General features: G+C 36.8%; 1 protein-coding gene and 1 pseudogene across 4 annotated transcripts; both read left to right on the top strand.

Annotated features, from left to right (window-relative positions):
• The first annotated feature begins 57,264 nt into the window (after positions 1-57,264).
• LOC141523326 (vesicle transport through interaction with t-SNAREs homolog 1B pseudogene) lies at positions 57,265-75,395 on the top strand (annotated as a pseudogene).
• A 9,055-nt stretch (positions 75,396-84,450) lies between these two features.
• On the top strand, positions 84,451-121,421 carry STK38 (serine/threonine kinase 38). Of its 4 annotated transcripts, XM_074236408.1 has the most exons (15): positions 84,451-84,661; positions 86,375-86,431; positions 91,480-91,615; positions 94,483-94,534; positions 99,671-99,793; positions 101,376-101,459; positions 105,593-105,716; positions 108,249-108,403; positions 111,038-111,140; positions 113,564-113,625; positions 115,111-115,228; positions 116,342-116,465; positions 116,929-117,024; positions 118,343-118,437; positions 119,335-121,421. In XM_074236408.1, the coding sequence occupies exons 3-15, from the start codon at positions 91,485-91,487 to the stop codon at positions 119,463-119,465; spliced, it is 1,398 nt and encodes a 465-aa protein (XP_074092509.1). In that variant the 5' UTR covers positions 84,451-84,661; positions 86,375-86,431; positions 91,480-91,484; the 3' UTR covers positions 119,466-121,421. The 4 variants fall into 4 exon arrangements, with proteins under 4 accessions (XP_074092509.1, XP_074092507.1, XP_074092506.1 ...); XM_074236406.1 differs by lacking the exon at positions 86,375-86,431 and having other exon boundaries at positions 84,452-84,661; XM_074236405.1 differs by lacking the exon at positions 86,375-86,431 and having other exon boundaries at positions 84,452-84,661; positions 91,483-91,615.
• Positions 121,422-121,896: the final 475 nt, after the last annotated feature.

Below are 121,896 nucleotides of genomic sequence, written 5' to 3' on the forward strand. Positions count from 1 at the left end.
TACAGCCTGGAAAACTTAAGGTGGCACCTTATAGTATCAATTTTAGAAGCTTTATTTGGTGCACTTAACACAACTGGTAATTGCAAAACTACTTTGCCTATGTAAGTGAAAAATATAGACAGTTATCTGGTCGACCTTATGAAATTCTGCACTTGATATTTAGTGTATACTCTATCTTCGTTACTTCTGGCAAGGTGTTCTGCCTTATCTCTCAGTTGCATTCTTTTCCTGTTATTTCCTGTTTCATTATACTTTAATTCTGAGGACCACATGAGGGTATACTATATTACCTTTTTTAAAAAATTAAAAATTTGTGTAAGCATTCAAACCATTTCCTTAAGTTGATGGCCAAATGTTAAAATGTTATTTTTCATATCTCATTTATAATCTTGTCACAGTCCACTTCACAAAGTTGTTAGATTTCAGTGAGAAGTATCTTCCAGAGTATATCTAAGGGTTTTTTTAAAATAACTTTACTATGATTAGTCTGTATGGTGCAGAATTTCATTCAGATGAGGTGTGTCATCAGTGTGTGGTAATTTAAAAATATTTAAAAAACAAAAGAGGGGTGGCTAGGTGGCACAGTGGATAGAGCACTGGTCTTGGAGTCAGGAGTACCTGAGTTCAAATCCAGCCTCAGACACTTAATAACTACCTAGCTGTGTGGCCTTGGGCAAGCGACTTAACCCCCTTGCCTTGCAAAAAAAAAAACTAACTAAAAAAAACTAAAAAAAACCCTAAAAAACAAAAGAATGATGCACAAATGATGCACAAACCCCAGTTTCTTTTACTGATTTAAAAACAAAACAAAAAAAAATTTAAAAAAAAGTTGTGCCTGAAGAGTGTGAGTGTTCTGCTCTTAAGACTCAGTATCACAAAAATTAAAATAAAAAATGCAATAAAACGAAAAAATATTAATGTCTCTTAAGGCACCTTGGGCTGCAATTCCTGCTCTACTGGCCATTCCCTTGAGTCTTAAGGAGAGACTTTTAATTTGGTTGCTTGGTTTGTCCCAGAAGGTGCTGGAGCTTGCAAATCCCTACTGAGTGTAACCAAGGGAGGAGATGTTGACTGGTTGTATCTGGGAGGAAGGAAGGCAAATAATAGCTCTTGTTTCTATAGCTCTTTTCAGTTTATGAAGTATTTTCCTCACAACACTCTTGCTTTGAGACATAGGGCAATGTTATCCCTCCCCACCCTAATCTTCACTTTTTACAGATGAAGAAACTGAGTCCCCGGGAGAGGGAGTACTTATTCACAGCTGCCACACAAAGCTACAACGTAGCTTTTCTCAGTCTCTCCCTTTCAGATACTATATAGGGCAAGTGTTATGGTCCTTTCCCTGCCTCATTCCCTGTGGCACAGGTGGGAAAAACTGAAGTTTAGACAGAGAAAGTGAGCTGCCCATAATTGCTCCCATTGCTAGCAAAACCAACACTCATCCAACTCCAAGTCCAGTTGCTCCTTCTGTGAGGTCCATTGGCTTGGAAGGTGCCTGGACTACAGTTAACACCTGAGGTGACTAATGCAGCCCCTGGGGAGGAAGAATTTTAGATTTCAATCTCAGAAAGATGGAGGTTGAGTCATGAACTTTTTCATTTTGATGCAAAATTTATAGTTATTAGAAAGGATTTTTATAATTTGTGTTAATTATGTATACGAACAATGAAATCAATAGGAATATATTAAACATCTACCATGTGTCAAATACTGTGATAGTCACTGAGGATACAAAGGCAGAAATGAGAAAGTCCCTAACCTCAAAAATCTTATATTCTACCTGGGCAAACAATATATACATTTAAATATATACAGAATATATAATCCACCAGTTCATCAATAAGTAGTCATTAAGTGTCTACTATTTACCAAAAATTGGCAAAGACCAAAAGGGCATTTATAATCCAAGGGGGAAGGAAGAGAAGGGAATAACATGTACTTTTATAAATATGCACAAGATATAAAGAAAATAGAAGGTAACTGGGGAGAGGAAAAAGATTAATAGCTTCAGGATGGGTGATGCTTGAGGTGAGCTTTGAAAGATGCTAGGGATTTTTCAAGCTGAGAGGGGGGGAGTGAATTCCAAGCATGAGGAAGACAGGAAGACAGAAGCTAGAATGTTGTACATATACTCTGCCATTTTAAACTGTTATAGTAGCAAGAAGAAATCTGGACCTGTCATTTACTAACTAACTGATACTGGGCAAAACACCTCTCTTCCCTGTGCCTCAGTTCCTTCACTTTAAAAAATGAAAGGATTGAACTAACTGATCTCTAAGGTACCTCCTGGCTCTAACATTCTCTTCTGTGTTCTAACATTCTGAGATCTGAGGCCCCTTCCAGCTTTGACAGACAGTCTATGTTCTGTGACCCCATAAGAGGCATTACAGGGTTGTTGGCTTTGTTCATAAACACATTCCTTCGACCCTGGAAACCTTGGGGAAGAAAGCCTTAGGAACAAAGTGTTCCATACACAGGTCTTGTCATCATGAATTCCTCGTGCCCTCAGCAGGATATCTGAGTGATTGGCCTGCATTTCTCTCTCCCTAGGAAGATTCAAGGCAATTTTCCTCCCCTTTCTTTCAGATCCACCCACTTTCTCCCCACAGCCTTCTGGTCTCTCATTTCCCTGCTTTAGTCCCAAACCACATAGACCTCTAAAAAGAGAACTGCAGCTCTTAATAAAAGCAAATATCTCTTAAGGAACCTTCAGGGAAGGGAATCCTTATTTCAAGTTCTCTGACTCTCACTGTTTAAGATTCAGCCTGCGCAGTGAAAACAGGGAATGTGACTGAAACAGATGAGTAGATAGGAAGAAATTGCTTTTTGTGGATTGTACTGATTTGTGATTCAATATGAGATCTGAGATTATACAGATAAACATTAAGGTCCTTTCCTTTCATAAGGTCCATTCTTTGGTAAAAACAAAAACAAAGAAAAACCTCAAACTTCTAGAACCATATCCAGGATGAGTCTTTATTGTATTATGACTCAACTTTTCAGATAGAGAATTATAGGTATAAAGTTAGAAGGAGTTTTAAATGTCAACTGGTTCAACACTTTCATTTTGCAGGTGAAGAAACTGAGGAACAGAGAGGTTACTTGACTTTAAAATTAGAGCAGGAAGAGATTTTGGAAGCCATGAGGAAAATTCTGAGGTCTCAGGTGTATACAGATGTTAAGTGACAGAGTCAGGATTTGAACTTGGTGATCCAACTCCATATCCAACAGCAATAGTTTTTGTTCTTTGAACCCTTTTGAACAAGGATAAAGAATGTGTTGTGGGGGTGGCTAGGTGGCACAGTGAATAGAGCACCGGCCTTGGAGTCAGGAGTACTTGGGTTCAAATCTGACCTCAGACACTTGATAATTACTTAGCTGTGTAGCCTTGGGCAAGCCACTTAGCCCCATTGCCTTGAAAAATCTAAAACAAACAAACAAACAAAAAAAGAATGTGTTGTGTATTCTCCAGGGTAATTTAAGATACTACTTAAAATATTATTTTTAATTATTTACTGCTTAAGGTACTGTTAAAGAATTTTAAGGGGCAGCTAGGTGGCACATGGACATAGTGAATAGAGCATCAGCCTAGAGTCAGGAAGACCTGAGTTCAAATTTGATCTCAGATACTCATTAGCTATGTGAGACTGGGCAAGTCACTGTACCTCAGTGTTTGCCTCAGTTTCCTCATTTGTAAAATGAGCTGGAAAAGGAAATGGCAAATCATTCCAGAATCTTTGCTAAGAAAATCCCAAATAGGATCATGAAGAGTTAGGCAAGACTGAAAAGACTGAACAACAAAAGAACTTTAAATTCATCACTCTGCACCATATTGTCTTTCTATATCTGTTAGGAAAATATAAACAAACTGTAGGAACTGTGATGATTCAGGGAACTCCTATATGGTTTCCAGATGTTCTTTTACTTTCCCAATAGTATAAAAGGAGGAGGAAATAGGGAGGTCTGATTAGGACTAGCCTTTGGCAAAATGTTAAAGCTGTATTTCAGTAGCCCCAAACTTCTCCTCTTAGCATCTTTCTTCCCTCCCCAGTTCCATGGCACCTTCTGCCTACAGTAGGGCCCTGGAACATTGAGCCAGCAGGTTGTATAAGGCACTGCCATGACAACTAGGCAGGACTCAAAATTCAATAAATCTAGGAGCTTTTTAGGGGCAAATTAATTAAATGCTTGACCAAATATAGCAGGCTAATTTTTAAGTTGATAATTTTGCAAGGCCCTTGAATAAAATTATGAATATCCAAATGACCTTTGGTAGAAAAAAAGGTTCTCTACTCTTGATCTACAATAACACATACTCTTTTTATTACTCCATCAAAATTTGCTTCCATGAAAGGTTTTAAGTTCATAGACTCATAAGTATATTAGAGTTAGAAAAGAGTCAGAGGATCATCTCATTTTACAGATAAGGAAACTAAGACCAAGAGAGGATACAGCTGGTAAAATTGTGAACCTGGAGAAGCAGTTTAGTAAGTCTAGTGGAAAGTATATTGGCCTTAGTTAAAGGACCTGGCTTTTCCACTTGCTAGTTGTGAGACCTCTTTTGGTCTCAGATTTCCTATCTGCAAAAAGAGGCTGGAGTAGATGATCTTTAGTATTTCTCTAGTTCTAAATCTATTATCCTATGATTCAAACTTCATCTGAAATAAGTGGTAATTGACTGATAAATTCTTAATGTATAATGCTCCATATGGATATTTGCTTCTTATTTGGGAACAAAATTTTAAACCAAAGAAGAAAAGTCATAAAAGTTAAGTGTCAGTGTCAGTGGGGAGCTGTGGAGAAGAGGCAGGGAGCCTTCCTTATGACTTTGATTTGCACAATATGCACATAATTGGTTAGGGGCTGTCCATACAATAAAGGGAGATTAGGGAAAGTTTTCATTGTAGGCAAAACCCTATTTTGCACCTAGTTTTATACGATTAAGCTATTTTTTTTTCATCCTGATGGGAAGTCTGTGCAAAACTGAAGTAAATGGAACTTGTCTTCTGGTCCCTCCCTCCATCTTCCCTGGTTTTTTGGTGCCTTCATGCTGCCCCCTGGTGTCCCTGGGTCACTTAATGTAACAACCTTGAGGCTTTCATAGTAGGATGGATAATGTTTGTCCTTCATTCTCGAAGAAAACCAAGATATCAGGGAGGTGATGCCATGACAAGCACATGAATTCGATTTTTGGGGGGGGCGGGGGCTGTGCTAAGTCACCAACCTCACTTTCCCCTCCAGTCATCTGAGTGACTGGAGATGACCCAAGGCAATCAGTATTGTTACTTGCTCAAGGTCACACAGCTAGTAAGTGTTTGAGGCTGGATTCGAACTCTTGTACTCCAGTCCAAGACCAATACTCTATCCACTACACCATCTAGCTGTCCAGGTAGGGTGGATAGTCACTTAAATTTTAGGGATAGTGTCAATCCAGCTGGTAATGAGGTTCAGACTCTAGTATCAGGTTGGGGGCAGGGAGGAATCATGGTGGAAGAGTGGAACAGACTATAATGAACCATAAACCAATAGTTTAATACTGGTGGACTTGTAACCCAGGTAGTTTTAGTCATTTAGTCATCTAAGCCTAGTTGCTTCGGTTAGAGCCAGAGGGCCCAAACTGAATGCTGACTCCATTACTTCCTAGCTTTGTGATCTTGAGCTAGTTATTATTCTTTGTGCTTCAGTTTTATCTGTAAAAAGAGAGGACTAGACAAAATCTTTTCCATAGTTCATTCCAGTAAATCTCCAGATGCTCCTTGCTTTGTGTGAAAATGATTCTGAAGAAATATCCCTCACTTAGTTTTCCTCACCCCTCCTTCCACTTCCATCAGTGCATTTAATGAAACAGAAGATAATGAATTCTGTTAAACCATTGCCATACATCACTAAAAATGATATGGTTAATTTTGCATGTAATAATGACGTAGAGAGAAATAATATTGGTCAAGGTAGACTTAAAGCGGGGGAAAGTCTGCTCTCAAGGAAATTAGTTTTCCTAGTAGCAAGTTATCACAAGAGCTTATTTGGCCCAGATGTTCAGACTCTTTTTTACACCTACCTTTGTCCAGAAAAATAGGGTTCTTACAACGTTGTAATTAGCCTAGACAATGCTTCTTCTGAAATGACAGTCCCTCCAGTTTGGAACAATTTGACCAGTAGTTACTAGTCTCTGGATAAGTGACTAGGAAGCTTTGTTCTTCTAGAAATGAACTCAGACAAAATCACCTTGGCAACTACTTGCTTCCAAGTGAGTAGATATTTTCATCTCTCAAGGAGCTCACAGTCTAATGGGAGACCATATGTAATCAACTATGTACAATCAGGATATAAACAGTATAAATTAATAATAATTATTTTTTTGTTCAGTCACATCTGACTTTTTGTGACCTTGGAGACTTGTGCCATGGGGTTTTATTGGCAAAGATATTGAAGTGGTTTTCCATTTTCTTCTCCAGTTGATCAAGGCAAACAACAGTTAAGTGATTTGTCCAGGATCACATAACTATTAAGTGTGTGAATCCAAATTTTAACTCAGGTCTTCCAGCCTCCAGACTCAATGCTCTATTCATTGAGCCCTAATAATAATGTTAGCTAATGTTTATATAGAGGTTACTATGTTCCAGCCACTATGCATTGTCCATTTTGAAAAAGGTGGATTACCATTATAAAGTATTGGATTATGATAGTGGAAAACTTTTTAATAGTTAAGGGTTTTGGATTTTATTTGGTGAGTACTGAAAGGTCACTAAATGTGTCTGAGAAGAACATGGATATACTTTAAGAAAATTGTTGGATGATTCTGGGAAGATGACATAGTAGGTCAGAAAATTCCAAGCTTTCCAGATTTCCTGTACTAACAAGTCAAAAAATACCTCAAGGTGAAAATAGAAGAGTGAAAACAAACAAAATTTGCAGCAGAATAGTGCTCCTTCTGGAGTAACTAGAGAAGATTCCTTGTTCCTTAAGGGATAAAGAGAGAAGATCCCAGGATAAAGTTCTGGAGTGAAGTACAAACACCTCTAGGTTAGCCTTAGGGCAGCCAGGTGGGGAGGTAACCTCCACCTCAACTACAGTAATTTTCACCTCCCAGCATAGAGAGTGTGGGGAGACAGTGACTTGGTTGGGAGGAAGGGAACTTCTGCTGATAAGGATCACCAGACCCAGCTTTGCCATGAGAAGCAGTTCTGGGCAAGAAGGAACCAGTACATACCTGGTGAGTGCAGAAGCAGTGGTGGACACTCATGGTCGTGGACACTTACAGCAGAACTGAGCTATCTGTCTTGATTCTAGGCCAGAGGGGAAAACCAAATGTTATAGCCACCTGGAGGGTTTTCAAGGAGTAAGATCATTTCTAGCTCTGTGTGCTGAGGGGCCCCAATTGTGGCTTTGAGAGGAAAAGGAGCGCAGGGGTTAGGCCCAGGGAAAAACTGGGGCCAGAGGTACCAACCCCCAATACCATAGGACTAGAGGTGAATAAGAAAAAGCTACTAATTTTCCTAAATGAGCAGGCAAAGGAGAAAGAACCTAAACATAGATTGTTACTACGGGAATAGAGACCAGGGTTTATCTTCAGAGGAAGATGCTGAAGGAAATAAAAGCCTCTCCTACTCAAAGAGTAATGTCAAATGGTTACCTGTTCAAAAAAAAATTCAGAGAACCTTAAAAAAAGACTTTAAAAATCAAATGAGAGATTGCTGAAAAAATTTAAAAAATAAAATAAGAAAAACAAGAAAAATGAAAAGAAAGTAAACCAACTGGAAAAGAAGATACAGAATCTTTTATTTATTTATTTTTTTAAGTTTTTGACAGGCAAACAGGGTTAAGTGGCTTGCCCAAGGCCACACAGCTAGGTAATTAATTAAGTGTCTGAGAGGGAGGGATTTGAAGTCAGGTACTCCTGACTCCAGGGCCGGTGCTCTATTTACTGCGCCACCTAGCTACCCCAAAATACAGAATCTTAAGGAAGAAAAAAAATGACTTTGAAGATTAGAATCAGGCAAGGGGAATCCAGTGAAGTTCTAAGAGTCCAAGAAATAATAAAACAAAATATTAAGAATGAAAAAATAGAAGGTGGAAACACCTCACAAGAAAAACAACAGATTGGGGCGGCTAGGTGGCATAGTGGATAAAGCACCGGCCTTAGAGTCAGGAGTACCTGGGTTCAAATCCGGTCTCAGACACTTAATAATTACCTAGCTGTGTGGCCTTGGGCAAGCCACTTAACCCCGTTTGCCTTGCAAAAACCTAAAAGCAAAAAACAAACCAAAAAAAAAAACCCCAACAGATTTGGAGAACAGATCAAGAGGATAAAATATAAGAAAAAATCAGACTACTTGAAAGCTACAATCAAAAAAAAAAAACCTTGGTGCAATAATACAAGAAATAATTAAATTGACCTGATGTTTAGAATAAGAGGGGAAAGTAGAAATAGAAAAAAATTCACTGATCACTACCTGAAAATGATCCTGTTGGGAGCCAAGGTCTCTAAGCTGTTTGACACAGTTGCAGCAAGAAGACTCAAGGCAGTCACACTGCCTGATAGAACATTTCCTTCTTCAATATATATATATAGGGATTTCATGCATACCAATATTTATAGGTTTATTATTGATTACAATATTTACTCACTCTAATACTGGAATGACTATAAAGGAAGGATTTCAGAAAAATTCCTTGAATAAAACAGATTGTAAACTCTGTCTAAATTTAACAGGACTGCCTCTCCCTGAGGCATACAAAAGGCTTCAACATTATGAAATCTCTGGAAAACCCAGCACTGGGAATTCCAAGGAGATACCAGAATATATACAGGGAAAACAGATACAAGATGGGTCAGATAGAATTCCAGGGAAATTAATAATTTTGCCCCCCTTACCATGCACAGGAATATATGAAAAAGATGATGAGAAAATAGTTAGTACAGGTGACTGATATGTGAACTCCAGCAGCCTTAGTTTCATGGGAAAGAATAAAAAGGTCACAGAAACTGTGGTTTCTACCAACAAGGCCAGAAAGAAAAATTGGTTATTGTAAGAGTTAATGGATGGGTGGACAAGCATAAAGACCCTCACTACAGACTGTTAAGGAAGTGTATCAAAAAAAACATTACCTACACAAAAAATATAAAAAACTTTCCATTAAAAGAATTGCTTAATTAATAACTCTAAATGAATTAACAATTATACAATGTAGTAATAAATATGTTAACAGACAGGTTAAGGTCATCATGGTCTGAGTAGGGATAAGAAATCAATTAACTATATGATTATTACTTAAACTTGTAATCACATGATTAAAACATAACCATATAAGCTATATGATTGTCGATGAAAATTGTATACTCTTGTAACCAAGGAAATGATCTCAGCTTGCTTGCTTGCTTGAAACATACATGATTCTGAAACTATAAAAATAAATCCAAGCAGCTGACAGTCAACCTGCTCCTGCCTATACCCACTTGTTGACTCAACTCATTTTGCTGACGCTATCCCTCCTGTCAGGTTCCAAGAACCCTGCAGAGGCTGGACCACCACATGATCCTAGGAGAAAAACTGACAAGAATATCATAGTTAAATTCCCAAAATCCCAGATTAAGGAAAAATATTAAGAACATCAAGAAAAAAATTCAAATGGAAGAAAAACAATTAGAATTACACAAGACCTAGCAGGGGCTACTTTAAAAGATAACAGGTCTTGGAACACAACATAGTGAACAGTAAAAGAACTGGAGTTGTGGCTGAAAATATACCCATCTGACATTCAATGAATTGTCAGACTTCCAGAATTTTATTGCAAAAAGATCAAAACTTAATACAAAATTTGATATACAAGAACCAAAAGAAATATAAGGTAAACATCAAGGATAAATGAAAATTGTTTACTATCTACATGTCAAAATGTAGGTTTCTATGTCCTTGAGTGTCATTGGTAATTGGATAGTTAGAAGGAAAGATGAGTAAGATGAGATTCTTAAAAGTAAAATGGTCTAGAAAAGATAAAAAAAAAAGAGTTACCATCTTGTACAAATGGGATGTGAGAAGAATTGATTCAGAGATATTAGATGGGGATGGAGAGCTGGTAGTTCTAGAAACCCTCACTCATTGGGAATGGGAAGAGAGAACAATACATACAAACTATATATATATATATATAAAGCTATTACAGCCTTATAAATTCAGAAAGAAAAAGAAGGGGATAGGGAGGGTAATGAGATAGAAGGGTATGCAGATTAGTGGGGAGGGGTTTTTGCTTTTAGGAAATATTATAAAAATAATATCTACATACAAACCAAATCTATATCTATGAATATGTGTGTGGGGGTATATTTATATATGGGTATGTATATGGCTGTATATCTGTGTGTGGGTTTGTATGTTAAATATATATGTATGTATGGAGAGAGAGCCCTGCTTAATTATAGCTATCATAGAAGGAGGTGGGAGGGGAAAAAAACCAAATAAATGAAATAAACAGCAGAGAACAGAAGAAAACCTACAAGGAAGCAAAGATGGACATTTTTGAATACAATGTTTAATATTTGTTATATAGGTTTTCTTGAAGTCAAAATTTATTGCTTTATATTATGAATTGTCTCATGTTTTGCTGTGTACATGATAATGTTTATATTTTTGTAAAAAAATATTAAAAATATAAGAACAAAGAATGACAGTCTTAGCCCATACATTCTAATGGAGAAAGGAAGTCAAAAAGAGGGTATGAAGGTACTTGGTAAGAGTGCTGGTACAGAAAGTTGGGGAAGGTCAGGAGTGCAGGCTCGAGAATAACAAAGCTTTTTTTCTTTTTAGGATTTGGCAAGGCAAATGGGGTTAAGTGACTTGCCCAAAGCCACACAGCTAGGTAATTATTAAATGTCTGAGGCCGGATTTGAACTCAGGTACTCCTGACTCCAGGGCGGGTGCTATATCTACTGCCTCACCTAGCCACCCATAACAAAGCTTCTTAATCCTACTGGGCCCCAGTTTCCTAAATTGAAAAATGAAGGAATTGGACTTTGTTACTCTGAGGTCCCTTCCTATTCTCAAAAACTTTTTTAATTAATTTTTTTCTGAATTTAACAAATACTAAATAAGATAGCTATTTCCCCATATATAATAGATAAAAAAGAATTGTATATGAAACCACAGATCCCTATTATGTACAGCTTGCTTTTATTTTTAGGTATAAAATCCTTGTAAAGTTTACTAAGTTGTCCTGCTTTTTCTTCTTTCTGGCTTTCTTTTCTTGTCTGTGCATATTTTTTTAAAGATACTTCAAGGCTTTTTTTTAATTTTTTTATCTACATCTTTTGGTTTTAAACTAAATTTTGTTTTTCTTCTAAATTTTTCCTGGTACCCCCCTCCTCTTTTCCCCTCCCAGAATAAGTGTGTATGTGTGTGTACATACATCTATCTATATATAGATTTATATACATAACTATATAACTATATAGGTATATTTATATCTATACATCTACATATATACACACACACATATATATATATATACATAAACCAAATATTTTTTTCTTTTTCTTTTTTGTTACCTTAACCTTCCTTCACTCTTACACCATCCTCCCACTTCCACCAAATGTTGGGATATAAAATCAAAGCTTGTAAAAAGTAGGCACAGTTATCAAAACAAGCTCTTACATTGACTGTGCCTAAAAATGAATGCCTTATTCTGCATCTTGAGTCAAAAACCTTTCTTAAAAAGTGAGCATCATGCTTCATCTGCAATCCTCTGGAATTTTGTGGTTATCAATTTTTTTTTTAGTTTTTTGCAAGGCAATGGTATTAAGTGGCTTGCCCAAGGCCACACAGCTAGGTAATTATGAAGTGTCTGAGGTCGGATTTGAACTCTGGCACTGCTGACTCCAGGGCTGGTGCCCTATCCACTGCTCCACCTAGCTGCCCCGATTATCAATTTGATTAAGGTTCTCAAGTCTTTCAAATATGTTTGTTGTGTTGTTGTTGTTGTGTAACTTGTTCTAATTCTACTCACTTCATTCTGCATCAGTTCATACTTCTCAGGTTTCTGTGAAATTGTCTACTTCATCATTTCCTATTGCACAAAAATATTCCATCATATTCATATACTGTAATTTGGTGGAGACTCTTACTTTTGAGTTCTTTATTACTGCAAAAAAAATGTTAAAATTATTTTTGTATGTACATGTCTCTCCTCCCTCCATCTCCCTTATATAAGCTTGATAGAGACATAGCTGAGTCAAAGGATATTTACAGTTCAGTTACTTTTGGGCAGAGTTCCAAATTACTTTCTAGAATGACTGGATCAATTCTCAGTTCAACCAACATTGCATTGGTTTTGTTTGTTTTTTTACAGCATCTCAAACAATGATCATGTTGTATATCTGAGTATGAAGTGGAATTTCAGAGTTACTTTGACTTATATTTCTCTAATTATGAGTAACTTGTAGAATTTTTTCATATGGTTGTTTATAATTTAGATTTTTTTTTTCCTTTGAAAACTGCCTGTTCTTATTTTTTGACTATCTATTGTGGAATGGCTTTTATTTTCATAAATTTGAGTCAGTTCCTTTATATACCTTAGAAATGAGACCTTTTATCAAAGAAAATTGTTGTAAAGATTCTTTTCCCTCCTCCTCTCAGTTATTAGTTTCCCTTCTAATTTTAACTGTACTAGTTTTGCTTGTACAAAACATTTTTAATTTATAAACTATCAGACTAAGGTCAATAAAGTAACCCATTCCTCTTATTTCCTTCTTCAGATAATAATGAAATAATGTTAATAATAGATTACATTTATATAGTGGCCTACTGTTAGGCATTATGCTAAAATATCTTTTATAATTATTATCTCATTTGAGATATACAATAACCCTTCAAAGTCAGTTGCTATTATTATCTCCATTTTGCAGATGGGGAAACTGAAGCAAATAGAGGTGTTACATGACTTTCCCAGGGTCTGATGGGACTCTATCTTCCTAGTCTTCTTTTTTTTAGGTTTTTGCAAGGCAACCGGGGTTAAGTGGCTTGTCCAAGGCCACACAGCTAGGTAATTATTAAGTGTCTGAGACCGGATTTGAACCCAGGTACTCCTGACTCCAATGCCAGTGCTTTATCCACTACGCCACCTAGCCGCCCCCCTTCCTAGTCTTCTTGTCGGCAACTGTACACTTAGTTAAGAAAATAAAAACAAAATTATCCCCTAGACTGTCAGTCTATTATTGAACTATTTCTATGACTTGAAGACTTTAGGATTCTTAAAGGACACTTTTTTTCCCTTCCTCAATAATTATGATTACACAATTTATTCTCACATTTTGTTGTTGTTCAAGCATTTTTCAGTCATGTATGACTCTTCATGACCCCATTTGAGATTTTCTTGGGAAAGAGAATGGTATGCCATTTCCTTCTCCAGTTCATTTTACAGAGAAGGAAACTGAGGCAAACAGGGTAAAGTGACTTGACCAGGGTCACATAGCAAGCAATTATGAAGCCAGATCTGAACTCAGAAAGTAGAGTCTTACTAACTCCAGGTCAGCACTCTGTCCACTGTGTTCTTTACCGCCTCCATAAATTCTTCCCAATGATAAAATATCTGTACCTTTCTATATTACCCCTGCTGGCTATGTACTCAATTCTGGCATTTTCATTACAAATCTTTTAAAAATTCTCTATTTCATCAAAAGTCTACTATATTTTTTAACTGCAAGATTATACTCAATTTTGCTTTTCTTTTGACTTTTGAAATATTATAATCCCAGTTCTTCTCTCATTTAAGTGATAGCTCCCTGACTAGGACTCTTTGAATCATGAACTTTACTTTTTTTCTTCTTGTAGTATTTTTTCAATGCAATATTTCACATAGAAGGGGTACCACTGGCCCTGGAGTCAGGAGGACCTGAGTTCAAATATGGCTTCAGACACTTAATAATTGCCTAGCTGTGTGAACTTGGGCAAGTCATTTAATCCCATCGCTTTAAATAAACTTTTTAAAAAAGATTTAAAAAAAAGATTTCACATTAGAAGCTCTGGATTTTGGTTAAGATTTTTTTCCACAGTTTCCCTTTGGCAATTTCTTCCTGGAGGTGACTGGTTCATTCTTTTTGTTATTATTTTGGTCTCTGGCTTTATGAGCTATGGAAGGTTTTCATTTATGATTTCTTAAAATATGATATTCAAACATTTTTGGTCACGATTTTCAAAGTGTCCAATGATTCTTTTTTTTTTTTTTTTTTTGCTTTTTGCAAGGCAAATGGGGTTAAATGGCTTGCCCAAGGCCACACAGGCCACATCATTAAGTGTCTGAGACCAGATTTGAACCCCGGTACTCCTGACTCCAAGGCTGGTGCTTTATCTACTACGCCACCTAGCCGCCCCTGTCCAATGATTCTTAAATTATTTCTTCTTAACCTATTTTCCAGGTTAGTTACTTTCACATTTTCTTCTATTTTTCAGTTTTTTGAATGTTTAATATTTCCAATTGTTGCATAGAATTGTTTTCTGTTTAAACCATTTTAATTTTCAGGGATTTCAAGGATAATTTATCAATTCACCTTGGTAGTTTTTACTCCTTGTCTATTTCATGTTATAGCTCCCCCCCCCCTTATAAGTACTCTTGTAGTTCTTTTTTTTTTAGGTTTGTTTTTTTTTTTGCAAGGCAAATGGGGTTAAGTGGCTTGCCCAAGGCCACAAGCTAGATAATTATTAAGTGTCTGAGATCGGATTTGAACCCAGGTACTCCTGACTCCAGGGCCAGTGCTCTATCCACTATGCCACCTAGCCGCCCTACTCTTGTAGTTCTTATGAGTAGGAAACTCTTTTTTCCAAGGTTCTATTTGGATTTATTGTGAAGTAAACTTCTAAGTTTACCCTCTGAACTTTTCTCTGTCCAAAGTATTTCTTTATTATATTCTCTAATTTCCTACTCTTATCACCAGTTCTTGAATTGGTATATTTTCCTTAGTTCATAATATGCTCCCATATACCTGGGTGATGTGGGTAGGTCTTAAGTCCTATAGCTATGACTATTTCCTACCTTATGTAGGTCTTGTCTCCCACTGAGGTTCAGGCTGAAGCTGCTTAAGATGCTAGGTGTTGTACAGACTGTCTGCATGCTGGTATGACCCTGTCCCTTGCTAGGAGCTGAGGCTTTCTAGGATCACCTTTCCCACTGCTGGATCTTGTTCTAGACTGATCTTCTGTTATGGGACTGAATTCTTTTGCCTTTTATCTACCTTGGCTTGATTCTTATTTCATTTTTAAGAAGTCCCCATATGAATGGAATTCATTTCTAATTCTATTTAATTTTATTGATGGCTTTGCATGGGTGGTTCAGTGGTAGAATTCTCTCCTACCAGCTGGGAGGCCTGGGTTCAATTCCCGACCCATGCAAAATTGGCTTTTGGGCAGCTAGGTGGCGCAGTGGATAGAGCACCGGCCCTGGAGTCAGGAGTACCTGAGTTCAAATCCAGCCTCAGACACTTTATAATTACCTAGCTGTGTGGCCTTGGGCAAACTACTTAACACCATTGCCTTGCAAAAAACTAAAAAAAAAAAATTTTTTATTGGTGCATTTTTAGAAATTTACTGGGATGTTTGTGAAGGATATGAACTCCTCTAGTTTTTAACATGCTACTATTTTTTTTTTTAGGTTTTTGCAAGGAAAATAGGGTTAAGTGGCTTGCCCAAGGCCACACAGCTAGGTAATTATTAAGTGTCTGAGGTCGTATTGGAGCTCAGATACTCCTGACTCCAGGGCCGGTGCTCCATCCACTGCGCCACCTAGCCACCCCAATATGCTACCATTTCTACACAATTCATGCTCCATTCTAGTTCTACAGCTATGATCTTTTGATAAAGGGCATGGGAGCAAGACTATTAGGGAGTAACTGCTATAGATTAGACATAAGGTAAGAAAAATCCTGAAGGAGCATGGGGGCAGTATGAAATGGACGGGGGGGGGGCAGAGTGAGATACTACAAATGAAGAATTTATAGAAATTAATGACTTGAGTTGAGAGAGAAGAGTCAAAACTCTTAGATTTGGATAGCTGGAGGAATGGCAAAATAATTAAAAGAAATAAAGAGTTCAATAAGGGATATTGACTTTGAAGGGAAAATTATACCAATGACATGACTAGATTGAAATTCCAAGTCAGATAGGTAATAAAATGGGACTGGAGTTCAAAGTCAGGGCTGGAGATAGAAGTTTAGTAATAATCTTCATAGAATTTATTTTTTTTTACATGGATGAGCATTCAGAGGAGGAAAACAGAGAGGGAAGTTAGAAAGACTTTTAAGGGGTGTTCATATTTTAATAGGATGGGAGGAGGAATTAAGTCATAAGAGGAATTAAGGAACATAGGAGAATCAGAAAAATGTAGTTTTCTTTTTAAGGAGATGGTGAGCAACAAGTGCTTCAGAGAAATCAAGAAGAATGAAGGGAAAAAAAATCAATGAATTTGGCAAATTAGTGACCTTAGAGAAAACAGTTTCAGACAAGTGGTAGGGACAGAAATCATACTGCAAGAGATTGATGATGAATAGAAAGAACATGACATAACAGACACTGGAATATTTGTATGATTTGATACAGAAGAGTCAGGAAGAACTAAATTCAGGTTGTGTCTCTAATATATTTGCCTTTTGACCATGGGCAAATCAATTTATCCTTGAACAAACATCTCAGGTAAGTCTCTATATAGAGGAGTACTTTAACTGGGGTCCAGGACCCACCCCTGAGGAGTCTTTGGATAGATCTCAGGGATCTCAGGAGATTGGTGGGAAAAATTACATCCTACTTCCCCAACTAAACTCTAACTGAAATTTAGCATTTCTTTCAATTGTTCACAAAAAATATTCTAAGATATTGGGGCACTCCAAACAACAATGAAATTGATAACTTCTATCTCTTCCTCCAAAAAATGAAAAGTAAATGAGCGGCAAATATGTAAATGTAATGAGTATTGACCACACTTTCAAAAGATTTTTCTATAAAGAGAAGGAGAAAGGATGCAAATTCAATGAACATCTACTGTTTACGATGTGCAAAGCTAAACATTACAAGATAAAGAAATAAAAACAAGATAGTTTCTGTTCTCAATGAATTTATATCCTTCTGTTGTGAAGGATATTATCAGTCAAAGTTAGGCCAACTGAAACAGTTTCTGATCTCAGGGAGTTAACATGCTAATGGCAGATGCTTGCAAATGTAGCTAGGTGGCCCAGTGGTTAGAACAGTGGGTCTAAAGTCAGGAAGACTTGAATTCAAATGTGACCTCAGATATTTACTAACTGTGTGACAACCTAGGCAAGTCACTTAATTAACCCTGTTTGCTTCAGTTTCCTTATCTGTAAAATTAGCTAGAGAAGGAAATGATAAAATACTTTAGTATCTGCCAAGAAAACCCCAAATAAGTTCATGAAGAATCAGACATGACTGAAAAATGACTGAATAACAACCATAATACTAATGTAGATATTACTAAGAAGATCAGGACATACATCTCTAGATGTGGCAGAAACTTCTCAGCATCTTCCTTGATATCACCCTAGTGTCTCCATTCTCTTCTCTCCATTATTTTCCCCTGATCTTTGGGTTTACTGGGCTGATCTTGATTCCTAAGTGTGTCCCTCTTTCCTTTGCACTAGTGGAATCAAGAAAGAAAGATAACGGGATAAGAGAAGACAGAAGTTTCACAGGTAATGACACCTTTAGGAAATGAGAAGAAGTCATTGGAGGCTGGAACTCCTATTGCCAGGGTAAAACTCCCATGTTTAGGGCTACTAAATTCCATTCACACTTGAGATTATTGAGACCATTTAACATCATTTCCTCTTCAGAACTATAGCATACCACCATCCCTTACATAAGTGAATAATATCCAAGGTAACTGAAAAGGGAAAGAGGACTAAACTAGGGAAAGCCTTCACAGAGCAGATAGCAACAGGGATAAGCCTTGAACGAAGATAAGGATTTGCAGAGGCAGAGATGAGGAGGGCTAGCCTGTGCAAACTCATTAGGCCAGAAGATGGGAGTGCTGAGTTCAGTTTAGCTAGAACACAGTATTTGAAGGAAAATAACATGAAATAGGTCTGGTTCAGATTGGGAAGGGCCTTCTTGGAACTGTATTTTATCTTAGAGCTAACAGGGGGGTGGGTGACTTTGGGTTCCTAAAGTTTATGCGAGCAGAGTGAAATTCTGGCAGATCCTACCAGGATCTATAAGGATTAATTTAAACAATCTGCGGTGTTCAGCCTGGAGAAGAGAAGACGTGACAGGGAACATGAGAATCATCTTCAAAAATCTGAAGGTCTGTCTTGTGGAAGAAGAATTAGATTCATTTTTTTTATCAAACAACTTATGGTATCAGAATATAAAGGATGATTACAGGATCTAAATAAATAATGAACTTCTCTTATGTTTTTACTTTCTATCCCATGATTTTCTTTCTTTTCCTTCAGTCCTAATTCCTCATACACAAAATGATTAATATGTAAACAGGTTAAACACCAATGTATATATACAATTTTTACTAGATTGCCACTGAAAGGAGTGGGATGGAAAAAAAAGAATGATTTAAAAAAGTGTAACTTATAAATGTGCAAATGGATGAACGTTAAAAAACATTCATAACATGTAACTGGGAAAAAAAGAAACAATGAAAGTTATGAAGAAAGTTGAGAAGACTTGCATGAATTGATACAGAGTCAAGTAAATAGAACCAAGAATACAATTTATATAACTAACAAAGTAAAGGAAAACAACTAAATCACCTAAAAACTATGATCAGTACTAGTTAGTACTCTAGAAGACTGATGAGTCATCCTAGCTCTCAACAAAAGAGCTGATGGACAAGAATTGTATAGTAAGATACATATTTTCAGATAGTACCAATGTGTGGAATTGTTTTGTCTGACTATACTTATTTATTACAAAGCAGGTCTTTTCAAAGGTGGGGAGGAAAAGTATGTGTGTGTATGGGGGGGGAAAGAAGTTAATGATTACACTGAAAAAAAGGAAGAATAAAAAAAGATAGTGAAATATAAAAAAAAACCCAGCAGAAGATACAGATATTTAGAATACTCTAGGGGCGGCTGGGTGGCATAGTGGATAAAGCACCCACCCTGGAGTCAGGAGTACCTGGGTTCAAATCCGGTCTCAGACACTTAATAATTACCTAGCTGTGTGGCCTTGGGCAAGCCACTTAACCCTGTTTGCCTTGCAAAAACAAAACCTAAATAATAAATAAATAAAAGAATACTCTAGAACTACCAAGTTAAATGTAATACATTTAAAAAAAATCTATATGGTACACAATAGAAATCTACAATATTATAAATATTTATATGTATAAAGATATGTTTGCTGACAAGAAAATTCTTCATTTGGGTTTTTCATCCTGATTAATGATGTAAAACTCAGGATAAAAAGAATTAAAAGGAGTTTATTTCAAGTATGTCAAAGTAGCAACATCCCAGAATAGGCCTTCTCTTCAGTTGGCTAAAAATCAGCAATGGTGTGAAGGTAGGGCCAGGTTTAAGACAATTCAGATAGGTCCACCACAGCAGAAGAGGTTGAATCCTTGCATCTTATTTCCTCTCCAAGGCATCAAGAATGTGATAATTTGCAGGTAGGTCCATGACAAAGAACAAGTAATGCAAAAAGCTGGAGACTTGGTGTCTCTTCCTCAATACTGACTGACAGGCAGGGCTAGAAACCATGAATCAAAAATCTTAATTTTCAATTTTTTCAGCCACATTTGGAGCTTACATACACACACACACACACACACACACACACACACACACACACACAGAAATGACTGAACAATACCATACATATATATGGTTCTGTACCACAGGCTACAGGACTTAAACTCACAATAGGAAAAAGTGTCAAAAATCATAATCCCATGTTTCCATCAGTTGACTAAAGTTGAATAAACTCAGATCAGTGTCAGACTCTCAGGTATCTCCCAAAGGAAGAAATTTAGTTAAATAGACCATATAAGGTATGTTACAGATCAAGCCACTTAGAGGGTACACCATGTACTCATTTTAGAGAGATGTACATATCAGCAAGATCACCAAGAAAACTTAATAAGCATAAATACCATGAACCAAAAGACCAAAGTAATATAAGAAAGCAAAAACCAGTATTTGTACTTGTAACCTGGTAACCTACTCCCATTGTTCAGATAATTAGCACATTTCATCTTGAGTCTCATTTTGAAGTTGTCTAATTCCTGGAAATATCTTCCTTTGAACATCTCAGAATAGGCCTCTCTTCAGTTGGTTGTGGAGGGGTCTCTTTCCAGTGAATTTGCTTCTCTGGTTCCAAAGTCACCTGCAGAGTCCAAAGTGAATCTACAAAAATCTTTTGCAAAACAGATCTCGGTACAATTTAGTATACCTTCTTAAATTTTGCTTTTTTTCAACATTAGGTCATGTGGAAAAAATAGTTTAAGTTCCATGATTCTGATCTTATTACCAGTAGAGCCAAATGAACATCAAATTAAAAAACCCATAATTCACTTGAAACTTTAGAAAATTTCAGTTTTTCACATTCACTTTTTTCTTTATAATTTTCTATTCAGCTTTATAAATTCTAAACCCAGTTTTCAGATCTTGCATAAGGTCTTTCCAGAATTTGTTATTAGAACATGTTCACAATCTACAAATTTCATTAGATTAATTTATTTGATTCATAAATCATATCATCTTGTTGTTTCCTTAAAAATTTAATCCCATATGTGAATATATAGCTATCAGTGCTCATGGTAAGTGGATGATTTTCATGCTTAGGTTCAACATTACACGAATGAATTTGCTTTAAGGTGCCTAATACCAAAAAACAAAAGACTTGGGAATTACAAATCGTATACAAAGAACAGTTTATATAAAATGAGCTGGCCATGGTAAAAGATGTAAATCATTAACCATGTTCAAATGGACAGAAGCATAGACTACTGCTCTCAGAAGCCCTTTAAACAATGGGATCATCTTTAAGTCAATTCTTAAATGCTTTATATACATTTCAGGATTTGCTTTATACACAGTTTTGATCCTATATTAAAAAGACATACACAAATAAAATCAGATGTCTATTAACACAATTTTCTCACCATCATGAAAGATAATTGACTACACTGAAATCCTCTTCCTTAAAACAATAACAAAACAGATTTCTGACTTTAACTTCACAAATTAACAGATTTTGCATATTTGCTTCACCAGTTTTTCTGTCTAATTATTCCTATATCATTCTGAAAAAATGAGACAAGGGGTGGCAGTTAGGTGATGCAGTGGATAGAGCACCAGGAGGACCTGAGTTCATAGCATCAGACACTTAATAATTTCCTACCTATGTGACCTTGGGCAAGTCACTTAACCCCATTGCCTTAAATAAATGAAATTTTTAAAAATATTTAAAGAATGAGACACTCCAGGAACTTAATATTATACATATAACAAGTTCAAGTACTAATTTAACATTTGTTTAGAACATGGAATGACCACAAATTCAGATCAAAACAAGTGCACTCTTCCATTTGCAGCTTATTAGAGTAGTTCAGATGCCTTAGTACTATTAATGTAGCAATGAATAGATTTAGTATTGAAATGATGATTTGATATGAGAGGAAGAAGCAGGAACATGGTTAAATCAAAATATCATGGTTATATCAAAATTGGTCTTCCAGGCCCAAGCCCAAGGGCACAGAATGAAACAGTTATACCAGGACAAAGCATCCATAGCTCTGTTTGAGATCAGATGGGAGTCATAGTTAAGATTCAGGCAAAGTTCCACTTAATTTACAGGTTGCCAAAGCCAGACTCTAGAACTGATCAGGTAGGAAACATTCCTGTTCAAAAGGGGAAAAAAAGAAACATAATGAGAAAACCAAGTTGAAAGGCTCCTACCTTTGGCCATGCCAAGGTCATCTTTTCAGCATTTCCCAGATAAAGGTGGAAACCTATAAGAGTAATAGTTCCCATACTGTATTGCCTCTCAGCAACACATGGCATCCCCCTTGAATGGTGACTCTTGGTCTAATGACAATGCAAATAATCAAATCTGAAATTTTAAGTTAGAATAATATAAGTTACAATGCTGAGCAATATGAGCAGAACCAGAAAAACATTGTACATCCTAACAGCAACATGGGGGGTGATGGCCAACCTTTATGGACCTGCTCATTCCATCAGTGCAACAATCAGGGACAATTTTGGAGTATCTGCAATGGAGAATACCATCTGTATCCAGAGAGTGAATCGTGGAGTTTGAACAAAGACCAAAGATTATTACCTTTGATTTAGGGGGGGGGGACCCTGTTATCTTACTATGTAATTCTGCTATCTCTTATACTTAATGTTTCTTCCTTAAGGATATGACTTCTCTCTTATCACATTCAACTGAGATCAATGTATACCATGAAAAAATGTGAAGAGTAACAAACTGCCTTCTGTGGGGGGGGGGGGAAGGAATATTAGGGGGAAAATTGTAAAACTCAAAATAAATAAAATCTTAAAAAGAAAAAAATTAAATTAAAAAAGAAAATGTGGTTATGAAGGAAAAAATTTTCTTCTTTTTCTATTAAATATGAGTACTTTATCATCCTATATACATTTTTGAGGAATAAAGTGAATTTACCTTAAAAAAAAAAGAATAGGGGTGGCTAGGTGGTACAGTGGCTAGCACACCAGCCCTAGAGTCAGGAGTACCTGAGTTCAAATCTGACCTCAGACACTTAATAATTACCTAGCCGTGTGGCCTTGGGCAAGCCTTTTAACCCCATTGCCTTGCAAAAACCTAAAAAAAAAAAATACCAGTTACAATCCCATAAGATTTCTCCTCAATACTTTTCCTGATGTTGTAAGTTTACCAGGCCTTTAAAAATTTATTCAATGTTTTTTCTTCCTTTTCATTATATTCTTTTCCTATATCACTAGATATATATCAATAAAATATAAGAAATCCAGAAAAAAATCTTTCTAGAATCTCACATAGCTAGTGAATATGTGCTACTTTACTCAAAACCCTAAAAAACCAGTTCTGATCAATTGCTGAAAATCTCCTGATTTAGAGGTATGTCTATTCTTAATTGTATTTTCTTCCATTAAAGCAAAATAAATCTTTAGACCAGAGTTTGTTTAGATTAGGTTCAAGCTATAAATAATATTCACAAGTCAAAGACAAATAATCTTATTAAAACTCATTTTACATTATAAATAGGCTTGAAAATTTTAACCCCCATTTTGTTCAAATAGTTCTTATATCTCATTCACTCAGTAGGAATCTCTTTTTTTTTTTTTTGCAAGGCGAACAGGGTTAAGTGGTTTGCCCAAGGCCACACGGCTAGGTAATTATTAAGTGTCTGAGACCAGATTTGAACCTAGGTACTCCTGACTCCAGGGCCAGTGCTTTATCCACTACGCCACCTAGCCACCCTGGGTAGGTATCTCTTAAACAGGTTTTATTAGAGTTTATGATTAGACTGAAGAAAAATATGTTTATAAAGGGGATTTTATAAGGTCTTTTCTTTGTACCTTTTTTACACAATAATAAATTATCAATTTTCCCTTTTAAAATATATCCATAAACTGAAGTTTCCAGTTTCTTAAATAGTAGACTGCAAAATATTACAAAATAAGGTCAACAGAGTTGATAAAGTAATATGTTTTAAACATTTTTAATCTTTTAACAGATTCATAATTAATAACATTCAGATTATAAGAAAAGTTACTTTTCTAACAGCAGATATGATCCAATAGTTTACTAAATTTCACAATGTAAAAATTAGAAGCAACAATACCATAAACAATATTATGCATTTGAAATTTGAAACAAAATCTATTACCAATGACTTGAGGTCAAGTTGAATCCATTTCTAAATTACCTTATACAGAATATCTTATTCATTTCATCATCACTGGCACTGTATATTGATTACATCTAAAACCTCATAAAGACTTATCAAGTATAAATTATTCTGATTAAAGAAATAATATGAACAATTAACATGTTATGCAGTGTTTGCCCTATGTGATCCACCCTGGGGACTGGATGCTATTATTATCTACTTACAGATGAGTAAACTGAGGTAAATGGACATGAGGCAACTTGTTTGAGGTCACACAGCTAATAAATTTCTTAATGTCAAATACCAAATGTAGCTTATATTTGACTCTGATTTACCATCGTTATTCCGATGATGATGTCTATCTTTCAATCTCGAAGAATACCATGACATAAGGGAGGTGATGCCATGACAAGCACTTGAATTGGATTTGAGTGAGGTGAAGGGCTGTGCTAAGTCACCAGTTTCACTTTCTCTTCCAGAGCCATCTGGGTCCAGTGGTCAAATATGAATCAGGATGACTGGAGATGGCACTGGATGCAAGGCAATCAGGGTTAAGTTACTTGCCCAAGGTCTCACACAGCTAGGAAGTGGCAAGTGTCTGAAGTTGGATTTGAATTCCCATCCTCCTGACTTCAAGACCAGTGCTCTATACACTGCACCACCTAGCTACCTCTGATCCTGATAGGATCACACTTGGATCACATTCTGATTTACTTCAGGACATATTTTGATCAAATCAAATCAAGTCAAATCTGAATTTATAATGGTAACATTTAGATCTCAATTTATCTAAGGTCTATCTACTGCTGGTACTTCAAAAGAGAGAGCCCACTATTAACAATAAACTTATTTTTAAAGAATACATGATGGTAATTCCCAGATCCCAAAATTTTTTCTATACTTCCTCAAAGAACTGAATCAATTCTTAGCCCATAGCCTCTTTTACCTCTCTTTGAGGCTTTCCAGATAAGGAGCTGCTCTAAGTATTTAGTTTCCAATCCTTATCCCCTGGGAATTTCAAATTGTATATATCACAAATAACCATATAAAATTCCCCATATTCTCATCTGAATGAGGATCAAAACTATTCCTAACTTCTTTCTTTTCAAATCTCCAAAACCCTTTTACTCAGACTGCACAATTTTCCCTTAACTTTATATTCATTTCCTCAATTAACCCTTTTAAACCTGCTGATAAACCCTATGGAGTTCTTATTTCTTGTTTAGCAATGTTACAAAATAATTTTCTTAGGCTAAAAATGAAATAACAAAGTTAATTTTATAAATGAATATTTTTAGGTTGGTTTTTTTTTGCAAGGCATTGGGGTTAAGTGACTTGCCCAAGGTCACATAGCTAGGTAATTATTAAGTGTCTGAGGTTGGACTTGAACTCAGGTCCTCTTGATTCCAGTACTGGTGCTCTATTCACTGTGCCACCTAGCTACCCTATGAAATTTTATTCTCTAGGATCTTACCAAAACCCATGATTGGATGACATCCTTACGAATGCCAATGTTGACACAAAATTTGGGGGGACATTTTATACAGAAAGGACAAAGAATCATAAAATCTGAGTTAGGTAACCAATGAGATTTCACATAGATGGCATGGTTTTACAATATGATTCTCTCAGATCTTATATTTGCTTAAAATTCCTATGCACAAGAATCCCACTTAGGCTGGAGAGCAAATGTCTACAAATAATAGGATTTTCCTCTCTCCTCATCCAAGATGTCTCTTATCTTGAGGTTTGTTGATCAGGTAAGGAATTTATTAGTGCTATCACTGAGATGACTAGACAGTACTAACACAGGCCAAGTCAACATTGTAGGAAATAGGCCTTACATAGCAGATTCACATTTTATGACTATTAGTTAAAGGTTAAAAGATTAAATTCTGATCAAAAATATATAGATCAGAAGTATTAATTCCAAATTAAAGAATATCAGATTAGGCAACAGGTTCTAAATTTTCCCATCATTTTCATCTAAACAATCCTGGTGATTATGGATGTTCTTTGAAGAATGAAGCAGAGTTGTGTACTTGCTCCTATGTTCTTTAGTATGTTTTCCATGATGTTGGAAGATGCCTTCTTTTTTTTTTTTACATCAAATTATAATCACTTTTTTAACCTTACCCTCTTTTCAAGTATCTTCCAAGGGCATCCTCATGAGCCAAAGTATCATCCAAAGTCAAATCATTTCATGCAACATTTGTACCCTTCCTCCCCAAGCATACTTTCTCTCACAGTTCCTCCTTTAGTTCCCCACCCAGGGTACTTAACTCCTTGTTAAGTAAAGTATGGATTCAGTCCAACCCTGATTTAAATTAACTATAGAGGCTCAAAATGCTCTAAATCTGAAGGTCTGTCTTAAGAACTTTGCAATTGAGTGTAAGGTACGGGAGACACTGACTCAGGACTGCCCAGCATATGATACCCTCTTCAGAAAAATCTCTAAGCTTTTTATCAGGGCTTTTTGTGTCAGACATAATGAATGATGTCATCTTAGTCCTATTCAATGAAGAGACAAGACCCAACCATATCCATATCCTCTAAATTCAATCTCTTCAATTATATTCGACCTTTTTTTTTTTAGGTTTTTGCAAGACAAATGGGGTTAAGTGGCTTGCCCAAGGCCACACAGTAGGTAATTATTAAGTGTCTGAGACTGGATTTGAACCCAGGTACTCCTGACTCCAAGGCCGGTGCTTTATCCACTATACCACCTAGCCGCCCCATATTCCACCCTTTAAATATCCTAAGAGAAATACAATTCTCAAGAGTTAAAAGTGTTGGAGGCAGCTAGGTAGCACAGTGGATGGAGCACCAACCCTAGAGTCAAGAGGAGCTGAGTTCAAATGTGACCTCAGGCACATAATAATTGCCTAGCTGTGTGACCTTGGGCAAGTCACTTAATCCCATTGCTTTAATATATGAAAAATTAAAAAAAAAAGGTTACAAGTGTTATATCTTTCCTTATAGGGATGTATACAATTTGATGGTCTTGACTAACATCTGTTTTGTTTTGTTTTTCCTTCCCCTTTTCATTTACCTTTTTTATGCATCTCTTGAGACATGTATTTGGTGACTGAATTCTCTATTCAGTTCATGTCTTTTTATCAGGAAAATCTGGAAGTCCTCTATTTTGTTGAACATCCATTTTTTTTCCCTGACAATATATGTTGAATTTTGCAAAGCAGTACATTCTTGGTTGTAATCCCAGGTCCTTTGCCCTTTGATATATAGTATTCCAGGTCCTCTGGTCCTTCAGTGCTGAGGCTGGTAAATTCTGTGTGAGTCTGATTGTGTCTCTTTCGTATTAAAATTGTTTCCTTTTTACTGTTCCTTTATTTGAGAATTCTGGAATTTGACTAAAATAGCCCTTGAATTTTTATCCTGGAGTCTTTCAATGGTTATATTGTCTTCTTGTTCTAGAAGATTTGGACAGTTTTCCCTGGTAATTTCAGCAAGATGTTTTTCCATGTTCTTTTTTTGATCTAGGTTTTCTGGTAGATGCCTTCAATGGATATGAAAATGGTATCAACATTAGCTTCACATAATAAACTAACTTAAAAAGATTACAAGGTATAGTCTGGGATGTGATTGGTCTATCAGGATGTGAAAGAAAGAAGCTGGAAGGAGGATTTGGATTTTTTGTTTGTTTTTGTTTTTTTTAGCTTCTGAGATGTACATATAGGAAGCATTAAGCATTTCTAAATGGTGATTGAAATTTGTTACTGAGCTATTGTAAGTATAAAAATTTTCCCCAAAAACCTCAAAGGCAAAAAAATTACTTCAAAACACCTTGTATTTCTATCCACAGTGCACAATATCAAGCACATGGCAAAATGCCATATTTGGTATAATGGTTTTAATAATTTGATATAATGGCTTATTATTATCATCATCATCATCATGGTCATTGATATCCTTCCTAAACTAAGGCAGCTAGAAGTGAAAACAATACCTTAGATGTGTTCTGTGGATGACAGGTTACTAAAGTACTAACACCCTAATCTCCTTCTTTCTGGAATTTAGGTCTCTCATATGGTTCCAGTTTGCTTTAGCTCTTTTGGCTACTATATCACACTAATTTGCCTCCAATATGGTAGCAAGCCTCCCCAAACTTAGTCAAACTGAAATTTAATAGAAAAATCGGGTCCATATTCAAAAGTTTTCTAGCTTAGTATCATTATAGAAATAATAGAATTACAGAATGTCAGAGTCATAAGGTAATTTAGAGGTCATCTAATTCAACCTGCACCTCAGTCAGTCAATAAAGAATCATAGATACTGTGCTAGGTGCTGGTGATACCAGGACTAGTTAAAAAAAAAGACACTTCCTCCTATCAAGCAATTTATGATCTAATGGAAGGAAATCACATACAAAAAAGAAGCTTAAGAGGGGGTGGGTGAGGGGTTGATGGGATTTAACAGATCATCCTTATGGATGTCCTCAGTCAAAAGTTCAATTATAATATGAGATAATTCCAAAGAATTTATGATTAAAAAAAATGCTATCCAACTCTAGAGAAAGTAGTATGGATTATTTCAGGAGGAGGTGTGGGTTTCTCCTTGGAGATCTTCAAGATGAGACTATATGGCCACTTGTCAGTGATATTATAGAGAGGATTACTTTTCAGTCATTGTTAATCTGCAAAATTGAATATGTCTGATACAGCAGTACTCTGCCCCTCTGATTGGATCTTTTTGTTGTTTTCTTTTTTTCTTCAATCACATGCAACCAAATTATATTCATTTTTTAAAAATTTTGAGTTCTAAATTCTTTCCTCCCTCTTCTCTCCCCTCCTTGAGAAGTCAAGCAATTTGATATAGATCATATATGTGTGGTCAAGAATGCATAAAGGTGGGGCACTAGGTGGTGCAGTGGATAAAGCACCAGCCCTGGGTTCAAATCTGATTTTAGACACTTAATAAGTACCTAGCTGTTTGGCCTTGGGCAAGCCACTTAACCCCTTTTGTCTTGCAAAAATCTAAAAAAAAAACCCCAACAACAACAAAAACAAGAATGTATAAAGGCTAAATGCAGATGGTGGAAGATCATGGTGAAACTATGCTATCTACTGAGTTCAACATTATTGTATGCTCTATGAAGACCTGCACAGGTTCTAGCAATGCTCTCAAACCCTTATTGGTTCTTATTAACTGAAAAACAGAGGTTATTGAGATTTTATTTTTCTCCTGCAAAAGCAGTTTTAAATTTCTCTGGAGAGAGGTAGGAGAGGATGGTGAGAGAGGAAGATGGAAAGAGTGAGCAGCAGTAGCAACAACAGAAAGATGATATTTTTCTGAGAGACTGACTTTTAGCCTTGTAGGTGCTAGAATCTTTCCCATTCCCTAGCTCTCTTCTTGATTTACTAAACTAATCTGGTAAGGAGTGACTCAGAGAAACTGCTAGCACAAAGGTAAACATACTTCACTCTCTGTTTCTTCCTTCTGTTTCATAGTTATATGTGTTGGTGGTGTATTGTATGTTTCAATTATTAGTCATTTTTTGTTAAACAATGGATTCCAAGATAAAGATAATTTTTAGTGTATCCTAAGTTGATGTTTTTGCTAAAGAGTGTGATAAGAGGGTAAAGGTGGGAAAAGATCTGTGGATAATTTATTGTACAAAATTTAACTGGCTAGAAAACTTCTCTAACCCAACCCAGTGATCATAAGAATTGCCTGGGGGCTCAGAGCTTTTATGAATTTAATTAATGATCTGCATTTTTAATCTTTCTAATTTGGCAGTGAAAGAAGTCATGTGGAGCTGGGATCCTTGCCCTAAGAATAAAAACAAAACAAAGCAAAAAGTCTCTCATGTCAATCACTTTTTCCCCCCAGTAAGTAGATTACACTAGGGGTCTTTGGTTTTGTTCCTCCTTACCCCAAATCTCTACAAAAGAGGGAATGGATAATAAAGAAGGGATCTTCAGGGGAGGGCCTTCCTTATGCATTAAGGAAGCTTTCATGGGTAGAGATAGATATGATCAAGAAAAATCAATTCTACCTAGTCTACTTTTTTGTTTTTAATTTTTTTTATCCATTTGTACATGTATATTTAAGTTACAAGATTTCCCTCCAATCTTCCTTCCCATCCTGCTCCCCTCAATAGGGCAGAGTCAGGTTAGAATTTTGCATACATATTTTTAAACATTTTACAAATTACTAATTTTTGGCATGAGGAATTAGGATGAAAGGAAAGAGATACATAAGAGATACCTTTTATAAAGTATTCATCAGACTCAGTAGGGATGTTTTTTTCTGTGTGTTTTGTTTTTCTTTCTCTGGTTGGGGATAATATGGTCCATAACCAGTCTAATACAGTTGTCCAAGCTCTCTGGACTATAGAGAAGAGTTGCATCCATCGAGGTTGTTCATCTCATAATGTTGTACATTGTTCTCATATGAATGTTGTACATTCATCTCATAATGTTGTACATCTCATAATGTTGTATATTATTCTCTTTCGCTCAACATCAATCAGATCCCATAAGTCATTCTATGCTTCTTTAGAGTCCAACCATTTATGGTTTCTTATAGAACAATAATATTCCATATTATTCATGTACCATAAATTGTTTAGCCATTCCCCAATTGATGGGCATCCCCTCAATTTTCAATTCTTTGCCACTACAAAAAGAGCTGCTATGAGTATTATGGAACATGTAGGACTTTTCCTATTTTTTATAGTTTCTTCTGGATATAGCCCTAGAATTGGAATTTCTGGGTCAAAGGGTATGAAGAGTTTTATTGCTCTTTAGGCACTGGGTTCCATATTGCTGTCCAGAAAGGTTGGCCCTGTTCACAACTCCACCAGCAATGCATCAATGCCCCAATCCTCCCACAACCTCCCCAACATTGATCATCTTCCCTTTTTCTCATCTGGGCTAATCTAGGTGTGAGATGATATCTCATTGTTGTTTTAATTTGCATTTCTCTAATCAATAGTGATTTGGAACATTTTTTTCATATGATTATATATAGCTTTAATTTCTTCATTTGAAAACTATCTGTTCATATCCTTTGACCATTTATCAATTGGGAATATGACTTGTGACCTTATAAATTTGATGGAATTCTCTATATATTTTAGAAATGAGACCTTTATCAGAACTCCTGGTTGTGAAGATTTCCCCCCCAGCTTTCTGCTTTTCTTCTAATTTTGGCAGCATTGATTTTATTAGTGCAAAAACTTTAAAATTTAATATAGTCAAAAATCATTCATTTTACAATTTATAATCTGCTCTAATTCTTGCTTGGTCGTAAATTTATCCCTTTTCCATACATCAGATAGTATTTTTTTGTCTATTAATTTATCTGTGGTATCGCTCTTTATGTCTACATCCTGAACCCATTTTGAACTTATTTTGGTATAGGAGATGTGGATCTCTGCCTAGTTTTTGCCATACTATTTTCCAATTTTCCCAACAATTTTTGTCAGATACTGAGTTCTTATCCCAGAGGTTGATGTCTTCGGGGTTTGCCAAATATTAGATTGCTGTAGTCATTTACTGCAGTTTCTTTTAAAACTATCCACTGATCCATTACTCTATTTCTTAACTAGGACTAGGCAGTTTTGATGACTGCTACTTTATAGAATAGTTTGAGATCTGATAGAGCTAGGTCACCTTCCTTTACAATTTTTTTCATCAATTCCCTTGATATTCTTGCCCTTCTGTTGCTCCAGATGAATTTGGTTACTATTTTTTCTAGTTGGGCATAGTAGTTATTTGGTAGTTTGATTGATATGGAACTGAATAAGTAATTTAATTTGGGTAGAATTGTCACTTTTATTATATTAGCTCGACCTAAACATGAGCATTTGACATTTTTACAATTATTTAGATCAGAATTTATTTCAGTGAGGAGTGCTTTATAATTGTGTTCATACAGTTTCTGGGTTTGCTTGGGAGGTAGATTCCCAAGTATTTAATGTCATCTACATTTCTTTTAAATGGAATAATTTCTCTTTCTATATTTTGTTCCTAGGCTTTGTTGTTCGTATATTGAAATACTAATGATTTGTGTGGGTTTACTTTATATCCTGCTACTTTGCTGAATTTGTTAATTGTTTCAAGGAGTTTTTTAGATAATTTTTCTCCAGTTCTCTACCATCATATCATCTGCAAAGAATGAAAGTTTTGCTTCCTCACTGCCAATTCTGATTCCTTCGATTTCTTTTTCTTCTCTTACTGCTACTGCTAGCATTTCCAATGCTATATTGAATAGTAATGGTGATAATGGGCATCCTAGTTTCACACCTGAATTTATTGGAAATGCTCTTAGTTTATTCCCATTAAACATATTTGTTGATGGTTTTAGATAGATACTATTTATTATTTTAAGGAAAAACTCCATTTATCCCTAAATTTCTAGTGTTTTTAACAGGAATGGATGGTGTATTTTATCAAAGACTTTTCTAGCATCTATTCAGGTAATCATATGGTTTCTGTTGGTTTTACTATTGATATGTTTAATTATGTTGAGTGTTTTCCTAATGTTGAACCATCCCTACCTCCTGGTATAAATCCAACCTGATCATGGTATATTACTTTTGTAATAATTTGTTATAGTCTCATTGCTAAAATTTTATTTAAGATTTTTATATCAATATTCATTAGGGATATTGGTCAATACTTTTCTTTCTTTTGGTTCATGTTGGTGACATAAAAGGAGTTTGGCAGAACTCCTTCCTCTCCTATTTTTTAAAATAGTTTATGTAGAATAGGAATTAGTTGTTCCTTAAATGTTTGGTAGAATTCACTTGTAAATCCATCTGGACCTGAAGACTTTTTCTAAGGGAGTTTATTGAAGGTTTCTGCAATTTCTTTTTCTGAAATGTGGTTATTTAAGTAATTTATTTCCTCTTCTGTTAATCTGAAGAGTTTGCAAAGAACTGGAAATTGAGTGAATGTCCATCAATTAGTGAATTTAACTTTCAGTTTATTTTCACTCATACCTTTCCTTCCCTTTTTTTCAGTCCCTTCTTCCCTTATCTTTCCCATTCCCTGTCCCCCCTTTCCCTGTAGATTAAGTTAGATTTTTAAACCCAAGTGGGAATGTATCTTATTCTTTCACTATGCCAAATCTATTGAAGAGAATTTACTTAGCATTCACATTCTCCCTTCTTTCCCTCTAAAATTATAAATCTTTGTGCTTTTTCCCTTGGTGCTTTAATCAGGTATCATCAAACACAGTTGGATTATTTGATTGCTTGATAAACTCCTATTGCTGTCAAGATATCATCACAGATTACTTACTTGATTGCTTGATTAGCAGTATTGACTCAAAATGAATCAGATTGTAATTATAATCATTTTTTACCTCACCCCCTTTTCAATTATCTTTCAAGAACACACAATCCTCTTCATGAACCCGAGTATCATCCAAAGCCATATCATTTCTTGAACTTTTTGTGCTCTTTCTCCCAGGCCAATTTTCTTTCATTCTTTACCCACCCCTCCCCTCCCAGGGTACTTAACACCTTGTTAAGTGAAGCACCAGATGCTGATCTAATTAAGTGTAAGAATCTTGAAGATCTTTATATACTGGGAGGCTCTGAAGGTCTCACTGAGAACTTTACAAATGTCTGTAACAGAAACATTGTCTCAGATCCTCAAAGCTTATAATGCACTCATTAGACAAGGTGCTTAGCACCTTGTGATTAAAGTAAATCATGGTATGATGAGACACTTAAATTGAAGCTAACACTCCTGTTTGTTTTTTTTTTCAGGGTTTTTTGTCTCAAACATAGTGATGTGATCTTGGATCTCTTCAATTCAGAGACAAAACCCAATTATACCTCTATCCTTTAGGTTCATTCTCTTCGATTATATTCCACTCTCTAATTTCCTTAGAGAAGTAAAGTTCTAAAGAAGTAGAATTGTAATATCTTCCCTTTTAGGGACCAACATTTGTTTAGAACAATTTTGTTTTTTCAGTCCCCTTTTTAATTTACCTTTTTTTTTAATGTAATTCTCAGTCATGTATTTGGTAATTGAATTCTCTGTTCAGTTCTGGTCTTTGTGTCAGGAAGTTCTGAAAGTCCTCTATTTCATTGAACATCAATCTTTTTTTCTGACAGTATATGATGAATTTTTCAGGGTAGTACATTCTGGGTTGTAATCCCAGATCCTTAGCTCTCTGAAATATGTTATTTTAGTTCTTCTGATCCTTCAGTGTTGAGGCTAAGGTCCTGTGTTAGTCTGATTATGTTCCCTTTGTAAATGAATTGTTTTCTTTTTGCTGTTAACAGTATTCTCTCTTTTATTTGAGGGTTCTGGAATTTGGCTATTACAGCCCTTGAAGTTTTTATCCTGGGGTCTCTTTCTTGGAGGGGTTCTGTGGATTCTTTCAATTGTTATGTTCTTATCTTATGCTAGTAGGTTGGGGAAGTTTTCCCTTATAATTTCTTGCATGATATTTTCCAGGTTCTTTTGTTGGTCCAGACTTTCTAGTAGTTTAATGATTCGTAGATTGTCTCTCCTGGATCTGTTTTCCAGGTCATTTATTTTCCCCTAGAAGGTACTTTACATCTTCTTCAATTTTTTCAGCCTTTTTATTTTGTTTGATGGAATCTTGTAGTCTTGTAGATTCATTAGCTTCTAACTGTTCAATTTTAATTTTTAGGATTTTACTTTCTTCAGTTATCTTCTATGTCTCCCTTTCCAGTTGGTTATTTTTACTTTTAATGGAGTTGATTTATTTGGTCAACATGTCACAGTTTTCCTGCATGACTTTCATTTATTTTTTCCATTTTTCTTTTGGATTTTATATTCTTTTTTTATGCTCTTTGATGAGCTTTTGTATTTGAGTTCAATTTATAGACTGTTTTGATACATCTCCTGGGAGTAATTTTTTGCTGCTTTCTTCTTCAGACATGGCATTGCTGTCATCTTTATCTGTGAAGTATTTTTCTACAGAGAGTGCTTTTAACTTTTTTGTTCATTTTTGTTGTTTTAACTCTGCTCCTGAGGTATATGGAGTATGATCCAAGCTTTTATTTTGCTGGGGCTGGGGTCTGATTCATGACTCATTATTGACCAAGATGGTGCCTATGCAGTTCAGGCCTTGTCTTTGCAGAGATTTGTTTCCTCCTTTATGTCCAGGTTCTGACTTAACAGAGGATTGCTTCCAACTCAGTCCTGTCTTTTACCCTGGTGCTCTCAGGGTTCAGACTTTGTTTGGGGTTGGTATCCTCCCTGCTGTCTTGCTATCTAGCTGCAGGGACCTCTATTATTATTAAGCTGTCAGGACCTAGATTGCACTGTGGCTAAAAGCCTCCTGCTGGCTTTCCCTGCTCTCCTGCCTCCTGGACTTTACTTCCTGTGTCCGAAAGAGACAGACCTTCACTGAAGATCCTCCACAGAATTGAAAACTTCTTTGAATCTTCTCTTTTTTTGGTGGGATCAGTAGTGTAAATGTCAGAGTAGAGGCTTCATTTATCTTTGGTAGGGAAAGGCTCCTGGAGCAGGTTAGCTTTGCATCACCATCTTGGCTCCACTCCGGAAGTCTAGTTGACTAACTCTCCTAAAGAGACAAATGAGGGGACTTCTGGTCAAGATGGCGGAGAGAAGCCAGGCACTGTGCTATGGTCTCCTAGCTTTCCCTCAGAAATAATGTAAAAGAAATCTCTTAACAGAAATTCAATCAACAAAACCCAGAAAAAGAAGCTAGGAGAAAAATGTCTACCAACAAGGTCTGTTTCAGGGGCACATAGGTGAGCCAGGGGGTTGAGAGCAGAGAGCCAGCTAAGGGGTGGTGGGGTGAAGCCAGAGGACCAACCTAAGCCAGAGGCTTTGACTGTGGGAGTGGAGGTCTAGGAGTCCCAGAGGGGTTGGAGGGTGTGTTTCAGCACAGAGAGTTGCTGAGTGTGGCTGGACATTGATTGGCTTGGCTCAGGGCCTAGAGCTCCATACTTTCAGCTGAGCCCTCATTTCACCCACCCACACCCCCCATCCCAGGCTCAGGTGTGGACAGCAGAGCTTCCTCAGCTGAACAGGGAGATTAAATACCTCACCCCACTGCCCAGCCCACATTGTTTAATGATAACAGTAGTTATCAGCTGCACCCCTCACCCCCTCCAGGGCTAGGGAGAGGGCCTCAAATCAAGGTCATGGGTACTCCAGAGAAAGCAACCAGCATCCCCTACTGGCTGGCCCACTTGGAGTTACTAAATCCAGTGAGCAAAACCTCTAGGATTTTCAACACCAAAGATCTGTGAACCATTTCCCCCACCCACCCACCGAACACAAGATCTTAGGAAAATAAAGGCCAGTGAAAAGGGGGGGGGGGCATTGAAAACTACCTTGAAGGCAAAGATCCTAACCCAGAGAGATCTAGAACTTCTGAGGGGAATATGAATTGGTCTCCATACCAGAAAGACTTCCTAGAAGAAATCAGAAAGGAGTTTAAAAATCAATTGGAAAATTGGGAAAAGAAACTCAAGATAAAATTAATACCTTGCAAAAGAAAATTGACATCTCACAACAAGAAAACAAATCCTTGGAAAATACAATTGAACAAATGCAAAAAGAAAATAATTCTCTCAAAACCTCAGGCGGACAAATGGAAAATTCCTTCAAAAATAGAATTGGCCAATTATTAAAGGAGTTACAAAAGGTAAATGTAAAGAAGGCACTCTGTGGAAACTAATGACATTATGAGACAACAAGAATCTGTTAAACAAAACCAAAAAAATTGAAAAAATAGAAGAAATGTAAAATACTTCATTGGCAAAACCATTGATATCGAGAATAGATCTAGGAGACACATCTTAAGAATCATTTGCTTCCTGAAAACACTGAAGAGAAAAACATCTGGAGTCAATATTACAGGATTTAATGATGGAAAATTGCCCTGATATCATGGCACCAGAAGGCAAAATAGTTACTGAAAGAATACATCGATCCCCTCTGGAAAGGGATCCTAAAGTGAAAACACTAATGAATATTTTGACCAAATTCCAGAACTGTCAGATAAAAGAGAAAATCTTGCAAGCAGCCAGAAAGAAATAATTTAGATACCAAGGAGTCACAGTAAGGATTACACAGAACCTGGGTATATCAGCATTAAGGTATCAAAGAGTCTGGAATACAATATTCCAAAGAGCAAGGGAGCTTGGAATGCAGCCAAGAATTCACTATCTGGAAAAACTTGAGCCTTCCCCCTTCAGGGGAAAAGATGGATATTTATGAAATAGGAGACTTCCAACTTTTTCTAATGGATAGACCAGAGCTAAAATAGAAAATTTGGACTTTAAACTGAAGACTCAAGAGACACATGAAAGATTAAAAAAAAGGGCAAAGAAAAAAATGCTATCCAATAAGATGAAACTGGCTATATCCCCACCTGGGAGAAAGATTCTCATAACTCTCGAGATTTGTAACTCTATTATAGAGTCAGGACAGACTTGTGAGTTAGCTTTAGAATAACTAAACAAGAGGAAGTTAATATTTTACACTGATTGGAATGTGGATCATGTATTTTGGAAGAGTGAGTAATGATAAACAGTAAAGGTAAAGAATTAGTATATATCACTATATCACTTTAATATATCAAATTGTGGGGAATCTCCCATTCTCAGAATATAGAATGTTCTAATATTAAGAAATGTTGGTCAGTGAGGATAGAAAGTTTTTATAAATGAGAGCATTGAGAAGTTAGTATTGCACTGATAAAGATAAGAAGAATTTGCAAACTTTTTGGGCTTTTGAAAAGAAAATGATTTAAAACTAATTTGAATATGACTTTTGGAATTTAAGAGAGGTATGAAGAAAATCTTATAGTCATAAGAAGGGATTTTTTAGCAACAATTGGTCTTAAGAAATCTTTGTAATTTAAAGGTTTTAGGGAATAAAACATGTCACTGGAATTCCTTACAATCCTACATGTCAGGCCATAGTGGTACATGCTAACAGAAATATTAAGGCTATCCTCGCTAAACAAGAAAGGGGAAGAGGATGTCTATCACAAGGAATTCTAGACAAAGCAATATATACGTATAATTTTTTACAAATTTCTAAATTGGACAATTTGTCTCCAGCCATGAGACATTTTATACAAATTAAGAAACAGTTGGAAAGAAAATACTTTAAAAATAATTCTGAAAATAAAATCTATGGTATTGGTAAAGGAGCTCGATGGCTCATGCTATGAACCTTACAGAGTATTAATATGGGGTCCAGGTTTTCTTTGTGTTTCCACAGATCACGGAGACAAATGGGTGTCTGCAAAAAGAATAAGAAATGTGGAAACTGAGGAAGAATCGACAAAAGAGAAGGCAAGGCAAGAGAGGAAGAAAGAATCATACTCATTAAAGACAATTAAAGGGCAGCTAGGTGGCGCAGTGGATAAAGCACTGGCCTTGGAGTCAGGAGTACCTGGGTTCAAATCTGGTCTCAGACATTTAATAATTACCTAGCTGTGTGGCCTTGGGCAAGGCACTTAACCCCATTTGCCTTGCAAAAACTTAAAAAAAAAAAGACAATTAAAGATACTCATAAGAACATTTATGATGATGCACTTGTTAACTGTAGGAAAGGCTAATATGACTGATCACTGATGGGCTTTCATTCCATCTCCACAATGGTTGAAAATACTATCCTGGACAGATACTATGCCAGAATTTATTTTACATGGAAATCTTTCTTGCATGTACAATGAAGGGAGTGTTGAAGAAATAACAAGTAATGAATCCATATAGAACTTTAACAAAACAATGACTTTCATGGGATTGATTAAAGGATTTTCTGTGTACTTCCAGAAACAAATGGGAAGAATCTGGTTGAGCACTGAATGGAATTACATTAAAAGCATTGTACCTGCTGATAGATTGTGGATGGAAGGATATATTTGGGGGATATTGCTGTAAAAACAAATAACAATTTTATACAAATTGACACCAGGAAATATCACTTATATACATGGATTTTAAATGGTACTGAAATACCTTTGAATGAAACTAAACAATATCAAGGGAACAGGTTAAGTTCTTGTAATTCTATTCACTTATGTATCATTATCCTGGTTTCATGCCCTTTAAATATTGTCATACTCATCAGTGCATCAAAGTACCTTTAGACTTTATTAATTATACAGAATATTTAATATCTTGTCATAATACCACAAGAGACATGCAAGATAGAGGAGCAGTAAATTATCCTTGACTGCAATATATACATGGATCTGGAATCGAGGTTAAAGGGATAGAAAAACTTGTTGCATTGGTTGGGGGACATAATGTGCAAGGAATACCTGAATTGGTTAATATTGATATAAGGAATAATATTACTAGTAATATCACTATTAGTGCTAGGGTATGCTTGGGTGAGGAATATGTATTTTTAGTAGAAGGAAAATCTAATATTATGTTAACTAAATATTCTGATGGGGTGTTCAATTTAACCTGTATGAATTGTTTAGTAAGAACCTTCATAGGCCCTAAATTTGCTCTAGGTAGAAAAGTTTTCATAGTAACACGACCACATTATGCATTTACTATTGTAAAAACAAAAAATTGTTATAGAACACATAGTGATCATATTTTTGAGACAATTAATGAGAAAATATTATTCTTTCAATGGAAACAGAAGATATATTTCTTGTGTTATTTTGGGCATTACATTACTGGTAGAAGCCATTGTGGCCTCTACAGCCCTTGCTATGTCAATATCTATTACTCAGAATCGAATAGTTGAAGCACAGGGATTACAAGAATTAATTTGGAATATTTCAGTGGGATTTAAACACCAACTTCAGGTAGATGAGCAATTTTATAAAGCATTATATCAATTGCAGAAAGCCACTATGTTTTTGGGAGAAGAAGTACAATATTTGGAATTACAACAAAGGTTACAATGTGATTATAGATATAATCAATATTGTTTGACCAAAGCGCAATATAATGAATCTCAAGTAGAATGGAATGTTATTAGAGCCCAGCTACATGGATTGAGTATGGAAAATGTTACACTAGAATTGTCAAAATTAGCCCAAATAGCTGATTATACTGACCAGGCAGTAGATTCTGATTTACGACCTAATCAGGTTTCAGATAAGCTGATTCAGTTCTTTCATACTAGATCTGGTGGTCTGTTGCATGTATTGTTACCTTATATATTGTTTGGTATTGGACTTTTACTATTTTGCTTGTGTGTGCCCCTTGTGATGCAAGTCCTCATCTCATGCATAAGAAAGATTTTGACTAATGTTTTTGTTTATCCTCCAAGACAACCCTTTTTCTGGGAATCTATAGGGCACTTGCACTTAAACAGGAAAGGGGAATTGTAAAGGGTTAATAGACAGAGTACGTGGCCATGAGGAGTTCATCCTGAGAGTCATTGAGACCCGGGACAACAGGAATGTCCATACCAGAGTGCTCTGAACTCAGGAAGGAGCTCTGGCCCTTCTCTCTCTTTGTTCTCCTGCTTTTCATCCTTATCTTGTTGAATATTCTCAGGTAGGACCTTTTGTCCTTATCCCTCTGCCTTTCATCCTTATCTTGTTGAAGATTTCACATATTCCAGGATACACACCTTTTGTGGAATGCCCGTTACACTTTCACAGTGCCTGGAGATGAGGAATGCTGATACAAGGGGACTAGGCTTATATATACCCTTACTCAACTATGTGAGTGAGAGATGTAGCATATACCTGCAATAAACTCCTTGCTTATCTCTCACTGGTTGACTTTCATTATTGAAGATGTGGGACATGTCCAGCAGCGTGCCCCAAAGAGCTGTGTAAATTAGGCTGATGTCCAGCTGCCCAGAGTGGACCGCAACAAATGACAAAATACTTCTCACACAAATAAAATCCAATTAAAAAACTGAGCAAAACTCAACTGCTTATGAATAGGCTGAGGTAATATAATAAAAATTACAATTCTACCTAAATCAAACTACTTATTTAGTGCTCTACCAATCAAAATTCCAAAAAAAAAATAACTTTAATGAGTTAGAAAAAATTGTTAGTAAATTCATATGGAGAAATAAAAAGTCAAGAATTTGCAGATTTAATGGAAAAAAAGTGCAAAAGAAGATGTCTTAGCTCTACCAAATCTAAAATTATATTATAAATCATCAGTTGTCAAAACTGTCTGGATCGATGGAATAGACTATGTGCAAAAGAGATAGAAGGATTTGATTATAATAATCTGATGTTTGATAAACCCAAAGAGTCCAGCTTCTGAGATAAAAACTCTCTCTTCCATAAAAACTGTTGGGAGAATTGGAAGTTAGTATGGCAGAAACTTGGATTAGACCAACATCTCATACCCTATACTAAGATAAGATCAACATGGATACAGGATTTAGATATAAAAGACAATATTATAGGCAAATTAGGAGATCAAGGAATAGTTTACCTATCAGATCTATGGAAAGTGAAGCAGTTTATGATCAAGGAAGAGATGGAGAACATCAATAAAAACAAATTAGGTAATTTTGATTACATTAAATTAAAAAGCTTTTGCACAAACAAAACTACTGTAACCAAGATCAAAAGAGATGTAGTAAATTGAGAAACAATTTTTACTAGTATTTCTGACAAAGGATTCATTTCTAAAATATACAGAGAATAAAACCCAAGTCATTCCCCAATTGACAAATGGTCAAAGGATATGCAGAGGTAATTTCCAGATGAGGAAATCAAAGTAATCCATAGTCATAGGATAAAATTGCTCTAAATCATTACTGATTAGAGAAATGTAAATTAAAGTATCTCTGAGGTACCACCTTACACCTCTCAGACTGCCCAATATAACCAGAAAAGTCAATGATTAATGTTGGAATGGATTTGGGAAATCTGCATTTTTGGTACAACTAATGCATTGTTGATGGAGCTGTGAACTCATCCAACCTTTCTGGAGAGCAATTTGGAATTATGCCCAAAGGGCAATAAAAATGTGTATACCCTTTGATCCAGCAATACCACTACTGGGTCTGTACCCTGAAGTGATCATGAAAAAGGGTAAAAACATCACTTGTACAAAAATATTCATAGCAGCCCTGTTTGTGGAAGCAAAGAATTTGTAATTGAGTGAATGCCCACCAAATGGGGAATAGCTAAACAGATTGTGGTATATGTGTGTTATAAAATGCTATTGTTCTATCAGAAACCAGGAGGGATGGGAATTCAGATAAGTCTGGAAGGATTTGCATGAACTGATGCTGAGCAAGGTAAGCAGAACCAGAAGAACATTGTAGATGCTAACAGCAACATGGGGTTGATGATCATTCTTAATGGATTTGCTCATTTCATTAGTGTAACAATCAGGGACAATTTTAGGGTATCTGTGATGGAGAATACCATCTGTATCCAAAGAAAGAATTGTGGAATTTAAACAAAGACCAGACTATTACCTTTATTTTTTTTTTTACAAAAGGTATCTTATAATGTAATTTTTCTATCTCTTATATTTTATTTTTTACATAAGGATATGATTCTCTCTCAACACATTCAATTTTGATCAATGTATAGCATGGAAACAATGTAAAGTCTATCAGACTGTCTTATGCGGGGTGTGAGGGGGAGGGAAGTGACATTGGGAGAAAAATTGTAAAATTCAAAAAACTAGGAAAAAAAAAGAGAAATGAGGGAAATGCCACTGAGACAAACTGCTCTCCAAAATGAAATGTGCTGAGCAATAATATATTGAGGCTTAAAGAGAGCTCTGTCAAACAATTAACTATTGTTATCTATATATGTGTGTTATCTTTTGTCTTTTTTTTTTTGTTTGGTTAGTTTTTTGCAAGGCAATGGGGTTAAGTGACTTGACCAAAGTCACACAGCTAAGTCATTATTAAGTATCTGAGGCTAGATTTGAACTCAAGTCCTCTTGACTCCAAGGTCAGTGCTCTATCCACTGCGCCACCTAGCTTCCCCTATCTTTTGTCTTAATAGAGACAAATAAGTGGTATGCCGGACCAAGAATCAGGAACCTGTCTGATTCTTTCTGACCCTATTTGGGGTTTTCTTGACAAAGATACTGGAGTGGTTTGTTATTTCCTCCTTCAGTTCATTTTACAAATGAGAAAATTGAGGCAAAAAGAGTAAAGTGACTTGCACAGAGTCACAAGCTAATACATGTTTGAGGTAGGATTTGAACTCATGATGATGTCTTCCTGATTCCAGGCCCACCTAGTCATCCTGATTAGGCATAGCAGGGACTTAAAGTTTGTTGACTTTAACTGGTATTTGAAATAGATTATAAGCTTCCTTATTATACAGCAGATTCCTTGTAGGTAGGGACAGTCTTACTTATTCTTGTAGTTGCTTATGAAATGATGGTTAAATGAATGTATCCTAAACCTAGATAATTTTTAAGGTCAGTATGGAAATGTTCAAATTGTCTTGGGCTTTATTTTGTTTTCTGAGTTAACAATAATGGATCCTGACTTCTCAGATTTCTGGGAAACATTGCCACACCCACACATCCTAACCAGAAGTTTACTTTAGTAAATTTGTACTCTGACCTCCTTGTGAGATTTCCCAATGGAGCTGTTATAAGTGATGACTGATTAGGATTGATTTACATGTGAATGAAGATAATAACGACCAACTTGAAATGACCTGAGCCAAAATTCCTGTGTTCCCCAGGTTTTACTCTCAAAGTATGTTACTTGAAAAATTACCCTTGAATTGCTTCTTTTTTAAAAAATGAATTTTTATTAATCTTTTCAAATGACATAAATTTCTGAGTGTATCTCTCCTTAGGCAACAATGTGGCACAGTGGACTAAGAGTTAGGAAGACATCTTTCTGAGTTCAAAATCTGGTCTCAGACACTGGCTTGTTTATAGGATCCTGAATGTGTCATTTAACTACTACCTGCCTCATTTTTCTCAACTGTAAAATGGGGGTAATAACACCTTCCTCCCAGTGAGGATCAAATGAGATATTTGTAAAGCCCTTATCATGGTGCCTGGATCACAATAGAGGCTAGAAATGCCTTCCCACCCTTCCCCTTCCTTCTCTCCTGTTCTGTCTTCTAGAAAGTCATTTCTTATAACAAAAATATGCTAAAAGGAGGAAAACAGTTCAGTAAAACTAATCAACATATTGTAAATGACATTCTGTGAGAGTTTCCATATCTATGAATCCTTTCCTCTAAAAAAGAGTGGGAGAGGTGGCTTTTCTAGGATCAAATATGAAATTCTCAGTTTGTCTTGTTTTCTTTTTTAAAAATTCACTTTCCAAATACATGTAAAGATAGTTTTCAGCATTCATCCTTTTCAAGTTTTAGAGTTTCACAATTTTTCTACCACCCTTCCTTCCTTTACTTCCTCTCCATGGCAACAATTTGATATAGGTTGTACATGTACTATAGTTTTAACATATTTCCATATTAGTCATATTGTTGTGAATGAAAAATTAAAATGGGGGGGGGGGAGAAATCCCTGAGAAAGAAAGGAAAAACATAAAAGAAGTTTTAAAAAGTGAATATAGAATGCTTAGCTCTGCAGTCAGACTTCATAGTTTCTTCTTCGGATATGGATGACATTTTTCTTAACAATTCTCTCAGGATTATCCTTGATTGCTGAACTGCTGATTACAGTTGTTCATGTCGCAATGTTGCTGTTGAGTGTAAAATGTTCTCCTGATTCTGCTCACTGTATTCAGTTTCAGTTCATACAAGTCTTTCTAAGTTTTTCTGAAATCATGATTCCCTTCCCTCCCCTCCCCTCCCCTCCCCTTCCCCTCCTTTTCTTTCTTGGCAAGGCATGACTTGACACAACTAAGCAAGTTTTAAATATCTGGGGCCACATTTGAACTTGGGTCCTTCTGAATCTAGGGCTGGTGCTCTATCTACTGTACCAATTTGTTGCCCCCTGAAATCATGATTTCTTAAAGAACAATAGTGCTTCATAACATTCATACATCATGGATTGCTCAGTCATTCCCCAATTGATGAATATTATAATGAATATTTCACAAAATTTCACAAATACACGTTTAAGTTAGCCTTAGCTTTACAAAGTCTTTCTCCTTCCTTATCCCTTTTAATTAGATCTATTTTTGATTTTGCTTTGTCTGAGACTCAGGATTGCTTGCCCTGCTTTTTTTTTTTTTACTTCAGGTGAAGCATAATATATTCTGCTCCAGTCTTTTTCCTTTACCCAGTGTGTATCTCTTTGCTTCAAATATGCTTTTTTGTAAACAACATATTATGGAATTTTGGTTTTTAATCCACTCTGTTGTTGTCTTCTCTTCTGTGGGAGAGTTCACCCCATTCACATTCACATTTAAGATGACTAATTCTGTATTTCCCTCTATCCTATCTTCCCCCTCTTTGTACTTTTCTCTCTCCTTTCCCCTTATTGCTTCTCACCAGTGTTTTGCTTCTAATTGTTTTATGTCTCAATCTGCCTGCCTTCTACCAGCCCTCTTCCCTTTTCTTTTACTTTCCCCTTTTACATTATTTAAAAAACCCCATACTTCAACTTTACCTTTATTTTTATTTATCCCTTCCCTTTAATCAGTTTCACCTTCTCCTTTTTCTCCTTTCTCCTCTACTTCCCTGTAGAGTAGGATAAATTTCTAAACCCATTTGGGAGTGTTTGTAATTTGAGACAAATCTGTTAAGAGTAAGATTTACTCAATAATCACAACCTCTCTTCTTTCCCTTTACTATATTAAGTCTTTTGTGCCTTTTCATGTGATGTTATTTATCTTCTAATGCCTTTTTTTCCCTCAGTACATTCCTTTTTCATGTCTTAATTATTTTATATTTGTCTTGTATTTAACTCTTTTTCAAAATATGCTTCTTTCAATGGTCCTAATAGAAGTACAATTCTCAAAAGCCATAAGCATCCTTAAGTCATAATCAGTTTAAACTCACATCCTCTTTTCAAGAACAATGCCTCCAACAGTTCCATTATAAATACAACTCTAAAGAGTAAGAATTTAATCACATCACAGTCAATTTATATCCACACTGCCCTGTCAAGTATCCTCCCTCCACTGATCCAATAGGAATACAACCTTCAAGAGCTAAAAGTTTGTTCACATTATGGTCAATTTATACTCATACTCTCTGTCTAAACTTGTTCCTTCCAATTGTTCTAAGAGAAATACAAGTCTCAAGATGCAATACAAATACAATTTCCCCCCTTCCACTGATCTTTCTATGCATCTCTTGGGTCTTTGTATTTGTAGATCAAATTTTCTGTTCATTTCTGATCTTTTATTAGGTAAGTTTCAAAGTCCTCTATTTCATTGAAAATCCATCTTTTCCCCTGAAAAAAAAATTCTGAATTTTGTCAGATAGTTGATTCTTGGTTGTAATTCAAGCTCCTTTGCCCTCTGGAATATCATATTCCAGGCCTTCCAATCCTTTAATGTTGAAGCTGATAATACTAATAATAATCTGTATAATCCTGACTATTGTTCTCTGGCATTTAAATTGCTTCTTTTTTAGCTGCTTGCTGTATTTTCTCCTTTAGATGAGAATTCTGAAATTTGTCTACAATATTCCCTGGAGTTCAAGAGGTCTTTTTGGAATTGAGACCAGTACAGCAAGACCTTAAAGGCTTCACATGTAGACATTTTATCACGGCTTTCTTCTCCAGAGATGCTATTTTTATCACCCCTATCAGAATAGTAGTTGGCCAATGCTTGTAGAGCTGCTCCTGCACCCTAGCTGCCCTGTGATTAAAAGCTTCTCACTGGCTTCCTAGCTCTCCCACATGCATTGGGATATATTCCCCTTTTATAAACCCCACAGATCTTTTCCTGAAATTTTTTCAAGATATATCTCTGAAAAGTTGTTTCACTGTTTTTTCCCTTCCCTTCCCTTCCCTTCCCTTCCCTTCCCTTCCCTTCCCTTCCCTTCCCTTCCCTCCCCTCCCCTCCCCTCCCCTCCCCTCCCCTCCCTTCCCCTTCCCCTTCCCCTTCCCCTTCCCCTTCCCCTTCCCCTTTCTCTTCTCTTCTCTTCTCTTCTCTTCTCTTCTCTTCTTTTCTTTTCTTTTCTTTTCTTTTCTTATCGTGGGTTCTATCACTTTAGGATCTAATTAGAGGCTTCATTCAAAGTTGTCTTGGGAAAAGCTCTGGGAGCTTCCTAGCTTTGTGCCACCATCTTGGCTCCTCAATTTGGTTTTTAAAACCTTTCACAACCTGGCCCCTTCTCAATTTTCTTGCATCTTATTCCTTTCACTTACACTGAAATCCACTGACATTTTACTCCCTTGATGTTTCTCATATAAGAAACTCTTTCATCAGACTCCAGACATTTTCATTGGCAATCCACCAAGCCTAGAGTTATCTCTCTCTCCTTCATGTCCAACTCAAAATACTCACTTTCTACAAAAAGCATTTCCTGATCCCCCTTAATTTTAGTGCCTTTTCCATGTTGATTACCTCCAATTTATCCTTTATATATTGTTTGTATATTTTTTGTTTGTTTGTTTTTAACTCCTTGTATCCCCTTTTGAGTTTTCTTACAAAGATACTAGAGCAATTTGTCATTTCCTTCTCTATCTCATTTTACAGATGAGAAAGTGAGGCAAAGAGGGGGAAGTGACTTGCCTCAGGGTCACATAGCTATCAAGTACCTGAGGTAGGATTTGAAATTAGGAAGATGAGTCTTAGTGATTCTAGATCTGGTATTCTATCCACTGCCCTTGTTGGCAGATGAATATAACAGTGGGATATTAGTTTTACCAGAATGAACTCAGAGAATTGTCTCCATTGTTAAAAATATAGTCATACAAAACAATGAACATTTTCACTGTTCCTGTAAATCTTTTTTTTAATTTAATATTCTCATTTTGTACAAATAGTTTTTTTATACATTAATAAAATATTCTTGTTTAAGAGTAAATGAAATACCCCCTCCCCCATAAATATAGACTCGCTTGAGCGATAAAGGGGAGAAAAAAAAATTAAAGTTAAAAAAATAATAGTAATAATTGTAGGTATGGCCAGGTGGCGCAATGGACAGAGCACCAGCCCTGGAGCCATGAGCAGCCGAGCCCACGTCTGGCCCTGTAGACCCAACAATCACCCAGCCTTGTGACACACAAGCCACCCAAACCCCACTGCCCTGCAAAAACCAAAAAAAAAAAAAGAAAAAAGACCCAAAATAAAATAAAATAGTAATAATAGTATGGGTGGCTGGGTGGCGGTCAGAGCATTGGCCCTTGAGTCAGGAGCACCTGGGTCCAAATCCGGCCTCAGACAACCAACAATCACCCTGCTATGCTGCCCCAGGCAGGCTACCCAGCCCCATTTGCCCTGCACCCCCCCAAATAATAATAATAATAATAATAATAATAATAATAATAATAATAATAATAATAATAAATGTGATTCAGTCTTTGTTCCAACACCAACAATTCTGTCATGGGTGGATCACATTCTTTATGGTAAGTCTATCGCAAAAGTTACTTCCATATTTTTCCACCGTTGCCATTGCTGATCGCAACTCCCTCCTTTCTTATTTCTCCACTACCATGTACTCTATTTTCTCTCTCCTTTCACTCTGACTCTGCTGTAGGGTCGTTGACTAGCTCAGCAGATAGATCCCTGGTCCTGGGGCCAAGAGGCCCTGAGCCCCCATACCACCCCTTAGGCCCAGCATCCACCTGGCCCTATGGTCCAGGACAGGCCATCCAATCCCAGCCCCTTGCAAGAAGTAAAAAAGAAAATGTGTTATATCTGACCATTCTCCCCCCATGGTCCATCCTCTCCTCCATCACTCACATACCCCCCTTCCCCCTGTCCCCCCCTCCTTTTTACTCCAGATGTCTATACCCCATTGAGTATATATATATATATATATATATATATATATATATATATATATATAATATTTAGTTATCTCCTGTGATATGTTATTTTAATACTGTGTTGTTAAAGCTTGGGATTAATGTGATTGCTTTGAAGGGCAATAAGGAAAATATGAAAAAGTATGACCCTTTCTGGGTTAGATTTGTGGGTTCATGAATGATGTAATAATGGAGGGATTGCTTTGTACAATCTAGTAATTTGTGTGTTACTCTGTTACTCTTATTGCTGTCCTGTTAAAATGAAATTAATAACTTATGTTGGAAATTTAAAGCTACCTAAGATATTTTAATGGTTTTAAGAATTCTGAAAAGTAATTTGTATGTTAAGGGGCAGCTAGGTGGTGTAGTGGATAGAGCACTGGACCTGGAGTCAAGATACCTGAGTTCAAGTCAGGCCTCACTTAGTGATTATCTGGATGTATGACCTTGGGCAAATCACTTAATCCCATTGCCTTGCCAAAACAAAAATAATTATTTGTATGCTGAGGATGGCTAGTAGGTAAACAAGTTTATGTATAGACATTTCCAACTTATATTGTGAATTGTGAATATTTTAGATCTATATATGTATATTCCAAAGTGGTGATTGTTTGCTTTGAAGTAAAAGCATGTAATATGAGAAAGATAGACGCAAGATAATTTGAGATTTTTCTATTCAATCTCCTGGAAAAAGGGGGCATTTATTTGTTGTAAACTATAACAGACTAGAAGGTTTCTCTAGCCAAGGGGAATCTGATGTTCCATCTTTATATACAGATAGAGTAGCTATGATTTCAGACAAAGGGATGCCTCTAGTAAGAGGTAGGAGACAGGCCTATAAAGCCAGTCATAGTTAGAATACCAGGTTTTAGGCAAAGACCCAGGAAGGATAATCTGAGCTTTAGGTAGGGGTTTCATTAATTGGGACTCCATTAAGATTATAATTGGAATTTAGTGAATTATATACACTGGAAGTTCTAACTAGGTAAAACAACCATTTTAGATCACAGAACTTTTAATTGATTTTCTGTTATGTCAGATACCAGGATGGTCAACAAAAAGAAATGCTACTGGGTAAATGTTATGTTCTTGGAGCCAAGGAAGCCAATGAGCCAAGGTTGTCAAGTGACAGGGATGGGCAGCCAAAGGGGTGGCTTCTTAGTATGGATGAGGTTGGACCCCTTTGACTTGATTTCCCCAAAATGACATTTGTATAATATTTCACCTGGAAGAATAAATCTGGCCTAAGACATTTGACTTACCCATGTGACCTGCCTGGACATGACATTCAATACTAACTTCTGTAAAGGAATTTTCCTTTAATGTCTTGGATCTTTATAGTTAGTTACTAAGCAAACTAGAAAAAGAAGTTTTAGGTAAATTGGATCTAATAGCCAGAGATGGGTTAGGAGTCTGGCTCTGACACCTGCTACATGCTAAGATAGGAATTGTTTCCTTAGTTTTTGTGTTAGAGGGGATATTTAGGTAAGGAGAAGAATGGGAAATTCTTAGAATAATTACATTTTCAAATTCTAGTTTAAGGAAAGTGAGTTAGATAAGTACAACAGGAAGAGGAAAATATGGGAATATTTGAGAAAAAAATCATTTTGTTTAAGGATGTTTGAGTCATTATTGTAATGAGAGCAAAGGTTAAAATTTTTTTTATTTTAAACCAGATGCTGAGTACTCTTGGAACAAAGATGACTGTTGAATGTATATGTTACAATCTTGAGTCAATGTGATAATTCTCATTGGGAGTTTGCTCATATAGTAAAATACTAATGGAAGTTAGAAGTGTTAAAAGTGAAGTATGTGTGTCAATATGGCAATAAGGCAAAATGTAAATTGTAAGAAGCTCCAGAATCTCATTGTTTTGTGATGGAAAACATGTGTTTTCAACTGAATAAGATATTAAGCAGTTTCTTTACCAGAAGACAAGTAGTCACCAGAGCTGGAGAGAACTTTTTGGAACAGATTCAGAGGATGCTGAAGGACACTGGATGCCTCCAAGGGAGAAGAGAAGAGAAGGAGAAAAGAGGAGAGACATTGGATCAGTTCATCTCTACCATCTCTCACCTATGTTTACATTGTTTATCTGTAACTTTCTCTTGACTCTGTAAGTGTGACACCCCTACTTATGCCCTTCTCCTTATGGAAAGGAGGACGGGAGGCAGGGTGAAAATGTTCTCCTTTGAGAAAGAGAGAGATACCAGTGGCACATGACTGAATCAGTTCAGGGTGACTATTGTTTATAACTGACTGGCCAGGATATTTACCTGGGGAGTAGAAAATGTCTGAATATGTCCAGAAGTGGGATGCATATATTCTGGATTGTACAATTTAGAGATAGGTGGCCTCAGACTCGTGAGATTTATGATGGTACCTGGATCCCTTGTAAAGATGCACAAACTGGGGCATTTATTAAGGGAAAATGATTATAAGTTAGTATGGACTTGTAAGGAAAGTGTGGAAATGACCATTTGCAAGAAAAATAATTTAAGGAACATCACTAGGTATATTAGCTATTCTTTGGGTTGATCCAATGGCACAAAAATCAGGAATTTAGTTTGATCAGTTTTGGAGCCGGGAAGATCTTTCTAAAGACTTTGGTATAAAAACTTGCAGTGGAAAGAGGTGCAGTAACTTTGGAAACGTACCTGTTATCATGGTGATTATAGGGCTTATCTAAAAGGGTCCCTGGGAAATAACGAGGTAATCAGGCAGTTGTTACTTAGATTTAAGGGCCAACTCAGAAATTTGAAGAAATCTCATCAAAATAAAAGAGGAGGCATTGAGTGGGATAAAGTCTGAGATTTCTTCAGTAGAATATTATAGATTGGAGAATAGTTAACTATGTGTTCCTCCTCCCTTGACAAAGCAACCTCTGGGATATTGGTGAAGAGTTAACTGTGACCCCACCCTATCTGTTGAAGTCCAGATGACCATTCAATTCCTGGGTTGAAGAGATAATCTGGTTTCCTTTTGAATTTTATGCTCTTTTCCCTAGATTAGTTTGCCAGTCTAGATTGTAAAACCACATTCCTCATTAATCAGGGTGGGTCAGTGGGGGGTGGGAATGGAGTAAGGATAAATGTGATTCTTGGGCCTTTTGCTTTTGCCTCAGTCTCTGTAATTGATTGTGGCCTGTTCCTCAAGAAACAAATAAAGCTTTCTCTTCATACCTTGAGAGATCTCTGAAATTTATTTAAGTGGCATTTGTGCCACACAAGGTGATAACCGGGAAAATAGAATAACTAGAGGTCCAGGGTTGCAGTAGTAACCTTGGAGAAAGGTCAATAATAATTTTATACCACTTCATAGTTCAAAGACTTCTGAGGACCTTATCCCATTTATCATAATTGACTTATGAGGTGGTTAATACCCATTTTATTCTTTTTTTAAAGCAATGGGGTTAAGTGACTTGCCCAAGGTCACACAGTCAGGCAATTATTAAGTGTCTGAGTTTGAATTTCAACTCAGGTCCTTCTGATTCCAGGTTTGGTGGTCCATCCACTGCTCTACCTAGCTGCCCCATACCCATTTTATTCTTGAGAAAACTAAGGTATAGGGAGGAGTAAGTGAATTTGGCCAAGGTTTATACAACTACTGAATGGCACAACTGGGATTCTTTTGACTCATAGTAAGTAGTGTCAATTGTCACTAAAGGAGTCAAAGTTCCATTGTGGACTTAATTAGAGTACAGGAACTTTGGATGTCTATTTCTTAATCATTCCCCCAAAAGTCAGACCCAAATGCATATTTGAGTTTGAATATTCAATGTCTGTTTGGATTTTATCCATTCTGGGAAGAAAATGAAATCCTTAGTCATTGGAGGGGCTAGGCAGCCTATTGAAGTAGGATTTCTAAGTGGGTATAAGACACTGCAAGACTCCCACATAAAACCTGGACCACTGGTACTTCACTTTAGCTCTACAGCCAGACAATCTTTGTAACCAAGGAGTCGTAAGGACCAGCAGTGAGTATTTGCCAATAAAGACCTAATGTAATCTTGCATGTGCACCCTGAGCTAATCTTCCTAAATTAGGTCTATGACTTCTAAAAAAAAAAATCTCCATCCAGATTTACATGGAGACAGATCTTCATCCTATTTTTGGGATTTTTCTTTTCTGATTATGATTTTTCATTTTTTGTTTTCTAGCATATATTTTAGGTTATTATGTTTGATATATTTCTCTAATAAATTCAGAGATGTCAGCCAGAAAATTTTTTTTAGCCATTTGTAGATATTGAGAGACAATCTAAGTAGAAAATGCAGATAATTATGATTAACTGAATTTAGATGCAATATGAGCCTAATTTAAATATTCTATCACCTTGACAACTATATTTTAATGGAAAATTTTCATTTCTCTCCCCCCCCACCCCAGCATTACATTGCAGATGATATTCTATACACTTGTCTACCAGAAAGATGATAGGATTTTGTCATTGAGCTACTCTTGTTTTATTCCCTTCAGCAGGTTTCAAGACACCTCAAAATGTTGGTGACCCAGAGATCTCTAAAGACTATGATATTTCTGATTATCTTTATCTGTGCTTCCTTGGGAATATCTCATGAAGCTCCAAAGTAAGAAAAATCTTTGTTGATTTATAATTCAGTTGGGATAGATGGGGAGGATTATCTGTCAAGTTCATTCTTTGGTCTTTAATTGAGTTACTAACTTTTCTGCTACCCATTTGAGGATGAGGATGAGGATGATGAGGATGATGATGATGATGATGATGATGATTTGGTTGGAACCTGTGAAGTTATTGGTATAGAAAATTCCCAGCATGGAAACACTCTCCACTGATTGCATAGCATCGACTTGTCTGAATCTTATACACTTAGAAAATTATTTAGGATCCTGGAGAGGTTGTGACTTGCTTATATCCTAAAGCTAATATGTATCAGAGGCAAGATTTTGGTTTCAGATTGGCCCAATTCTAGGACTGCTTTCTATTATGCTATATAGAAAGTATTTAGGCAGATCAGTAATATTAAGAGAAGAGGACACTGGCAAGATCATGAAGTCTGAGAAAAGAATACTGAAACCTCAGTTTGTGTGTGTGTGTGTGTGTGTGTGTGTGTTTGGGGCAAGGAAGAATAGAAGAATATTGATTCGTAGAAACAGAATGCTAGAACTGGAAAAGACTTACAACAGTTGGGAATAGTAAAACATGAGATAGATTTGGAATCTGAGGACCAGACCTAAGTTCAAATTCTGTTCCTTCTAGTTAATACCTGTGTTACCTTGGGTAAAGTCCTTTAATCTCTCTGTAAAATGAGGGGATTAGGAGGCAGCTAGGTGATGCAGTGGATAGAACACCAGCTCGGAGTCAGGAGGATCTGAGTTCAAATCCAGCTGCAGACATTTAATAATTTCTTAGCTATGTGACCTTGGAAAAGTCACTTAAGCCTTGCAAAAACCAAAAGATAAAAACAAAATAACATGAGATTAGACTAGATGACCTTGAAGATTACTTTCATCACTAAATCTATGACACTATGATTCTTTGTCTTTTTTTTAAATAGATGGGGAGAGAGGTAGGGCTCTTAAGAGAATCAAAGAAATTTGGTAAGGGCATCCAAGCAGAGAGGGACAGAAAAATCTGAAACATCTTACACAACTCTCAGTTTTCTGCCTTTCTAAAGCACTTTTGCAAATACATTCTTATGTTTTCTGATGGTCTATGTAGGGATATCTCTGCCCCTCAGACTAGCAGCTCCATGAAGGCAGGCACTGCATTTTATTCTACCTTTGTACTCCTAGCACAGTACTTCTGCACAGCAAGCACCTGAATTATACCAAATGAAAGAGAATGTAGGCCTTCTGGCTAGTTGTCCAGGGCTTTAAAAAAGTACAAAAGTATAGAAAAAAAGAGAAATGGGCAACTTAGAAGGTAGTGAATTTAAGTTTAAAAGCATTAAAGAGGGGCAGCTACATGGCCCAGTGGATAAAGCACCAGCCCTTGGAGTCAGGAGTACCTGGGTTCAAATCTGATCTCAGACACTTACTAATTATCTACTGTGTGGCCTTGGGCAAGCCACTTAACCCCATTTGCCTTGCAAAAACAACAACAACAACAACAAAAAAACAAAACCTAAAAGCATTGAAGAGGACAGGGAAGTTCTGCATAAAATGTTTACTTAAAAAATGGTGACATTTTTCAGTGGTTTATTCATCATAAGTCCCAGGAGATGATGGAAATTCTGACTCTCACTGTACTTATTGAGATATCAGTGGGATGCATATCTTTTGACTGGACCATCCTACAACTATGCATATAACCCAAAGAGATCAAAGAGGGAAAGATTCCATATAATAGTTGTTAAAAAAATGCCTGTTTATTGTAGAATGGTTGAACACTCGATATAAAAATAAATGTAATTCTGTTATGAAACAAAGATTATAAAATATCTGAGAAACTCCAGAAGAATTTTGTAAACTGATGCATGAGGAAGTAAGTGGAACCAAGAGAATAATTTTACATCATGATCACAATAATGCAAAGGAAAACAACTTGGAAAGGCTTCAGAATTTGCTCATTGCAGTGGCAAATTGTGACTTCAGAATAAGCCTGTCAGCAGAAAGGTGATGGATGATAGGATCAGACTAATGTATACATTTTCAGATATAAGATATAGCTAATGTGTTGTTGATTTGTATTGCTTGGCTGTCTACCTTTGTTATTAGAGGGGTTTGGAGGGTAGAGAGGTCATTTCAAAGTGACAGTGTTAAAAACAATGTTTTAAAAAAAGAAATCTGAGGCTTAAAGATGAAATGATTTTTCTAAGATCTGTTATTGTAGCCCTTCAAAAAAAGTATGACTGATTTTAATTCCTTTGAGGTTTTGGGGAAAAGACATATTAATCTTTCTAACCTCAGAATTGGAAATAAAGGACCCAGCTTTAGTTTAAAAAAAAAAGAATGCTTCATTTTAATGGAAATTGGAACAATTTGAGATTCGTTGATAAGAATGGGAGAAGAAAACATATGTCCTATCCATTTGGCGTGAATTTTTCTTCCTATCATGTACAATAATACAAAACAAACCATTTCCATATGCTTTTGCTTTAAAAATTATGAGTAAATTAAATTCTGGAGTAATGCAGAAGCAAACAGAAAAGTGTTCAGTCTTTAAAGGAGTTCCTTTGGTTAAAACATATACTTATCTGGTAACACAGTCATTTAGTCATTTCCTAATTTATTTGTTTTGTGTGTATGTGTGTGTGTGTGTGTGTGTGTGTGTGTGTGTGTGTGTGTGTATCTTTCTTAAAGTAAGGCACACCCATATTTGTGGTTTTTGATTTTGGGAGGAACCAAAAAATCAGCCATGTCACACTAATTCATGACTGGTTGAGATGTAAATTGGTTCAACTGTTTTGCAAAATAATTTGGAATTAGGCAAGAAAGGTTACCAAATTGCAAATGCCTTAATTACTTACAGCATTAAAGGACAAACATATAGGAAGAATTAGCTGGAACTAATTCTTACCACCTCAGAAAAGATGATTGTAAAATTTTCAGTGTGAGCATTTATACTTTGAAAATCAGGGGGCAGCTAGGTGGTGTAGTGGATAGAGCACAGGCCTTGGAGTCAGGAATACCTGAGTTCAAATCTGGCTCAGACACTTAATAATTACCTAGCTGTGTGGCCTTGGGCAAGCCACTTAACCCCATTGCCTTGCAAAAAACTTTTTAAAAAAATCAGCAAAATCTACAAATCAATGCTTGAGTTATTTTATTAATTATCTAGACTTAAGAAAATGGTGGAGGAAACTTTAACAATGTAAACTTTAAAGTATGGCATTCATATAATTTTTTTCCTCCAGAAATACAGTTAAACATTGACCAGAACAACTCTGGTCAATATGTGTTATTGTTGTTGTTCAATCGTTTAAGTCACATCTAACTCTTTGTGTTCCCATTTTGAGGTCAAGGCAAAGATACTGGAATGCTTTGCCATTTACTTCTCAGCTCATTTTACAGATGAAGAACTTAGTCAAACAGGGTTAAGTGACTTGCCCAGAATCAAAAATTCAGATTTGAACTCAGATCTTAATGACTTTACCCCAGTGTTCTTCCATCTAATATGCCACTTAGATATCACTTCTCAGATCTAATCACACATATATGTGTAAACATACATATATTCACATACAAATATTGATAGCATTCTTTGTAATAATGAAAAGCTGGAAATACAATTTGTCCAACAACTGGGGAATAAAGTAAGCTTGTGAATATAATGGAATATTATTGCATTATAAGGAGTAACAAAAATGAAAAATTTGGAAAATCACGAGACTTGTATGAAATGATTCAGAATGAAAATGGAGGCCAAAAAAACCCAGTCCATAATAACAATAATTATGTAAATAAACAATACAGAGAAGTTATAATATTGGTACCAAAGTTAAATATGCATTTTTCCTTTCTGTTAATTGTTTCTATATTTTATTTTTTCCAATTACATGTAAAGATAGTTTTTAACACTTATTTTTTGTAGGAGTTTGAGTTTCACACTTTTCTCCCTCCATTCCTCCCTTCCCTCTCTCCATCTGTTAATAATTGATAATCTAGGGAGTCTATGTGCGCGGGCTGATCCCGACGCAGGGCTAGAAGCGGGCTGCCGAGTCCTCGGAGCCCTTCCAGAAGTTGCACGAGATCTTCCGCGGGCTCTTGGACGACCTGCGAGGGGTCCCCGACAGGCTCCTGGGCACCGGGGGGACCCAAGAGAAAAAAGAAGTTAATCAGAGATTTTGATGAGAAGCAACAGGAAGCAAATGAAACGTTGGCAGAAATGCAAGAGGAACTGCGCTATGCCCCACTGTCTTCGCAGCCCCATGATGGCCAAGCTTAGAAGCTACGGCAGAGACCTGGCCAGGCTCCAACGGGAGGTGAGGAGCACTCCACTGACATTGCCACCCCGGGGCCGTGGAGACAGCAGCTATGGGGTACATGCCATCCAGAATGAGCACATGAATCGGCTGCAGTCTCAGAGGGTATTACTTCTGCAAGGCACTGATAGCCTGAATCCAGCCACGGAAAACATCCAACGCTCCCACCGGATTGCCACAGAGACAGATCAGATTGGTTCTGAGATGATTGAAGAGCTGGGGGACCCAAGAGACCAGCTGGAGCATACCAAGAGCAGACTGGTGAATACAAATGAAAACTTGAGCAGAAGTTGAAAAATCTTAAGTTCCATGTCTAGAAAAGTGGCAACCAATAAGCTGATGCTTTCCCTGGTTATCCTTCTGGAGCTGGCCATCTTGGGAGGCCTAGTCTATTACAAGTTCTTTCCAAAAAATTGAAAATCCCTGCCTCCTCCTTACCCTCCTTGTGGATCTCTAAGCTGAAGGACCAACTTTAAAGTTATGGGCTAGCAGTTACTCAGACTGTGTAAGAGAGAAGGCAGACAGTGATTGAAAATGTGAAGTAATGGTTAACAAGGCTGGGTACTATACCAAGGTAACAAATGCTGTGTTTATTAGTTCTTTAAATTTATAAGAGTATTCTAATATATAATTCACAGTGAACTAAATAAAACCAATTACAGAATACAGTCACATTGATCACCAAAAATGAGGAGGGATTTTTTTTAAGGTAATTATGAGAACAATGCTCTCAGGAAAGCAGTATTGAGACTGCCAATTTTAATATCCCTTTAAATGCCTCTATAGAACTCTGGAATGTTTATGGAAACTGGAAAAAGTACTGACTTCCTATATTCGAACACATTCTTCACTATCTGATTCATCTGGTGAACTGGGAGTGGGGAGATGGTCATAGCCATCGTGCAGTCCTTCCCTCTTCTGGCCGAAGCTCGAGGCTATCACATCCACAGCCAGCCCAGCTGTGGCCTTCACTTCCTCCTCTGAAGTAGCCAAGAGAGGATTCACTTCAACTAGATCCAGGGCAGACAGCAAACCTGAGGGAGCAGAGCCACACGAACCTCTGACCAAAGAGGTCAGTCAACAGGATTGGGGAAGAAAGGCAGCCAGCCTTAACTGCTTATTTCAGGGGTGAAACTTACATTTTAATGATATAGCTGCTATATTTTACATCCCTCTATTGGAATATAGCTTTTGTTCTAAAAAGTAAAAGTGGAATTGGAATCTTTAAAAAAAATAATTGATAATCTATTTCCTCCCTCCTCCATACTTCTCCCCCACCAGGGAATGTATTATATAAAGGATTATTTGGCAGTTTATTGGGAAAGAATTGTTGTGTCAAAGGATAGGGTTAGGAGCTAGATCTATGTTTCCACTGATAGAAGGAAATTCTATTTTTCAGTTCAGGTGGATGCCTTTTCTGTAAGTTGAAAATTAAAGTGACTTGAGCAGGTTCATATAGACTGTATGTGTTGAAGGCAGGATTTTTGAAAAAAGGCATTTCTGGATCATTGGCCTATGCTCTTCAAGACCCATCTTGTCTCTTGGTTACTTAATCAATAAACAATAAAGTGTCTGGTACCGTACTTCCCTACGTATAAGACACACCCTTTTTTGAAAAATTTGGGGTCTAAAAATTGGGATCATTTTATACAGTGGTTATAGATTTTTTTTACTTGCATTTCCCGCTTCTTTGAGCTTGTTGTCTTTGTGCCTATTGTTTCCCATTTATTACCAGTATATTAGGTTACATTTCACCATGTTCTGCCCAGAAATGGCTCAGAAAAGATTTTTGTATAGTACTGAATGCAAGTTCAAACACAAATGAATGGGAATCATGAGACTGGCTACAGGAAGAAGAAACCCTACTGAAAAACACCATGGCAGAAGGCCATGAGAGGCAAGGCAGCAAAATGGCCTGATTTAGAGAGGGATTGATTGAAGAGCAAAGGATCATTGGAGTTTCTGAGTCCACAAAGATGGTTTAGCAGGAGACAAGAAGAATTGCTGATGAAGAAGTAACTCATTTCAAAGGAGGACACAATTAGTGCTTCAAGTTCATGAAATGGAATGGACTAAGCATGTGTCCACAAGTCCACCAGACTTGCCCAAAAGATGCCTGAAAGCTATGAACAGCAGGTCCTTGAATTTCATGATGAATAAAACTTGAATTCAATAATTTTTTCAAATTTCAGGCCCCAAATTAGGGTGTGTCTTATAGAGGAGAGTGTCTTATACATAGTATGTATCAGGCATTGGTTCTAGTTTACTGGAATACAAATCCAGGGCGGCTAGATGGCACAGTGGATAGAGCACCGGCCCTGGAGTCAGGAGTACCTGAGTTCAAATCCAGCTTCAGACACTTAATAATTACCTAGCTGTGTGGCCTTGGGAAAGCCACTTAGCCTTATTGCCTTGCAAAAAAAAAAATGACCTAAAAAAAGAATACAAATACAGTGAATGAGATGATGCTTCCATGTTAAAGACTATATTAATGATGATGATGATGATAATGATAATTCACTAATGAACACTACAAAAGTGGTAACTCAACTGAGTGGTACAGTAGATAGTGCACTGGGATTGGAGTCAAGAAGACAAGTTTGAATCCTACCTCAAACACTGAGTTTTGTGACTCTGAGCAAGGCATTTCATCTGTTTACCTCAGTTTCTGTATCTGTAAAATGGGAATGGATAATTATAGCATCTTCTAGGATTTTTTATGATGGTCAAAAGAGATAATAATTGTAAAGTGTTTAATACAGTGTTATTAGGAGCTATAAAAAAGGTTATTTCCTTTCCTTCCTTTATTCCACCACATCCTATTTTTGTGATGTCAAGCAAGTCATTTAATCCCTCTGGGCTTTGATTTCTTCATCCATATTTAATTTCATCACCTACTAGATGTAGATTATTAAGGTTTTTTTAAATAAGTCTAAAAACATATGTTTCAGTCTGTAACTATAATTCATCAGCTCTCTGCCAAGCACTGCAACACATGTTTCATCATTGGCCTTCTGGAGTTGGGATGGGTCATTACCTTGATCAGAGTTCTTAAATCTTTCAGAGTTGTTGGATATTTATAATTTCACTACTTATTTCATGGAGTTGTTGTAAGATTCAGATGTGAGAATGCAAGTAAAAGCATATATAAAAATATATAATGTAAATAGATTATGCTTTATACATATATGTGATTATATAACACATAATATTAAATTACATAGTATAATTTTAAAAATGAAAATCTTCATTCCAAATGTTTGTGTGGACTATTTGTGCCTGACCTGTGGTAGTTTTCTGAACTTGAAATGGTCTGATCAGACACAGACACACTTTATCTTGACTCCAACATAGTAATGTCATTTTGGTTCTCATAGAATGAAGAATAGGGTTCAACTGGGGAACGGCTTAGCAAACTGGTATATGTATGTCATGGAACACCATTGTTCTATTACAAACCAGGAGGGACAGGAATTCAGGTAAGCCTGGAGGGATTTGCATGAACTGATGCTTAGCGAGATGAGCAAAAACACTGTACACCCTAACAGCAACATGGGGGCGATGATCAACCTTGATGGATTCGTTCATTCCCTCAGTGCAACAATCAGGGACAATCTGGGGCTGTCTGTGATGCAGAATACCATCTGTATCCAGAGAAAGAACTGTGTAGTTTGAACAAAGACCAAGGACTATTACCTTTAATTTAGAAAAAAAAACTGATATCTTATTGCCTGATCTTGCTATCTCTTTTACTTTATGTTTCTTCCTTAGGGATATGTTTTCTCTCTCATCACATTCAATTTGGATCAATGTATACCATGGAAACAACGTAGAGACTGGCAAGTTGCCTTCTGTGTGTGTGTGTGTGGGGGTAGGGATAGGGAGGTAAAATTAGGGGAAGGGGTGGCTAGGTGGCGTAGTGGATAAAGCACCAGCCTTGGAGTCAGGAGTACCTGGGTTCAAATCTGGTCTCAGACACTTAATAATTACTTCGCTGTGTGGGCTTGGGCAAGCCACTTAACCCCATTTGCCTTGCAAAAAAAAACAAACCTAAAATTAGGGGAAAAAAATTGTAAAACTCAAAATAAATAAAATCTTAAAAAAATAAACTTTTATCAAACCCTAAAACAACAACAACAACAAAAAAAGAAGGACAGGGGCAGCAAGGTGGTGCAGTGGATAGAGCATGGACCCTGGAGTCAGGAAGATCTGAGTTCAAATTTGACCTCAGACACTTAATAATTACCTAGCTGTGTGGCCTTGGGCAAGCCACTTCACTCCGCTGCCTTGCAAAAACCTTTAAAAAAAAGTACCACCTCCTGTAACACTTCAAAGTCATTAAGCAAAAAAATTTAAAAACAAAGGTAGTGTGGCAGTTTGGTGACTTAGTGGATAGAGAACTGGTCCTAGAGTCAAGGGCCCCGAGTTCAAACTCAATCTCAGACATCTGTAAAATAAGCTGGAGAAGAAATGACAAATCTTTCCAGCATCTTTGCCAAGAAGACCTCAAAGGGTTACAAAGAGTCAGACACAACTAAAAATTACTGACAAAACAACAAAAATCTTTCCTCTCTTACAAGCATAAGATTCGGAAGGTTTATTAATTTGTTTAGGTTTCTAAATTTTAAAAAATTGTATATTTATCTCAGAAATATCATTCAAGAATGTTCATTTACTTTCTAAGGATTATTTAACTACATAATGAACATTTTGCTTTATTTTATTGCTTCTATCATTATATTTATATTTTCACTATGCTTTGTATTTTGATTCAATAATAATTTAGCAAATAGGTCTAATTATTTTGTTCTTATCCCCTGAGGCAAGGCTTCATCATTTCATACCTGGACTATTGCAACAACCTGTGAGTCTTTGCCTCAAGTTTTTTCCCAGTCCTTCACTTATACTATCAATCCTTTTCTTAGTTTTCAAATTGATTTTCCTAAAGTACAGGACTGAACATCTCTGAGTCTTCAATAAAATTTAATGACTTCCTATAGCCACCAGGATTAACTATAATATCCTGTTTGGCCTTTTTAAAGCTTTTTATACATGGATACAAATGTAAAGACTATTATCAGATTGCCTTCTGTTGGGGGGTTAGGTAGTGAGAAAAAATTGTAAAACTTAATATCTTGCAAAAAAATTATTGGTAGAAGCTACCATTGTATGTAATTGGAAAACAAATAAATATTTATAAAATATAGAATAAAGCTCTTTATAACCTGGTCCCTTCCTACCTTTCTACTCTTCTTTACCTTACTGCCTTCCACATACTCTTCTTTCCAATGATAGTGACCTTCTTGCTGTTCCTCGTGAAAAATACTTACTCTTTCCACTCCAGTATATTGAAAACTATATTACATAAAATTTAATGAGAGAACAGAGAATGACAGGATTATATATGTATATATATATATATATATATATATATATATATATATATATGTATGTATTTTAGGAACATCAGTTTGTCAGCTGAGTAAAGAATAGATTGGATTGGGAAAAGATGTGAGGCAAAAAGATCCACCAGCGGATTGCTTATAGTCTCCCCCATTACACTGTGAGATCCTTGAGAGCAGTGACTGTTTTTACCTTTCTTTGTTCCTAGTGATGATAATGTTTATCTTTCATTCACAAAAAAGACCATAACATCAGGCAGGTGATGCCATGACAAGCAAATGAATTGTATTTAAGTAAGGGGTGCTGTGCTAAGTTACCAGCCTCACTTTCTCCTCCAGAGTCATCTGGAGCCAGTGGTCAGATGTGGATCAGGATGACTTGAAAGGGTCTTGGATGGTAGGCAAAGTTAAGTGACTTACTCAAGGTCACACAGCTAATAAATGTCAAGTATCTGAGGCTTGATTTGAACTCCTGACCTCCTGACTCCAAGCCCAGTGCTCTATCCACAGCACCACACAGTAGGTACTATGTAAAGGCTAGCTATCATCATCATCATCATCATCATCATTGTTTGAAGGCATTTAGGGTGGTTCAGTGGATAGAACACTGAAGTTAGGAGCTTCAAATTTTAGGAGGACTTGAATTTAAATTCAGCTTCAGATACTAGTTGTGTGATTCTGCGCAAGTCACTTAACCTTTGCCTCAATTTCTCATGTGTAAAATGAGTTGGAGAAGAAAATGGCAAACCATTCCAGGAAAACCCAAATGGGATTAGAGAGAGTTAGGCACAACGACAACAACTTAACAAAAAATTAAGTTTGAAACTCCCTATATCTTTCTGTTTTTCTTAATTTCAATCCTTTGTTGTGTAGGTCATTTTGCACTGAAGTTAGCATTTCCTTTAATTATTTAACTGCCATTCCATTCAAAGTATCTATGTTAAATATAGATTTTATCTATATGTTGTATATTATATATATATATATATATATTTATGTATGCATATATTTTACTACATACACAATAGAAAGTTGGGTCAACCTGATTTGACTGTTTATTCTTTCCACTCATGATTCCAGGGAGAGAATAGAAATCTTAAAATATCTTGAGTCTCCATTCTGGTTTCTACTTTCTGTCTCCTATATCAATCACTGATTAATACTCCACCAACTTTACCACCCATTGTTATTTTCCTCAACACTATTTAGTCAATTAATATCAATTAGCTGTTAGAAAGAGATAATTACTGAAAAGTTAAATAAGACAAAAGAAAAAAAATACTCTCTTCTTTCTATAAATTGGTTCCTGGGAAAGATTCAACTCAAACTTATAGCTGTAGCCATAAACATTTATCTCACTACTGAGTTTATTTCTGAGTGTGACATAGAGATATTGTCCCTTGCTAGAAGAACATTGTAACTTGGCTGCAAAGTTTCTCATTGCTGAACTAGGTCAAGCACGTCACTTGACAGCACTGGCTCCTCAGATTCAGCCACTAGATTCTCACAAAACCTTTCCCCAGGGGCAGCTACATGGCCCAGTGGATAAAGCACCGGCCCTTGGAGTCAGGAGTACCTGGGTTCAAATCTGATCTCAGACACTTACTAATTACCTACTGTGTGGCCTTGGGCAAGCCACTTAACCCCATTTGCCTCGCAAAAACCTAAACAAAAACAAAAAAACAAAACCTTTCCCCTAAGGCAAGAAGGCACTGACAGGAGGTGGCCACACACATAGGCTTGTTAGAATCTTTCTTCCCCTACATTTAATTTTTTCTTTGTGTACTGTTTACATGGCAGACCTAAACAAAATTTAGCTTCTTCCTTGAAAATTTCTGGAAGACCTGTAATTAACAGGTTTAATTCTGTTAGACTGACAAATCAGGCAAATTTCCCTCACTTTTCAATATACTGTATTCCATATCCTTTCATCTCTTGTCTGGATTAGAACATGTATAATTCAAATGATTTTTAATTTTGTTAGTTTTTGCTGTTTGATTTTTCCAGATTGTTTGCAACATTCTCTACATTTCTGAATTAGCTGAATTTGAGGCTCATTTCTGCTGGAATATTGCTTTCTGTTAATCTTCTGCTTGTCCTCTGTTTGCAATACCTCTGGGAAATTTTACTGTACATTTCCTTGAAAGGTGGCTTTCAAATTCTTTGTTTCATATGACTTTCAAGTTCTTTGTTTCTTGATGTTAAGCTGGACTATTGCAATAGTCTAGGGCAGCTAAGTTGTGCAGGAGAAAAAGTCAGGAGGATGGGGGTCTGAACCTGACTTCAGAAAACTGATACTTACTTAGTAGCTGTGTGACCTTGGGCAAGTCACTTAGTTCTGATTGCCTCCCATTCAGAGCCTTCTCTGTTCATCCTGATCTGTATCTGGCCACAGCATCCAGATGACTCTGGAGGAGAAAGTGAGGCAGGAGACTTAGCACAGAACCCCTCCCCCCTAATCAAATATAATCTATGTGCTTATCATGGCATCACCTCATGATCTTATCATGGTCTTCTTTGAGAATGAAGGACAAAAATCAGTATAATTGCAATACTTTCTGGTGGGTCTGCCTGCCTGCCTCAAGTCTCTCACCACTCCAGTTCATCTTTGTTCAACAACTAAACTGATTTTCCTAAAGAGCAGGTCTGATCATTGTCATTTCTTATTCAATAAACTCCAGTGGCTCCTTATTAACTACAGAGTCAAATACAAAATATTCTTTGGCATTTAAAAGTCCTTTATAACTTGGTTTTCTCCTACCTTTTTCAGTTTTTTGATATCTTATTCCCTGTCACTTGCTCTTCTTCTAGTGACACTTCCCTCCTGGCTATTCCATGAACAAGACATTCCCATCTTTCAACTCTGGGCTTTGGTTGTCCCCCTGAAAAACTCTCTTTTCTCATCTCTCCCTCCTGGTTTCTCTGGCTTCCTTGAAGTCCCAACTAAAATCCCATCTTCTATAGGAAAGCTTTATCAACCTCTTTTAATTCTAGTTTCTTCCTTCTTTTAATCATTGTAGCTTATTTGTACATATTTGTACATATTGTTTTGTTGTTCTACACATCAGATTATGAGCTCCTTGAGTGTAGAGACTGTCCTTTGCCTCTTTTTTGTATCCTCTAGAGCTTAATACAGTGCCTGGAATATAGTAGGCACTTAATAACTGACAACAACTTAACAAAAAATTAAGTTTGAAACTCCCTATAAGCTTTCTGTTTTTCTTAATTTCAATCCTTGTTGTGTAGGTCATTTTGCACTGAAGTTAACATTTCCTTTAATTATTTAACCTTTTTGAAGGAAAGCAGTTATTAGATTGCCTTTGAGCTCTATCCTCCAACTCCATTATTTTCATCTGTAAGAATCTCAAATGTTTTTCCAGTTGTCCTATTCTTTATTTTATTTCATTAACTGTTCTGCCACTTAGGTTATTTTTTCTTCCAATAGGTGCATTCCATTATTCATAACTTCTCTTGCTAAAGATCACTGCTGAATTTTTCAGAATATTGAGTCTCCTATTCATGTATCTTACTCTTCATTCATTGATTTAAATTCCATTCTTAAAGTTGACAAAAATTCCTGAATTTCTACTATTGAGTCTATTAGTCATTTTGAAGTCTCATAATAGATCCATTTTTATTTTTAAGGCATTTTTCTTTCTGTTTGTTCTTTAGTTTCTTTTATCCCATGGTGGTGTTGTTTAGGTGTTTTAGTAGTATCCAACGATCCATGACTCTATTTGGAGTTTTCTTGGCAAAGATACTAGAGTTGTTTGCCATTTCTATCTCCAGTTCATTTTCTAGATGAGCAAACTGAGTTAAATGATTTGCCCAAGGACACCAACTAGTAAATGTCTGAGATCAGATTTGAACTCAAGAAGAGGAGCCTTTTTGACTCCAGGTCTGGTGCTCTATCCACTATACTACCTAGATGCCCGATATTTACCCTATATTTATTATTTATTGTTGCTTACTCATGTCTTTAGGTTATTGGCTTTCCTTCTGTGACATACTTTTCCTTGTGGGAGTTTTTATTCTTTTATCTTGGTGTATTTCTTGCTTATTCCTGAACTGATGGAAGGGAATCAGACACAAACATGATAACTCACTTTATTACCTTGCTTCTCCTCAAGTTTTACTAAATGTTGCTTGAATTAACCTGGGGCTTGGAATTTTTTTTTTTAACTACACATAAGTTTTGGTTGAAATGTAACTACTCATTATAAAAGGTCTTGCCAGTCTATAGGCTCAGTTACACAGTGAGTGAAACCAGAGGATTTTATGAGTTGGAAGCAGTAAGGGATGATTTAATCCAACCCTAAAACTGAAGCTAAGGGAATGAATAGATTTGCCTAAGGTTGTACAGCTAATTAGTAGCAAAACAAGTATTGGAACTCAGATACTCTGACTTGTCGTAGGCCAAAAGCCTTTCTATTATTATACCACCAAATCATAAACATCTTCTCCCTTTTTGGAAGGATATATTTTCTTCTCACACTTTAAATTCAAAAGCCTAAAAAGGTAGGCTTGTCCCCTTGAAAGAACTGCTCCAAAAGGATTCTATTGTTTTTGGTGTGAGGAGATTTCATCTTGAATGGCTGGATATACTACTCAGTATCTTCCTGGAATTATAAGGAAATGGGGTAGTGAGTAATCACTAACAGCAGTCAAGTTATTATTGAGGACTTTGAAACAGGGGATGTTTCAGAAAGTCCTGGGTGAACTTTATGGGCCTGGGAGGTCTTATGATTCATCCTGGGTTCCTTACACTTTCTCCACCCCCATCTCCCTAACTCAGAAAACCAAATAACATTCCTAAGACTAGCAAAGAGACTCAGCAAGTTGCTCCCCCTGAATGATGGCTCTCTTCCAAACAGGATGATGTCAGTGAGCAATTTCTCCTGTTTATTTCTCACTCAATTTAATTTTTATTTTTTGTTCTTTGGCTTACTTTCCCAGCTTTTTCCCCTGAGAAATTATAGTTCCCTTTTTTTCTCTTCCCAATGTACACTATAATTACTTGCCAAACTTCCTCTCTTTTCACTTCTGATAGTTATATTTTAGAACAGGTAGAGTAAGTAGGTAGGAAGAATTATTCAGTCTCCTAGGTCTTAGTTTTCCTTCACCTCCACTAACTAAAGAATAGCGATTAACTAAGAGTTACACTGCAATTAGTAGCAATGTTGACTTCTAGTTAGATCTCCAAAGATTTATTCATTTCCTTGCTCATTAACTTAGGTTTGAATTCTTAAGGGCTACTTATAGTGAAAGTGCTTTGAGCAAGCAATTTCAAAAGAGAATTTGGGTGTGAAAGTATTATTATACAAGTTATATATTCAACTGGGTAAAAAAATTAAAAAAAAAACCCTAATATATTCAAGTGGGTATAACATGTTTGTGAAACAGTAACAGGTGAATAGGAAGATGATTTGCAAAGTGACAATTTTTTAAAATTTACTTTTTGGTTACATTTGAAGTTACAAACCGCCACAGCCAGCACTAGAAAAGGCTATCTTTTGACACAGATATATGTACATTATATATCTCTGTGTGCTTTTTATACTTTTATTTTCCATTTCTTTCTTTGAAGGAGGTTTTTATCTTCCTTCATAGTTCCTTTGTATTTGACTATTCAGAATGACTTGTTCATACTTGTTCTTCAAATAATGTTGTTACTATATCCAATGTTCTCTTGGTTCTGCTCATTTCATTTTCATTATTTATTGCAATTCTTTCCTGTTTTTCTAAAATCAACCACATCATCATTTCTTTTTTCATTATCTAATGTTTTATTTTTTCCCAATTACATAGTAAAAACAATTTTAAAATTCTTTTATTTTTCAAATTTTGAGTTCCAAATTCTCCCCTTCCTTTCCCTCATTGAGTAAGTAGGCAATTTGACATAGGTTATACATGTGTAGTCAAGCAAAATACATTTCCATATTAATCATTCTGTGAAAGAAAACACAGACAAAAAATTTAAAAAAAATAATGAAAGTAAAGAAAAAATAACTAATCTGCATTCAGGCTCTACCAGTTCTTTTTCTGGCTATGGACACTATCTTTCATCCCACAAAATTTTCTTGGATCATTATGTTGTTGCGAATAGCTAAGTTATCACTATACAATATTGTTATTACTATGTACAATGTTCTCCTGGTTCTGCTGACTGCATCAATTAATATGTTTTTTCATGCTTTTCTGAGAGTATCCTGCTCATCATTTCTTAAAGTACAATAGTATTTTTTCACAATCATATACAACAACTTGTTCAGCCATTCCCCAATTGATGGACTTCCCCTCAATTTCCAATTCTTTACCATCACTAAAAGAGCTGCTATAAATAATTTTATATACACAAGTCCTTTTCCTTTTTGTTTTTGTCTTTGGTATTGCTTAATCAAAGGGTTTTGGTTTTATAGCCCTTTGGGCATAGTTTCAAAATGCTCTTCAGAATGATGAATCAGTATACAACTTCACCAATAGTACATTAGTTTTTTAAATTTTCCCACATTCCTTCCAACATTTATTTTCTCTTTCTGTCATATAGTCAATCTGATAAGTAGGAGGTAGTAGTTCAGATTTGTTTTAAATTGCTTTTTTCTCATCAATAGTGATTTAAAGAATTTTTTGATTACTTTGTCTGACAACCACCTATTGATATCCTTTGACCATTTATCTATTGAAGAATGACTATTATTTGACCCAGTTTTCTGTTTGAGAATGAAGTTTTTTTAGAAAAACATTGTAAAAATTTTTTTAAAGTGATGATTACCAATTATGAATGTTCTTCCATTCCCCTGTTTATTCCATTCTTTTTCCCTTTATTCTATCCATTCTCAAAAGTTTTTTGTATTCCAAATATACAAAAAAACCTAATGTAAATAAAACATTCCTAAAAGGAATGTATATGTATATATAGCCAGATGTAGCTACTATCATTGTATCTGACTGTGATCCTATTTGAGGTTTTCTTGACAAAGATACTGGAGTGGATTGCCATTTCCTTCACCAGCTCATTTTACAGACAAGGAACTTAGGCAAATAGGGTCACACAGCTAGTAAGTATCAGACCAGATTTGAATTTGGGACAATGAGTCTTTCTGACTCCAGGCCTGGCACTTTATCTAATGGCCACCCAATTAACCCAACTCTGGCCTTAATCAGATATATTTGTTAACCTGCTTTTCTTTGTCATAAGGAAAAATTCAATTTGGAGGACGATATTCTAGAAATGATTCTTATATGAGAAAAAAGGCATCAATAAAATCTTTTTAAACTGATGTTTTCATTAACAGGGAAGTGTTTTGCATAATTGCAAATGTATAATGTATGTGCTTATCATCTCAGGGAGAGAATTTAGAATTCAAAATTTTAAGAAATTAATGTTAAAATTGTCTTTACATGTAATTGGGGGAAAATAAAATATTATTTTAAAAATAAAATGATGTTTACATTTAGGCTTTTTTTCCTTTCCACATGTTAAGACTTAAGTATTTTTCATCAGAGAAACACCAACTACACAGAGAGTCAATTTTGGGATCACCAAGACTTGGTTTCAAGTCCTGCTTCTGTCATTTACTAGTTGTATGTATCTAGGTTAGCCTTAAATAAACCTTTAATAGTCCAGACCTCTCTAACACTACAAGTTGAAGAGCTGCCCTTCTACAACTTTCCTATAAAAAGTCTATCCTATTCCCCACCTCAACTGCTCTTCTTTACACCAATAAGATCACAGTTCTAGATTCCAAATGAAAAAGACTAGGCAGCAGTGAAAGCCCCAGTTCATTCCTCCATTGTTTTCCTGACAAGTTGAAGGTGAGCTGGAACTTCATATAAATTACTTTTCCTCTGGTCAAAATTTCTAACTGGCTAGTTAGTACAATTTCTTCTCTGTTAACCTTTAAACTACTGGTAGAATTTCAACTTTATCACCTAAGTGGTGAGAGACAATTATAAAGATGAGAACAAAGGGAAGAGAAAGGGTGTTGGACCCCAAAATAGAAAACTAATGGTTATAATCACTAAGATGGGCTGTCAAAACCAAAATTGGGGTTATAGATAAGGGAGGTAACTGCCTGTATACAGCATGCTACAAATAACTTTTATCTAATACTTTCATTTGGGAGCAAGTAGGTAGAACAAAGCACTGGCTCCAAATACACAAAAATCTGAGTTCAAATTTAATCTCAATTTATATGGTAGCTGTGTGATCCTGGGCAAGTCACTTAATTCCAATTGCCTCCCCTGCCAAATAAATAAATTCTCCCATTTTCATATTATTTAATTCCTGGATGCATGGAACATTGGTATTTATTTAGTAATAAATCTCGTGTTTTACACTGAAGCTGGAAACTTATATGGATAGCAATGCAAGTCCAGAGTACACAATGATAGATGAAAACAGCTCAGAGGTGAAATTAGGGATGGGCAAGTTCAACTCAAATAATAATCTCTTTAAGGGCAGCTAGGTGGTACCACGGATAGAATACCAGGCTTAGAGTCAAGAAGACTCATTTCATGGATTCACATCTGGTCTTAGTAACTAGTTGTGTGACCCCCAGGCAAGTCACTTACCCCTATTTGCTTCAATTTTCTTATCTGTAAAATGAGCTGGAGAAGGAAATGGTAACCACTCTGGTATTTTTGCCAAGAAAATCCCAAATAGGACCCCAAAAAGAAATGAAGTGTGCTGGTCTGGTAAGGCACTTATTGACGACACTGGATCAGCTTTAGCTTCACCAAAGCTCAGAATCAAGAAATCTACCAGCTTCAGTTTCGTAACAGCAAGGACTACAGGAATAGGGGACCAAGCTGTAATTGCCTAAACTGTATAAATACTGTCTAATCCTGTTGCCTATCCCTTTAATACTTTGCCTTGGTAAAATTTCTCTACTTCTCTTTTTCATGTGTGTACTTTTTTTAATTAAAGATTTTTATTTATTTTGAGTTTTACAATTTTTCCCCTCTTACTCCCCCCCAAACAGAAAGCAATTTGTCAGTCTTTACATTGTTTCCATGTTGTACATTGATTCAAATTGAGTGTGATGAGAGAGAAATCATATCCTTAAAGAAGAAACATAAAGTATAAGAGATAACAAGATCAGACAATAAAATAGCAGGGTTTTTTTTCCTAAATTAAAGAGAATAATCCTTGAACTTTGTTCAAACTCCACAATTCTTTATCTGGATACAGATGGTATTCTCCATTGCAGACATCCCCAAATTGTCCCTGATTGTTGCACTGATGGAATGAGCAAGTCCATCAAGGTTGATCATCACCCCTATGTTGCTGTTAGGGTATACAGTGTTTTTCTGGTTCTGCTCATCTCGCTCAGCATCAGTTCATGCAAATCCCTCCAGGCTTCTCTGAATTTTTGTCCCTCCTGGTTTCTAATAGAACAATAGTGTTCCATGACATACAGATACCACAGCTTGCTAAGCCATTCCCCAAATGAAGGATATTTACTTCATTTCCAATTCTTTGCCACCAAAAACAGGGCTGCTATGAATATTTTTGTGCAAGTGATGTTTTTACCCTTTTTCTTCATCTCTTCAGAGTATAGACCCAGTAGTGCTATTATTGGATCAAAGGGTATGCACATTTTTGTTGCCCTTTGGGCATAGTTCCAAATTTCTCTCCAGAAAGTTTGGATGAGTTCACAGCTCCACCAACAATGTAATAGTGTCCCAGATTTCCCACAACTCTTCCAACAATGATCATTATCCTTTCTGGTCATATTGGCCAGTCTGAGAGGTGTGAGGTGGTGCCTCAGAGAAGCTTTAATTTGCATTTCTCTAATAAGTAATGATTTAGAACAATTTTTCACATCACTATGGATTGCTTTGATCTCCTCATCTGTAAATTGCCTTTGTATATCCTTTGACCATTTGTCAACTGGGGAATGGCTTTTTTTTTAATATGACTCAGTTCTCTGTATATTTTAGAAATGAGTCCTTTCTCTGACTACTTTTCTTAAAGGTTTCTCCTCAAAGTGAGGAGGCTTGACAAACACATGTGACTACAGATTTAAAGCAGAGCAATAAAGTAAGGGGGATCATGCAGGGAAATTTTTTCAAAATGAGTTGGAAGAGAAGGAAAAGGGGAAAATATATAATAATGATGATAACAGCACAATAAGGCAGCATGTCAGTGGGAAAGATTGGCCTTGAAGGAAATTCTGAGTTTAGACTGTGACATTAATAATAGTTTTGTGACCATGGTCAAGTCACTTAATATCTTAGTGGCCTCAAGCAACTTCCTAAAATGCTATGTTCCAGAGAATTGGCCACTCTGTATCAATGGAAAAAATTTCCACACTAGAAGTTCGCACAGTGAGTTATCCACACGATGAAATCGAAGGTCAAGATTATGCCCAAACTGGTATTTATTTTGCACATTACATGATGGTTTTTCTCCAGGTTGTACTTAGGACTCTCCCCAGACTTTCTCTAACATGCCCCAGAAAGCCATTCACTCTAACCCTGAACTGCACCTGGAATAGCTTCATACATTGGAAGTACCCTCTACTTTTGAGCTTTCTCTCTGACTGGTTGGCTCCTACCAGAACCTCCCTTTAAAGTGTCAACTGTAGCAAAAAGATTACTTTTGCATAAGATTTGCCTTCCTGGTAGAGAGGTTGATTACTCAGTGCTCTAACCCCTTGTGAGGGGCATGGCTAGAGACAGTTTTAGAGAAGAACGATCTTGGTCATTTTGTTGGTTAACTACCTGAGAGAATGTGATTCCAGACTCTCTTTAGGTCCCTGAGAGCAGAGAAAAGATTGTGGGAAAAAGCTGACCCATAGAAGAACCAGCACCTTGATCATGTCCCTATTCCCAATTTACTACACTAGAGATTTTGAGGAACTTCCACATGGGTGAGACCGTGATTTTGTCTCTTGGTTGAGCTGAGGTATTTTGCTCTCAATGGGAAAGTTTATTAACTCTGTGTATCATCTGGTATATATTTTAATCTGATCTCTACCACCCTATCTAGCTAGCCTTCTCATATAAGAAAGAGAAACAGAGAGAGAGAGATCGCAGTTAAATAAAAACCAACCAATATGTATGCTATCCAATAGTCAGTGTAACAATTCCCAGAGTCCCCTACCTCTCCAATGATAGGGAGTAGACACATTTTTTTCTACTCTAGTATGGCCATGATAATTACATAATTGTTTTACTTTATTTTGCTTTCTTTTTATGTTGTTATAGTTATTTTGTTTATTGTTGAACTGGTTCATTTTCTTTATTTTATATCAGTTTCTAGAAACTTTCCCATGCTTCTGTAAATTCTTATTAATAATTTCTTATGGAACTATTATATTTTACTATGTTCTTGTGTCATAATTTGTTAATCCATTCCCCAAGTGGGACACCTACTTTGCTTCCTACTTTGATACTACCAAAAAATGTTGTTATAAATATTATATGGTCTATTAGATCTCTTTTTTTAATCAGTCACTTCTTTGGGATATATGAAGAGCAATGGGATCTCTGGGACATAGGTTATGGATAGTTTAGTCACTTTCTTAGCATAAATTCACATTACTCTGAAGAATAGGTGAGCAAATTCAGCTCCCTGCCACAGCTCATGCAACACTGATTCTTTCCAGTTTTTGTCAACTTTGCCAATTTGCAAGCTGTGCTAAAAACCTAAGAATTGTTTTGATTTGTATCTCTCTTCCTATCAGTGATTTGGAGCATTATTCAATATCCTTGTTTTAGTTTGCAATCCTTTTTGAAAACTTCATATCCTTTGACCTTTTATCTACTGGAGAGTGATTCTTGGCTGTAAATATTTGCCTCATGCAGTGCTTTAGTAATTCTCTAATACAACTATCATGGAATATGGTGTGGCATAGATTTCAATACACTCATACTAGACTGGAAACTATGAATGTAAGAACTGAGTATTATTTAAAATGTGTATCTCTTTTAGCATTTAAATATCAGGCTATTAATGTTTTTAAATGAATGAATGAAACACTTCACAATCTTTAAAGCATCATATAGATTAGAGGCAAATAGTTAGTACAGTGGATAGAGTATTGGGTCAAGTCAAGAAAATATGAGTTCAAATCTAGCTGTAGGATCCTGGGCAAGTCATTTAACTTTTACATGTCTCAATTTCTTCAACTGTAAAATGTGGATGATAATAACTCCAATATCCAAGGGTTGTTGAGAAGATAAAATGAGATAATAATTTGTAGAGAGTACCTGATATAGTGCCTGATTCAAAGCAGGTCCTTAATAAATACTTATTATCTCTAGATATGTATTACTACTTATTTTCTATAGCATTCATTCATTATTCTCAATAATAATAACTAAACAGCACTGTTCAACTTTCTTTGTACACACATACAACAAACTCTGTTTTTCTTTTCTTACAGAAAAAGGACAGTGTCTGAGTACCAGTTCATGCACGATAAAGGGAAGACCATGCAGTCCTTGAAAAGGTTAATGTGGTTATACAATGTCATGAGTGGGGTACACTCTGTCAGTGGTAGAGCTCCTTCCTATTCAAACAGTTTGTGGAAACTGCTGAAGCACTTGAGCCATCCCAAGTTGTACAGAGATGCAAGTGAGGTGAACACTCACAACCTGCTAAAGCAAATGCTAGACCTGAAGACTGATGCCTATTCTTTCTAGACTGCAAAATCTAGAAGCTGTATTTCATAGAGGAGCTTTCTGCCTGTAATACTACTCTATATACAGGAGTTAATTAAAAAATACTGGTTGAATGAATGTAACTGAATGATGATGGAACAGGGCTTTCCCCATGTTAATACAGTGCATCTAGGTATGATAGAACTATCTCCATCAGCTGAAATTGATGGGAATAGTAGCAAGAAAAAATTGTTATGCTCAAAAAAACAACCCTTTTCCTACACCAAGAGTTCCTAATCTTTTTTGTTTGATTGTTTTAAGGACCTCTTTGGCAGTCTGGTGAATTCTTCTCAGAATAGTTTTTTTTTTTTTTAGTGTACTCATTCACTTAGTGCATCATCTGGCATATATTTTCATTTAAACTTCCCCATCATTCCCGTTAATCTATCCAGTCAGCATTCCATTGTAATAAGACTAGAAAGAAAGATCAGTTCAGTAAAGTTTTTTTAAACACTGGATACATATGCTAATAAAATACATAGGATTTCAAAGGCAGCCAATTCTTTTTTTTATTAAAGATATTATTTGTTTTACAATTTTCCCCCCAATCTTACCCCCCCCCAACATGGAAAGCAGTCTGTCAGTCTTTACTTTCTTTCCATGTTGTACATTGATCCAAATTGAGTGTGATGATGAGAGAGGAATCACATCCTTAAGGAAGAGATAAGAAGTCTAAGAGGTAACAAGATCAGACAATAAGATATGGTTTTTTCCCCTAAATTAAAGGGAATAGTCTTTGAACTTTGTTCAAACTCTATGGCTCTTTATCTGGATAGATGGCACTCTCCTTTGTAGACAGCCCAAAATTGTCCCCAACTGTTGCACTGATGGAATGAACAAGTCCTTCAAGCTTGAACATCACTGCCATGTTGCTGTTAGGGTGTACAGTGTTTTTTCTGGTTCTGCTCATGCATCAGTTCATGCAAATCCCTCCAGGTTTCCCTGAAATCCTGTCCCTCCTGGTTTCTAATAGAACAATAGTGTTCCATGACATACATATACCACAGCTTGCTAAGCCATTCCCTAATTGAAGGACATTTACTTGATTTCCAATTCTTTGCTACCACAAACAGGGCTGCTGTGAATATTTTTTTACAAGTGATGTTTTTACCCTTTTTCATCATCTCTTTAGGGTATAGACCCAGTAGTGCTATTGCTGGGTCAGAGGGTATGCTCATTTTTGTTGCCCTTTGGGCATAGTTCCAAATTTCTCTCCAGAAAGGTTGGATGAGTTCACAGCTCCACCAACAGTGTAATAGTGTCTCAGATTTCCCACAAACCTTCCAAAAATGATCATTATCCTTTCTGGTCATATTGGCCAATCTGAGAGGTGTGAGGTGGTACCTCAGAGAAGCTTTAATTTGCATTTCTCTAATAATTAATGATTTAGAGCAATTATTCATATGGCTATGGATTGCTTTGATCTCCTCATCTGTAAATTGTCTTTGCATATCCTTTGACCATTTGTCAATTGGGGAATGGCTTTTTGCTTTAAAAATATGACTCAGTTCTTTGTATATTTTAGAAATGAGTCCTTTGTCAAAATCATTAGTTGTAAAGATTGTTTCCCAATTTACTACATTTCTTTTGATCTTGGTTACAGTGGTTTGATCTGTGCAGAAGCTTTTTAATTCAATGTAATCGAAATCATCTAATTGGTTTTTGGTGATGTTCTCCAACTCTAAAGAAGCCAATTCTATTGAAATATAATTATGAAAATATTAAATATATAAACTCAACAACTTGAGGCATATGATTATGATGGAATACAACTGAACTGTAAGATATGAAGAAATGGTTTAAGATTTGGCAAGATTTATTAAGAAATACTAAGATTTATTTGAGCTGATGCAAAGGGAAAAAAACATTTTAACATAATAATAGTGATATTGTAGCAATGATCAACGTGAAAGACTTAGTTACTCTGCTCAATATGATGACTCACCACCATTCCAAAGAATTCAGAGGGAGAGAACTGATGAACTGTGTAGAGTTTGAAGCATATTTAAAAAAATTTTTTTTTTTTTTTGCAGCATGGCTAATATGGTAATATGTTTACATGACTCTATATGTATAATAGGTATCATATTGCTTGCCTTCTCAATGAGTGGGAGAGGGACAGAAGGAAGGAGACAATTTGGAATTCAAAATAAAAATGAATGTTAAAAAATACAAGATTAAAATTAAAAATACATAGAACTCATGTTAAGAAAATCCTGTTCTAAGCTGAAATAAACATAGCTTTTTTTTTTTTTTTTTTGGTTTTTGCAAGGCAAATGGGGTTAAGTGGCTTGCCCAAGGCTACACAGCTAGGTAATTATTAAGTGTCTGAGACCAGATTTGAATCCAGGTACTCCTTCCTGACTCCAAGGCTGGTGCTTTATATCCACTACACCACCTAGCTACCCCTTAAACATAGCTTCTTATAATTTTGATTTTTCCAAGTTACATATAAATATATTATAATAATTAAAAACCACTGTTGTGTTCAAGAAGTTGTAGCCTCTCCCTCTCATTAAGTTTGTGATCTGACCTGGGTTGAGTCCAAGGAGAGTTTGACCAATTTAGAAGAAGGGCAAGACTCCTTTTTACCCCCATCTAGTTATATCCCCACTGTAGTGCCCTGGGGGAAAAATAACTTAAAACTTAGGTTTTCCTCACAATCTAATGTCTCCTCAAATGGGAGGGTAAAATGGTATATAAGGTATTTCAGGTATGGAGCACAAACTTATTTCCTTCATACAAAGAAAAAGTTAAACCCAAAGGCTCACACAAGTACATATTGACAGAAATTTAAACATACAGCAAGTAATAACTGTTATATTAGGAGGGTGAGATTTCAATACTAGTTTGTGGAATTGCTAAATAGGCAAAGTTATACTTCATTCCAGGTCTGCATTGTCCAAACCACCCTCTCCAGGTTCATGTCTTCTGGTTAGTCAGGTCAGGATCTGACCTTTTCCTCTTAATGATGTTTATCTGGTTTTATATAGAACAATCCTGTAGCTAGTCAGCTCTGATTGAGGACTTGGTTTGTCTGAACATTTCAAATTCCCAATGTTGCTTCCGAGACCTGACATAACTATCTTGGGATTGCTGTTCAGTGATCTATACTCAGGAAAGGAAACACAAAAGAGGAAAGTCAGCCAGGAGCTCCAAGACCAGTCCCTCAGCTTGCATAATTGAATGACAACTTTAGCTACCCAAGTGGGAACAGTTCTATGCTGCTCATGGAAGCATTATTTTCCACAAAGAAGGTCAAAGGAAGAATGAAAAACAAGGGTGTAGGCACTCTCTTTTAAAAATTAAGTCCTTATATGAATTGATGCAAAATGGAATGAGCAGAACCAGAAGAACACTGTTCACAATAATAGCAGTAATGTATAATGATCTACTGTGAATAACTTAACTCTTCTTAGCAATACAATGATTCAAGACAATTCTGAAGGACTTAGGATGAAAGGTGCTGTCCATCTTCAGAGAAAGAACTGGTGAAACCAGAATACTGATCAAAGTATACTTTTTCTTTATTTTTCTTGGGGTTTTTTTTAGTCTGTTTTCTCACAGCATGACTTACATGGATATGTGTTTTGCATGACTACACACATGTATAAGCTATATCAAATTGCTTAACTTCTCAGTGAGGGTGGGTGGGGAGAGAAGGGAGAGAATTTGGAACTCAAAATGTAAAAGAAGGATGTTAAAATTGTTTTTACATATAATTGGGAAAAAATAAAATATTAAAAGTTAAGTCCTTCTTAGTGACCAATAAGAATATTATTTTCTTCTCCTCAAACAGCTTTCTTTTGATATTAAATCACACTTATCAGATCAGAATCAATTAGGAATTTCATCATCCCCAAAGCACCTAAGTGTTGAACTAGAAGGCAGGATAGTTCTGTAAAAGTTTCTAGCACCTTTTGCAAACCTTGCTGCCTCCATCTGACTTTCCTTTTTAGTTCCATTCCCCCCACCCCCCCCAGAACTTTGACTACTGTTCAGAATACCTAGCTACAGCAGGTAGTTTTTTGCAATATATGGTCTAGAATTAGGCCCTTAGATCATTTTCTGGCCACCATTTCCAGGAAAGTATATCTCATACCCTTTTTAGATAGCTTTGATCTATAAAGATATAAGCTCCTTAAGGATAGGGACAGTCTTACTTGCTTTGCATAGGGTCCGACTTATAGTGTCTTATTTATCTATATATCTATGAAAAATAGTATATAGCATATAGTAGGAATCAAAAAAATACTTGTTGATTGACTGGTACCCAAAGCTTGGATTAGATAAAGGAATATCATGGTTGGATAAAGGGAAAACCAAAGTGGGGTAATGTAAGAATTATGAGATTGGGGAAAATGCTTTGTTATGAATAGAGAACTGCAATGTGATAGGATGATCAGAACAGTATTCCAAGGTGCTCCCAACTAGGCATGTCAAGTTATTTTTTTCAAAAGATATTGAAACTATTCCCAAGAATTACCTGGCTTAGGTGACTAAGATTTATAGTTATTAACATAGCTTCCTTGTCACTTGGGTACAAAACAATCAGGATATGAAGGGCTGGGGATCCTCCAAATCTCTGATAGCAGACTAGCCTGATGATCATGGGAGCATGGGAGAACTGGACTCAGCTGGATCAAGGCTACATCCTACATCAGTCAGTCGGTAAACATCCATTAGCATTTCTATGTGGCAAACATTTGCTAAGCTCTGGGGACCCAAAGCAAGACAAAAGAGAGTTCTTCCTATCAGCAAGGCCATTTTGGAAAGCAATTTGGAGTTAAATAAAGAAAATGAAGAAAATCTCCATACCCTTTGACCCAAAGATTCCAATACTAGGCTTATACCTCAAGGAGGTCAAAGATAAGAAGAAAGTCCCCTCATACACTAAATATTTATAGCAGCATTTTTTTTAATGATGGCAATGAATTGGAAACAACCCAGATGCCCCTAGAAGGATGAAAGACTAAGCAAATTGTTGTACAAGAGTATAATGGAATAGTGCTATGAGAAATGATATATATATGATAAGAAACTTGGACATATCTATACCAACTCATGCAAAGTAAACAGATACAAGAAAACAATATACATAATAATTTTTGTTGTTGTTCAGTCGTTTTTCAGCCATCAAACTCTTCATGACCCCATTTGAGGTTTTCTTGGCAAAGATACTAAAGTGATTTGCCTTTTCCTTCTCTAGCTCATTTTCCAGATAAGGAAACTAAGGCAAACAGGGTGAAATTTTTGCCCAGGGTCACATAGTTAGTAAATGCCTGAGGCCAGATTTGAAGTCAGGCACTCCAATGCCCACAATGTAAATAGAACTACCACATATACACAATAAAAAGTAAATGTTGATAAATTAGAAAGAGTAAGCATTGTTCCAAAGAAGCCTTCTACTCCTTTGCAAAAGTAGGAGATATATGAGTGTCACACATTGCATATATTTTTCAGAATTTTTTGCTTTTTATTTTTCTTTCAAAAAAATATTACTTAGTTTACTGATTCCTTCTCTAGGAGAGGAAGGGGGAAGGGAGAAGGGGAAATTTTCAGTGATAGAAAAGAAAATCAGTGACGTAAAAAAACAACAACCCCCCCATTTTAAAAAAAAAATTCGGACCTGAAATTTCACTGCTATAGAGAACTCCACATGAGGAATCTCTTTTACTCATGTACATAAGCAACTCCTCCACAACCTGTTCTTAAGAGTTGTTTGGGGGCACTGAGAGGACAAATGACTCACAAAGAGTCAAACTGCTATACCAACCTAATGACAAATATTTAGGTTCCTGCTGCATGCTTCTAAGGTCCTTTCCTGCTGAGAGATTATGATTTTATGATGTCTCAAAGACTATCTAAGCAGACAGAAAAATGTTCAAAGAGTTTCATCTGCAAGAGATAAATTATGATGTAAGGACATGAGGTCAAGCTCACATCAGACTACTTTGAGTGTCCAATTCAAACTGTAAAGGTTACAAAATGAAGGGATGCTGAAATTTGATTTAAAGAAAGAAATTTGGAGTCACTGATTTAAGAGGTCAGGTTGATTTGCTGACAAGAATTCCAACACAACAAAATGCTGTGAACCATAAAAAGTGGAAGGATAAACAAAACAGCAAACATTATTTTCTCCTTAAGCAAAGCCCTATGGTTTTTGATTGTTGCTCCTCAAGAAAAGCATAATAGAATACAAGAGAGAAATGGTTTTTTTTCCCCCCTCCATTTGGATCTGATTCTTCTCTCACAACGAGTTTGATTTTGATCTATGTTTAGTATGGATACAAATGTAAAGCCTATATCAGCTTGCTTTCTTTTGGGGGTGGGGGAGGGAAGGAAGAGAGGGAGAAAAATTGTAAAACTCAAAGCCTTGCAAAAAAAATGATTGGTAAAAATGACCACTGTATATAGTTGGAAATATAAAAAAAAATTTATTAAAAAAAGCAAACAGGAGAGAATCCAGGGTCAAACCAATAGGATCACTGAAAAGAATGGAGTTAACTTTCAGGTGTGATGACTACCCCTGGGTTTGTCATTGCTATTGTTTGTTCTTGCTTCTAGAAAAGGACTGTGACAGCAGGGAGTTGATGCTTTGACTTAAAAGTGAATTGGATTTAAATGAGGAAGGGTTGTGTAAAGTCATTGGGTTAGGAGGATTAGGAAAGATGAAGGCTGTGAAAAGAGGATGGAAGATGACAAAATCACTGAGGTCTCAAGGGAGGTTGGAATACCAGAACTAACCTCTCTTTCTTTCCCCTCCCCCCCAAACATGTAGGTTAATAAAAGGAAGTCTTTACTTCCTCTAGCAGGTGGCAAATTCAGGGAACTCTACCCAAGTCATCCAAGTTAAACCTTTTGGTGCAAGGGGAAAGTTCTCCACTATAAAATGGGCCATTTAAGAGCTGAAAGGACTTTTTGCACATCTATTTCCTTCCTTTCCTATTTAGCCCTAACAGCTGATTTCAGTAATGTAGGGCAGCATCATCTTCACCATATAAGTCACAATGATTGAAATACTCTTGTTGTACTGAACCAAATTAAAATGCAATTGGGAGTATTTAATAAAATAAATAAAAATACAATAGAATATAATGTGAATATGTGGTTTTCTAAGTCAATAAGATGCCAATAGGGATCCTTACATATGATTGCTATTTGAAGTCAACACCTCTGATGTAGAGAAACAGTAGAAAAAGCCTCCTATCAGTGCAGATGGAATGGTTTTGCAGCTTTATCACCTTTAAACATGAGTGTCTGGGGACACAATTAGTATGGGGAAGAGGGGTAAGTAAAATCTTGGTTTTTCCTGACCCTGAGTTCAGTTGTTCACGCATTAGGCAAGCCATGCTATCCCTCATTTTTCAGAGGAGAAAAGTGAGGTACAGAGAAGAGTATCCTTTCTATACAACCAGGTGGTAAGGTAGTGTATTTGTTCAGTCGGGTAGACATTTGAGTTCAAATCATGGCTCAGGCACTTATTTAGCTGTATGATCCTGAGTAAGTTAAGGAACTTAACCTCTTTGCCTCAGTTTCCTCAACTGGAATAATGGGGATATTAACAGGGTTGTTTTGAGGATCAAATTGAGATCTGTGTAAAATGCTTAGCACATTAGTCGGCACCTAAGCACATTTCAGCTACTTTTATTATATCCCCTTCTCTCCTTTGACAGCGCCAACACCCTGGTGCAGGGTTGGCACACCTCATTCTAGAACCCTGCAATCGCCTCTGGTGGGTCTGCTCACCTCAAGCCTTCCTTCTGCGTGTTCTGTTAGAATGCAAACTCGCTGAGGGCAGGGGCTGCCTTTTCGGCTTTGCCCGTCTTGCCGGCACTCAGCCTGGCAACGCACGGCTTTTTTTGTTGCCGCTGCTCAGCCCGACATGCTGCCAAGGCCAGGACCCCGGGCTCTTTTGCCTTCCCGCCTCTCCGGGTCTGTCCAAGGTCCCGTGTGCTGTTTCCTTGCCTCTGCCCACGCGTCCCAGGCTGCCATCCCTTCTTGGCCTTCGGCCTTGCCCAGCATCGGAGTCTCCTCATGCCGCTGCTGTGGCCTCGCTGCCGCCGCGCACGTCTGGGGTTCTCCCGGCAGAAGTGCTGGAGAGCTTTTGCCATTCCCTCCCTTCGCCGGCTCATTTCACGCATGAGGAAAGCGAGGCACAGGCTCTCACCAAGAGTTTAGTGGACTGGTCCTTTCCCCTCCCCTACCCCCTCAGGCTTCTCTCAAGTCTCAACCAAAGTCTCGCCTTCCGCGAGAGGAGCTTCGAGCCTCCCCCGGCGACGCCCCCCACGGGAAGGGGCGTCGTGGGGGCTCCTCTGGGGGCTCCTCTGGAAGCTGCCGGGCTTGGGCCCAAGCCGGGGGCCCGGGAGGGGCTTCCACCGAGGCCCGTCTGCGAGGGCGGGGCCGGGCCTCAAACCCCAGTTCCGGTTTCCTAATTCAGAGCTCTTCCGGCAGCCGGGGCCGCCCGGGGCGGGGCGCTCCGAAGAAAGGCGGCTCAGGAATGCGATCGAGGACGTGAGCAAGGCCGGGCTCCGGGGGCCCGGGGCGGCTGCGAGGCCCCGCGCACAGCCGCACAGCGCCGTGCCGCTTTAGCCGCGACCCTTCTCCAGGAAGGCGGCGCGGGCCCGCCTGCGGGGAGAAGGCCGGCTCGCCGGGGGCGGAGCCGCGCATGCGCGCCCCGGCCTCGCTCAGCCCCCCAGCTCGCCGCGCCCCCCGGCCTCGCTCAGCCCCAGCTCGCCGGGCGGAGTCGCGCATGCGCGCCCCCGGCCTCGCTCAGCCCCGCTCGCCTCCCGAGCCTGTCGCCGTCGCCGCGGCCGCCCGCAGGGGGACAGTCTTGGCCCTTCTCCGCCGCCGTCTCTTTCCGGCAGTTGGGGCGCTTCCTGTTGTCCTCGGCCTCCCCTGCGGTCTCTCTTCCCGTCCCCGGAGAGCCGCCCGCACTGCCGTAGGGAGGCTCCTCCCCTCTTCCGGCAGGCTGGCCGCCTCCGGGGCTCCGGGGCCGACGACGGAGCCAGCTGGGAGGGACCGGCAGCCGGGCTGGATCCTGCGGCCCGGGGGGCTCTGGTGAGCGGCCTCCGCTTTGTCCCGCGCTCCGCCCCCTCTGCCCCCTGTGACCCTCCGAGCCCCGACCCGCCTGCCTTCTGCCCCCTTCGGAGCGCCCCGCGCCCCTCGGCTGTGCCCCCTTCCGAGCCCACCTCGGTCTCCCACCTTCCCGGCCCCTTTGCCAGCCTGCCCCTTCTCTGCCCTCTCCGTCCTGCTCCACGCCCTCTCTGGCCCCGTCCGCGCCCACCAGCCCAGCCCTCTCCTCTCTTCCAAGCCTTTCTTCTCGCAGACACTCTGCCCCCTCTTCGGACCTTCCTCTCAGTCCCATCTCCTTCATCCCACCCCCAAATGCCTCCTCCAGACCTTGCCCTCTTGGTCCTCCCCACATCTCCCTGCCTCCTCTAAGCCACCTGTTCCTCCTCTGCACTGCCCCACTCCAAACCTCAGCCCCTTCTTCACCAACCGATTCCCCATTCACACCTTTAACCTCCCATCAGATACATCCCACTCCCAGCTTTCTCTTTTCCAAAGCCCTTCTCGAACTTTCCTTGGCTTCCTCTCCCAGAATTGATTTTCATCACACATTTGGGTCCTAGCAACTACTTTCCCCCTCTGAATGACAGCACCCTTTCCATATCTTCTTTTCTTTGAGTTCCTTTCCCCCCCCCCCCAGACTCAAGCCTTTCCTCATCCCACTGCTTCCCTAAATATTTTCCTTCTATTTTTCCCCTCTTCTATCCTCCTAGAATTACTACCACTTCCTAGGTACCTCTCCCTATCACCAATCTTCACAACTTACTTCTACTTAAAATTTGGTCTTCAAATCTTCCTCTTCTCAAACTTCTCTTGAATTCTCCTTTTTCTCCTTATATTCCCCTTAGATCAGCTCTTGTGATCCCTCCTCTTTGCCCTGGCCCTGACCCTGCCTTGCCTTCTCTTCTCCCTGCAAACCCTCTAGCTGCTTCCAGTTCCATTGCCCTCCTTTCAGAATGACTTCTTTGATCCCCCTTCATCAACTTAAGGCTCTCTTTACCCAAACCCCTAGCCTATCTGTGAAATCCCCTCTATATTACCCCCTCATTCTCCAAATCTTCATTTGTTCTGTATTCCGTCCCCTCCCCTAAGTCTCATACCCTTGACTCCTGTGGAAAGGGAGTAAATACCCAGTCTGTTCCTTTGTATTTTCATTTTTCTGTTCCCTTATATTTTCATTTTTCTTCTCTCTGTTCTCTCCATATTTTGACCTAATTATGGTAGCTCCTTTTTCCACCTCTGAGCCTTCTTATATTACCTCTAATCCTCTTCCTTTTTCCCAGGTTGCCATGAGCATTTTTCTGGAAAAGGAGTGTTTCAGTCCCCACCCTCAAAGTCTTGGTGCTTTAGGAACTGCCTTCTTCCCAAATGCTTGTTAATTTATAGGGTGCCAGGCTTTGGGGTTAGAGAAGAAGGAAAGATAGAAATGGCTATAATGAAATAATACAGTAAAGTAAGGAACAATGCTTTACAACTCTAGGAAATATAATAATATATGTAATTTTGTTACAGAAATAAAGAAAATAGAATGAAAACTTATCTTTATTAAGTTCTTACATTATTAGAAACAACTAAGAAGGAACAGGTCTAATTTCCATTTTTTTTTAGATGTAGAGACAGACACAGAAGGGATTATAGGACATAGATTTAAAGAAGAAAGGTATCTTAAAGGTCATGTAATCCAATTCTCGTATTTTACAGATGAAGAAAATGAGACTTGGATAGGTTATAGAGGACCAGCCCAAAGTCACACAGGCAGTAAGTGGCAGAAACTGATTTTCTCTTAGGTCTTCTGATTACATTATTGTTGCTTCCATTCCATTATGTTGTCTTCTCAAAGGTTATGTGACTTGTCCAGGGCCTTAGAATTTGCTAAGTGCCAGTTCTGGGATTTGAGTTTCTGAGCAGAGGAAGGAGGTGTATAGAAAGGGTAGTCCCAACCCTCCAGTAAGAAATTCAAAGGATTTTTAAAACGTCAAGAGCTAGGGAGGGGAGAAAAGAGGAGTATCCAATCCTCATGTACCTATGAAGATGACAGATGGATTACATGTTTTGATTGTATAGAGTGGGTTGCAATTTATTGAATTTGTTTTAACTGAATTCTATTTTCACTTATCTGTTTACATGCTGCTTTTAACATATATGCATAAGCATTTTGAGGATAAGGACTCTTTTTTTTTCTCTTTGGAACTCCATTTCCTAGCACAGTGTCATGCACAATAGAATAGAGGCTTAAAAATAGTCATTGAGTGATTGAAGGATACCCTTATTCAGAATACGAGAGCCAAGAATCAGGGTTAGATTCTATCCCTCATTCATTATTGTACCATTCCCAAGGGAGGATGGATTGGGGGAAGGGTCACCTAGGCTGTAAATTGACCTGATCCTCAGAGGGGAAAAAATTTCTCTAAATCAAGAAAAAAATACATAAACTTAATTCAGTTTACCTTTTACTTATGTGATTGCTAGGATTCTGTTCTCTGGCACTTTATAAATACCAGCTCTTTCCCCACCCCCTTTATACACATATAAGGATCTTAACATAAGAGAACTGGAAATCAACAAGTACATTTCAGCAGGTGTTTGAGTGCTTATTCTGGCTAGGAGTTCACTGTTTAGCAGAAGAGAATAAGTGTTCACACGTGAAATATTTAAGTAAATTGTGTGATTCTTTACATATATATATATATATATATATATATATATATAGTTGGCATCAAATGCAAAGCAGTATTTTAAGTGAGATATATTCAAGATTTCAGTGGAACTGTGTGGATGCTCTGGCCAATAGTGCAAATCCCTATCCATCCTTTGCCTTCTCTTTAAGTTTTGGCTGTGCCTTGCCATAAATCCCACAAAAAGGACTCACTCAGCATTTTTTTTAAGGTTTTTGCAAGGCAATGGGGTTAAGGGGCTTGTCCAAGGCCACACAGCTAGATAATTAAGTGTCAGAGGCCGGATTTGAACTTAGGTACTCCTGACTCCAGGGCCGGTGTTCTATCCACTGCACCACCTAGCTGCCCCTCACTCAGTATTCTTAATATAAAGTAGGTACCAGTGTAACTTTTGGTTGTCCATTTATAATTCCTTATGCTTGGTATATGACTGACTTTCTCTTTTCCCAATTACACATCTGTTTTATATTATTTACATCACTCCTTTTGCACAATTTATTGGTAATATAGTGCAGTTTATTTAACAGACTATTAAATAATAGCTGTCATACAACACTTTTAAGGTTTTCAAAACACCTGACCTACATTATTTCACACAGTAACCTGTGTTGTTATTCTCATTTTACAAATGCTGAAATTGAGGCTCAGGTCAATCAACTTACCTATGATTGTCAATATAAATCTGAGACAGGCTCAAACTAAGACCTTTGCTGACTTCAGATCTAGCTCTTTCTCCACTACACCACACTGTTTCTTATAAATCCCAGAGATAGATCAAGTATTGGTAGAGGGTACATATTTACATAAGTTTAATGTACTGACCATCTCTGCTGACAGTGCTAACCAGCCTGATTTTTAGAGTTTTGACCTCCTTTGGGGTTTGAGGTTTTTCTCTCAATATTTTCCAGAGAGTCACTGATCTTTAGAAATTGAAGGATATGTTGTTGTCTATATCAGTAATTTATCAAGCTATTTGAAGTTGTTACCTTGTTTAATGGTTTTCCCTAGAGGGAAAAACCATATTGAACCCCCCCCCCCCCAATCTCATTTGCCTCTGGCTTTTTCCCCCCCAAAAATGCAGAATTTTTTTTCAGAAAAGTATGTGTAAAGATTTCTCCTCTTATGAAATTGGAATTTTAATTGAATAAACAAACCCCTTAATGGATCCATGAGTTTAATTAATATTTGGAAGATTTCTTCCATTGATGCATAATTGTAACCTTTCCAAATTCTCTAAACCCATGTCATTCTTTTCCGTATCTTTCTATAAACCCTCCTCCCATGGAGGTTTTACCCAAAGTACCAGAAAACCTTTCTCTGATTCTATTAATATATTGTGAATGCTAATACAACCATATCAGGAGCTCATCCTTCTTGCTTCATGACCAATCTGCCTCCTTTCTGTTCTCACAGGACCTTGATAAATACTCTTTAGACTATTTCTCCTGTACAGATCATCATTACCGATATTCATCAGCTTTCTTACATCTGCATTCTCTTTATAACATGAGTAGTTATGTTCCAATGTTGGTGATAAAAAGTTCTTGTGAAAGGAACAGTTTGGGATAAATGACAGTGCTGTGTTTCTTCATAGATGTGATTCAGGTCCTAGCTACTTTTCATGTCCATGTCCTATCAAATTTCTTTGTTTATTTGCAGCTTCTAAGATCTGTATGCTTGATGAACTAAGTGAATTGGTTGGCAATATAAGTCCTTAATCTACTTTATTATTCCCATTTGAATGGTAAAGTTAATTTCTTTTGAATGACCATGGCTTTAAAAAAACTTAATCAAATAATTTTATTTTGAGTAGTTTGTGATTCTCTTGAGATAAGAAAATTCCTAAAACCAAGATTGGGAATCACTCATATGTACAATGTTATGTTTTGTCTATTCCTATATAAATTGCAGTAGCTTCTCAAGCTATTTTCAAAACAATTTTATTGTTACTCTCTTGCCACTTAATATAGTTAATTTCTTGATTTCTCTTTCTTAGTGACTCATTTCACCTTTTTTTCAAAAGGTATTCAGTCTAGCCCCAGGAGATCTAGGATAGGAAAGGTCAAGGACTACCAATGGCCAGCAGGTTGGAACATGAAGAAATTTTAAATGAAATCATTTAGTATGTAAAAGCAAGAGATTTTATGCATAGCCCAGTTTTTTTTTTTTGCTTTTGAGGAGACTGCAGGGATTAGGGATGGGAGATCACTGAATATGTGAATTGCTACAGAGCAATAGTATCTTTTTACTTAAGGGTATTAGAATTGTATTTAAACCTTGTTACTTCTGTTGAAAAAGGAAGTTTGAAGAAAAGTCAAAGGGAGTGATAATGTAGCTTTGAAGTTATAAAAAGCCGGTGCTTGAAAGTTGGAAACTATTTCACTAGAGGATTCATAGGGCTTAGAAAAGTTTAAATTCTTTCCTTACATAATTGCCTCCTGGCTTTAAAATATTTAGAAAGTAATGTTGAGGAGCTGATGTGGTAAGAACATTAGACTTAGAGTAAGAAAGATACCTGACTTTACCACTTACTGATTTCTCTGGGCTTTAGTTTCCTCCTCTGAAAGTTGAGGAGGATTAGATTTGATGATTTTTTTCTAAGGTCCCTTCCAGTTCCAAATTCTGTGATCCTAGAGCTATTTCATGCCTTTTCCTTTTTTTTTTCTTTGAGTCATCATTTTACTATTTTTGTTTTTCTTTTTATCGTGACCCTCATTTTTAGAAGGGTGTATGCCACAATGAATATACCATATTTGTTCTTTAACTCTGATCTCTAAAGTAATGAGAAAAATCTGACCTAACAATAAAATGATGTCACTTAATTTTGTGATTTTTCTTTCAAAGCCATTTCACTTATTAAAAAGTAAACAAAGGGCCTAAAATTTCTTCTCCTTCTCAGAAGACTCCCTATATAAAGGTACAAATAAGCATAGTTCTCACATCTGAACTTTTAAAAAGAGACAAGGAAGACTTGAGTTAAAATTTTCCTCAAAAATGTGTTTAGTTTTACATGTGGTTTTCATTGTGGGTGGAGAGGGTATAAGAGTGACAAATAAGGAACCACACCCAAGCTTCACAAACCAAGCTGAGGTTTCTAAATTCTTCTAGTGTAGATCTCTGAAAAACATTTGAATTTTCTTCCCTACCATAAAAATGTAAGTTGGTATATTATGAGGTAGGTTTATGGTGGATATATTGAAACCTATATGTATTGCTTATCTTGGCATATTAGGAATGAAAGTGAATAAAGTTTTTGAATTTTTTTCCTCTGTGGGATTAGCCTTTGTTCATTACCTGAGTGTATTTTTAAAAAAATTGGTGAACTTTAATATTTTATTTCCTGGCTATAACAAGTTCAGGTTCATGCTTGACTTTCTAGGATTTCTCCTTTTAAATTTTAATCTAAAAAGCAAAGCATCTTTAAAAACCAGCTAAATGATTGGGGGCAAAAAGGGAATCTAGGAAACTTTTCATTAAATCATTGATTGTCCCTTAATCTATCTTTTAATGTCTCTTGATTTTCAAATTGGCTTTTGTTGGGGGTGGAAGGATATTGATTCAGATGAAGCTTGGGGGAGGGAGAAGGAGTGAAGTGCTGAAACATGTTGCTAGGGATGGGACAGGTTGGACTCTTTAGGCCATCTGGCTAAGAATGAGAACATGGATTGGCAAAACTCTCTGGAAAAAGTATCCCTGATTCCTTATTTCTGAAAGTTAAACATTATCCTTGCAAAATTATGGTGAGGAAAAGTATGATGTCATGGATATGGGGGCAGATGGGGAGCCAGGAAAACTAGGTGTATCATGACTCCCCTTTGCCACTATGAAGCCACAGAAATCATAGAACTCACTTTGCTTTTCCAGACTTCAGTGTTCTCAAGTTTTTGGTCCTGCTTGTCTGTGAAGGTTCCTTCTAGCTCTGAAGTTTTATGAATCTTTTTTCTGTGTATTGCAGATTCTGGAATAGACAACTTGCATTCTTCATTGCCTAAATTAATAGTTGAATTTGTACATAAACTCAGAAACCACTTAGGTTTGAAGCTTTAAGGATTCTTATCTTTGGGTATTGTCAGGGCAAGAAATGGTAAAACTAATTGAATAACCAATGTTTCCATTTTCTTTACTTTCCAGCAGCCATGGCAATGACAGGCTCAACACCTTGCTCATCCATGAGTAACCATACAAAGGAACGGGTTACTATGACAAAAGTGACATTGGAGAATTTTTACAGCAACCTTATTGCACAACATGAAGAACGGGAAATGAGGTAAAATATTTACTGTAAGACATCACATGTTCTAGGCATGAAGGGAAATTTAGTACAGAAAAAGCCCATCATAACCATCATGTGTAGTCCTGACTAATAACAGTAAGTTAGCATCTTAGAGCAAAAAGATTTCCATTGGCCTGTGACTTACTTATTTCAAGCATTACTCATTGATTAAACATTCTAATACAACTATAGTAAAATTGTGTTTGTGTGTGGTGGGGTGTACCCACAGGTCAATATGAGGTACAGTAAAGATGAAGAAGCATGAACAGTGGGAAGAGGGGTGGACAAAGAACTGAATCTTGAAGGTCTTGAATTTGAGAGGTAGAGATGAGGGTATGAGGTACTGCATCGGTAAATGCCCTAAAGCTGGACTTGGAATGTTGAGTTTGAGGAATAATTGGTCATCGAGAGTGACTAGGACATGGGTGATCCGTGAGCTGAGGGTGGGAAGGGTATAGCTGACTTTCTTTAAAGTGGCATACCAAAGAGTTTGTATTTTATCATCAAGGCATTTGGGAGTCCCTCAAGATTTTGATAAAGGGCAATGATTGAGTCAGCCATGTGCCTTAATAGCAGAAATTATTTTGCAACCATGTGGAGGAGGGGTTGGAGAAGGAAGAGACTAGAAGCAGGAGGACAATTTAAGTGTCTTGTTACTGTAGTCCAGGAAAGAAATGATGAAGGTCAGTAAGAGGAAAGAAGTTTTGTGAATTCATAGAATGGGACAGATGTGCGAAGTATTCTGGAAGTGGAATTAATGAGACTAGGCAACTAATTGGCTAATGAGTGAGGGGAAAGAAAGAATCCTGATAGCTGTTATTATATATTTATGGCAAAAGAACCTGATTATTTTGACAGTTCTCTCAGTCCCCTAATATAGGATAACAATGTGACTCTGGGAATTAGGGGATTTTTCTAGCTAAGCATAAAGTCTGGAAAGTCTTACCAAAATGGAAAAAAAGCCTTGAATATGTAGGTCCAGTGACAGACTGGCTCTCCTCCAAGAACTAACCTAGGTAGGTTTAGAGACAGAACTGGTCACAGTTCTTATCAAGGTCTTTGATAAACATAGTTTTGGTATATATGAGAACTATAGTAATGAGCAGAAGAACCAGCTCCATGAATCCTTGAAGTACTGAAGAAGTAATTCTGAAAAATACATGCCATGAATGAATAAATGAGTGAATGAAGCATTTGTAAATGCTTAGAAGATGCAAAGCATTGAATTAAAGGTTGAAAATGCTAATTTATAAGTCAAACAGTCCCTGCTCTCAAGTCAGGTGGAAAGATCTTGTGTTTCTTGGTCATTTCCACTGACAAAATCATATTTTCTGATGTGGAGCTTTTTTATTGGTGATAAATTAAGAGTATAGGCAGCCATCAGTAATATGCTTTAAAAGCTTATATATATGTATTTACACACATATTTAGCTTTGACATGTGTCAATTTGTGTGATAGAATGCAGTTTTTTTTACTAAAAGAAAGAAGAGCTAAGTTACTCTTGAGTAACCTTTTTTTCTTGGCATCACAAAATTTAAAAATTTTTAATTTCCTCACTCATCTAAAGTTAGAACCATTTTCTAAAAAACAGAATCCATACCAAAAAAATTAGGAAAAGAAAGTGAGGGATTAGGAAACATTCTTCCCCTAGGAGGGGAGGAATAGGAACATTTAACTCTCACTCGCCAGAGAGGGTTGTTATCTATTGTATTGCATCTTCTAATCTTATGGACTGAGTGCAATTTTTAGAACTGGATTTATTTTATTCTTAAGTTTTTTAATCGATACCTTATATCCTTTTATTCCTTTATTTCAAGGATGAAAAAAGGGGGTGGGAAGCAGTTCAGCAAGACTTTTGACAATGTATTGGCCAACAGACAGGGTTCCAATCCAGTCTTCATCTGTTCAGGGCCAAATTTGATCTTCATGGTTACAGTGTTCAGTTTTAATTTTTGTTGCTATTTCCCTTTATATTCTTGGAGTCATTGTGTTATATTGTTTTCCTGACTTTACTTACATTACTTTGCCTCAATTCATATGTTTTGCCCTTGTTTCTTTATTTTAAATATGTTCATTTTAACTAAATCTTTCTTTGACTTATATTTCTATTAGCTACATGGTGTTTCTCCTCAAAGAGTGTCAGTTCCTTTAAGCCAGGGATTATTATTTTTGTGTTTCTATCCCCCAAACCTAGCATAGCACTTGTTACATAGTGGGTATTGAATTAAGGAATGAATTACATTACCTAAAATCTTTTGCAGGTCAGTATTATGGCAGTTGATTTTTATTCATTTGTATCTGACCTAATTAATATCAACCTGTAGATCAGAAATATACTTGGTTACAGATTTCCAAATTAAACCCTAATATCTTTTCCAAATTGTCATCTTTTGATCTCCAAGTGACTGAGTTCTGATGCTTTTAATACTTATTGTTTACCATTTTCTTTGCTTGGGTAATGATGATGATGTGGCAGTAGAAGAAGGAAGATGTGAAAATAAAGGAAGTTGATTTCATTTTATGAGGGAGAATATATGTGTTTGTATGTGCATATGCCTCTTATGAAAGGTTATCAAATACCAGATGTTTTGTGGTTTGATGAAAAGGAAATTCTGAAACACACACACTCTCACACTTTCATGTTGAACAGAATTTTCTGTTTAATTAGTTTCTTTTGGTACAATGCAAAAATCAACAAGCATTAACTTTCCCCCTTTTTGGAAGGAAATGTATTTTTGAATGAAAAATTAGAGCTCTACCTATAATCTGTTTCCTAATATAATCTAATGGTTGTTTCACAATCTTATGTTGGTTTTCTTTTTTTTTTCTTTTGTTTTGTTTTGTGCATGTATATGTCTAGGCAAAAGAAACTAGAGAAAGTGATGGAAGAAGAAGGTTTAAAAGATGAAGAGGTAACCAATTACTAAAAATACATTCTTTGAAAATAATATATTATTCAATAAGTTTTTTTTTTTTTGCTTGGTCAGGTCTTTTTTTTAATTTATTTTTTATTCTCATTTTGTACAAATGTTTTTTTACATTAATAAAATATTCTTGTTTACAAGTAAACAAAGTACCCCTCTTCCCCCATGAATATAGATAGACTTGCTTGGGCGAAAAAAGTAAAGGGGAGAGAAAAAAATTAAAATAAAAAAAAATAATAGTAATAATTGTAGGTATGTCCAGGTGGCGCAATGGACAAAGCACCAGCCAGCCCTGGAGCCACGAGCACCCAAGCCCATATCCAGCCTCCTAAACCCAACAATCACCCAGCCATGTGACATGCAAGCTCCCCAATCCCCACTGCCCTGCAAAAACCAAAAAGAAGAAAAAAAAAGACCCAAAATAAAATAAAATAGTAATAATAGTAGGGGTGGCTGGGTGGCAGACAGAGCATTGGCCCTTGAGCCAGGAGCACCTGGGTCCAAATCCGGTCCCAGACACCCAAAGATCACCCCGCTATGTGGCCCCAGGCAGGCCATCCAGCCCCACTTGCCCTGCACCCTCCCCCAAATAATCATAACAAAAAATGTGCTTGAGTCTTTGTTCCAACACCAACAACTCTGTCATGGGTGGATCTCATTCTTTATGATAAGTCCATCACAAAAGTTACTTCCATATTTTTCCACTGTTGCCATTGCTGATCGCAACTCCCTCCTTTCTTATTTCTCTACTACCGTGTACTCTATTTTCTCTCTCCTTTCACTCTGACTCTGCTGTAGGGTTGTTGACTGGCTCAGCAGACAGATTCCCTTGTCCTGGGGCCAAGAAGCCCTGAGCCCCCATACCACCCCTTAGGCCCAGAATCCACCTGGCCCCATGGTCCTGGACAGGCCGTCCAATCCCAGCCCCTTGCAAGAAGTAAAAAAGAAAATGTGTTATATCTGACCGCTCTCCCCCCATGGTCCATCCTTTCCTCTATCCCTCACATCCCCACCCCTTCCCCCTGCTCCCCCCTCCTTCTTGCTCCAGATGTCTAACCCATTGAGTATATATGCTGTTTCCTCTCCTAGCCACCTCTGATGAGAGCAAAGATTCCCTCATTCCCCCTTGCCTCTCCCCTTCCATATCATTGCAATAGCTCATTGTAATAAAAAAAATTTTACGTGAAATATCTTGGACTATTCCCCCTCTCCTTTTTCTTTCTCCCATTCCATTTCCCTTTTCTCTATTGACTCCATTTTTACACCATATTTTATCTTTGAATTCAGCTTTCTCCTGTGCTTCAACTATAAAAGCTCTCTCTACCTGCTCTATTAACTGAGAAGGTTCATATGAGTATTATCAGTGTCATTTTTCTATGCAGGAATACATGCAGTTCATCCTCATTAAGTCCCTCATATTTCCCCCCTCTCCTCCAATCTCCATGCTTCACCTGAGTCCTGTATCTGAAGATCAAACCTTCTGTTCAGCTCTGGCCATTCCAAAAGGAACATTTGAAATTCCCCTGGTTCATTGAAAGTCCATCTTTTTCCCTGGAAGAGGACATTCAGCCTTGCTGGGTAGTTCATTCTTGGCTGCATTCTAAGCTCTTTTGCCTTCCGGTATATTGTATTCCAAGCCCTACGAGCTTCCAATGTACCTGCTGCTAAGTCCTGTGTGATCCTGACTGCAGCTCCACGATATTTGAACTGTGTCCTTCTGGCTGCTTGTAATATTTTCTCTTTGACTTGGGAGTTCTGGAACTTGGCTATAATATTCCTGGGGGTTGGTTTTTTGGGATCTCTTTCTTGGGGGGATTGGTGGATCCCCTCCATTTCTATTTTGCCCTCTGCTTCTAGAATATCAGGGCAATTTTCCTGTAGTAATTCTTTGAAAATGATGTCAAGGCTCTTTTCCTGATCATGACTTTCAGGTATTCCAATAATTTTTAAATTATCTTTCCTAAGTCTGTTTTCCATATCAGTTGTTTTTTCAATGAGATATTTCACGTTTTCTTCTAATTTTTCATTTTTTTGGTTTTGAAGTATTGATTCCTGATTTCTGGTAAATTCATCAATCTCCCTGAATTCTATTCTTTGTCCGAAGGATTTGTTCTCCTCTGAGAGTTTTCTTATCTCTTTTTCCATCTGGCCAATTTTGCTTTTTAAAGCATTCTTCTCCGCAATAACTTTTTGAACTGTTTTATCCATTTGACCTAAGCTGGGTTTTAGCATGCTATTTTCTTCAGCATTTTTTTGGATTTCCTTGACTAAGCTGCTGACTTCATTTTCATGTTTTTCCTGCATCTCTTTCCTTTCTTTTCCCAGTTTTTCTTCCAACTCCCTCATTTGATTTTCAAAGTCTTTTTTGAGCTCTGTCATAGCCTGAGCCCAATTTCTGTTTTTCTTGGAGTCTTTAGATGCAGGAGCTTGTGCTTCCTCATCTTCAGACTGAGTATTTTGATCCTTCTTGGGCTCATTTGCAAAATATTTCTCAATAGTCTTCCTTTTGTTTCTCTGCTTGCTCATTTTCCCAGCCTGGGCCTGGTTTGGGGTGCTTCCTGAGCTTTTGGGACACTCCCACAAGGGTCTCAGTGTGTGAGGCTCTGTCCTCCCTCCTGGTCTGTAAATGACCATAAGCACCTCCCTCTGCCACGGGGCTGAGGTGGGGGGGGGCTGCTGTTCTATGAGGGGGCCTAGACTTAGATCAGGATCTGAATGTGGTCAGAGCCCCAGAGTCCTGTTCCTGGGGCTGAGGACAGAGCTAGGCAGTCTCTCTTCACTCCCCTCCCTCAGCTCAATGGGCTCATGCCCTGGGGGTTCCTGCTTACCGGCTTGCCTGCTTCTGTTTCCTGGTCTGGGAGAAAGACCAAGCTGCTTGCTGTGTGCCCCGAGGGCTGGGCTCCAAGTGCTCACTCTGGAAGAGGTCCCCCGCTGTTCCCCCACTTTGTGCCTTCTGCTCCTTGGGGTGCAGCTCAGGAGACTCCCCCGCTGCTGTGAGCTGTGACTCCCAGTGCCCTGGGGCTGCCTCCTGGAGGCTGAAGTTCTTTCCCTCTGGTGAGCCACCGCTCTGGCGGCTGCCTCTCCGATCCCGGGGAGCAGAGCCTTTCTGCTCTTTTCCAGTTACCTTGAGTAGGAGAACTGCCTCACTTGGGTCCCTTTGTGGGTTCTGTCTCTCGAAAATTTAGTTAGAGTCTTTAGCTGATGAGTTTTACCAGAGAGCTCCTAAGACTCCATCCCTTCTTGTCGCCATCTTGGCTCCGCCCCTTCAATAAGTTTTTTAAGGGAACTTACATGGGACAATATTCTAATTCAGAGATAGAAGAATTTATTGGGGCCATCACAACTTTTTTAGCTTAAATACTTTGTACAGGGATTAAGTTAATTGAAGACTCAAGGATAGAATTTTGCAAAAACATAATGGAATTTGTTGAAAGGGCCTCGCTTTAGAAAGCAGAGTTATGGGTACAAAACTGGATGTTCTTTAGATACACAATATCAAGGGCTTAATTAAATTCTTTTCCCCTCTTTCTTTCTACCTAAAAACATGGAAGAGGTGAAGAAAGCCACTTGACTATTCAAATGACAGCATAGAGGGCTGAAGCAATATCAGAAAGCCACAAAGAGAAGACAGGACAAATGATACTGAATAATTATAAAGAAAGAATGCCTTTGAGAATGAATAGAAGGAAATGTTTAAGCAGAAGAGAACTGGAAACCTTTGATTTGGAATCAGAGGACCTGGATTCAAATCTCACCTTTGATCTTAATACCTGTGTGACCTTGGGAAAGTTACAAGCTCAGTTTCTTCATCTGTGAAATGAGGGAGTGGATTTATATGACTTCTGAGTTTCCTTATGGCTCTAGATTTATAAGCCTATGCTCTTCAATATTTACAAAGTGCTTTCTTCATAACAATCCTAATAGGATAACAAATCCATAATAGGATGGTGCTGGGGATTTACGGTCAGATAACCTTGATTCAGACCTAGCTTTTCTGTTTACCATTTGGTGTCAGTGGGCAAGTCACATCTTCTTTCTGGCCTTGAGAATGAAGTCTGTTCCAACTCTACAGAACAGGTAGCTGAAGTAGATCTATCTGCTCATGAGCAGAAGATCCTAGAATCGGAAAATGTCTCATATGTTACATGGTCCTACCACCCTATGAATGTAAAACTTTGCAATGTACCTTATGAGTGACCCATCTGGGAATGGATATAGAATGTTAAGTTAGAGTCACGCTTAGTGCTTCTACATTTATCATCACTTTGCTTACAGTGACCTCTTTTGAGACAAGACAGGTTGAGCACTTGTCTCCTCCTCTTACAGACAGAAGTGGTCAACATCATGTAGGTACTTAAGTGTCATTGGTACTCAGGTTTTCAGATTTCAAATATCTTTTTCTTTAACTTCCTATTGGGGTAAATATAATGTTTGTAATTCTTTGTTCACATATATATATATATATATATATATTTATTTTTAGGTGTTTTTTTTTTGCAAGGCAAATGGGGTTAAGTGGCTTGCCCAAGGCCACACAGCTAGATAATTATTAAGTGTGTGAGACTGGATTTGAACCCAGGTACTCCTGACTCCAGGGCCAGTGCTCTATCCACTACGCCACCTAGCCACCCCCGTTTACTTATATTTTAATTAGAAAAATAAAAAGCATGAAATGATGGATGGATTCCATGCAACCCAAGGACATGAATTTAGTACTGAAAGAGGTTGTCTAATAATCATCTTTGGAGATATTTTAAAAGTGTTAGGTATAGTCTGATCTAAACTTGTTTTCCTATGTATTTTGTTACAAATTCATTTCTCTTGAGTGTTATTGAGGACTTCTATAGAATAGGAGGAAATGTTGCTTGTGACCTCAGTTTCTCTTCTGTAAAATGAGGAAGATGGATGATAGGATTTCTAAGGTGTATCCCACAGTTCTGTGCTATTGTAAGGCCCTGAGATGTCTGTTTGCGGAATTCTGTGGTCTTGCTGAAAGGCAGGGGGAGAGGTGATAGAAAATGATAATAAACAGCAATAAACCTTGGTCCAAATGGGACAACTATAAATGGTAATTTTGTTGAAGTTTCCTAATTCTAATTTTACTTTCCTAATTTAACCATTTAGAAGCGACTCAGGAGATCAGCACATGCTCGGAAAGAAACAGAGTTTCTTCGATTAAAAAGAACAAGACTTGGACTGGAAGACTTTGAGTCCTTAAAAGTAATAGGCCGAGGAGCATTTGGTGAGGTAAAAACATGCAACTACTTAACAAATTTAATAAAAATCTTCAAAATTGTTAACAAGATGGAAGATGGGAAAATCAGGAGGTAGAAATGCTGTGTGGAGCATCCCCTGTAATGTTGTTGTTCAGTTAAGTCTGACTCTTCATGTATCTATGGATCTTCTCTCCTCCCTATCCCCTAAAAGTCTATCCAAGTTCATGTTCATTGTTTCTATGACACTATCTGTCCATTTCTTCTCCTGCTGCTCCCTTTTCCTTTTGCCTTCAATCTTTCCCAACATCAGGGTCTTTTCCAGCGAGTCCTATCTTCTCGTTATTTGGCCAAAGCATTTTAGCTTCAGTATTTGACTATCCACTGAATAATCTGAATTAATTTCTATTAAGTATTGATTGATTTGACCTTCTTACTATTCAAGGAACTTTCAAAAGTCTTCTCCAGCCCCACAATTGGAAAGCATCGATTCCATGACGTTCAGCTTCCCTTATAATCCAGCTCTCAGGGCCATATCTCTGCCTTATTGCTTTTGCCCACATCAGCATACTGATTGTGCTGTTTGCTCTTGTACTTCTGTTTTCTTCAATTGCCCTCAGACCCCCCAGAAACTCAGTCTCATTTGTGTTCAGTCAAAGCTGTTTGTGGTAGTATTACATTTTCCTGCTTTCACCCCCATTCCCAACCTAGTAGACTTAGCATTTAATCAATAAGATTTCCACACATAAGAGAACCTATGGAATAGAATTAACATATGGTCATAGTAGGGAAATGAAATAATTGTTATTTAACCCATAGGAAAGAGAAGAAATCATCCTTACTTTCAGTCCCTGAAGGCTATATGGAAGGCCATAGTTTGGTGGAGGGGAGAAGGAAGGGGGAGAGAAGATATTGCAGGTAGGCAGAATAGCATTTGGGATGGTTCAGAGTGGTGAGAATCATTTACAAGGCATGTCAAGTAGTCTTCCTGACTGGAATGAAGAATGTGACCTAGGGTATAATCAGTGATAAGAACCATTAAGAAAGTCAGTCTAGGGTTGAGGGTAATCTATCACTTGTTGGAAGTCTTTACAACCCAGATGGAATTCGAATTGGATTTTAGTCAGGCAAATAGAAGAAAGGTGATTGAAATTCATATTTGTTAATATTCCTATTGTTTGGTTTTTGCATCTTATAAATGGATTTTATTGTCAAGCAGGCAGTACTGGGGAGGAGAGACCTTAGATAAATCAGGATCTTTGTCATAATTACAAAGGAGATAAAATAATAATAATAATAATAATAATAATAATAATAATACAAGATATGTCCATTAAAGCTGGATAAAACAATGTTTTGTCAGGTCTAAGGGAAGTTGTTACTGGTTGGGCTTAGGGAGAAGAGGGGATCAAGGAATATTTCAAGGAGTATGGCATATTTGGTGGACTTTAAATGATTTAATGTGAAGAATTTTAAGTAAATATTGCAATTCTGTTCTGCTGATTTAAGACAAATTTTCTCTTTAAATATTAAAGTTACTTTTTATAATATTTTTAAAAACTGGCCTCAGGTTTATTGGAATTTTCTGACTTTATGTTTCTTTTACAATTTTTTAGGTGAGGCTTGTTCAAAAGAAAGATACGGGTCATGTGTATGCAATGAAAATACTTCGCAAAGCAGATATGCTTGAAAAAGAACAGGTAAGAAGAAACTGCAACTGTTGCTGTTCAGGTTATGTAAGTATATGTTGTTAGAAACAGCTTGAATGCAAATTTAAATGCATTTTTCCTCTGATATTTGTATTAGAGTGTGTACAATTTTTAACAAATGAACATTCCTATATATTATTTTTAAAGGAAATATAGGATCTATTGTGTTGATATTTTAAAAGTTTAAGAATACCAGTTATTTTGGTATAGCTTGTTAAATAATCATGAGGTATTAACACTTGTCATGTGAGACCTGATTTGGTAGAGGAGTTAGCATCAAGCAGTATATTGTTTACCACCTGTTGAATGTTTGAACTTGTTTGTATATGGCTTTTGGAACTGAGAGCAAGGAGTTAGGATTTGGGATTTTGAGTCTATCCATTTCATTTTACTTCCTTTGCTATGTACAAAGGAAGGCTGGGACTTAAATTTGTCATTGGAGTTGAGAAGTATAATGAATTCGAACACATGCTGGAGTAACCATGTTAATTTTTCTTTCATGATTGAATTCTTTATATCTAAAAGCAAGTTCTATTTTGAAGACTGAGCTATTAAAAAGTGCAAATTATGTAACTATTAGAACAAAGTATTTGGATTTAAGGTAGAGGGCAGTTAAAAAAAAGACACAAACTTGAATGAAAATCTAATTAAGTCAAACCTCTAGTTTTTTGGTTAAGTATGTCATTAGAAGAAGTTGACTATACCATGACTTCGGTAACTCATGATGTACATCTGCATGCTGGAAGGTCGTGTGGCAAAGTCAGGGCAAAGAGATGGCTGGAGATCTTAGCTTCATGGAAAGACTCTTGGAGAAGGGATGAGGACTTTTCCTCACTCAATCTTTTGTGGTTCCAGAGAAGTTAAAGGAGCGTGAAAGATTCAACCCAACTTTCTCTTAAAATTTTGTTAAGTTCTAGGATTTTTTAGAAATGAAATTATTTCTTCTCTATTTCCTAAGTTGTCAACTCCCTAAAATGAATTTTGAGAATTCCAGGTATGCCAGCAATAATTTTTAAGTTCTGCCAACACTGAGCTTGCCTCAAAATACACAAAACTCATTTCTATGGACTATATTTAAATTAGTCTATAATATACTATTTGTGTAGTGTGAATAGCTAGGAGAAAAATATAAAATATTTTTATTTTCTTATTTATTTACTACAATAAAGACTACATAATGACTGGAAAGATAAAATTAGCACAGTGCTCATGGATGCAGTAAAAATACTTTAGAGGATTTATATGACTACTTACTGTCCTTAATTGAAAAAAAAATCTCTACTAAATTAATGAAGCAAATTTTCATTTCTAAACCTTTGATAGTTTTTGCATTGATTATTAGGTAAAAGTATATATTTCACAAGTATGTATTAGTTTCATATTCATATTTCCTATAAGGAATATATTTTCATCTTCTAACAACTTTTTCCAAATTAGAAGAATCAAGTTCAACAAAGAGCTTTGAAAACAAATAAGTAAAGAAGTTCAGCTCATTCATTTTTTTATTCCTGTTATAATATGGCTAGTATAAGTAATTTAACTATATAACAAACATTTCCCAAATGTTTGTCTTCTTTGGGTACAATAATTCAGATTGGTACAATGTGTGTTTATCAAGTGTCTGTTAAGTGTGGAGACTGAGAGAGCATATGATGGAGGGTAATGTGTAACAGCCCTAAAATGGTAGATTCATCCCAGTTTATAGAACTCTTTGCTATTTCTCAAATCACAGCTCCCCTCATAACAGTTCATGAGGTAGAGCAGGTAATATTTTACAGATAAGGAAACCAGGAGAGGTCAGTTTTCTAGTGAGTAACAGACCTTATATTTGAAGGCAGGTATACACTGCACATATATTGCAATGCACTGACCCATTTTCCTATTAGTATTCTCATGATGGTTAATGGAAATATCAATTAGAATTAGAATTACAAGAGGTGCATTTGTGCCTGCTTGGCTCAATTTTTAGAACACTGGGCTAATAGGACCCAGATCAAAACTTTGAAATCATTGCTGTGTTCTGGACCACAGAATTTACCCTTTGCCCTGGCCAGTCATTTTGCAGGTGCTTATTAGCTATTGAAGATTTTTTAGAACTACAAGGGACATTCAGTTCCTTTAGTTTCTGGTCAAACTAGCTTGTAATTGCATTAGCAGAAGTTATCACTTCTGCTGGAAAAAGCAATTGGAATATGGCAGTGGGTCTCAGTAAACCATGCATTCAAAGATACCATTTTTGTTTCTTTTGTTTTTTGCAAGGCAGTGGGGTTAAGTGATTTGCTCAGTATCACACAGCTAGATAATTATTAAGTGTCTAAGGTTGGTTTTGAACTCAGGACCTACTGACTCCAGGGCTGGTGCTCTATCACTATGCCACCTAGCTGCCCCTCAAAGATAACATTTTAAATTGATCTGTAAAATAACTGTGAAGAAAACCAAACATTTTATTTCCTGCTTCTTCATTTACAATAATGGTTTTGACCCATAGAGACTTGTTTGTTAGAGATATGAATTCTACTTTAGGGAGAAAAGTAATCTAGTTTTGACTTAGAACTGTCTTGTCATGTTGCTTACTAGGTAAAAGGTCAACAGTTTCTTTGTGTTTTCTTTTCCACTTTAAGAAGATGAGCTGTATGTATTAGGACACTGACCACTTGTTCTCTATTTCATTTTTATCCCACCTTCACCTCTTGAGGTCCTGACTGCTACTCTAGACACTTGTAGAGTAGAATGAGAAGGTAGTAGTGATGACCTGCCTGCCCTCCCTTATCTAACAGGATTTTTATAGCTTACAGATAGCATTTCAGATTTAGAAATGGCTAAGAGTATTTTTCAGAGGCATTCAGGGGACAAAAACCCTCACGTCTCTTTCCATCTTGCTCCAAAGCAGTAAGAGCCCAGAGATACAAAGAGAAGTATCTATTACCTGTGGAGAGATTATCAGTCAAGAAAAGATCTGATTTTTTTTCCATGTCACATTCTAAAAAATGATCCTGTAATGGGACTCTCAGAGGTCTATGTAGGATTCCTCAAGTCTTAAGATAATATTAAAATCAAGTATATATGGGATAGAAATTAGGAAGGAAAGAAATCCAATTCCTCCTGGTGGTATCTTTTCCTTCATTATTCTCCCTATATATTTTCCTAGTCAAGAGTATTTGTATTTGAGTATTTGAAAGAGTATTTGAAATAGCTAGTCAAGGTATTTTACATTTCTGAAAATTTTTAAACCTTGGAGAGAAGGAAAAAAGCTAAAAATTAAAAAAAAAAATATATATATATACACTTTGTTAGTTTGAAAACAGAAATATATTCTCACTTTGCTCATAAATTATCAAGTCCAATATATTTAAAAGTGTAAAGGGCAAGGGGGGGAGGGAAATTAAGAAAAAGTAGGTTTTTCCTTGGTCCATCCCTATCCCTGTTTTGAATTTTTCCATATTTTTAATGTGATCTTTTAAGGTTCCCTGTCCTAGCCATCACACTTTTAAAGCTTGAACTTTCAGAGATAGTGTGTTGAGAATAAAAGACTAATATTCTAAGCTGGAATTTAGAGAATTCTGCTGATTTGGGGTCTAACTTAGATATTTTAACTTCAATTTGGTCAGCATTTGTGGAGTCCCTAGATATATGTAGACTCAAACTAGTCAAGCACTAGTACTTGAAGACTCATTGAGGGCAAACTCACAATTATATTTTTAAGGAGTTTCTCATTTCATTTCTTTACCTTGAGGTGGGAGCCCCAATTTCTATCTTATTCCCATTGCTAAGGATTGTTTTGTGGGAAGAGCTCATGGAAAAGGATAGTGGCAATCACTGGACAATTCTAACTGGAAAGGCTTTGTTGGAGCAGTGGGGTTTTTTTTGAGTTGTGATTTGCTTAAAAATCACCTGTGTGACTTTTTTTCTCCTTTTCATTGACCCCTTATCACTGAGGACCTGCAAGCCAGTACCTCAGTGTTTCTAATTGGGGGTTGGGAGGTTTGACTGCTTTCAGCAGAAGTCCATTCTCTCTTGCATCATTTTACAGCTGAATCTTCAAATGGTGCTTGAATTGTTTGAACAAAAATGCGTCTAATAAAGCAGAGCAAGGCTTGTCATTAATCAAATGCATATACCTCCAGGTTGGCCACATTCGTGCGGAGCGTGACATTCTAGTGGAGGCAGACAGTTTGTGGGTTGTGAAAATGTTCTATAGTTTTCAGGATAAGCTAAACCTCTACCTAATCATGGAGTTCCTGCCTGGAGGTAATTACTTGATGATGAAAAGGTCATTTTTCCTTTTTTGTTCTGTGGCTGTTTTCTCTCTCACCAATTAACCCTCCTTCCTACTTCTCATTGTGCTCACTAAAGGTATTCTCTGTATCTTTTTTTTTAGGTTTATAAAGGAGGACACTAACCTGTCCAGTTGGGTTGGGTTGTTACCTATAACTTTAGTGTGCCATAAAAACGTTACTTTCTCATACATTCTCATGATTTCGGATGGATATTCCGTTTTTTTTTAACATAGTTGTATACTAGGATGCCCTTTCTGTATGCTTTCCTGCCAGTGAGAATCATTTTATTTCGGTTGTGTAGCCTATGCTACACAATCACGTAATACCTTTTTTTAAAGTTAATTAATGACTCTTAAATAATTTCATTATCCAAACTGACTGCTAGAAGTTTTCACATTTCATAAACATTAAGCTTTACCTTATCTGATGGGTATCTTCCAGACAGATCAAAAGCAAACCTCAGTGACTGTAGGCTGATACCATCTGTTCACATGAATGTGAGTTAACTCCCCAGTGAGCAGATGAGCTTTGAGCAGGTTTTTATGGAGAGTAGAGTAAAATAATAGAGTAAGATATTTTACTAGAGTAAAATAATAAAAGAAATAATTGCTAATAATAATTTTTACTTAAGATTCCCATCTTGTCCTAAACAATGTTATTGTCTATCATTTAGTAGCAGCTTATAAAATTAAGAAAGTGGCTTGGCACCTAGTAAGATAGACATACTTAAAATTGAATGTGAGTGCTTCAGGTATTTGAAAAGGTCGGGCTTGATTATTGGCACTCAACATTAGGGTCTTGCTTTTAGCTCTTTCCCACCTGCCCACAGTTCTGCTCTTCCCACTGCCTTCACTCTCATTCCCTTAGTTCCATTATGCATGAGTCCTCTGATCACCTAAGTATATTTGAGTGTGGTTAACCTCACTCCTTGGTGATGTCAAGGTCATGTTGCAAAAGTACATCCAGATGTCTTTGAGGGAATGCACTTAGCAAATGGGTAGTTCACATCATTATCAGGGGCATTAGATTTTTCAAGGTCTGGTCAGAAAAAAAGGAAGGGCCTGGATCATTTAATAATCGTTTTTAATCTTCTTTACTCCAAAAATATCTTTCCCCTCCTAAATTATGGTTGAGATAAAATGTAAAAAATAGCATGATACTGAATTCAAATACAAGTTTTTTTTCTCTTGATTATTGCCTCCTTTCTATAATCACATAAATTCTGTACTGTGTATTTCATCTCTTGTAGCTTTAAATGTACTTTCTGTGCATATTTTTCTAAGTTTTGCTTTGTTCTAACTCCTGATTTTGGGTCAGAGTTTTCTTTTTGCTCTTTTGTTTGTAAAAAGAAAGAAATAACAAAACTTTGGCTTCACAGAAACTTAAAGGAAATTAACTTTTGACTGGTAAAAATTTTTATGTTGTTTTCAAAAATATTGTAGACAGTGTAATGTTATGAACCTTTAACATGGCTTTTTATGAAACTGAAAAATAAATGAACCTGACAAGTGTTAAGTGTGTGCTTATGGAATCAATTAAAAAAAAAGATCCCAATATGCAGTTGATTATTATTATCATTAATTTTTAATTTTGTCAACTAACAATTATGTGAGTGCCAACTTTGTGTTTTTTGTTTGGTGTTCCAATTCAGTATTGTGAGCAAAAATGACAGAGAATATCCTTAAAAATGAAGAATGTTCACTTATTTGCCTAATAACTTTAATAGCACACATGTGTACAACCTTAGTGGAAGTGCTATTTAATGCTAAATTTTTGTGTTTGTGTGTATGTGTGTGTGTTTGTGTTAAAATAAACGAATAGAATTGTGACCATTCATTATTAGATTGAAAATAAAACAGAGTAGATAATCTACTCTGCACCCTTGTTCACAAAACCCCAAACAAAATGCCTCACAATAAACATGACATACATTTAATATCTCTTAACGTCTCATTAAAGGCATAAGAAATTCCTTTGATACTCTAAAAGAATTCTGGTCCTAAGGACAAAATTAGTCAACTTGATTGCAAAAGCTATTTTGCATTTTAGGTTTTTTTTTTTTCCCCTTTAAATGTTTTAAGCTACTTAGCACACTAAGCTTGGAAAGCAAATGAATTTTGGAACACAGAAAAATACTTGTTATTCTAGTTGTGTGACCATAGGTGAGAATAGCAAAACACTCACATTCACATAACATTTTATGGTTAACCCAGCATGTTGCCTATATAATGCAATTTGAACCCTTTGAAATGGGGAGGGTTTCATTGCTCCCATTTTTCAGATGAGGAAACTGATATTCAAAGAGATGAGTGCCTTGCTCAGACTCACAGACCTAGTATGAAGCTAAATCAAGATTTGACCCCTGACTTCCTGGCCCCACGAATGGGACTCCTTTCATTATACCACCCTCCACTAAGAAATAGCAAGAGCAAAAGTCAGATGACCAGGACTTATTCAATTTTTTTTTTGTGTGTGTGTGTGGTTGCTTTGTGTCTTTTTCCAGGTGACATGATGACTTTGTTGATGAAAAAAGATACTCTAACTGAAGAGGAGACTCAGTTCTATATAGCAGAAACGGTGTTAGCTATAGACTCAATTCATCAACTTGGATTTATCCATAGAGATATCAAACCAGATAACCTCCTCTTGGATAGCAAGGTATCAAAAAATAATGTCAATTAGTTGTGCTTTAACATTTAACATACTGCTTGTAGTAATCAAGATAAGAGAACTGGAAGATAGTTTGCTAGCTCTCACTGCTCTTAAAAAGTATTATTTGTGCACTTTACATAGGTTGAAGGACATAGTTTGAATGTTTTTTTTAAAATTTTATTTATTTAAGGCAGGGGGCTTAAGTAACTTACACAAGGTCACACAGCTAGGCCTTTTAAGTATCTGAGTTCAGGGGTGGCTAGGTGCCATAGTGGATAGAGCACCAGCCCTGGAGTCAGGAGTACCTGAGTTCAAACCCAGCCTCAGACACTTAATAATTACCTAGCTGTGTGGCCTTGGGCAAGCCACTTAACCCCATTGCCTAGCAAAAAAAAAAAAAAAAAGTATCTGAGTTCAAATTTTGAACTCAGGTCCTCCTAACTCTAGGACTGGTGTTCCATCCACTGCGCCACCTATCTGCTTCTTAAATATGGTTTTAAAGGATAAAAATCATTTCTGATTCTGGCAGATTAATTTATAATAAATGCAAAAGATATCATATTGTACTGATTAAGTATTATTAATTCTTTAATAACATCTTACTTATTCTGAACCAAGATGTTTCAAGATAGGAAATAGATCTTAAAGACCTTGGGGCTTCTAGAATATATGTTACAAAATCTGTCATAAAAACTTAGGTCCATAGCAAAGCCTTCAGACATTTGTTCACACCCTGATTGGTTTTAAATCATGTACATTGCTAATAAACCTAGTTTTCTGATCTCTGAAATCCACAACAGTAAAAGGTGAGAACTAAAAACTTGCCAGGCAGATAGAGAGAAAAACCATTAAAAAGTAGACCCAAAGGGCAGCTAGGTGGCGTAGTGGATAAAACACTGAAGTCAGGAGTACCTGGGTTCAAATCCGGTCTCAGACACTTAATAATTACCTAGCTGTGTGGCCTTGGGCAAGCCACTTAACCCCATTTGCCTTGCAAAAACCTAAAAAAAAAAAAAAAGTAGACCCAAGAACTAACATAAAGCAGCAGTCTGGGGAACTAACATAACGCAGTCTGGGGCCATTTAGTGTAAAGTCAAATGTCAGCAGCTCCTGAACTATGATTGAATTACATTTTGTTGTAATAGATTAATATTTCTAATGGCATACTCAAGAAAAGATTAAAAATTATCTATGTTATGCTCTATTTAAGAAACAGAAATGAGACTTAAAGTTTGGTTAAAATAACATTTTGTTTTTATTAGAACTAAAGATAAGCTTCTAGCCACCTGGAAAATTTGGCTATCAAAAATGACTCATTTTCTAAAGGTTCCACAGAACTAAAATGCAATAGTATTTACCATGTCCTGACACTGAAAAATTTAGAGAATAGGCTGAATGATATAATATCAGTTTGCTTGACAAAGGCTTATCTGACAGCATAATTTTCTAAATGGGAAAATTATTGTGGTTATTAAAAATTGATCTTAGGCTTTTGCATTTAACATTAATTGTTTGAAAACAGTATTCTGAGAAAAATGTGTTTTTTTTTTGACGTGTGGAAGCACTACTTGTGGTATTCTGTTCCCCACTCTACCTTTAACTAGCTGTATGACTTTGGACAAGTCACACTGTTTTTCTAGGCCTCAGTTTCCTGAGTTTCCTTTATCTGTTAAATGGTCTCGAAGGTCCATTCCAGCTCTAAGATTCCTTGAGTCTGTGAAGTCCATTTTTAACTGAATGAATTTTTAAGTTTTTAATCTGGTCTGTCTTTTCGCCTACTTTAAACCAGGTTGCCATTCTGTTGGGACTGAGGTACTTTAGAATTAGGCTCTATTTTTTAGAGCAGACAGGTTTGAAAATAAGACAACTTAGGCTAAAATAATGGGAGGGGTTAGTTGAGGGAAAGAAAGACTTTCAGGTGCAAATTTAGCCTTTTATCTTATATGTGAGCTTGGACATCAGTAGATAGTCTAAGGTTTATTGCTTACTTCAGAATTCAAATTGTAGGGTCACATGATATAATAAAACTGGGATATGGTAAAATTTTGCAATCCAATAATTAATTTACATGTTTAACTTGGTGTGAAATTGTAATCTTTCATGATGAATTTTATATGTACTTACAACTATAAATTTCCCTGCAATTCAGGGTACTTATTTTATCAGGGTACTTACCAGAGAGTTAAAAAGTATCCAATTCCTGTTATTTTGACATTTATAAGTTGGATTCTTTTTCCTCACCTGCAGAACATGCTAATTTACCAGTCTTAAGAAGAAAGGAAAAAACAAAGCTGCTCAAAAAAAAAAATTTGGCTCAGAAATGACCTATTTTATCTAGTATTATCTCACCACATTTGTTCACACCAAGCTGTTTTTTAATGGAAGTGTAGACCCAGTTCCATAATTTTCATAGTTTGCCCCAGATGATTGTGCCTCCTCGATTAACTGGGCAAATTTTCCTGGCTCTGAGTCCTATGAAGTTAGTTCTTTGAAGAAGGTACAGAATTCTTCAAAATTTAGATTTGTTTTTTGAAAATTTTCACATATTTCCTTTGGAAATAATATGGGCACAATAGGTATACTTTATTTTCTATTACTTGTCATTATTTCTGATTTTCATTTGCCCTGTTTTCTCTTTAGGGCCACGTGAAACTTTCTGACTTTGGCCTTTGCACAGGATTAAAGAAAGCTCATAGGACAGAATTTTATAGGAACTTGAATCACAGTCTTCCCAGTGACTTCAGTAAGTTTCTGACATCTCAGAAGAACTGCTTCCTGGTAATTAAGATAAGGTGGATAAGTTTGTGTTATCTTGGAATGATTTTTTTCCTCAAGTTTAGTTTTCATTATTATGCTGCTGTTTAGATCCTAGAAATCAATTTTATGTAGATGACCTGGGAGACATAAACTCCCATCTCTGATTTTCCCTTTCTGACCTTGGTCAAGTAATTCAGTGTCATTAAGCCACATTATTTTCATTTGTAAAGTGAGGAGGTTGGACTAGCTGACCTTTGGTTCTTTCCAGCCTTAGCTCCATAATTTGTGAATATACAAGACAGATGAATCCTTAAGAAATGTTTTTGAGGGTGCAGCTAGGTGGCACAGTGGATAGAGCACCAGCCTTGGAGTCAAGAGGACCTGAGTTCAGATCCAACCTGAGTTCAGATACTTAATAATTACCTAGTTCTATGACCTTGGGCAAATCACTTAACTGCACTGCCTTGCAAAAACCAAAAAAAAAAAAGAAAGAAAGATCTTTACTTATTCACTTTTCAGATTACTGGTGATGATCATGGGTAGAAGCACAGGAAAAAGCAGGTGATTGACTCCTAGCATCACCATTGATTGTTCAATCCAAGCAGTAGACTTTATCTTGATCAAGTTAAGTCAACTAGCATTTATTAAGAAGGCAAAAAAATAGTGCCTTTGTTCAAGAAGCTCAGAGACTAACAAGAGAGAGACAGTGTGCCAATAGCTATTATTATCAGTGTGCTTAAAATACAGACATTCTCATAGGAATGGATGTTTCCTTCACACTTCATAATATAACCTCACTAATTTAAATAATAAAAGGAGAACTGATACAGTGATTCTGAGTTTTTTTTATGTACTTGTATTTTAGAAAAAGTACAGTAATTTTATGAATAGGTACTACTATATAAAAGACAAGTTAATTTGTAAAATTTGTTTTTGCCACTAAAGTCTATTCACATGCTTCATCATAGTACCCGAGTAAGTTCCCAGTATACATTTAGTGGTGGTCTGGGGACCATGCTAAGAATTTGATCTTCATAAACAGCAGCAATAACAGTAAAAATTTTTATATAGTGTTTACTATGTGCCAAGCACTGTACTAAGCACTTTATAGTTATTCTCATTTAATTCTCAGAAAAATCCTAGGAGGTAAGTACTGTGATTATTCCCATTTTACAGATGAAAAAATTGAAGCAAACAGGTTAAATGATTTCTCCAGGATTATGTCTGACAAAAATAAAAATTCTTTAATGGATCTTAGATGGAAAAAAAGTTTTAGCTCCTGCACACAGAAGTTTTGTTTTTCTTAATAATCTTTGTGTGTCTTTTACTTTCTTTTCCTTTTGATCTTTTCTCTTTTGCTCATTAAGCATTCATTAAATGCCTACTGTGTGTGGTGGAACACTGAGGTAACTGAGGGAATCAAAATTTAGATAACTCAGTCCCTGTGCTTATGAAGTTTACATCCTAGATTTCTGAAGGTATATTTTAATGTGTCTTTAATTTCAGAGTCCTTAGGTTTTTTTTAAAAACAAATTTGAAGGGGTGGCTAGGTGGCACAGTGGATAAAGCACTGGCCCTGGAGTCATGAGTACCTGGGTTCAAATCTGGTCTCAGACACTTAATAATTACCTCGCTGTGTGGCCTTGGGCAAGCCACTTAGACCCATTGCCTTGCAAAAACATTAAAAAAAAGTGAATCAATAACTATCATGGTCTCTCTGACTAATGAAAACAGTAATAACTGAAAATAAAAACAAATTTGACCTAGATTTTTACAGTTAAATAAAACCTTAAAAATTTTCAAAAGCGAAAAATTAGTTAAAATTTTGTATTCATTAGCAACTGCTACATGTAGCTAGCTGTGTAACTCACATGGCAGAGCTGTTATTTTTCAATGTACACAATAATACAAGTCCTTTTGTAATTTTAGAAACTTTAATGTTATTACTATTAGATTATCTATATGCCTGTTAAAAATAATTGTTTTTTTTCATTAATTTACCTATTATCCACATTCTTCCCTTCCCACCCTTGGCCTGGGTCATAGAAGGCAAATTCTGGAAGAGGTTAGATGACTTCTTGTCCAGGTTTTTAGAAGGGATTTTTGTTTCTGGAAGGGACCTGAACTAAGTGACTTCTCAGAATAGGCCCTAGCAGATGGAATTTCTTTTCTTCCATACTTTGGCATTCTATATCTCCTAACTGCAAATTCTGAATTAGAGAACTTGCTTTTCAGAAAATTTGAATCTCTCTCTCTCTCTCTCTCTCTCTCTCTCTCTCTCTCACACACACACACACACACACACACACACACACACACACACACACGTTTCTCTGCAGGTAAGTCAAAGTAGCAAAACCTTAGAATGTCCCTTGAAGAATCTGAAAACTCATTTTCTCCTATCTCTAGCTTTCCAGAACATGAATTCCAAAAGGAAAGCAGAAACCTGGAAAAGAAATAGACGCCAGCTAGTAAGTAATCTTAAGGATGTGTGATTTGATGATGCTGAAAAATCACTGGGAATTACTTTACCTGAGCTGATATTCAAAATAAAAAACATTAACAAGTTCAAGAAGGATATTGATTAATAATTTATAGTTGGTAGATTTTGGAACTTTGGAGTTTTTGATTGTCTCCCCCTTGATAGCTCCAAACTAATTGAGACCTAGAAATCAGTATTCTTACTTTAATCATTATTGTGTTGGAAGGAGACATAGTTTTACAAAGCTTAAATTACCTTAAAAATAAAAATGTTAGCCTGGTGGGGTTAAAGTTAAATCTGGTCCTCAAAAAAGCAAAGTTTCATAAAGGACCACTCTCTGCTTAACAAGACTGAATTGGAATGAATTTCTAATTTCTCTCGATATTAAGGTGTTTGTTTCAGGAGTATATAAGCTTGGTATGGTATCTATTCTTTTTTTCTTTTTTTTTTCTTATGAGATCCTCTTTAAATAGCTAAACTTTTTCTAATTGCCTAAAAATCTGTGATTCACTTATGAATTTAAGGAGAATAAATGTCAGAGATAGAATCTGTGAAGTTCCTTTATTTCTCACCATAGTTTGCTGCTCAGATAATGCAGGCTGATTGGAAGTTTATTTTATATCTAACAGGATGAGGAAATAGGATTTCATTTATTACCAATTTGTTGAAACATATCTCCTTTTTTTAAAGAAAAGGATATCTATCTCTAGCCTCTTTTATTTACAGTTGTCCTTGCAAATACCTGATTTTCTTGGGGGGGGCAGGGGGAGAGGGGGCCCTATCTATAGGTCTCAAATCTAAAACTTTAAGTGAACTCTAAAAAATATAACGTTTCCCTTAAAACTCAAGATAAGTTTCTTAATAATACTTTGCCCTCTGGAGGCTTACTTGGTATCACCCAATTGGGATTTAGAAAATAGGCTTTTCATATGGCCATAACATTTTAAATGCAGCATTCGGATCTGCTAATTAAGTAATGGAAGACTTACGGTTATTTCTTAAAATGAAGTTTTTAGACATAAATGTAACTACCAAAGGCTTTTGATTTCCCAAAATTCAAGAAACTCAAAGATCTTATATCTAGAGGTAGAAGGGATCCCCAAGACCATCTAATCCAACCTCATCTTTTATAGATAAGAAAACTGAGATCCAGGGAAGTTGCCCAGGCTCATGTAGATACCACTAAGTGTTAGAAGTGGGATTTGAATCCAAGTCTTCCAACTTCAGAGCCAGTGTTCCTTTCACTGTTGTATATCATTTCATCTTAACTGAGTTTCCTTTGTTCTGAGTAAATTCCCAGGTTTTAGACCTGGTAATATCAATAATAAACCAGTGTGATGAAATTCAAAAGATTCACTGTTTTGGCAATTCAGAAACTTGACATGAAGGCATATGGGACTCTTTGTTTAAGTTAGGATGATAATGAATATGTTTACCTTCTGTATTTACTTCTGACATTTGGTAAATATTTCAGGCCTTCTCCACAGTGGGCACTCCAGATTATATTGCTCCAGAAGTGTTTATGCAAACTGGATACAATAAGCTCTGTGACTGGTGGTCTCTTGGGGTTATCATGTATGAAATGCTCATTGGTAAGTTACATGCTATCAGAGGATCTGATTCTGTCTATCATTTGTCTTTTCCAGAGATCCTAAGGGTCCCTTTTGCATACACCCCCTGCTTATTCCCTACAAGCAATGTTTCTTTTGGGTCTAATGATAAAGATTCTGCCTCCTAATTTCTCAAATTGAAATCTTGGAGTAGTCACTTGTTCATTTGATTATTAATATCTTATTGCTTGCATTCTCAGTCTCTTTGTTTTTTATTCCTTTCATCTCGTCTTTTTAATTGCTGAAATTTATGGAGAACTTGCTTTCTATAGAGAAACATGGTGGATATTTTTCCACTTATTCCTTAACTTCATTCATCTTTATATTAACTCATCATTTATTTTCACTTATAAAACTAACATGTGTATCTCTTCTTCTCTACCAATTTTGATTAGGTATTTTGAGGTGCTTACATCTGTGTAATTTTCTGGGTATAGACAGTGTGTGTGTGTGTGTGTGTGTGTGTAGATATACAAACATATATGTACCTGAATGAAGATGGGAAATTTCCAAATGTGTTTTTTTTGAATGAGGTGTAGTATGTTTTTTTGAATAGGTAGGGATCTGGGTATGGGAATATGTATAGAAGGTGAAAATGTGAAGGAGCAAAAGGTAATGGATGAAAGTATATGCTTGTATATATGCATTCTTGTAGGGAGTCTTCAAACTGAGAAATGAAGGTCATCCTTGAACTTTCTTCCCAGACCTACTTAAGTTCTTTGGTTCTGTCTCCATATAAGAATGACTCTGTCTGAGGTGTTTTCTCAGTATTATTTCATTTCTTCTTCAGTATTTTTGGTTCCTCTGCCCTACGCCAATTTCTTTCCTCTTTCTTCTCTCATCTTAAGCTTTTGGCTGGTGGCATTTCCCTAGCAGCATCTGAGAAGGCAACAACTGGTCTACTGGTTCAAGAACTCTGAGAAAATGAAATGATAGCTCAGATTTTTCCAGTATCAGTGGGAATCCTAATGACAAGATACATTATTAAGTTTCATTAAAAGTTTGTGATTTTTAGCAGTTGAGGAAAGTGATCATAATTAGCTTAGAAATATCAAAATCTGGATAGGGACCCTCATATTCTTTTTCTTATTCCAGGCTACCCTCCTTTCTGTTCTGAGACTCCTCAAGAAACTTATAAGAAGGTGATGAACTGGAAAGAAACATTGACTTTTCCTCCAGAAGTTCCAATCTCAGAGAAAGCCAAGGATCTTATTTTAAGGTAATCATTAGAGAGAGCTCTGCAGTCTTTGGTGCTTAGGAATCAATTGCAAGTTTAGCCTTTAACCAAGTCTTTTAAAGAAGGAAATTTTAAAAAAATTGTTTCTATCTAATGATAAAGGCAGCATGATAGAGTGGATAGAGAATGATTTTCTGAGTCCTGAAGTCCTCAAGACCTGCCTCTGACTTGTACTGGATGTGTGACCATAGACAAGTCACTTAACCCAGAAACTCTTTAACAATAAAAGTTGCAGAGCAAATTCTGATCTGCTCTGTTAGAGCTCTATTGGGAGCTCCTTATACCAATTAAATCACAACTTTGGTCCATGTGTATATGTGTGTCTTTCTGTGTCTGTACCTGTACCTCTACAAATACAGATACATATATAATTATCATATGTTAACATCTATATGCATCTATATGCAAGATAAAGGGATTACATATGGGTCTTATTCTTTTTTAGATTCTGCTGTGAATGGGAACATAGAATTGGAGCACCAGGAGTTGAAGAAATTAAGAATAATCCTTTTTTTGAAGGAGTTGACTGGGAACATATCAGGTAATAACATTGAAAACTTTGTATTCAGTGTGGCTTTTTCCTACTTAGAAATTCAACCTGCATCATTGCCAAATTAGGTACATGAAGAGATCATTTGAAAAATTTTGGATTTATATTCCTACATAGATTGGAACCAGTTTTGATATCTTTATCCTATATGATTATACTTAAGGGAATAACTCTGGGTAGACTTTGGTTTCTTAAGACTAATGGATCAGACTCAGAAAATAATTATTCCTATTAGTGCTAAATAGACTAAATTATACATAGTGCTCAATAAATGGTAAACTTATTCACAAATTGAATTTGAAAACTGAGATCTGTGTTTAGGGTTGAGTGATACAGATGAAGCCAGTGTTCAACCTAGGGCATATTTGGGGAAAAGGGGGGGAAGGGCAGTATATGATTTGGAGCAGGGATAGAGTACTGTCCACAGTGACTTGAAGTGCCCAGCCCTTAGTGGCTGTTGGGCATTGAACACACTTCATGTTGAACAGGACATCGAGAAATCAGCTTTGTTTCAGCCCCCCTGACATTGAGGAATCAGTCTTCCAGGCACAGCCTTGGCATCTCTGCTGCTGGCAACTCTTCATGATTCAGGGTTAGATGTACCAGATCCATGTTTTTCTTTTTTCCTTCCCATAGCCTACTTTTTAGATTTCTCACACCTAGAAGGTGGACAAGAGGAGAGGTGAGATTGAACACAGATTTGCCATTATATCTTTTTCTAACTGACTTAGTTAAAGGGACAGGAGGTTGAAATGTCTAATGTGCTTTTGGTTTTCATTTACCCTTTCTCTCCTTACCCTGCTCTGTAACCATGAAAGATTAGGAGTTATATTTATGTTTGCTTTATTTAGGTGGAGCTCGTTCATTGCCCTGCTAGATTAACCTTCACAGAACAAGTAGAGGAAGTGCATGTTCCCTGCCTTTATAATCCTATAATGATTTTATCAAAGGAATGAAGTTCAATTTGGTTGATAACATCCCCTTCAATTACAGTTATTCCATCTGGAAAACCCATATAAAATTTTTTTGTCCTCTCTTCTTATGGGATGAAGTCTGAATTTTTTATTTTTTCTTTTATAGGGTATTTACAGCACCTTATATTAAAATTTGGGTTAAGTATATTTGTTCGTAGGTTCTTTGTCAACCATTGGTCTTCACATATTGTCTGTGACTTCCACAAAACTCCCCAAAATTCTCATTGAATTTCTTATGCTGATCCATGATATATCAAAACTACAATGAGGAAAGTCGTTGTGTAGAAGGGATAACTACCAACTTTATTAATTCTTGATATATCTTTTCTTGGCAGGGAGAGACCTGCTGCAATATCAATTGAGATAAGAAGCATTGATGATACTTCAAACTTTGATGAGTTTCCTGAATCTGATATTCTTAAACCTACAGGTAACAACACTCTCTACTTTCCTCTTAGTTTATTTTTTCCAGCAGTTGTTTTTGCTTTCCTCCAAATTTGGAACAGTAATAACCAAACCAAAAATGTGCAGATCCTATGCATAAGCTAAAGCCCCCCCCTTTTTTTTTAATTCTTCCTAAGTACTATTTCCTTTAGCTTCAGGCTGCATCAGCCCCTAAATGCAGTGATTCATTGAAGGATATGGAAAGACAAAGGAGTGTTTCTTACTCCAAAGGAATTGAGCACATGACTTAACTCCTCTCCCAGGGCAACCAAACCAGATTAAAATGAAATTGGGAAATAGTAAATAAAATAAATAAAAATACAGTAGAACATAGATAATGTTAATATGTGGCTTTCTGAGTCATTATGCCCTTAGAAGGGTCCTTATATACAGTTTAGCTGCCCCTATTTCTATTTGAGTTGCTGCCATTATTCTAGTAGAAAGAACACAGGACTGTGAAGCTAGGACCTAGGGCTTGAAGACTGACTTGGCTCTGTTATCTAAAAAATCTTGGGGCCCCTTTTTTCTTATCTGTAAAATAAAAGGGTTATACAAAACATGATCTTAAAGGTCCCTTCCAGGTCTAAATCCTTTTATTTTTATGACAGGAGGTAAATAAAACTGCCATATTCATATAGCTCAGTCAGCCCCTTTAAGGTCTGTTGGTTTGTTAACTCAAAATCTTAATGGGAATGTCAAAACTAAAAGTAAAAGCTGCTGACCTTTATCTTTCATTAGAGCATTTTTAGGAGTTTATTGTTAGGTACAAAAATGTTAATTAAGAGCCAAATATGGTATCTTGGAGGGGGGGTAAGTTTTCACCTTTAGAAACTAGAGCATTCAGGCAAGGGATGAGTCAACCACAGTGTGTGTTTCATTCCAGTGGCCACGAGTAACCACCCAGAGACAGACTACAAGAACAAAGACTGGGTCTTCATCAATTATACTTACAAACGCTTTGAGGGCCTGACGGCACGAGGAGCAATACCCTCCTATATGAAAACTGGAAAATAGCTGCAGGGAAGTGGGATCCTTTGGGGGAGCATGGTTCTGTGCACAGCCCTGCGGCCTTCTTTCACTTGTGTGTGAGGGCTATGAGCTTCCAAGTGTTTTTACAGAACTTGCTCTGTCCTGTGAACAGTGAACCTTCTGAAATGTGATAGGTGGATTTTACTCTTTTGTGGCATTTGAAGACTCCAACCAAACATTTCTACTGCATCAGCTATAGACAACTGTCCTGCTTCATCAGAAGCAGGATAGGCCAATTTCATACATACTCAAAAGTTCTTTAGAATGAAGAAAATTCTGTCATCCAGTATGACTGAACCTGTAGTTCATTCTTGTCCAGTCCCAACCAAGTTCTGTGTCTTTGTGATGTGTCTTTGCCAGTCCTCCTGGTGGTCCTCCCATCATGGCTAAATAGCCCTACAGTTCCCAGGAAATCAAGCAATAATGGAAGTGGAGGACATCGTCTGGCTTCTCTGTCGTGTGAAGTGATGGTAATGTTTTCCCAGGCTTCATTAGACATCCTTCCCCTGATGCCACTTTTGATGGTATTCTCAGTTTTCTTCATGGCCTCCATTTGTGATGATGCACTTTACTTACGGTACTAGGAGAAAGACACACTTAGGCCTTGATTACTCACCAATTGATCACTTGCCTCCTACCCCTGAACTAAAATACTCATACTTCATTTTTGAGTTATTCATAGGGCCATTTGGGTCCACTAGACAACCTGAAAAGCCATTATGCATTGCCAAGAAGTCCTGAATCATGTGTTAAAAAAAAAAAGCCCCCACTTCCTCTTCACTGCTATATGTGAAAATCCTAAAGCAGGCAGATTACTGGCTTATCTCATCATACTGCCAATAGGAACCACTTTCCCTGAAGAAACCCAGCCCAGTTGGAAGACTACAGATTCAAAAGAGCCACCCTGGGACTCAAGGGAATGGTGCATTAGCCACTGCTGTCTCTTGGCTGCTCTGCTTGTGCTGACTCCTACAAGCCTTCTGGAAAGGAATCAGCCTATTGGAATGGTGCAGCGATACCTTTGTCCTTGTTTGTAGCTATTTCCTCCTTACTTCCTATGTATCTCTCCTTTCCCAACTTTAGGTAGTCTTTTCACTTTGGTACCATGATTGAAAATTGTTTTTCTTTTCAGATGCCTTTCTAGGAGACCCTTCCTCCTTCAAAAAGGGTCTCATGTAGATTGGATGAAATGTGTCTAAAGGACACTGGGTAATGTCTGTAAGCACATTCATCCATGTCTGCTATAGGGTACTCTCCATGAGAGACCCTGAAATTAGCACAAAGTGCCTTCTCTTTTACAGCTGCCACCTCTAGAGGAATCTTGCTTGATCAGAAAAATGTGGAGGCTCCATATTAATGCATTATTTTTTTTAAACTTTTGATAATTCTTAAAGCATTATTTTGCACCTGTTCGGTAAATTTGTCTGTACAAGAGGGTCATGGCTGAGCTACAGCTGGGAGGCTCATTTCTATCCATCCTAAAACTATTTAGATCAATTTTAAAAAGAAAGTGTTTCAATTTAGCCATTCTCAAAAAGGAATACCCCTGCTGTCTTTGGGGATAGTGATATAGTGATAGCATATGAAACTGCTCCAGGTTTAATGTTTGAAAGGAAAAAAGAAAATTAGGAAAGTCTCAACTCCAGTTGGAGAAAATATGTTTGGCGCTAGGCTTCTTAGTCGCTCAGTAATAGCTTGTTTAGCAGAAAGGGATTCAAAGGGATTTTAACATGTAAATCTGTAGTCCTTTGTAGTATAAATTAGTCATTGTCATGTCTTGGTTCCATCTTGTTTTGCAGAGTGGTAAATGAAGAGAGAAATACAGGTTATGTATCCTGTGTGCTGGAGAGTAGGGGGTGAAGGGATTGTGATTTGTATAGGGAGAAGACATCCACATTTTAACCATTAAAAACTTCTTAAATAAACTGTGTGGTAATTGGAGTGTGCATCTGTGATATGTATTTTTTTTTTGCAAGGCAATGGGGTTAAATGACTTGCCTAAGGTCAAACAACTAGATAATTACTAAGTGACTAGGGCTACATTTGAACTCAGGTCCTCCTAACTCCAAGGCTAATTCTCTATCTATTGCGCCAATGTGATATGTATTTTTAAGTGGATTTGGTCAACTAACCAAGAAAACTATGAGCCATTGATACTTTCTTTAACTTCTTGCCCCTACACCATCACAATCTGGGGATCCATTCGTTCCCACTCAGTCAAGAAATGATTTTTGTGACCCTCTCATGTTCTTAATGGCAGCTAGGTGATGCAGTGGATAGAATGTTGGGCTGAGAGTCAAGAAGACTCCTCTTCCTGAGTTCAAATCTGGTCTCAGACACTAGCTGTATGGTCCTGGGCAATGTACTTCACTCATTTTCCCCATGTTTGAAGTGATCTGGAGAAGTAAATGGCAAA

Source organism: Macrotis lagotis, chromosome 5, assembly GCF_037893015.1.
Source record: "Macrotis lagotis isolate mMagLag1 chromosome 5, bilby.v1.9.chrom.fasta, whole genome shotgun sequence".
Classification (NCBI taxonomy): Eukaryota; Metazoa; Chordata; class Mammalia; order Peramelemorphia; family Peramelidae; genus Macrotis; species Macrotis lagotis.

What these genes read in the sequence shown, in the direction of transcription:
- STK38 (XM_074236408.1), top strand. Translation starts at nt 91,485, where the DNA reads ATGGCAATGACAGGCTCAACACCTTGCTCATCCATGAGTAACCATACA. An exon ending in CATGAAGAACGGGAAATGAG is followed by an intron (nt 91,616 to 94,482) that starts GTAAAATATTTA and finishes GTATATGTCTAG; the next exon opens with GCAAAAGAAACTAGAGAAAG. An exon ending in AAAGAAATAGACGCCAGCTA is followed by an intron (nt 113,626 to 115,110) that starts GTAAGTAATCTT and finishes TAAATATTTCAG; the next exon opens with GCCTTCTCCACAGTGGGCAC.